Consider the following 144,179-nt stretch of genomic DNA (forward strand, 5'->3'; position numbering starts at 1 on the left):
AACGTGCCCACCCTCAAGGCCCTATAGTATGTGTGTGTTATGAGAGTGTGAGTAATGTGGATGTCTAAGTTGTGAGATAAAATTGAGGCACAGGTGGCCAGAAGGGGACGGGGGGGGGGGGGGGGGGGGGATGTCTCCCCTGCACCCTCGTGACACACCCGCACCCCAGAGCCGTGTGGGTGAGTGTGGTGGAGCGGGAAGAGGGAGCAGCCGGGGATGGGGAGGAAAAGAAGGAGGGGAGATGCCCCTCCCTAGGGCCAGCTCCCCCGCTGACCCCAGTAGGCACCCCCGTCCTCTGGTACCCACCAAGGCAAGGAGCCCAGGTCCATCCAGACCGGGGGCCTACGGTAGCACTGCCAAGCCCCACAGGACCCGGGGCAGCCCACCCCACCCCACCCGCAGAGGAAACTGCTACCCACCCCAACATTCACGTCGGTCTCCCGACTACACAGACAACAGGACACCCAGGTTAAGGTTTATTCCCACCTCTCCTATGTCTCTCCCCCACCTGCAGAGTGGACTCCTGCAAGGATGGAACAACCTCCCCGCCAATTGAAGAGCCCCCAGTTAGGCCGATGCACAAGAGGCCCCCTGCGCCAGGGCTGATCATATTATTAATGTATTTATTTATTTATTCATCAGCAGTCTTAAGAAAGCCGGGAGAGGCTTCAGGCGACTACGACGGGTTATTTTACGACATAAATTTTGCCTGGTTTCTACATTCAGGGTCATATAATGATGATGTTTAACCACATTTCTGACTAAAACTAGACGAGCAATAGAAATGTATCTACGAGCAGTGTGTGAATATAAGGTATGACAACATTAAGCCCAAGCAGGCCCAGTTTTTAATAAGAAGACTGGTAACACAACCGCAGCAGTGATGAAGTCTGTCTGTACGCACGGCAAAGAGCAAAGAGCTGTTACAGAGACACTGACCTCAGGGAGAGACGAAGAACATGTTTTTCCCAGTAAAACCTTTACTGTTTGGGGGTGCACCAGGCCACAGGTCAAGGCTTTTGTAAGATATACAAATAAAAGTTTTTTTGCAGACCAATAAAAATGTACACAGTAAAACTGCGAGGCGTTGACAGATGTGACAGATGCTCATTTAAACCATTAAACATTGTAATGTCTGAGTTTTTATTATTGCTCATTAAAAAAGATTCTTTATCAATAATTGCTGCTCTAATCTCAATCCCATGTTGCCTCGTTCTCGAGTTCTCTCATTCACAGATGTGGGTGTCCACACCACGTGCCCGCTCGCAGTCCCCCACAGCCTTTTACAGCTGTAGTCTGTGGTTTGCACGGTCCCTCACTAAGACCAGTTTACATGGGCTGGTTCTCCCTACCTGTCATCAAATGGAGTTTTTGCACCTGTAACTGACTACTGCAGTGTTTTTGCAGGTACAGTGGGGCAAAAAGTATTTAGGTCAGCCACCGATTGTGCAAGTTCCCCCACTTAAATGATGACAGAGGTCAGTAATTTGCACCAGAGGTACACTTCAACTGTGAGAGACAGAATGGTGAAAAAAATCCATGAATTCCACATGGTAGGATTTTGTAAAGAATTTATTGGTAAATCAGGGGTGGAAAATAAGTATTTGGTCACCTCAAACAAGGAAATCTCTGGCTCTCACAGACCTGTAACGTCTTCTGTAAGAAGCTTTTCTGTCCCCCACTCGTTACCTGTATGAATGGCACCTGTTTTGAACTCATCATCTGTATAAAAGACCACCTGTCCACAGCCTCAAACAGTCAGACTCCAAACTCCGCCATGGCCAAGACCAAAGAGCTTTGGAAGGACACCAGGAAAAGTATTGTAGGACCTGCACCAGACTGGGAAGAGTGAATCTACAATAGGCAAGCAGCTTGGTGTGAAAAAAATCAACTGTGGGAGGCAATCATCAGAAAATGGAAGACATACAAGACCACTGATAATCTCCCTCGATCTGGGGCTCCACGCAAGATCTCATCCCGTGGGGTCAAAATGATCATGAGAACGGTGAGCAAAGATCCCAGAACCACACGGGGGGACCTGGTGAATGACCTGCAGAGAGCTGGGACCAAAGTAACAAAGGTCACCATCAGTAACACACTACAACGGCAGGGAATCAAATCCCGCAGTGCCAGACGTGTTCCGCTGCTGAAGCCAGTGCATGTCCAGGCCCGTCTGAAGTTTGCCAGAAGCACATGGATGATACAGCAGAGGATTGGGAGAATGTCATGTGGTCAGATGAAACCAAAAGTAGAACTTTTTGGTATAAACTCAACTCGTCGTGTTTGGAGGAAGAAGAATACTGAGTTGCATCCCCAAGAACACCATACCTACTGTGAAGCATGGGGGTGGAAACATCATGCTATGGGGCTGTTTTTCTGCCAAGGGGACAGGACGACTGATCCGTGTTAAGGACAGAATGAATGGGGCCATGTATCGTGAGATTTTGAGCCAAAACCTCCTTCCATCAGTGAGAACTTTGAAGATGAAACGAGGCTGGGTCTTCCAACACGACAATGATCCAAAACACACCGCACCCGGGCAACAAAGGAGTGGCTCCGTAAGAAGCATTTGAAAGTCCTGGAGTGGCCTAGCCAGTCTCCAGACCTCAACCCCATAGAAAATCTGTGGCGGGAGTTGAAAGTCCGTGTTGCTCGGCGACAGCCCCAAAACATCACTGCTCTCGAGAAGATCTGCATGGAGGAATGGGCCAAAATACCAGCTACTGTGTGTGCAAACCCTGGTAAAGACCTATAGTAACGTTTGACCTCTGTTATTGCCAACAAAGGTTATGTTACAAAGTATTGAGTTGTATTTTTGTTATTGACCAAATACTTATTTTCCACCCTGATTTACCAATAAATTCTTTACAAATCCTACCATGTGGATTCATGGATTTTTTTTCACATTCTGTCTCTCCACAGTTGAAGTGTACCTCTGGTGCAAATTACTGACCTCTGTCATCATGTTAGGTGGGGGAACTTGCACAATCGTGGCTGACTAAATACTTTTTTGCCCCACTGTATCTGCGGCTGCATTTGGAGTCTCCCGTTCAGGGGACAAACTTCTGAGGCTGGATGCTGTCCGATCGAGTAATGCTGCCTGTGATCACTGCTGCTACGACTGCTAAATATTTGGAAAACAAGTTTAAATTCCGAGCATTACCAATCGTTGTACACACAATGGCAATGCTTCGGTTTCCTTTGACCTTATTTTCATCATTGTATATCACCTGAAATGTTTAGAACAGAGCTCCACATATTTCTGGCATTTACACACACATGTTCACTATTGTTATGCAGTCTGAATGCTCTCTGCCTGGCCTGTCCATTTGCAGTCCATCTAAAATGCACCTCTCTGACAGGACCCAGCAAATCTTTCATTTTTAGCGTTTGTAAGAACAATGGCATAATTGTTTCACAAACTAAAAGTGAAGCTTGCACTCTAGAAGCCTTATGTCTTCTAATTATGTATATCAGTGTTTATAGACAGGTTCAGCCTTGTGATTCTGTGGTGGACTCATTTAAACCTCTCCCTTTTATGTTGCTGCAGAAACAAACTGAAGTAAAAGCCGGCCTACAGCACATTGTTGGGCCGTGGTCACTTTCTGCTCCATATCATGTTTGGCTTCAATCACATAGCCCGACAGCTGGTGCAGAATAAGAGGGTTTGGATATTTTGACTTGTTTTTAGTTTTCCAGCCCCTCGTGCCAATAATTCCCTCCGTCCATCTGCGGGTCGCGGGGCAGCAGCCTAAGGAGTGAAACCCAGACCCCTCTCTCCCCAGCTCCAGCTTATCCAGGGGATCACCAAGGCGTTCCCAGGCCAGCTGAGAGATGTAATCCTGGGTCTGCCCCGAGGCCTCCTCCTGGTGGGACATGCCCAGAACACCTCACTCAGGAGGCGCCCAGGAGGCATCTTTATCAGATGCCTGAACCACCTCAGCTGGCTCCTTTCGATGTGGAGGAGCAGCGACTCGACTCTGAGCCCCTCCCGGATTGGCTGAACTCCTCACCCTATCTCTGAGGGAGAGGCCGGCCACCCTTTGGAGGAAGCTCATTTCTGCCACTCGTTCTTTCGGCCATGCCAGTAATTATTTATGAGTTTTAGCAAACATACAGCATGTTACTGTCCAACCAACAACTCGTGGCACAAAAGGCAATAACTGTCGTACCTCTGTGGATCCAGTAAAAGCCACCTTGTCGATATCCATGTGCCTTGCAATGGCAGCACCAGCTGTTGGTCCCATGCCAGACAGGATATTCACAACACCTTCAGGAAAACCCACCTGGAACAGAACCAAAGCTTAGGAAAACCTGGCTTTTTGTGTATAGGGTCACATCAAAAATACATTACTCTCTCTTTCAATAAAATTTAACACATCAGGACATTTTTTAAATCATGTCGTCCTTACCAGGTCCTATACGATTTAAATACAACTCAGATGAATAACAATACACAATGTGTTAAACCACGTCATTATTGATCTCCCAAAACTGAAACCAAAATGCAGCAGCAGTGTGTAGGACGTCCCCCGGGTTCAGCAGCAAGTCGCAGTGATGGTTTCTCTGTGAATAATCTCTCACATCACCCCCGGAGAATTTTACTCGCTCTTCTTTACAACGATACTTTAGTTCATTGAGCTTTGTGGGCATTTGTTTATGCACAGCTCTTTGAGGGTCCCAGCACAATACTTCAGTTGGGTTAGGGTCTTGGTGTTGAGTAGACCACTGCAGGACCTTAATTCTTTTCCTTTTCAGGCACTTTGGTAGATTTCCTGCTGTGCTGGGATCCTTGTCCTGCTGCTTGATCCATTTTGGCTCACTGACAAATGGCCGCACGTTTGACTGCTGAGGTGGTTAAAATAAGCTCTCCAGTGTCCTGGCCCCTCTGGTAGATCACATTAAACCTAATTCTGTTATGGGATGGCTGTTGGAGAGCATTCCTCCCTATAGTGGTACCAAAGGTTGTATTCCAGCTCCCGAGGAAATCACACCTCCCAGACTACAGTGTGTGCCAGCGCTGGAGAGGAGATTCCTCTCTCAGTCTGGGCTGGGTGGGAGTTTGCTCTTTGTCACCAGTTGCTCATGAGTTCATGGATTGAATCCTGTCTCTCAGAGAGGTCGTTTTCCGTAGCCATGGGGCAGCACTCCTCGGCCTCTGCCCCATTCACTGTGGTGTTCCTCAAGGATCTGTGCTCGGCCCAGTTCTTTTTTCCTTGTACATGCAGCCGTTAGGATTAATATTTTAAAAATATAACATTTCCTTCACTGCTACGCCGACGACATACAAATTCATTTCCCTTTGACATCGGATGTTTCTACTTCTCTGCAAGCCCTATTTGACTGTCTAAATGAGAGAGACTAAACTTGGTTATCACGTCTCTCACACTGAACCAGGATAAGACCGAAGTTACAGTTTTGATAGTCACACCCCGCTGGAACAGCTACAGTGAGGCAAAAAAGTATTTAGTCAGCCACCGATTGTGCAAGTTCCCCCACCTAAAATGATGACAGAGGTCAGTAATTTGCACCAGAGGTACACTTCAACTGTGAGAGACAGAATGTGAAAAAAAAATCCATGAATCCACATGGTAGGATTTGTAAAGAATTTATTGGTAAATCAGGGTGGAAAATAAGTATTTGGTCAATAACAAAAATACAACTCAATACTTTGTAACATAACCTTTGTTGGCAATAACAGAGGTCAAACGTTTACTATAGGTCTTTACCAGGTTTGCACACACAGTAGCTGGTATTTTGGCCCATTCCTCCATGCAGATCTTCTCGAGAGCAGTGATGTTTTGGGGCTGTCGCCGAGCAACACGGACTTTCAACTCCCGCCACAGATTTTCTATGGGGTTGAGGTCTGGAGACTGGCTAGGCCACTCCAGGACTTTCAAATGCTTCTTACGGAGCCACTCCTTTGTTGCCCGGGCGGTGTGTTTTGGATCATTGTCATGTTGGAAGACCCAGCCTGGTTTCATCTTCAAAGTTCTCACTGATGGAAGGAGGTTTTGGCTCAAAATCTCACGATACATGGCCCCATTCATTCTGTCCTTAACACGGATCAGTCGTCCTGTCCCCTTGGCAGAAAAACAGCCCCATAGCATGATGTTTCCACCCCCATGCTTCACAGTAGGTATGGTGTTCTTGGGATGCAACTCAGTATTCTTCCTCCTCCAAACACGACGAGTTGAGTTTATACCAAAAAGTTCTACTTTGGTTTCATCTGACCACATGACATTCTCCCAATCCTCTGCTGTATCATCCATGTGCTCTCTGGCAAACTTCACACGGGCCTGGACATGCACTGGCTTCAGCAGCGGAACACGTCTGGCACTGCGGGATTTGATTCCCTGCCGTTGTAGTGTGTTACTGATGGTGACCTTTGTTACTTGGTCCCAGCTCTCTGCAGGTCATTCACCAGGTCCCCCCGTGTGGTTCTGGGATCTTTGCTCACCGTTCTCATGATCATTTTGACCCCACGGGATGAGATCTTGCGTGGAGCCCCAGATCGAGGGAGATTATCAGTGGTCTTGTATGTCTTCCATTTTCTGATGATTGCTCCCACAGTTGATTTTTTCACACCAAGCTGCTTGCCTATTGTAGATTCACTCTTCCCAGTCTGGTGCAGGTCTACAATACTTTTCCTGGTGTCCTTCCAAAGCTCTTTGGTCTTGGCCATGGCGGAGTTTGGAGTCTGACTGTTTGAGGCTGTGGACAGGTGTCTTTTATACAGATGATGAGTTCAAACAGGTGCCATTCATACAGGTAACGAGTGGGGGACAGAAAAGCTTTTACAGACGACGTTACAGGTCTGTGAGAGCCAGAGATTTTCCTTGTTTGAGGTGACCAAATACTTATTTTCCACCCTGATTTACGAATAAATTCTTTACAAATCCTACCATGTGAATTCATGGATTTTTTTTTCACATTCTGTCTCTCACAGTTGAAGTGTACCTCTGGTGCAAATTACTGACCTCTGTCATCATTTTAAGTGGGGGAACTTGCACAATCGGTGGCTGACTAAATACTTTTTTGCCCCACTGTATGTGTATAAATGTGACAGTCTTGGGGTCTCATGCTGTCAGGATTGAGCAGACAGTTGTTCTTGTCCTGTGTGCAGGATTTCATTAACCAGCTGCTGAGCATGGAGACAGTCATCACTCAAGCTCGCTCGCTCAAGGCCAAGTTCTCCGTTCCTGAGGACGACAGCGGAGAGGCTGCTGATGAACTGAAGAAGTGAGTCGCAGAGTTTTAGCTGCGCTCACTGACAGCTTTGTTTGTGCTGTTGGTAACATGTAACCGTCTTCACCGTCACTATAGATAGTTAGTCAGTAACAGGTTGTCACGATGAATCTGTTAACGTTTCACAAAGACGGCGTCTGAAGGATCACAGTCAGTTCACACGTTTCTTTCTCGCTCATGTTGGTGGTCTTATTTTATAGTTTTGGTGTCTTCAGGTTTCACATGTTCTTATTTAAGTGTTTTGTTTTGTGGGAATATTGTAACATTTTCCACATTGTGTGTTGTCTCTAGGTTTGTGAGCTCCCTGCTGGAGGAACCAGAGGTGGTAGTGACAGGAGCAGGCCAGGGCCTGGCTGGCAGTATAATCCACAGACTCTTCATCAGTGCTCAGAGGGTAACTCTCACTCTGCCTCCATGTCCTTCCCACGTCTTGCTGTCAGTTTCATGTATACAGTCATGTATTTGTCATCTATAGAGACATCTTTAGAGGTACACACACACACACCACACTTATTCAATATCAGCATCAAGAATAGGTCGGTGTCCCGGTCCTAGAACAAGACATGAAGTCAGCGCTGTTTTATTTATATATACTTCATGTAGATGAAACTGGAAGGACGTGGTCAGCACTGATGTAAAGACGCAGTGTTGTCTGTCAGTGTCAGGAGAGTCTGCTCTATTGTAACGTTGTTTCTTCCTGAAACACACAATTGCTGCTGCTGTGCTGTGAAGCACGTTCAGAGCTATAAGAACCAGTCTGTTTAACTATCAATGAAAAATGAAGAATTATCAGTTTGACTGTGTGACAATTCTTCAGGAAAAAAGTTGTGCAGCTCTCTCCACAGTGGAGCAGATCTCCTTCCTGTCTTTGACGCTTCTTTTTCTCTTTCTGCAGTAACAACTATTAATGTGCATTTGTATATGTTTACAGTGTTAGCAGAAACAAAGCTTTGGTGGCCGTGACTCCAGAGATGGAGCCGAGTATCTAATCGAATCATCGGTTTGTTCTTTAAGCCTTAAAAGTGTCCATGTGCTCCACACTGGATCCCAGATTGACTCTGATGCATCAACTGGAACATGAATCCAAAATCCTGCTCCTCACATACAAGGTCTTAAATAATCAGGCCCCATCTTATCTTAATGACCTTGTAGTACCATATCACCCTATTAGAGCACTTCGCTCTCGCTCTGCAGGCCTACTTGTTGTTCCTAGAGTATTTAAAAGTAGAATGGGAGGCAGAGCCTTCAGTTTTCAGGCCCCTCTTCTGTGGAACCAGCTTCCAGTTTGGATTCAGGTGACAGACAAAACTTTCCTCTTTGATAAAGCACATAGTTAGGGTTGGATAGGCAACCTTGATTAGTCTGCAATAGACCCTGTGCACGAGAAAATGCTAACTTCCTGTTTTAAGATCGGATGCAGGGTTGTACATTTCCGGTAGCTTTACTTTGCGGTCAATTGCTGCTGCAAAGATGGACTCCAAAATCATGTCCAAAATATGAAAACAGAAAGATGGCGTTAAGTTACAAAGAGCAGAAGGTGGGAACACTCACCACTGCTGTGTCATTAAAAAAATCAAATGATCAGTTTTGACGTTTGAAATGTGCAGATCGATTGGTGGTTTACATCACTCAACACAAGCAGAACTGCATTACAGAATCAGAAGCACATCTCTGTATAGTGACAGTTCTTATGATTTAAACAGGCAGATGTTCAGCATTCAAACTACAGGTGAACAATAGTCAAAGGTTTCCCTGCTAGTCAAGTACACACCTACACAGCATGTCAACAAACCGTGGTAAGGGTCTCTATGCATGAGTATTTACGAAGGGTATGTTGTGACGTGCCTTCAAAATTACAGCGGTCCCTCGCTATAACGCGGCCTCGCTGTTTCGCACATTTTTTTTGTGCAAGTTTGCATGCTTTTTTTTTTGTTTTTTTTTTTTGCGCACAGCGCTTTGTGTTCTGCGTCCTGATTGGCTGCAGACTATTGTTGATCTCCTCCGTGCCGTCTCTCCTGTACAGTACAGAATCGCTGATTCATTAATGATTCATTGATGTTGAATTATCTCTCAGCTGCTCTGTTCTCATGTGCTGGACCTGAAAACACGGTTTGATCTTTGGTTTCTGTAATACTGGACTTATTTGTCTACGAAGGTTTGAACTTTGAGAGCTTAAACAGGAGAGAAACGTGTGAAAATGTTCATGCCTGTCTGAGTGTATATCAGAATCAGAATACTTTATTGATCCCCCAGGGATCAATAAAGTGTGTAGTGACGGGTTTTACCTTAAAACATCTATAATAATTGTAAAAAATAAAGTTGGCTACTTCAGATTTCCCCAATCGCAGGTTATTTTTAGAACGTAACTCCCGCGATAAACGAGGGAGCGCTGTATACAAATACTGAGAAGTATAAAATTTGAATCCTGTCTCTCTCTGAGGCGCGGGGGGAAAAAATGTCGACAAGTCGATCAACATCATCTACAGATACATTCGACATCTCGAGAAATGTAAATCGCCACTGGATTCGTCCATTTGGTTGAAAAACCCGACCGTGAACAAGGAGCGAATATCACACCGGAAACTAAGCGCTATACGCCGGAAGTAGCATATGCTAAGGCGCACACAGGTCTAAGTTATAGGTCTAAGTTTCCCATAATGCACTGGGTGTTTCTTCTTCACTCAACATGTGTTAGTAGACCTCTCTGCATTCAGTCCGTCTGCCCCTCATCTATCGATGGATGTTTGTTAGAGGCTTTGGTTCCCACTGTCGCTCACAGACGGTCACCTAATGTTTCCTGTGTAACTGCAGGGTCTTTGCCTTATAACATAGAAGCAGCTTGAGGTAACTGTTGTTGTGATGCTGTGTGTGTGTAATAAAGCTCCCTTACTGACAGTGGGTCACCACAGCTTGTAGCGCCATGTATTTGATGTGGCACGTTTGCCCTCGCTGACACAACCCTAAAGGGATTTGTGTGTATGAATAAAGTTTATTGTTCACACAGTTCATTGCTGTATGTCTGTGAAAGGCTGAATGAGGGTTGTAGCTCCCTCAGCAGCTGTGGAGCGATGGAGATGTGGTTGGTTAGACACGCTGCTTTAGTTTACACTACAAACCACACTCACCTGTTTACACTCCTTTTGTGTTACAACCACCTTGTTACACTCAAACACCAGATGATGCATCTGAGCCAACTAAGGATTCACTGAGACTGAAGAAGCTCGAGATCATAAGAATTTGAGGCTCAGCTGATACAGTATCATAGGAGAATCCAACCATTGTATGTCAAGAGACTATAGGCAGTGAAAGCTCCATCTGGAGGAGGAACGACGTGGTTCAGAGCGTTGCCTCCTGCAGCTGGTGACATGTTCAGATTTCAGCTCTGTCGATTAGAAAGTCTGTTTTTGTTTTTCATCTGTGTGTTGCTCTTTCATCCTTTTCTTCTTCCTGTTTCTTGCATCAAGCTGGCTGACTTCACCACTGATGAGGTAACCATGAGCAGTAAGCCTCGTGTCGCTCACAGTTACATTTAACATAGTGCGATAAACACACTCAGTCATTATAAGGTACATCCTCTAAAGGTTCACATAACAGACAAACAGGATAATAAAAATAATCTGGTTCTTTGCAGCGTCCTGAGATGAACAACACACGACATTATTACACGTCTCAGTATTTGTTACACTGAACACAAATATAAACACAACACTTTTGTTTCCATGAGCTGAACCGGATCCTGACTGGTTTTGCGACATGTGTGTCATTGTGCTACACATGTACGGCATATTTCAGAGTGGCCTTTTATTGTGGGCAGTCTCAGACACACCTGTGCAATATTCATGCTGTCTAATCAGCACCTTGACATACCACACCTGTGAGGTGGGATGGATTATCTGCCATAAACAGATATTGTGGTCAACAATTTCAGTTCTAAAGTCACACAGCAAACCATTGTTATGGAACACAAATACAAACTGTGTTGATACATAATACAAAAAAATTGTAGCAATATGGTTTGAAATGCGTAAAGGTAGTGTGTTAGGGAGCAATTTATCTGACTCGTTTCCCTTTCAGTGTTCACACAACAAAGTAAATTCAGTGTGTTCTGAAATCAATATATTTCTTCTATGACTTTCAGGCTGGTAAGCAGGCAGGGCAGGTCAGAAGATGTCTTCATCATTTCTTCCTCATTAGCTTCCAGCAACTGCTTTTCTCTTCATATCTTCTGTAACACATTCACAACAGTTGATATTAACAGTGTTTAACCTGCTTTTTCTTTTCAGGTGGAAGTTTGGAAAGCTGTGAGGGTCTCAGGCAAGGAGTGAGCAAAAAGCAGAGGCTCAGTTCTTTTCTCCTGTTCTAGTGGTGACATCTTCAGAGAGCTTAGGATAAGTGTCTCCTCCATATTTGGAGCTTCCCCCCTTCTGCACACACCAGAAGGTATGATTCACTCTTTACTTGTGGCAGACGAATCTGTAGAACAAAGAAAGAACATTACAAAAATATTTTCTTTAATCATTCATTAAACTGAATTGTACATCATGTTTAATTTGGCCATTAGAGGTAAAGTATTCTTGGGGAAGACTAAACCCCAAATTGCCCCAATTCTATTTATACAGCACCAACAGCATAACGGTCAGTCGGTGCCTTTTTATATTGCAAGGTAAAGAACCTGCAATACATATAACATATTACAGAGAAATCAGAGAAAAAATCAGTTTAAAAAAAAGACTTTAAGTGAAACTTGAAACTAACTGATTTGTGTCATCTGGCTTCATAGATAAATGTATGTTGTCTAAGGGAAGCATGTTTACCCACACAAGCTTGAATATATCAATAAATAACATTTAAATAAATGAATAATCCCCTTTTTACTAGTGGTATATTATTATGTCTGTAATACAATGTTATCATGAACATTATGAAATACTGCTCTGAGGTTCAACACAGAGATTAAACCCTGTCATAAGAAGATTGTAACATTCACTAGTAATGTGCTATGATACAAATCTAAATCCTGGATGAATTCATTCAAACAAGCCATTCCTCTACAAATGAATCACAGTTGATGTTTCTATTCCACATTTGATGATGAAAGTCTTTGAATAACCTTGTAGGAGTGTGGTCTAATAGACATTGATGCTTTGGATGAAGTAATTATTGAAGCTGACTTGGTAAGTTCAATAGGACCAAAAGTGTTTGAATACATGTCAGCAGTTAATAAAGTTGTTATACTTTCTAAGTACCTGGTGTTGCTGTGGTTTCTCTGTTGTGCTGTTGTTTGGTTGTTGTTTTTTTCAGCAGGTAACCAAGCAGATTTTCAGTGTGTGTGTCACACTGATCAGTGTCAATTTAGGATTCAATATCTAACCCAAGGATATTTGACAAGGAGACCGGATTAAAACATCAACACAACTGGACAAACCAGTCTACCTCATGAGCCACAGCCTCCCATAATTTTAATAGAAATCCAGTAAACCTTGCAGTGAACTCATATTTATCATTATACATCCTAGTAAGTATAGTGAAATAAAATGCATTCTTTTACAAAGTAGGAGCATTTACAAACACGTTTCATGAACGTTTAATTAAAAACGCGTCTTATTTCATAGTGTAATCATCACATAACTTTTTCAAAGCACACTTTGTCTTGAACCGCCCACTAATTATATTCACACTAAGTATATATCCACACAATAATATCAGGGATTTTAAAATCTAGTCCCTTTATTGAATTCACACTGGGTCTTTATGGACTCACTAGCTTAGCTTAGCTTGTAACCGACTCGCTAGCACCATGACCTTTTCACCTATCCCTCATGCCCATTCTTGCGCAGGGTTTCAGATGTTTTTGTTACTTCTGTGCATCCTATAGCAGTAATGATACTTGTAATAAATGTAGTCTGTTTCATATGGAGGCCAGAATCACTGAAGGCCCAACTCCACACCCTTGAAAAACCCATAGCTAGCTAGTCCCCTGTTGGTGTGCCCAAAGCTAGCATAGGCACTGTTAGCGCGCCTCCAGCGGATTGTCCCGAGCTCCTGGGAAAACAGGATGGCTGGGTGACGTGAGGATGAAGCATAGTCCTAAACAGAAGACCTCTGTATATCGCCAACCTGTTCTTTTTCTAATCGTTTTTCCCCAATGGGCAACGTTTGCTGAGAAAAAAACAAATTCATAGATTTATTACTTCTAGACTGGACTACTGTAATTAGTTATTAGCAGCATGTCCTAAAAACTCCCTGAAATGCGTTCAGTTGATTCAAAATGTTTTTGTCAGATCATTTCTCAATATTACTTACATTTACAATAATGGTTTATGCCGCAGTGGGGAATAGATTGTATCACAGTAGATGTCTTTCTGAAAGTGCTGTAACTACGTTTTTAAAAAAAAAATTCATCCAATGTTATCATCTTTAACGCCATGTGGCTGTAGCTCAGGAGGTAAAGCAGGTCATATACTGATGCAAGGTTGGTGGTTTAAACCCTGGCTGTACCACTATGCATGCCTGAATATCCTTGGGCAAGATACTAACACTAAGTTGTTCTCCCATGCATCCATTGGAGTATGAATGAGTGTAATTGGTAGATAAAACGGACTTAAGCATAGAAGAATGTGATTGTGTGAATGAGGAATAAAGTGCTCTGGGAGAGTAGGAATCAGTCCTGTTACCATGTGCCAGTGCAGAGCAGCTACCTGAACTCTACTCCCACAGAGGTTGATTATCTTGTTAATAATTTTACATCTTTACTATGTACAACTCTGAAAAAGACCACTTCCAATCAGAAGTCCTTGACTCTCTGGTATAACTTTCAGACGCACACATTGAAGCAGATAATTTGGAAGCTGGAGAGAAAATGGCATCTAATTTAGAAGATCATAATTTAGCCTGGAAAAATACAACACATTACAATTCACCACTGAAGGAAACAAGAACAACCCTTGGTTTGTCTTCAGCACTGTAGCCAGGCTGACAAAAAGTCAGAGCTCTGTTGAGCCAAACTTTCCATTAACCTTAACTAGTAATGCCATCATGAATTTCTTCACAAATAAAATTTGAACAGTTGGAGAGAAAAAATGGTTGCATGGTTGTTGGCCAGCTCCCTTGGTGGTCCAGGGTAGCTCGGACTTTTTGAGAACCTGGGGCCACGGCTTATACCAGGGTGGCCTCTGGTCCTCTGTGACTCTTGCCCTTTGGTTGTAGGCACTCCATCTGGGGCCTCCCTCCTGTTGGGATGGACGTGCAGGTGTTGCAGAGATGTGTGGCCTCTGGTCTTAGGTACTCTTGGGGGCTGCGGTGTGAATGGATCTCCTGGATCTACCTCTGTCTGCCTCTGACTCCTGGGGGCTGTTATTGCAGCTTCCCACCCTTATTTTCAAGTACATTTCATGACAGAGACACAGACATTCACAGTCTCTTTCTCACAAACCACAAGACATCTGTGCATTTTCATATTTTTGTGTTCCAGGTGCTATATGTTTTTTCCAGTTGGTGATCCAGTGTGCATTTCTATTTGTACTGTATCCTTAGTTTGACCTCCTTCCTTTTTTTTCTCCTGCCTGTCCTGCCTTAGGATTTGTCATACTATAAAAGATATAGATATAGATCATTTAAGGAAAATGTGTTTGGCACAACAGTGCCTTCAGATCATAATTCTGATTGCAAAACCTTCTAGACAGGACAGGATTTTTGTTTTAAAAAAAAGAGTTTCAGTCAGGTTTCAGAGCTCATCACAGCACAGAAACAGCTTTAGTGAAGGTTAAAAATGATCTTCTTATGGCCTCTGACAGTGGACTCCTCTCTGTGCTGTCCTGCTATACCTCAGTACAGCATTCAATACTGTTCAATATATAATAATTTATTACAGCTTGCTTCCCTTGTGCAGTATCATTAGAAAGCACAGAGTACATTTTCACTGCTATGCAGCTTTATCTATCCAAAAAGCCAGATACCACACATCAATTTGTTAAACTGCCTGTCTTAATCTAAATGTCTTAAAGACATAAAGACCTGGATGACCTCTAATTTTCTGCTTCTAAATTCAGGTCAAACTGAGGTTATTGTACTCAACCCAAAATTTTAGATGTATGGTATCTAATCAGATGCTTACTCTCTGGATGGGGTTAGGATATGTTCTTCAATGATCACGTTAAAGAAACACGTAGGCCTGCTTTCCTACATGTTTCTTTAACGTGTAGAATGCAATATCTCTAAAATTGGAAATATCCTGTCTCAGAGTGATGCTGAAAAACTAGTTCATGCATTTATTACTTCCAGGCTGGACGACTGTAATTCATTATTATCAGGAAGTCCTAAAAACTCCCTGAAAAGCCTTCAGCTAATCCAAAATGCTGCAGCAGGAGTCCTGACAGGGACTAGAAAGAGAGCAGATTTCTCCTGTTTTGGCTTCCTGTTAAATCCAGAATTCAAAATCCTGCTCCTCACATACAAGGTCTTAAATAATCAGGCCCCATCTTATCTTAATGACCTCATAATACCATATCACACTAATGGACTGCTTTGCTCTCAGGCTGCTGGCTTTCTTGTAGTTACAAGAGTAATTAAAAGTATAATGTGGTGGGATGGATGTGGATGGATATGTGTGTCTGTGCAGTTTCTGTGTGTGGGTCTGTGTGTGCATGTGGCTAGGAATGGGCCTTGATCCTCAGGGACATTGTTATTAGGGGTGGGGGATTCCCTTCCTGCTGCTCCTCACTGGTTGCCACAGACCTACCCACTTCCTCGGGATTTGAGCGCTTGGTGACTCCGGGGTACCTGACTGGGCGTTTTGGCGTGGTTGGTCGGCTCCCTTGGAGATGTGGTCTGGGGTAGCTTGAGAGCCTCTTTATCATATGGTGGAGCACAGCTGGGTTTTGGGTGGTTCTCGAACATCTCGGGGACTGTGGCTCCATCTGAGGCTCGTGTTGGGGTGGCCAGCCTCCAGCAGGGTTGACTGTCCAGTGCCTCTGGTCTGACACCCCCATCCGAGCTGTTGGAGCTTGTTCCGGGACCTCCCTCTTCTCTTGGCTGGGGTGGATGCATGGTTGTCATCGGGCTGTGTGGCCAGGTCTCTTAGGTGCCGTGAACAGTCAGGATCTCCTGGGTCTTTCCCTGTCTGCTTCTGGCTCTAGGGGCATGGCATCATTGCAGCCGCTCATCCTCAATTTTCAAGTACGTTCAATGACAAACACTTATACACAGGCACTCACATTGCCTGTCTCTCTCTCTCTCTCTCTCTCTCTCTCTCTCTCTCTCTCGCTCTCTCACACACACACACACACAGAGGAAAATTGCATATTTGTTTGTTTGTGTTTTTGTGGTGTGTATCGTTTGTGTGTGCTTTGTTACAGAATCTATTCACTTCATCCTCAACCCCCCCCCCCCCCCCCCCCCTTTCTATTTTTCTGCTTTCTTCACTTATCTTTCACTAGTCTGGCCTTTACCCCTGTCTCGTCCTACATAACAACATCTGCAAGACAGTCATATGAATAGTAAAATAAACTAAACCAATAAAACAAAAACATTAGACTACATAGATTCTATGGTGCTTCCCTTGGGAAAGCAAATATGGTTAGCACAACAAAGTATTCAGAACATAATTCTGCTTGCCACAACTGCTGGACAGGACAGGTTAAAAAAAAAAGAAAAAAAAAAAAAGAAACTACAATGGGAGGCAGGGCCTTCAGCTTGCAGGCCCCTCTGTGGAACCAGCTCTGAGTCTGGATTTGGGAGACAGACCCCCACTCTACTTTTTTGATTAGGCTTAAAATTTTCCTTTTTGACAATGCACACAAAGCAAATCGTTGCGGCTGGATTAACACTGTATTAGGTCAAGGCTGCTAGGGGGTTCCCATGATGCATGAAGAAGAGTGTTTCTTCTTCACTCACTATGTGTTTATACACCACTCTGCATTTAATCATTGGTTATTATTAATCTCTGGCTCTCCTCTACAGTATGTCTTTGTTCTGTCTTCCTCCCCTCACACCTAACTAACTGGTCAGGGCAGATGGTCGCCCCTCCCTGAGTCTTCTTCCTGTTGAAAGGGAGGTTTTCTTTCCACTGTTCCCAAAGCACTTGCTTATAGGGGGTCATATGATTGTTGAGATTTTCTCTGTTTTGTCTATATTATTGTAGAATCTTTACCTTACAATAAAAAGTGCCTTGAGGCAATTGTTGTTGTGGTTTTACGCTATATAAATGAATTCAATATATAAACAATTTTAATGACAGTGACATTGCTGACAAATCTGTAGAAACTATATACTGACTTGCAAAATCTCAAATGATTTTTTGTAATCCACTACACCAAGTTCTGAAACTGTTTGAGAGTAGAGGTGATGTTATTTTCAGTATAAATAAATAGTACATTCAAAATCAACCCAAGACCCAAAAAGATATGAGCCCCCCAGAACAAAGCAAAACAATATTTTTTTATGTTTTGTACGGTGTCTTGTATATGAAATGAAGTATCAAATAAAAACATTTCACTGAAGACGTGTTGAAGCTTTGACATATTGTTGAACATCCCATAATTTAAATCTGAAAAATAATGTTAGGCCAAACAAGGACATAGAGTCTTTCCCAGAGTTATTTTAAGGAGACTTGCAAATTACATATTTGTTGAGGAAAAATCTATTCTACTCAACCAATGTGGAAGTTAAATGGGAGACACAGATTCATTTGATTGATGTTCCCGATCTTTTTACTCAGACATTCTAATGTAGAACACTAACTGTAACTGATACAATATTTCTATAGCATTATGTCTGTACCCTGTGGAACAGGAGCAGGTGGCGGTGGAGAGGAATCACCAGTGGGTAATGGCAGGCTGGAGGTGCTTTCCTTCTCTGTAACAAATGCAAGTTTTCAATAGTGAATGTACACAGAGACTATGGGTAAGCTAACTGTGACAACCACTGTAATAGTTTATCAAATACATTGGAGAATCAAACAGATACATGCTTGTTTTTAAAAAGTGCTTTGTTTCTCATGTCAGGCAGAGAAAGACAATATGAAAGTGGATTAAAGATAGGCTTACATCCCTTGTTGCTTCCACACAGTGGGCAGGCAGAGCAAGAGATGATGGGCAGCTACTCAACTCTGTCATTGGATGAGAGAGAGGAATGTCAATGTTTATGATGTGTGTGCACTGTTGCAGGCATTTGGCTGTTTGTGTGCACTGTTTGCCATCCACATTTGTAGTAACACAAAGAAGAGAGAGAACCGATTAAAAAACAGTACGTATATGAGATGAACAGAAAGAAAAGCAATGCGTGTAAATAGAGGAAGAAAGCAGGTGGGTGAAAGCTGTGAAGTCAAATTGACTACTCACTTTTTTAATAGCCCCAAATGAAGCAAGGCACATGCTTCATGTCACAGGTGTCGAACTCCAGGCCTCGAGGGCCGGTGTCCTGCTGGTTTTAGATGTGTCCTAATCCAACACAGCTGATTTAAATGGCTAAAAGACCTCCTCAACATGTTTTAAGTTCTCCAGAGGCCTGGAAATGAACTAATCATGTGATTCAGGTGTGTTGACCCAGGGTGAGCTATAAAGCCTGCAGGACACCAGCCCTTGAGGCCTGGAGTTTGACACCCCTGCTTTATGTGTACATGCTTTTGCACCACATTTATCCATCAGTCCAGCAGTATCACTGATCTTTAAAAACCTCATGACACTGTATTAAGATCCAATTTTCTGCATACCAGGGGTATCTTTAGAATGGCTTTTTATCACCATGTTCTGACTGAGGCCTCCAATATAAACAGACATGGCCGGGATTGTACAGCACTTTGTTTATTCATAGTGGATCAGTGTCGTTTTTCAGGACAATACAGTGAGTTATACAGTATCTCACAAAAGTAAGTACATTTTTGTAAATATTTTGTTATGTCTTTTCATGGGACAACATTGAAGATTTGGCACTTTGATACAATGTAAAGTACTCAGTGTGCAGATTCTATAACAGTGTAAATTTGCTGTCCCCCTAAATAACTCAGCGCACCATTAATGTCTAAACCGCTGGCAAGAAAAGTGAGTACACCCTTAAGTGAAAATGTCCAAATTGTGCCCAATTAGCCATTTTTCCTTCCTGGTGTCATGTGACTCGTTAGTTTTACAAGGTCTCAGGTTTGAATGATGAACAGGTGTGTTGAATTTGGTGTTGTTGCTCTCACACTCTCTCATACTGGTCATACTGGAAGTTTAACATGGCACATCATGGCAAAGAATTCTCTGAGGATCTGAAAAAAGGACTGATACTCTATACAAAGATGGCCTAGGCTATAAGAAGATTACCAACACCCTGAAACTGAACTGGAGCACGGTGGCCAAGACCATACAGCAGTTAAACAGGAGAGGTTCCACTCAGAACAAACCTCGCCATGGTTGGCCAAAGAAACTGAGTGCACATGCTCAGCCTTATATCCAGAGGTTATCTTTTAAAAATAGATGTATGATTGCTGCCAGCATTGCTGCAGAGGTTGAAGGCGTGGAGGGTCAGCCTTTCAGTGCTCAGACCATACGCCGCACATCACATGCCTGTCATCCCAGGAGGACGCCTCTTCTAAGGATAATGCACAAGAAAGCCCACAAAATGGTTTTCTGAAGACAAGCAGACTAAGGACATGGATCACCTGTGGTCTGATGAGACCAAGATAAACTTATCTCAGATGGTGTCAAGGATGTGTGGCAGCAACCAGGTGAGGAGTACAAAGACAAGTGTGTCTTGTCTACAGTCGAGCGTGGTGGTGGGATGTCATTGTTTGGGGCTGCATGAGTGCTGCTGGCACTGGGGAGCTACAATTAATGGAGGTAACCATGCCATTAATACACAGTACATGCCACCATGTACTGTGACATACTGAAGCAGAGCATGAACCCCTCCCTTCAGACACCGGGCCACAGGACAGTATTCCAACATGATAACAATCCAAACACACCTCCAGAAAGACCAGTGCCTTGATAAATAAACTCAGGGTAAAGGTACGTGACTGGGCAAGCATGTCTCCAGACTTAAACCCCATTGAGCATCTGTGGGTGATCCTCAAATGGAAGGTGAAGGAGCAAAAGGTCTCTAACATCCACCAGCTCCATGATGTCATCATGGAGGAGTGGAAGAGGAGTGGCACCCTGTGAAGCTCTGGTGAGCTCCATGGCCACAGGGTTAAGGCAGTGTTGGAAAATAATGGTGGCCACACAAGATATAGACACTTTGGGCACAGTTTAGACATTTTCACTTAGGGGTGTACTCACTTTTGTTGCCAGTGGTTTAGATATTAATGGCTCTCTGTTATGTTATTTAGAGGGGACAGCAAATTTACACTGTTATACAAGCTGTACACTGACTACTTTAAATTGTATCAAAGTGTCATATCTTTAATGTTGTCCCATGAGAACATATAACAAAATATTTACAAAAATGTGAGGGGTGTACTCACTTTTGTGAGATACTGTATAGATTTCCACGTATCTTACTAAAATACCTGGATTAACTGGACTAAATTTAAAATACATCTTTATCTTAACGTGGACTAGACTTCTGTCTATTTCCCTGCTTTCATAAATGGTCACATAAATATTGGTTGACTGATAAAAGTCGACAAAGATCTTCACCATGTCAGAATGATATTGACTGTACTTAAACAGAGGTAGACTGTACGGACTGATGTTGATGACATGAAGATGATGGTGTGGTGAAGGTTGCTCACTTGCCTGTCTTCTTGGGGATTCTCCATTCCTGCATTTCTTCCCTTAATCTATCCATTTCTTTCTCCAGCTCACAATATCGCATCTCTGCTTCATGAAATGGTCTGTAGGATAAAGTAAACTCTGTTCAGTGTCTTATTCTAAAAATGAATTTTAATATGTTGCAGTTACGTCATAGTTAGGGTTTCAAAGTTGATCTGCAGTCAAAACCCTAAATTTTAGCATTGTAAAAAAAATACCTCATACTATTTAACGAACCTTTAAAACCTGTCTGTACTTGACAATGCTACCTACAATTCAGTTTTGAGATCCCTTCCCTGGCGCGTCAATCCCCACTTACATCTTGCGTCAGGTGACCTCAATGGGTACATATTAGGGTGAGGCAAGCTCTCACAATGGTTTCACCCAAAGCCTCTGCTGACAATGACCCACGGCTTTTATCACACCTTGGCTCATGTGATGAGTCACATGATTAATATGACCCTCTTAAAGGATAACACCGACTGGGGATTAAATACCTGGGATGCTCCACCATTTGATTTTAGAACTGAAGAAGCTTCTCGGATGAGAGGTGAAATGTCTTCAAAAAAATTAAACAAGTCTAGTTGCTTTCTTTCCAAGCTCCTTAGAAAACCATGACCTTGCTAACTGAGAACCTATGGAAGCAGAGTCTGGGGAGAAGGGGGACAACTTGCCCATCACTGGGGTTTAGGTCACTATGTGGTTAAGCAACTGCACAGTAACAGAAAGGCTCCTGGAAACTTTTCATGTTGTAGGACTGTTTGACACATCTCCACAACATTGCATGGAGGTCTGGGACAGTGCCTCTGGACTGGCAGACTGGAGTGGTTCCCCTGTTTTAGGAGAGGGACAGGAAGGTGTGCTCCAACTATACAGGATCACACTGCTCAACCTCCTTGGGAAAGTCTATGCCAGGATACTGGAAAGAAGAGTCTCTCCATTAGTCAAACCCCAAATTGAGGAGGAACAATGCAATTTTCATACTCGCTGTGGAATACTGGACCAGCACTTTATACTCTCGAGGTTATTCATGGGAGTTTGGCCAACCAGTCTACATAATGGATTGGATTTATATAGCGCTTTTCAAGGCACCTAAAGCGCTTTACAATGCCACTATTCATTCACTCTCGCATTCACACACTGGAGGCAGCTACAGTTGTAGCCACAGCTGCCCTGGGGCAGACTGACAGAAGCGAGGCTGCCATATCGCGCCATCGGCCCCTCTGGCCAACACCAGTAGGCAGTAGGGTAAAGTGTCTTGCCCAAGGACACAACGACCAGGACAGAGAGCCCAGGGATTGAACCGGCAACCTTCCGGTTACAGATGCGCTTCTCAACCCCCGGCGTCATGGTCGCCCCTACATGTGTTTTGTGGACATTATACCAATCCCTTTGAATATCCTGCGGGGAGTGCTTTGCGGGTATTGGGTGTGTGGCCAGTTGTTATTCAGTCCCTGTAGCGAGAGCTTGGTTTGTATTGCAGGCAGTAAGTCAGGCTCATTCCCTGTGGGTGTTGGACTCTGCCAGGGCTGCCCTTTGTCACCAATTCTGAGCCTAGTTTTTATAGATAAAAGGTGGTTCTGTTGGGTTCATCAGGTGGTGGCCTCCAGCTCGCACTGGAGTTTGTCAATGACAAACAGCAAACAGCAAACACCATACGAGGCTGAAACTATAGACACAGTGACCTCTCTTCCCCTGAGCTTCAGATCTTTGGACTAAGTTGTCTCTTTCAAAAAATAACTCAAAACTAATCTTTTTATACTTGCATTTAATAAAGTTTTTTTTTTAATGTATGGTATTTTCTTGTGAAGCATTTTGTGATCTTTGTCTTGAAAGGTGATATACAAATAAAATTTTACTTACTTGCTTGCTTTATCATTAACAGTATAACTGAGAAAACAATAAGAATTTCGCAATATAGCGCACTACAATTTTTTTTCTTCTGAATGTCTTTTTGTTATCTTGTATCCAGTTTTGTTTTTTGGTTGTTTTTTTTTTCTTTACCTTAGTTGGGAGCTTATTTACATTATCTTCAATTGCTGAGATTCTCGTTTCAACCTGCATGATTCTTTCCTGATCAAGTCTTCTGGAACTGGAAAACTTGCCAATCCCAGGGCTGATCAACTTAGAGTTCAAGTAAACCTACTTGATCTGCTTTACAGTTCATGGAAGTTATTTATGGCCTAATGAAGGAATAAATGTCTAATACTAATACTCTAATACAAGTGGTCAGGTGTTAAATGTCACAGTCAATATGTATTTCAGAACAGATTTCAGAAGTCCAGTGGTGGTAAATAGTGCTGGATTGATTTTGTTACCACATTTCATAGTCACCATTATCCGTATGTAATATCTCAGCACATAAATTAACATGCATTGATAACAATTAGCCAGATGTCCATGATGTTAATGGCCTTTTGACCTCAAAAAGGAAATGCAAAATACACTGCAGCTTTTTCATATTGAAATATTTCCTTCAAGGACCAAACCATTTCCATATTAAATTTTTCTGAAAAAACTTAAGATTTAACATCCAATGAAGTGTAATAAATAAAGCCTACTGTAAATTGAGAAGAGATAGGAATTATATTCAGATTATGTAGATGGACTGCAGATGAGATTATATTAGCTGATACCTCTGCAAGTCTTCATCAAGTCCTGATATCGCCTCCTCCACTGTGGTGGTGTGGGTGGATGCAGCAGCATCTTGGTCTAAAGTAAGTGGAAGCTCAAACAGTGGAGGCAGATTGTCTGGTAGATTGTCTGTAACTTTCCATAGCTGACTCTGAATTTAAAGCACATGCAGATCATCAGTGGGATAAAAAGGAAAGTCCACTATGATAATTACATGATCATAGGTGTCTTTAAATGGAAGCTCTGAGGTGTATGCAGTTTCTAGAGTGAGATCGACTTACCAGTTTTTCGAGTCCATACAGATTCTCACATTCCCTAAGCTGGGTGTGGTTTATCTGCATCATGATATCTTGACTGCGGTCAACAGCACCTGTCTGACTATAAAATATAGACAAAATAAAGAAGTTTATTATAAGAAAAGTAATTTATTCCCTACAACAACTTTACCATGGGGATACTACACCCTGTATATAGGGACCTAGGGACTTCTGAAGATCCCCAAAGAAGGCACCCTTTCAGAGCCAAACTTGGCAATATAAACTCACCCACCTAGAATCCTGCCAGACTTGCCACTATCTTAGTTCTGCTTATGGGGAACACACCCTATCACACCAAAAACTTCACGGTCTTCACCAACAAGGTCTGCAAACTTACACTGACTTTAAAAGAAAACATAGTGTCCTGCGATATGGTCTCACTTTTCACTTGTATACTTACATCCAAGGCAGTGGAGACTGTCAAAAAACAACAACAGCAAGACAGTTCCTTTCGCAACAGAACCAATGCCATGTGCCATGGGTTCCCCAGTCTCACCCATTGTAGCCAAACTTTACATGGAGGAAGTGTAAAGTAAACCACTTTGCTACCTCTTAAGGATAGTACCTAAGAGGTAGGTGACCCACTCTACTACCTGAGCTACAGCCACTGGTAGGTATGATGTATTTGTGAATGACACCTAAAGAGTAAAATACTTCAACAATTGTTGAACTAAGGTGGTGGCTTAGTTCAACAATTGTTGGTGGCTTATGACACCAGCTGTCAACTGCCTATAATGAAGTCTTTTAATCCCCACTCACACCTTGCTACAGGTGACCTCAACAGGTCACATGTTAGGATTGGACACGGTCTCACGGTTTCTTTTTCTTGTTTTTGTTTTTTGTTGTTGTTGTTGTTGTTGCTTTTTTCCCAGAAACACCTGGTGCATTAGCTCTGCGTTGTTTTTCACACCTTGATTAACACGATTAATAGTGGGTCAACCACCACATCCAAAGGGGACAGACCCCTACTGTGGTTTTAATAGCTCATTCAAACCTTTGGCTTTAGAACTTAGGAAGCCTGAGGGGATAAGGGTAAGGACATAAATCAACTGGTAAATAGAGACCTTCGCTTAAACGCTCTCCTTTAGAGATAGGGCGAGGAGTTCAGCCAACTGGGAGGGGCTCAGAGTAGAGGAGCTACAACTTCACATGGAAAGGAGCCAGTTCAGGTGGTTTGGGCATTTGATTAAACTGCCTCCTTGGTGAGGTCTTCTGGGAGGAGGCCAGGGGCAGACCCAGGACACACTGGAGAGATTACATCTCTCGACTGGCCTGGGAACTCCTTGGTTTTTCCGTAGAGGAGGTGGTTGGGGAGAGGGAGGTCTGGGCTTCTCTGCTTAGGCTGCTGCCCCTGCGACCCAGCCCCAGATAAGTGGAAGAAGTTTGATGTGAAAGGTAGTTATGGTAAGTTAGCTGAACTACATAAGTTAAACTTGAGTTCACCTGGTAGCAGTGTAAGAGTATCCAACAAAAGCCAAGTGTACTCCTGTTGGAGCTCTGTCCATTACATCAGATAGTGTCTCCTGCAAAACATAACAGATTTCAAATTTTTCATGCAAACAACCACCAACTGCTCTTATTTTTTCAGAAGCTACACACATTTCCCATGTTGACCACACTGGCAGCTTTATAGGATTAGGTTGGTTTATTTATTAATGTTATATGCTGGCTATGAAAGTTAACCAAATATGTTTATATGAGACTTATGCCAGTGTATGGCACACACAAATACTAAATGAAAATTCTTTTAAGTTACCATTTCACTAAGACAGTCGTCGAGGATGTCAAAGTTTGATGTGTCAGTTGGATTAGAGACTTCAGGCAGGAAAGGTGCAGGGACTTTATGCAGGGAACTCCAGTCCAGTCCACTGAAAAACTGATGATTCCTAAATTCACTGGAGCCTTTCCTTCCAAGACGGACTTCCCTGTCACAGATCAGTTCATTGATGAAGGAACGAGCCTCCTTTGAAATCTCAGGGCCAGAAGAAGGAAACTCAAAATACTCCTAAGGGTTATCAAAAAAGGTAACAATTGAAGAAAGTTGTTAACTTTGTTGTTTTTTCTAGCAACATTATTTTGAGTGCTTTGATGCTGTTAAAAACTATGCTGTTAAAAATTATGATCCTGGCCTTGTTTTTGTGAGCATTCCATAAATTCTTGGTTTGTTTATGTGGCAGAGTGTGGTTTGTGGCTAGGGATGGGTATCGTTTAGGTTTTATCCGATACCGGTGCCAAATCTGTACTTTTGAAACGGTGCCGGTGCTCAAACGGTGCTCAAACCGGTGCTTAAAGAATGGAGAACACAAAATTGGTCCAAAAACCTCTCATGTTCAGCTGTTTTTTGTAAAAATATAACAATGTTAGCCTTTTCTGCAGCTATGGGGCATATATGGTATCACTCTTGGCTGGAAGCAGTGCTTAAACAATGGAAAAAACACAAACTTTGTCCTAAACCTCTCATGTTTAACTGTTTTCCACTTTTTCTTTGGTCATTTTAGCCTTTTTGGCCAGGGTGAAGGGAGTATCTGCCATCAAACAAGAGGACAGCCGCATGTAGCTATGATGATGTTTGCTAATGCACCTTACATGCATTAATGTAATAACGTGGTTAGCCTACTCAACGTAAATTAGCTACTCACGCAGAGAAGAACGGCTGCTGCTGCATCATCATCCTCATCATTCCTGCTACACTGGCAGGGCTAGGGGCCAGGACTCTCCTCTTCGGGGTTTTTGGGGGATGTTGCATAACAGGCACCACACCCGCAGTAGATGTGCTCGGTGTGAGGTCTCGCAGCAAGCTATCAAATACGGCGCATTTCTGGGCTTTTTAAAAAAAACGCTATGCGTCGCCAGGTGTTTCATCGGATTTGAGGTGTTACCTCCTTTGACAGTATCACAGTATCAGCTTAAAGCACTTGTTGCAGGCTGCTGAGTTTGCATATTTTGCTGTGAAGTACAGCCAGACTTTTGACCGCTTTGCCTTGGACATTTTTAATCTGTAGCTCTGCTCTAACAGAACGTACGTACCTGGCCCCGCCTACTATCCTCGGAAACGTAAAATGATTGGCTAGAATCTAAAGTGTATCACAGCTCAGGAAAAAAAAGCACCGAAAAAAAGCACCGAAATGTGCGCTGCTTTTCGGTCTGGTTACTACCGTTTATGTCAGAACCGGTGCCATCATGGCACCGGACACCGGTACCCATCCCTATTTGTGGCTCAGCTGCACTGGGTTCAGGGTGTGGTGTCAGGGGAGCCCAGGCAGAGGATCTTAGCCTGCCCACAGCAGCCAGGAGCAGGTTAGTGGATGTCCACTGGGCAGTAGTGGACCGCTTGGGCGTCACGCCAGAGGACTATTGCTGGCGTTTCCAAGAGGGGACGTTTCTTCTCTTGGACTTTTTGGATTTCAGCAGCTATTCAATAAACTGCTTGCCATAAGTTAAACCCAGTTTGCCTCCCCAGGTCTGCATTTGGGTCCTCACTTCTCGTCTTCCATCTTATGACAAACTTTTACACAAATATAAAAGTATACAGAACCTATAGCTATACACTTGTTATTATATTTATATACAGTTACTTCAGAAAGTATCCATATTCATTTAACTTTTGTAGATTGTGTTTTAGATTTAATTTAAAGCCCAATTGTGCTCAATTCCACACTTATCCAGTCCCTCTGTCAAAGTGTCAGTAAACAAGCATATAGTTAGGGCTGGACCAGGTGACCCTGAATCCTCCCTTAGTTATGCTGCAATAGACATAGGCTGCCGGGGGATTCCCATGATGCATTGAGTTTTTCCTTTCCAGTCACCTTTCTCACTCACTATGTGTTAATAGACCTCTCTGCATTGAATCATTTCTGTTATTAATCTCTGTCTCTCTTCCACAGCATGTCTTTTATCCTGTCTTCCTTCTCTCACCCCCAACCGGTCGCAGCAGATGGCCGCCCCTCCCTGAGCCTGGTTCTGCCGGAGGTTTCTTCCTGTTAAAAGGGAGTTTTTCCTTCCCACTGTCGCCAAAGTGCTTGCTCATAGGGGGTCATATGATTGTTGGGTTTTTCTCTGTATCTATGAAGCGCTATATAAATAAAATTGAATTGAATTGAATTGAAAACTTCAAATTGCCTTTGCTTGGCAGAAAACGCATTGCATGAATAGACTAAGGTGGTCAGTTTGAATAGAAACTATTATGTAATGGCCAGTTAATATACATTTAACATGAAACAAAATAATAATTGTGTTTATGAAGCTTAGAACAACTATGACCTCATTCCTTTATCAGAAATCACATGAAGGTTATTATGAACTTGATAAGTCAACCAAAGGTTTTTAAACCACCTATACATCATGGTACTATAACCCTTGAAAAAAATGTACTTTAAGTTTCTCCACTGACTTATGAAAAACAAAACTGAAACAAACAGACAATCCAGACTAGCAGTGCTTATTTCTGTTTACACTGCATCATAGATATTAAACTGGTGCCATTATGCTATACACACTAGGTTGTATAAACAAATGAATAAAAACAGATTTAAACATTTGGAAATATTTAGTTACAATTTTTGTTTCAGTCCGGAGAATTACACTCAGATACTGTCTTCTTTAAAAACCTTTTTGGTCTGGATAAAGTGATAAAGGCCCATTTGGTCCATTATAATTGTTGAATTATGTGCCAAAATTGCATTTTGTTATTTTGTTTGTTTTACCAGCACACAGACGGATCATTAAAAATACTTGCAACAGAAGTGAATGGAAATCTGCCATCGCTATTAAAATGTGTGCAGAAATTTTATTATACTCCAAATTTTCATTTTGGCATTTATATGACATTAAAGCTACTTGTATGTACCTGAAAGTGAATGATCTTGGCATATGTTTCAGAGATGGACTCTGCATAGAAAGGTGTGGTCCCCAGCAACATCTCATAAGCACAAATGCCCAGAGCCCACCAGTCACACTCAGGACCATAACCTCCACCTCCCTCAACTGCTCTTAAGATCTCTGGAGACAAATAGTCTGGGGTCCCGACTGCTAAAGACGAGTGCACCTGCAAAGAAAAGAAGATAGATTTAAAAAAAAAATAGAAATAACTAAAAGCCATGACCTGCTTCAAGGAAATACTAGAATGTAGCAAAATCATCGCTGCGTGTTTTTAGTCCTGTCTTAAAAATGAACAAATAAGGAAGCTCCATGACAAGTAAACTGAGTTTTTGTTGTTGTTGTTGTTTGTTTGTTTGTTTTTGTTTTTTTAATTACAGCCGAGGAGGTCAGATGCGCCCTCCCTCTGAAAGCAGTCTTGTCACAGACAAACAGAAGAAAATGGTATTGAGTTGAAAAGGAACACAATTTGTCCCGTACTTCAGCTAGAATGAAAAAAAGACTCAAAGCTGGAGTTATTAAGTGTCTTTACGCTGCGCAGCTGCCTCTTCTTCTCTCATTCTCTCTCCCCCCCTCTCCTGTTGCTACTTCAATCGTGAAACTGATCAATGATCAGCTGATTGGCTTTTCTCTCTTGTTTGTTTATCGCCCACTTTGCACCAGAAAGAGAAAACCAGCGGATGTCGCGCTAAACAACAGCAGCAGATTTAAGCTCGATGAGCTGTTGTTAGAATTGATTTAATATTACTTTCTAGTATCAGCTGATGTTTGCTGGGTCTAGCAAAGTTTTTACAGGGGGGGCAGGTAGGGCATTAACAGGGATTGGGGGGCACAAAGAAATACTTTTCTTTCTTATTCTCATTTAAAATGTCTAGCTTTTAATAAATAATTATCTGACTCTTACAGCCAGAGTGGTCATAATGTAAAATGTATAGAAAACATACATATATACCAACAAGACAGTGTGCATCACTGTCACAACACCATTTGTGTTCATTCAAAGGCTTCATGGCTTTTCCTATAATACCTGGTGGGCTGGTCTCTAGTCAAAATGCCCGGTCCGATTTTTTTGTCCCAGTCCAGCCCTGTCCGGGTCAAGGGATGTGCAGACCTTCCTCTCTCCAGGTATTGCGTGACATATTGTAATCTTTACTGTAAAACTAGACTGTTGCTATGAGTTAGTTTAAGAATGTAACTGAGAATGTATGAGAGCACTACTTTTAGGAGACAGTGTTGCTTTTTATGCACATCTTTTTTTGTGAAAACTAATGTCTGTCTGTCTGTCCGTTGTTACTTGCACACAATGAACTCTCACCATCCCATCATCAAGTAGCCTCAGACAGGAACCAAAGTCTCCCAGTCTAATATGCCCATCAGCTGTCAACAGGATGTTGTCAGGTTTGATGTCTCTGTGTAAGAAAACAGGTAAATAGGGCTATTTAACCTCTAAATGTCAGATTTCATTAACAAAAAAAGTCATTATGATCAAATGATTATAGTTTGTTTATGTTAGTCAGTTTTAGGAAAGAGCTAATATTAATATTTGAACCTCATATCTCTGATACATATATTTTAGATAATGTTTCTCTGCAAACTCGGTACACAGCAAATTCAAAAGTGTTAAATGTTTTGGTGTTAATAGTCTTCTTGCAAAAGTAGAGTTAATTTTACTCTAAGCAGAGTCACATTCTTTTAATGTAACTCTGAGGTGTAAAATGATAGTAGTTAAAATCAAGTGTTAAAAATGAGTGTTTCTCTGTCAAATCTGGAGGTGTTACAATGGAAACATTAACTCTTGACCTCTTAACTCTGAACTCCTACAGGGGCTATGACACCAATAGAGTAAATTCACAGACTCCGCCCCCAGCACGGCTCCAATCGAAGCTGAAGTGAAGCCATTTCAGAGCATTTTGCTCTACATATTTGAGTTGTTTGCCATGCTTGGTAAGTCATTTTTCAAAGATTGTTTCAATTATTATTATGAGCTTTTACTTCTGTGGCTCTTTGGAGTTGAGACAAAGCTGTGTGAAAGGCATTAGCCATGTTGCTCGCTGATAGCATAATATTCTGTTTTAGCTAGCTGAAAGGTATTGTTTGCGGGCAAATACCACAGCCTTGAAAAAAGCTTGCATGTGAATTTTCAGTCAAACTTTTGGTCAAATACACCTAAAACAATGTCTAGAATGTGAAATGTTGGTATAATGGTGCTACTTGAAGCCTGAAAACGATCGCCCATAAAAAAAAAACGAGCAAACAGCAGTAGCTGACGTCCTGACTGGGTTCTACGTTAGCATAGATCCCTCCAGAGTTTTGTGCACACGGTTTAGGTAAAAATTAAAAAGGTTGAGGTTTTACATTTAGTTCAGTATTACCTGTTGCCTGTGTCTTTGTCTTTTGGGAAAATACTTTACACAAGTAATGGCTCAAAGAGGATTCCTTTTTTTTTTTTTTACTGTGCTGCAATTGTTTACTGGATTATTTGTGCCATTAATTAGTGTCAACTAATTTTTATTCAATCTCCACACAGGATATGCTTGTGAAGATGGAATATGGGGGAGAGCAGAAGTGCGTTGAAGTTCCACAAAGTGATGAATGAAGGACATGCATATTGTATTGAAGAAATAAGTGATGAGAATGCTGTTATTTGCATTTACCATGTCAGACCTTTTGATAAACAAAATTCTAATGAAAGTGAGAACATGTACACTGTTACATCTTTCAGAAAATGTTTTGAAATTGTGGTGCACAGTTCAGAATAAATGTTTTTCAAAAACCATTGCATCTTTTTAGTAAATGTTTATTTCCAAAAGAAATTTCTAGAAGTTCAGAACAGTAAAATTCCCGCTTTTTAGAATGAATTAGAAGATAACTCTTACGTAGTTAAACTAAAATACTCTTTGAGAGTTAATATATAAACTCTTAACACCAAGTGTTAAATTATCAACTCCAGACAGATTTGGTGTTTAACACTAAATCAGAGTTAACGTACCAACTCTCCAAAAAGAGTTAAATTAACCCTTTCTGGTGTGGACCCATATAGACACTTTAATAGTGTTGAAATCAAATCCGACAGTGTTAATTTGGACATGCTGGATTTGCTGTGTACTTTGCTTCACAGCCAAACTAATGTGACGGTAACTCGATTTCAATCCTTTGAGTTCAAAGTTTATTTTGCACAACGACACTGATGAGCTAATAAGACCAGAACAGTTTTACAAACGAACAACAGATATTAATAATTAATAATAATCAATAACGCAATAAGATCACGTGACAAATATATTTCAACGTGTATGTGACAGCAACAGAAGTGAAATGTATGCTTGTGTATTTCTTTTGAATTTATGTATATCTCGGTATGTGGGTAATATTTTTTAACACATGTAAAACTGACAATTTGATACAAAAAGATGTTTTTTCATGTTTACATTCCACTTGAAATTTCAATTGAATGAAATATTTTCTGTTTTTTAACTGCAAACAGAGAAAAACAAAAAAAGTAAAAAATCAATAAGCAGTCTACCTGTGCACATAACCCAGTCTATGGACTGAGTCAATGGCCATAACCATCTCTGCCAAGTAGAACTGAGCCATGTCCTCAGGGATCCGATCCTCAAATTTACTGAGGAGAGTCAGCAGGTCTCCACCTACATAATAATCCATCACCAGGTACTGAGTGAGAAGGGATTGGAAGGTTGTGAAAATTAGTAATCGGATTCAAGTTAAATATAAAATGCTAAAATGTAGACAACACATTTGTAAAACATATTTATCTGATTGACCATGTATAAACATACCAGGTAGTTATCATCTTGAAAGGCATAGTGCAACTCTGTGATCCAGCGTCTGTCACCCCTTAACAAAACTTCCCTCTCTTCTTGGTAACATGCTGTCTGTGTAAAGCATGAAGAGAACTCGATGCCAGACAAATGAAAAGCAGCAGGCAGAAAAATATAATGCTGAATTATCAATAACAAAAACCTTATAGATTTAAAGTTTGAGTCCCCATTATGTTGTCATAACCCTATTCTTAGTGTTGTGAATGTGAGGTTATCTGTGCTTGTGTACCTCTCCTCGCCTCAGCATGTCCCACTTATTCATAATCTTCAGAGCATACACTTGTTGTGTGTTTCGCATCTTTGCCACTGCGACCTGTGGTAGTGACAAGACCAAAAGCAGCACAATAACCACTTAAACGATTGGATGCACAAAACGAGAAGACTGTCACAATTGGTGATTTGTCTAAAACATTCTAACAGTGAGAGATGGTCGTGTTCTGTATCGAATTATGTACAAATGAAACATTGCTTATTGGAATATTTGAATGTTTTGACAAACACTCATTCACCTGCCAAATATCAGAATACTTCTCAGTATAATAGCTCAAAGCATTGCTTTGGGGAACTTTTTTTTGTTCTTTTGGTTGCTCTTTTTCAATTCAGTTTGTTCAACTGAGTTCTATTTATATAGTGTCAAATCACAACAACAGTGTTGCCTCAAAGCATTTTATACTCTAAGGTAAAGACCCTGCAATTATACAGAGAAAACAGAGAAAACCCCAACAATCTGATGACCCCCTAGGGGCAAGCACTTTGGCAACAGTGTGAAGGAAGCCAGACTCAAGGAGGGGTAGTCATCTGCTGCAACCAGTTGGAGGTGAGGGGAGTAAGACAGTAAGAGAGCCTGATGATTAATAATAACTACCTGCAGAGTGTTGTATAAACACATAGTGAGTAAAAAGAGATGAATGAAGAATTCTCAGTGCATCGTGGAAAGCCCCCAGTGGCCCAAGCCTATTGTAGAATTAATTAAGGGAGGAGTCAGGGTGACCTAATCTAGCCCTCAAAAAGGAACATCTTAAGCCTAATCTTAAAAGTAGAGAGGGCATTTGTCTCCCAAATCCAAGATGGTTTCACAGAAGAGGGGCTTGAAAGCTAAAAGCTCTGTTTGCAATTCTGCTTTTAAATATCCCAGGAACAGAATCAGAATCAGAGAGACTTTATTTATCCCCAAAGGAACTCCAAGTAAGCCAGCAGTCTGAGAGTTAAGTGCTCCTTTGGGGTGATATGGTACTATGAGGTCTTTAAGATAAGATGGGGTCTGATTATTCAACACTTTGTATGTGTGGAAAAGGTTTTTAAATGTGATTCTGGATTTAACGGGGAGCCAATGAAGAAAAGCCAGGATTAGCAAGATCTGCTCTCTTTCTAGTCCCTGTCAGTACTCTCCATGCATGTAATGAATTACAATTGTTCAGCCTACAAGTAAAAAATGCACGACCTAGTTCTTCAGCATAAATCTGAGACAGGATGCTTCTAATTTTAGAGATATTGCACAAAGATATTGCTGCAATGCACTGTGTTGGTGCATGGCAATTAAGAAGAAGTAGGTGGCAGAATTATATCCTTAAACATAGTTTAAGAACAAGATCCAGAGTGTGATTAAAGTGGTGGGTTAGTTCTATTCTGTTTTGAGCAAAGGCAATTGAGCCTAATAATCAATTAAAGGCCATCTTGATGCTGTCATTTTCAGTATCTGCACTGATGTTTAATTCACCAACAATAATTATTTTCTCTTAGCTGAGCACTAAATCAGATAAGAAAGTCTGAGAAGTAAAGTACAAAAGCCCAGGTGGATGATAGGTAACAACAAATAATAAAATAATAAAATACTTTAACCCTAAGTCCTCAAAAACACATCCACCTTTGATCCTCGAGCCAAAAAACGGCCACGCCCAAAAAAGTGCTATAAAAATGTTATATATTAATATTTTTTTCCACTTTAAATGAGTCAGTCTTTTAAAACTACTTCTGCCTGAAATATATAAAGTTTTAATTATATTTCAGGGGTTTTAACCCTTTAAATCCCAGTTTCTTTACATGAGCGCACTGGTTTTTTAGCCGAAAAAAACAAAAAACTTAAAAATTTTCCAGAAAATACATTTGAAGTAATATTTGATTGTTATTATAATTAGGCCTTTATATGGGACAAAAATTGCCACCAACATTCATTTTGATCCATCATTTTTTTTTTTTTTTTTTGCAGGGGCAGTAAATATCATGTTTTCACGTTTTTCCACCACTAAATGCTTATTGCCTTGTTGTTTTTTAAAATAAAATAAAAAAAATATGTAAATAAAAATACAAGATCACTTTGAACCAGAGAAACATTTATTTTAGAAGGATAAACTTCAACATTTATGTTGTTGGGAATGTAGAAATGTCATTTCCTCTACTGCCAGACTGGCTCGATTTATGTCCACAATATAGTCCACACAGTCACTGTAAAATGAGACGCCAAGGAGGTTGTGGAAGCCACCGATTTATTCTCCTCCTGCAGGAGTAGGTGCCAACAACCTAACAAAAAATGAAAACAAAAGAAAAGAAAAAAAACCTGTGTATATTTTGGACAAGAATGGGCAAGAATGAAAAAAATGCGTGCGTAACTGACACGTAATGACACGTACCTTTTTGCCCAAATCTTTATACCATATTTCACCGGCTTTTTTGGAATGTACTGCCTGAAGCTGCACCTGCCTCTGAATGGGACGAGTTTTTCATCCAAACAGGTCTCTGTCTGGACGCACAGCATCTGCAGGTGGTGCGCCCACACTATGAAGGCAGCCATCTGGCAGCCGTTGGTATAGTTTGTCTTCATGTCATCGGCATTGCCTGTCATCATGCCGTCAAGCGCAGCGTCCTGATGTGATGAAACCTGTTGTGGGACATCGTAGCCCGGATTTCCCACTCGAGAGGCAAAGGATTGTTTCATTCTTTGACCTGTAAACACCGGCCAAAGTGAGCAGCCCACGTGAGTAGCACGAATTTCCTCTGTCCATATTTCGCTATTCTGCGCCTCCCGTATGGTCATAAACTTGATCCCTTAGGAGCTGTGCACAGCTGAATATAGTTGCATATCCAGAGACAAAGAGGAGTTGAAAAGGGTGCAGAGAGAGCTGAGGGGACTGATAAGGAATGGGAAGGACAGCTACAGGCAGAAGATGGAGAACCAGCTTCAGCAAAACAACGTTGGTGAAGTCTGGAGAGGCCTCAGAACCATCTCGGGCCACAAACAGCAGAACTCTCTGCCTGGGAGGGATGTGAGATGGGCAAATGAACTGAATCATTTCTTCAACCGATTTGACTCAGCCATGAGGCAGTCTACAACATCGGCTGCAGACTCACCCACCCCCACTGCTGCTGTTCCACCTCAGACACTTCACACCTCCTCTATTCACCCTGCTCACTCCCCCCCACCCCCAACAACAGCTTCCAACACACACTCAACACAAGGCTCCAGCCTGTCTCTCTCAACCACCCAGGTTAGGAGGGAACTGAGGAGGATTAATGGCAAGAAGGCAGCGGGCCCAGATGGCATCAGCTCGAGGGTCGTCAGGTCCTGCGCGGACCAACTGTGTGGGGTGATGGAGCACCTCTTCAACCTGAGCCTGAGGTTGGGAAGAGTCCCACAGCTCTGGAAAACCTCCTGTGTTGTACCAGTGCCAAAGACTTCACGCCCCAAGGACCTCAACAGCTACAGGCCTGTGGGTCTGACATCCCACCTGATGAAGACCCTGGAGCGGTTGGTCCTGGCTCAGCTTTGGCGCCTAATAAGCTCATCACTGGACCCACTTCAGTTTGCCTACCAGCCTGGCATTGGAGCGGATGATGCCGTCATTCACCTCCTACATCGTTCCCTCGCTCACCTGGAGACCGCTGGAAGCACTGTGAGAATCATGTTCTTTGATTTCTCCAGTGCCTTCAACACCATTCTTCCCTCAGTTCTAAAGGACAAGCTGGTGAACTCTGGAGTGGACCATCACCTCACTACCTGGATTTTGGACTACCTCACCGACCGACCACAGTATGTGAGGACTCAGGGCTGTGTGTCGGACAGGGTCGTCTGCAGTACGGGGGCCCCACAGGGAACGGTTCTGGCTCCGTTCCTCTTCACCATCTACACTGCAGACTTCTCCCACAATTCCACCCAGTGCTTCCTGCAGAAGTTCTCTGATGACTCTGCAATAGTCGGCCTCATCACTGATGGGGACGACAAGGAGTACAGAGGACTGACCCAAGACTTTGTGGACTGGTGCCAGCTGAACTACCTCCAGATCAACGCCAGTAAAACCAAGGAACTGGTGGTAGACTTCCGCAGGCACAAGCGTTCTCCACTGCAACCACTGAACATCCAAGGTATGGACATTGAGGCTGTGGACAGCTACAGGTACCTTGGTGTTCATCTGAACAACAGACTGGACTGGACTCATAACTCAGACGCCCTCTACAGGAAAGGGCAGAGCAGGCTGTACCTGCTGCGGAGACTCAGGTCGTTTGGAGTGGAGGGCCCACTCCTAAAGACCTTCTATGACTCTGTGGTGGCTTCTGCTATCTTTTATGGCGTGGTCTGCTGGGGCGGCAGCATCTCTGCCGGGGACAGGAAGAGACTGAACAGGCTGATCCGAAGGGCCAGCTCTGTTCTAGGATGCCCTCTGGACCCAGTGGAGGTGGTGAGTGACAGGAGAATGGTGGCTAAGCTGTCATCCCTGATGGACAACATCTCCCACCCCATGCAGCAGACTGTGACAGCACTGAGCAGCTCCTTCAGTGGGAGACTGCGGCACCCACGGTGTGGGACGGAGAGATTTCGCAGGTCTTTCCTCCCCACTGCTGTCAGACTCCACAACAAAGACTTTAACTGATCAAGCACACACATCCATACATATGCAATAATACTAAGTGCAATAATCTTTTCTGTCATCGTTGTATTTTTACTCAGTTGTATATAGTATTTGTATTCTATTTTTATCTTATTGTATATTTATTTTATTTTATTCTACTGTATATAGTATTTTATTTTATTCTATTCTGTACAGTTGTGTACTGTATTTATTCTTATTGTATCCTAATTTTTGCCTCATAACTTTTGCACTGTCCACTTCCTGCTGTGACAAAACAAATTTCCCACGTGTGGGACTAATAAAGGTTATCTTATCTTATCTTATATATATATATATATATATATATATATATATATATATATATATATATATATATATATATATATACACACACACAGTGTTGGGAAGGTTACTATTAAAATGTATTCCGTGTCGGGCTCGTAGCCAAAAACTACCTTTACTTTGTTGTATGGGTCAACTTTGCTAGCGAGAGACAGAGAGAGGTGTTGAAAGGCTGCTCCAACGGAACTTATTGTTTCAGAGGAAAACACAAACACAGTGTACAGTCGAGTCTTAATAGCTTACTTACAACTGGGCTCGTCAGGAACTCTTTTGTGCTGCAGTGGTTATTATTATATTTACATGCTTCCAGCTCCCGTTTCTGGTCGGTGACAACTCGTACTTTTCCACTCTCCTTTTTCTCCCTCCCTCGCTCACAGACACATAACAGGTATGACAGTCCATTCTCCCTGCAGCACAGACTACACTGCCCATGAGGCTACATTCTTTAGGGCGATGCCTGTAACACTCTGCCTATTGCCATCATATTAAATAATTTTAAAAAATATTTCTTCACGTCATTATGAGACACGAGATTGAGACACAGTCATTTGAGCCTCTTAATGTTTTGTTTGGGTTTCCATCGGCGTGGAATTACCAGAGATAGAGAGGGCATAGCCTACCATATGAAACAGGGAAAGACCGCCGTGTAATTCTTTTATTTCAACAAAGTAACTGTATTCTGAATACCACCTTTTTAAACGGTAACTGTAACGGAATACAGTTACTCATATTTTGTATTTTAAATACGTAACGGCGGTACATGTATTCCGTTACTCCCCAAAACTGTATATATATAGTTCGGCCGCTGTGTCAATCACCGGATCAAGGCGATATGGCTGCTGTGACAGTCGCCGCGTGTGCCAGAAATCAAGTTATTTTTCCATTTTTCTAAGTACATTGAACAGCTTGTTTATGATCTCCTCTCCCCTGGGTACAGTGTCGAATCGTTTCTGCCTCTGAAATATCCGTCATGAATCTCATAAATCATCTGTGAAGGACAATTGTCTAATCACTCTCCTGTATCCTCACATTTTCTCATACTCCTACTCTGTGCGTTTATGGGCACGTTTTCTGTGCAGACAGGAAAAGTCGTCAAAATGACATACTTCAGCACTACGGCTTATTCTCATTTATTCTCATAAAAAGTCTGCATCAACAATCTGAGTTTGAAGCCAAATAAAGTCAGATTTGGTTTTGGTTCTAGCTTTTATAGTTATTTGTTTTTATTGCAGTGTGGCATTTTAAGATTTTTGAAATTAGACACAAAGATGTCCAAAAAAAAACCTTTTTTTGGCACAAAGATCTTTATTTTATTTTTTTTAGGCAAAAAGACCTTTATTATTTTTTAAAAACACACATGCCATTGTGCAGCATTGATAGTGACAGAAAAATCATTGTAGTCAACAAAAAAAGTGGGAAAAATAATGAATTTTGGACCATTGCTTTAAATGTGAAAACATGGCGCCACCTGCTGGCCAAATAAAAAAATTACAAATGTAAGCCCCCGACTCCCCAGAAAAGTCCAGAACTGCATTCATTTATGTTATGATAAATTTGGGATGAAAAATAGGGTTTATGATGGTTTTCAATGGGGCGTTTTTTGCCACGAGGACTAAAGGTGGATGCATTTCTGTAGCTTAGCCATTTTAGGCTAATCTAATGAATTTAGACCACAATTTTAAAATAAAATAAAAAAATGTTTGGCAAGTTTGGCTATATTTTATTCAACACAGTGAAAATGGCTTGAAATTAAAAAACACAGTGGCTGAAAAATGGCTCGAGGACTTATTAAGGGATATTAATACAACAAAAGTAATACTTTAAAATAATAATAATAAAAGGCTTTCAAATGAATTGAAACTCTGTCTCCAGCTGTGTGTGGCACGAAAAGTTAAGGAGAACACAACTCAAAGCAGCTTTATTGCTGGAATTGCAGAAAAATACAGACCACTAACCACAGCTGGACTGGCCATCGGGGATACTGGGCATTTGCCTGGTGGGCCGATGGTAATTTTTTGTTTGCTGGACCAATTACAGACGAGGAGGTCGGATGCACCCTCCCCCTTGCTTGGGCAATGGCTCTGAAAACAATCTTATCACAGACAAATAGAATAAAATGGTATTGAGGTACTTCAGCTAGAGTGAAAAAAAAGACTCAAAGCTGGAGTTAGTCTGTGTCGTTGCTGCACACCTGTTTCTTCTTCTTTCATTCTCTCCCCCTCCCTCTCTTGTTGCTGCTTCAATCATGAAACTGATCAGTGATCAGCTGATTGGCTTTTCTCTCGTTTGTTTATCGCCCACTTTGCGCCAGAAAGAGGAAACCAGTGGATGTCACGCTAAACAACAGCAGCAGGTTTATGCTTGATAAGCTGTTGTTAGAATTGATTTAATATTACTTTCTAGTATCAGCTGATGTTTGCTGGAGCCACAGCCATAAAAGCTGCTGGTGTTGATATCGGTTTGGATATGTGGTGAGAGGGAAATGTGAACATGAAAACAAGAGATGTCCTTACTAGTGATGCGCGAATCATGAACGAATCGTTCAATACTCGAGAATCACTTTACTGACTCATGAATCATGATTCACAAGCCCAACTGACTCACTGACTCATCCCTGTTGCCGTTAACAGTAATGTATCTAGCTTATAATTTAAATTGTGGAGAAAAACACAACATCCAGTATCTTAACAAAAAAATTTCTGCTCTGAACTGGAAGAAAACTGGAGTAGAAGCTCACATTAAGACAATAGCTCCTCGGTTCACAGTAGCATCGCTGTGCTAACATGCTAACAGCACATTTGAGCTACTCCCCCCCTCCCTCCTGTGCTGAATCATAGAGCGAACGAATCACTCACCCCCTCCCTCCCTCCTAGCTCACAGCTTCTTCTTCTTCTTCTTGGTTGGCAACCAATGTTAAGGTGCATTACCGCCCCCTGGCTCACAGCTCAGTGGACATTTAGATGAGAAAATATATATTTGACACATTTAAGGAAAATACTAATAAAATAAAAATAAACAAAATAAATGTTTATTAAGCAATTTTGATAGGAAATTGCTTAATTTTAGAAATGTTTTTGCTGCTATTTGCTCTATAAAATAGTTGTTTTCTTTTAGAATCATTCATCTTAGCAGTAGGATTTACATGAAAAGAGAAACAAATTAAGTTTGAGTGAAAATGTACATTTTTTGCACTCTCTGGTCAACTGACTCAAAAAATCCGATTCACTTCAAAGCTCGATTCAATAAAAAGAATCAAATTTACCATCACTAGTCCTTACTGAATCATCAGTGAATCATCATGAACAGGTGATGGAGAAACAGGTTTACATTTTAGGCGACATGAATGACTTGAAGGGAAGTTATGAACTGTTTCTGAGAGACAAATAACACCAGGATCCTTTTCTATGTAGCTGACAGCTGGTAACTGTGCAGGGGCGGGTCTAGCAAAGTTTTGCCAGGGGGCCAGGTAGGGTATTAACAGGGAAAGGGGGGCACAAAGAAATACTTTTCTTTCTTATTCTCATTTAAATGTCTAGCTTTTAATAAATAATTATCTGAACCTTACAACCAATGTTTTCATCTGATGTAAAATGTATAGAAATCATACGGCGCCGAGTATGACAGCCTCGTCGCAAGCTCCCCCAAGCAACAGCTGGTTTTTGTGTTTAATTTTACTTTTCCTTTATTTTTTCACGAGTAGCACATGTCTCCTTGTGTACGACCGACAAACCTTACTATTTCCATACTGTATATGAATGCTACTTGTTTTGCACATGTCCAACTGCAAACCTCTGTATATTTTAATTTATTGTTTATTCTATTTAATTAAAAAAAAAAAAAAATAAATAAATATATATATATATATATATATTTTTCTATGCGTTTGCACCTTTCGTCCACACGTAAACGGCATTTTTGGTCACTGAAAATGGAGATTTTTAAAAACTCCGGCCAGGGTGGATATTTTTGAAAACTCCGTTTTTGCATTTACGTGTGGACGAGAAAAACGGAGAAAACGCAGCGTCAAAGATGTGCGCATTTTTTGACGTCACACTGTGCGCCACGTTATTATTTCGGTGAAATGAATTTCTACAATACCTTTACTGTTAATTGTACTCTCTGCAGTGTTTAAATGCTTACATATACACACAGTTACTGTCCATCCCCACATACGACTCGGTCCTGCTTCTATGCCCCAGCTTTGTTTACTTTTTCCCACCGAGGCTTCTAGTAGTGATGTGCGGATCGATCCTGAAATATCGATTCCTCCGATACCAGTCATTTATGTTCTAGAATCGATTCTCACATTAAAATATCGATATTTTAGTAATTTAGGGTAAATTTGTAGTTTATCATTAACAGGAACACAGTGGAAAGAAACTATAACATTCGGATTGTCTACATTCAAAGGATCTACTTGCTCTTCCGCCTTTCATAGTCATGTGCGAAATACGGCTGTATAAATGTCTCGCAGCCCCTTGGCGCGCGCACTCACAACAATGGCTGAGCCTAATTGTGCGGACGTATTTTACCTCCACAAACAGCTGAGACGTGGTTTGGATACATGTGGCAAAAAAGTGCTCCACGAGTGAGGTGTTGTGGCTATACTTTCCCAACCTTGAAACCTCAGAATTAGGGAGACAATCAAAAGGGCACATTTTACAGTGTTTATTTATCGGATAAAATACGTTAAATGTCACCATCACCGAAACAGCGGGGGTGTCCAAATTCAGAGGCTGCTTCCACCTGAGGACCCGGCCTTCGCGGTCTAAAGAAAGCCAGGTAGTACGTCACGAGTTCCCTCGGTGGAGTGAAACTCAGCCGTCTGTTCCTTGCTATCTAAAATATAACCGGGCGCTGACGTAAACTCTCGACCGTCTCACACTTTCTTTAGTTTTCTGTTTGATGATTATTCAGCTGTGTGAAAACCCCAGAGGAACCCACCCGAGGGATTAATAAAGTTTAATTTAGTTTAATCTAATCACTTTAATCTCAGCCAAACCGATTTATTCACGAACAAATAAAACACTGAAAAAGCCAAACAATAACATTTTTAAGTTATCAAAGTGACTTATATATCATGTTTAACCCGAGTAGTGAAAGACCGCGGGGGTTTGAAGACGATGTGTCGGCTCAGATATTTGAAGTTTACACAGCTACATTCTCACCTGAAAATATGTCAAAAGTTGTTTTTTTCTTTTTGCGACCCAGAAAGAGAAATAAGAGTAATATTAAAACTAAGTAGCTGCCGCCATTGTTGGAGACTGGAATTGGCTCAGCCGCGCTATGAATTCTGCAATATGGTTTTTCAATTTTGTTGTCCAGGTGGAAATTCGGGAGAATGGTGGCTCCGGGATTCTCCCGGAAAAATCGAGAGGGTTGGCATGTATGGTTGTGGCAACATCACTAACCTTGTCAAACACCTCAGAGTAAATCATATCACAGAATATGACGAGCGTATGTTGAGGCGAACTGAAGAGGAGGACAGGACAGGTGCTGCTAGGGCGAGACAGACGTCTCTCATGGAGTCCTTTAGTGCTGCAGGCAGGCAACGTGTTCAAATAGTGCACAACTTCAGGTTTTTTATTTCTATATGATGAACTCTGCATTATTAAGTGATAAGAACAAGTAATCTGATGTCCTGTAATCATTATGATGCTATAATTTGAGATACAATAAATAAAATACGTTTTTGTACAAAGTATCGATATCGGATCAGTATCGTCGATACCACCCTGGATATTACTTGGTATCGGATCGGAAAGGAAATCGGTGGTATCGCACATCACTAGCTTCTAGACTTCTGATTGGCCAACATTTCTGCACGGTTAGGAATATATCGCCACCTGTTGCTTTGGCATGTTCCTAGCAGCGTTTTCCTTCATTTCTGCCTTTCCGTGTGGACGGGATTATTTTTTAAAATGAAAACCGAAAATCTCCGTTTTCAAAAATACCGTGTATGTGTGGACGTAGCCTCAAGGAACAGATAAACAAACACAGAGACATGACTGAGGAAGATGTAGCGAGGTACAGAGAGAGGGAGCCCGAGAGAGAGAGACAGAGATAGAGACAGTGAAACATGGAGACTGGACAGAGACAGACAGGCTAGCAATGAAAGGGAACCGACTAAACAAGAAACTGAGAACTAGCAAACTCAAAAGCATAACGAAATAATACACTCAGGAAATAACAAATTAACTTGTACCTCTTTACAGAAATAACTAACAGGTCCAGGCAAACTCAAATCCTGGGTCAGATGACTAAACTGTAAAAACCAAAATTGTAATATAAAAGTATTTTACTGTGTATTTTACAATTTTGTACTGTTTTTCTAGAATATCATTAAATTTACATAAATAGACTGTTATTTTACATTTCAAATGTAAAATAACGTAAAATCACTGTAAATGTAATAAAACATAATTTTCTTGTTTTTTAAGTATATTTGTCTGTACATATGCATATGTAGATTGTTAAAATACATTCACAAATGTATCATAATTTCACAAATATTTGTCCATTATTTGAAAAATTGAACTGTTAAATTCAAATGTAATGCTATGGAAAAATATATAAAATGATTCTTATAAACTTTTTTTTTTTTACATCAAATAATATTATTTAGGACGTTCGTGGCTCAAGAGTTTGCAGTTCGCCTTGTAATCAGAAGGTTGCCGGTTCGAGCCCCGGCTCGGACAGTCTCGGTCGTTGTGTCCTTGGGCAAGACACTTCACCTACCACCTACTGGTGATGGCCAGAGGGGCCGATGGCGCGATATGGCAGCCTCGCTTCTGTCAGTCTGCCCCAGGGCAGCTGTGGCTACAGCTGTAGCTGCCTCCACCAGTGTGTGAATGTGAGAGTGAATGAATAGTGGAATTGTAAAGTGCTTTGAGGGTCTCGAAAAGCGCTATATAAATGCAATCCATTATTATTATTTAAACCAACTGTTAACTGTATATTTCTGTACATTTAAGTATTATTATTCATATTGCTGCATTCATTTACCTTGTTTATAGGTAATTTCATTGTTTAATCACGTTAAAATGTTCATAATTTAATGTTTAAAAGCACTTGAAAAAGGCAAAATCCCATGTAAAATTAGGGCAACAAACTGTATTGTCATTACTGAAAATAACCGTATTTTTATGAGAAAGTTATTTTCTGGTATTATTTTGGTGCCCCAGCTGCCGGAAAATTACTGTTTTTTTAGGATTTTTTTTTTTACAGTGTAGTCAATATGGATTGCCTTTAGTCTTTGTTGGAACCAGTGTTAGTGGTAGTGGTTCACTGCCTAGCTCTCTTGCTTGCTGCTGTGTTCTACCATCGATTTGTTCCTCTGTGCAGAATACCCTGGAGGCTGGAGAGAGAGGTCTTGCTTTCTGTGGGAGATTCTGTGACACTAAATAGTAGTGGATAAAGATGGCGCCGGGTGTCATGGCATGCCGTCTCTCGGTTCTGCAATATTTATGTTTTGTGTTCTTAGTGGTGTCCCTGCTAGTTTTAAAAACCCACTCTTTGTTGGTGTATGAGCGACAGACGCTGCTTAATATCCGTGACTCACTGCTGAAGCTTCCCAGCGTTAGCGAGCGATGTGGAGGACTCCCGCCGCCTCTGGCGTCGGTACCGGAGGAACTGCATCGCCGTGATCCCCCCTGGAATCCTTCGAAACGGAAGCGCTGGAGAAATGGACATATGCACGGAACGAGCTCTGGGAAGCGTGTTTGGGTCAGAACTCGGATGCGGCGGGTCCTTACCATCGGCGACCCTGGCTGTTTAGGACTTTATTTTGGCCTCAAACAGCGCTGCCTTCTTTCTGTTTACCCGACGTCATCGGAGCATGCTCACCCGACAGTGCTTTATTGGTCGCCATGCCGACGGGATATGAGGTGAGGTGGAGCAAATATGAACAACCTACAACTACTGCCTGCTACCACGGATGGACAGAGAGTTAAATTAGCTCTCTTAAACGCAAGATCTGTATCAAATAAAACTCATGTTCTTCGGGACTTTTTTGATACTCATAAGCTGGACGTCATGCTCCTAACTGAGACATGGCTGCGCGTTGGTGAAGTGGCACCCTTGCTGGAACTTTGCCCCTCCGATGCCAGCTTCTTCAGCTCCCCCAGGTTGTCTGGGAGGGGAGGCGGGGTAGCCTCTATCATCAAAGACCTTGTCATGGTCCTGGGTCGTGTGACCCAGTGTGTTATGTTTAGCCTATTTTGATGTTTATTGTTTGTTTAGGTTCTCTAAGGTAGCCCAGCCATTTGTATATATTACCCTTGCATTAAGTCTCCCTTGCCCTTCGTGTGTTTATGTCTGTGTGTCTTGTACTGTCAAGTTCATGCTGTCAGTTATGTCATCTCCCCTGTACTAAGTTTCCCTGGGTCATGAGTCCTGTCTGCGTGGTTATGTTTAGTTCTTGTCATGTCTAATTTCCATGTTTCCTGTTTTACTTTGTAAGTCTGTATTCATTGTCAGTGTATTCAGTTGCACCCTCCTGTCCTGTCGTTAGGTTCATGTGTGTCAGCTGTGATCCCATGTGTGGCCACTTCCCCTGATCATCCCTCATGTGTATTTAGTCTCTGTGTTTCATGTAGTCTGCGTCGCGTCGTCTGTGTTATCTCCCCTACCCCTTGTCATAGTTTCCCCAGCCTTAACTAGTCCTAGTTTGTACTTTGTTTAGCCATAGTTTTCCCAGTCTATGTTCAGGTTTTCCCTCAGTTGCTTTGCTGCCTTGTTCCTTAAGTTTTCGGCCCTAAATAAAGGCTCGCCTTCTGTTAAGTCCGGTTTTGTGTCCTCACCTCTGTTTGCTCTTGGGTCCTCCACTCACTCCACACGGTCTGCCCCGGCGGTCCGTGACAGTCCTGGTGTTTTTACCTCATTTGAGTCCCAACTCCTGACTTTAAGCTGTCCTGTGGTTCTAAATATAGTCATCTACCTAAATATAATGACTTGTTTATTTCAGAATTTTCAGACTTCTTGACATGTTTTATCGCTCACTATGAAAGGATTGTTATAGTGGGGGACTTTAATATTCATCTGTGTTGTGAGGATAAACCCCTGGTCAAAGATTTCTTAAATGTAATTGACTCCTTAAACTTCACACAATTTGTGTCTGGGCCAACACGTAAGGGCCACACCCTAGACCTTGTCTTGGGTTACGGACTGAATGTATCAATGACTGAAAATTGTGTTTTACCTATCTTAGACCACTCAGCAATTTTATTTGATATTTTAATCCCTAAATCTCCAGTTTCTGAGAGGGGAAGATTGCCCCTCAGATCATCTCGTTATATTAGCCCCGAAGCAGAGTTAAATTACATCTACCTGATGTGTTGGACCCTATTTTTACCCAGGAGTTATGTGTGGACACCTTGACTGCGAACCTTAGTAATACACTTCTTGAACTACTGGACTCTGTTGCTCCCGTAAAGAAATTAAAATGTCAAAAAAGGAACCCTATGCCTTGGCTAAATGAGGAGCTCTTGAATTTGAGAAGAAATTGTAGAAAAGCAGAGCGTCACTGGAGATCTTCCAGACTAGAAGTATTTCTCCAGGCTTGGAAGGACTCACTGTCTTCTCTTCAATCAGCGATGTCGGCAGCGAAAGCAAATTATTTCTCAAATCTTATCATGAGTCATAAACATAACTCAAAACTCTTATTCAACACAGTGTCGCAACTTACAGAGAGTAAGTCAACTCTCTGCTGTTCTAATTTGATAGCTCATGACTTTCTTACGTTTTTCAGAGACAGGGCTGCAATACTTAGAAATCAGATCACTCCCTCCTCAAGCTGTTCATTAGACTACTCGGCTGCTTTGCCTGTTGGTGCTGATGAACTGTTCTCTGACTTCAAGGTTATTTCTCTGTCTGGATTAACTAAGGTTGTAAAAGCAGCTCGATGTACAACCTGTTCTTTGGATCCTCTACCAGCCTGGGCTATAAAGGAACTGTGGTCAGTACTAGGACCCTACATTCTGTTTCTTTTAAATACTTCATTGACAACTGGAGTCTTCCCTGAATGTTTTAAATCGGCTGTGGTAGTGCCAATCTTGAAAAAGCCTGGACTGGATGTTGACATGGTCGCAAACTATAGACCCATCTCACATCTGTCTTTTTTATCTAAAGTCTTTGAAAAAGTGGTTTTTAAGCAGCTCACTGAGCATTTGTCAACAAGCAATCTGTTTGAAGCATTTCAGTCTGCTTTTAAACCAAATCACTCCACAGAAACAGCTTTAGTCAAAGTGGTAAATGATCTGCTGGTAAATGCAGACAATGATCGCACTTCAGTTTTATTACTGCTGGATCTAAGTGCTGCGTTTGACACTGTGGATCACTGCATTTTATTGGATAGGCTTGAACATTTTATTGGAATTACAGGAAATGTTTTATCATGGCTGAGAGCTTACCTGCTTGGGAGGTCTCAGACTGTTAGTTTTAAAAATGATCTCTCTGAGACCTGTGCAGTGAGGCATGGGGTCCCTCAGGGCTCTGTACTTGGACCATTGCTGTTTTCTATGTACCTGCTGCCTCTTGGTGTTCTTTTACGTTCTTTTAATGTAACCTTTCATTGTTACGCTGATGACCTGCAGCTTTATGTTCCTTTAACCATTGAAAATTGTGCTTTATTTCTTTTTTATCTTTTTAGTTTCAAATAGTTGTACAGCACTTTGTTTGAAAGCGCTTTATAAATAAAGTTATTATTATTATTATTATTATTATTATTATTATTATTTTGTTGCTGACTAGAAACCAATGTCTTTGATTGGGGAACTTTGTTGTGTAAATAAACTTGTTGGACTTTCTGATAGTTTTAGTTCCTTCTGTAAAATCTTTTTGGGTGAGTGGGAAAAGTGGAGATTTTCTGACTCTCACTCATAACAAAACATGAACAAAAATAAAACATTCATTTCACCTTTCAAAAGTAGCCTTTCTCGTGGAGTTAATGTGGTAAATGAACTCCAAAATGGGCACAGGCAGTCCCAAAAACTATTGCTGAGCTTTCTATTGATGACTTTGTTTCCAAGTTCAATGTGTTCAAGTTCCACACTGGGGGATCCTAGCGCATGGATCCTACCTTACTTCTGGCAAGGTAGGAGTGTTGCTGATTATTCCTTTGGCTTCTGGATTTTGGCTGGAGAAGCAGGGTGAAAGAGAAGGGCTCCCCAAAGTGCCTGTTTACATGATTTGTATGATGAATTGAAGGGGGAAATGGCTGCTAAAGACCTTCCTAGATCTTTAACAGCCTTACAAAATTTTCTTGATTTATCATAGGCAAAATTATTAATTATACTCCTCATTTTTACTCCCTAAACCACAACCAGTAGTTGTCCCTGTAGTGCTCTAAAAGTTAAAACTAGAATTTTAAAATGGAACCTAAATCTGATTGGTATCCAGTGCAGCGACTTTAACACAGGGGTCATATGAGCTCCCTTGTTTGAGCGGGTCAGTAGCCTTGCTGCAGAGTTTTGGACAACCAGACGAGCTAGCCTTTTCTTGTTTAGACAAGTAAACAGACTGTTACAGTAGTCGAGTCTTGTAGAGACAAAAGCATGTATTATCATCTCGAGTTCGCTTGTAGACACGATGGATCTAAGTTTTGAAATGTTCCTCAAGTGAAAAAAGCAGGTTCTTACTATCTGATTTAAATGTCCCTCCAAAGAAAAAGCTTTATCAAATATAACACCCAGGTTTCTGAGGTTATGTTTCTGTGAGGAACCTAAGTCACCCAGTCGCTGTTTAATATCAGGTATTGCATTGTCTGGTAAAATAATCAAAGTTTCTGTTTTGGCCAGGTTTAGCTGTAAGCAATTATTGTTCAACCATTGTTTAATGTTGGTTAAACAGTTAATCAGATTGGAGAGCTTATAATAATAATGGATTGACAAACTGACAGAAGTGAGGCTGCCATATTGCGCCATCGGCCCCTCTGGCCAACACCAGTAGGCGGGAGGGTAAAGTGTCTTGCCCAAGGACACAACACCCAGGACAGAGAGCCCGGGGATCAAACCGGCAACCTTCCGGTTACAGATGCGCTTCCCAACCCCCTGAGCCACGGTCGCTCAGGGGGTTGAACAGAATAGGTCCCAGCACAGAGCCCTGAGGAACTCCACACAACAACTCTGTAGATTCCGACATGATCTGGTTTGCAGACACACTAAAACTCTTTTCAGATATATAAGATGAAAACCAGTCTAGAACGGAGCCAGACATCCCAACCAGGTCTCTCAGTCTGTGTATCAGGATGGTATGATTGACTGTATCAAAGGCTGAGGTAAGGTCTAACAAGACTAGGACTGTGTATTCTCCGGAGTAGCAACCGTTTCCAGTAGCAAGAAGTAATCCGGTGAGGTGGAAGAGCACACAAATGGTGGGGGGAAAGTTTTTCTATAACTGTCCCAATCATCATAAAGACGTTCCATAGACTCTTTGATGTGGAGCAAGGAAAACTGGTCATAAATCACAGCAGCATAGCTCCATATATTAAACGTCAGGGCTAATATAATAGCATAAAATACAATAAAACGCAGGCAGGTAGAAGTCAAGCCGAGCAAAGGCACCATCTTCCTGTCACAGTCAGCTGATCGCTGAGGAAACTGGACTGAATATAGTTTTGTCCAGTGATTCTCAAAGTGTGTGGTAGAGTCATGACAGGTGGGGCATAGGTTACTTGGCAGAAATACTTCCCAAATAACAGAAAAGTCATGCAGAACTAATGCTTAACACCAGAATCACTTTTATGGTGGAACAAAGAAAGTCACCTCAGTTATATTAGTAATCTGTGCATTTAGTGGTCTCACATCCGTAGATGGCCGTTGAAATGGTGAATTATATGATAGTTATGAAAAGAAAAACAGGTGTTGCATCTGAGACAAATGAGGCAAGTGCTGATAATAAGCCAAAAATAAATTTTGATGAAGCTTATCTTGCTCTTGGTTTCAAGGTGAATGTCCGGTAGAAGATGGGGAGAGACCTGTGTGTATTTTATATTTGAAAACTGGCAGCTGACAGACCAAAGAAATTAAGAATACAATTGGAGACATCACACCTTAGTGACACTAATACGTTAGTTTAGTTCTTTCAAAGAAAACTTGGAGAATGCCATCAACGGGAAAAAACACTTCGTAAAATCTCCATTAGTACGACAAAGCACCAATGACATCTCACAAAGTTGCATATAGAATTGCCCAGTGCAAGAAACCACACATGATAGCAGAGGACCTCATACTCCATGCACCTTTAGATATGGTGTCAACAACGGGGTGACTGTAGGTCAGGTGATAGAGCAAGTGACCTACTAATGGGAAGGTTGGTGGCAGGGGCGGAGGAGGGGGTGGCTTACTGGGCTTAAGCCCGGGTTGTTTTGTCAGAAGCCCGGGGTCTTTTGGAGTGTAATTTTTTCATAGTTAGATGCCTGGCTGACAACTGTATAAAACAAAAAGTACACACAATATTCGAAGCACATAGTGCACACTGTGGGAATTTACGACTGTGCGTGAATCCCCCTGATATTGGTATGATCCGAGCTCAGACACTGAGCGAGAGGGCGGGGCCGCTGCTGCCTGTGAGTGCGCTGTTGGAGAAACGCAGCCAGCCATACTAAGGAGAGCTCAAGTTTGACCAGGTACCAAAGCAAATCATTCGTACCGTACAAATAATGTAAATATGACGGTGAATCACGAAAGATTGATATCAAACTGATCACTTGACCAATATTACGTTACTTGCTCTTCAAGTGAATCAACAAATGGCAAAATGAAAAGCCGAACAAATGCTATTTTTTTAAGAGAGTCTTAGCTTACGCGTGTTTATTTCATATTTTCAGTTCTTACCCTCCCTGACTAAATCGGTTTCAGTTATGTACTGAAATATAAGAATGGACATTAGAGGCTTCTTTCAAAGAAAAACTCAGGTAAATGTTATTTTATATATTATGCTTTGTATGTTGTTCAGTATATTTCTATGCAAAACAAGAGGGATTTCAGTACACAGCAGGATATTCACATTTGTAACCAGATATTTACATACACTTTAGGGAGAAAACATAAAACATTTTTACTGTACAACATCAATCTAGAGTAAACTTTTGTTTTAGATAAATATTGAAACATCTTTTGAATTAGTTAAATGTCAGAATAAAGAGAGACAGAGCTTCTATTCTTTATCACTTTGATCAAATTTAGGAGCACATATACACTAAGTTTGTTAATTAATAAGAAAACTCCAGACGATTCCATTCTGAGCTGAAGAAGCTTCTGATTGGTTCGTAGAGTCCATGTGAGTAAATTGGTGGCACACCTGTGGATGCATATAAGGCAAAACACAGAGCCTGTTTCTGTGACATGGGAAAATCAAGAGATGTCAACCAAAACACCAGGAAAAGAACTGTGGAGCTCCATAAGTGTGGCTCAGTTTGAATACAATTTGGTGCCATTTATAATTAAGAAATACAGATAGTTTCTCTCTTTACTCTTAAAGTTAACAAATATGTTTTTTATATTTATCAATCTAAAAAATAAACATTTAGTCTGATTTGATGTTACAATTAAAAAAATGTTTGTTTTGATCTGAAGAGTAAATATCTGGTTTCAACTGTATATTTGATGATTGTCAGCACAAAGAGGGAGAGAGAGGAACAGAGAGGGAGGAGCAGAGAGGGAGATGGAGAATGAGGACAGAACAGAGATGAACAAGAGCAGGTGAGACACACATGTTAGTCAAATGGTTGTTTACCAGAAGTATCACCGTATCATAGGTCCTCATGTATCTTGTACCTAGTGTTTCTTTTTAGGTTTGTTATTTTTCAAATTCTATATTTATTAAGTTTTGCAGCTTGTTTACACAACAAGGCTAAATAATTATATAAACTTTTCTCAATCTAAATAGTGGACTTTGGTAGAATTTAAAAAATAAGTGTAGTGCAGGTCTATGATGATTTTTAGTGCTACTATCATCTAGTTCTGATTCTGGTTCTGTCTTGGTTAAATCCTCAGTAGTCCTGATTTTGAACTGTTGTAGTCCTGTTTTAATTCCGGATCAGTTCTGGCTCTGGTTGAATTGGGGTTTAGTCCTCGTGTCTTGATACAGCCCCAACTTTGTTCTGCCTTGCTGCTTAATTAAAAAACTAGTTTAAGGTGTCCTGCACATGTGATATATATTTTTCCTGATGGGTTTAGATTTTATTATTGTCATTTGTATTAGGAAATATTTAACCATATATTCTTAGAGGTGTATAATCAATTGTGTAGTGATAGGTTGTGTGATCTTTAACAAGCTACATCCTGGGAGCATGGGAAGAGGTCGTACCTTGTCTTATTGTTTTATGGTAGGATTAACGTAGCTACGTCTGTTCTAGTCTAAGTGCTTTTTGTTTAGATGAACTGCTGGACCTCCTCACCGGGGGGGGTCTACCCTCTTCCTGACCAAGGATGTTTGCTTGTGTGCTTTTATGACCCTTTGATCAGCAGTACCACACACACACACACACACACACACACACACACACACACACACACACACACACACAGTATTCTTTGTTCACATGTATACCTATGTGAGATGCTATATGTTAATGACCCTATGCATATTCATGTAACCACAATAAAAGGAGTGCTATGGGGAGCCTGGCTGAGAGTCTGATGGTGGTCAAGTGGTGGAACGACGCTTGGCTCCAGCCAGGTCTCCCTCATGCATGAGTAAACCAGAGAACTTTGGTGCCTTGTGTCTTGCTTTTTGCTGCGTAGCAGATTGTCCTTAACGTTCCAGCGGATGGGTTCAAGCTACAAACCTATCATTAATTGGTCCTTCGAGAGCCGGATACCTGGAGTCGACATTCACCGAGGGGAAAAGAGACACGCCGACAGACTGACGCCAGCCAGGACTTATAGAGGTCCTGCAGCAAAGTCCCGAGGCGTGAGAATTCATCATCGGGCCGGTGGATTAGCCGTCTGTTTTTTCTCCTCGATGGATGAAGATTGACAGGATCCGGGGCTGATGCTACTCGCAATAAGCAACACCAAGTAGGTATGTGAAAAATCTTAGCCACTGTGTGAGGCTGAGTTGTAAAGTCTTTATCACTGTGTGCGATAAAGCGCGTGATCACTGCTATGTAAGTCTTTGCCACTGTGTGCGGCAAAGCGCGCGGCCCCTGTGTGAGACTGCGTTGAGACAATAGGCTTAATTTTTGTTGTTTGTGTGCGAGGATATTTTTTGTTGTGGTTGTGTGAGTGTGTGCGGAGCAGAACGCGTGGTCTGTGACGTCAGCAGCTGTTGTTGTTATTATGGGTTCCCAAGCAACCAAGAGTGTGTCAGAGGGTGATGAGAAGTTTATGGTGAAATTCGCTCCCGGTAGCGCAAAGTATTTAGGACATTGGCGCAAGAAATATGATTTTGAAGGTAAATTGGTTGTAGGACAATGTCAAATGTTAGTAGTCCAGTTGACAGTAAAGGCAGCTTGTGCAAAAGGGAAATTGAAACAGGAGAGAGAGTTACAACTGGCGTCCGCTAAACTGTGGTTAGAGCAGGCGCAGAAAAGACAGGAGGCAGTGAATGTGAAGAGAGCAGCTTTGCAGGCATTAGCTGTGAAACCTGAAGATGAGACGGTGCGGTCTACTTCAGTGGTGCTGACGTTAAAGGACCAACAGCGTAGAGCAGCATTAGAGAGAGAGAGAGAGGCCAGAGAGGAGGAAGAAAAGCAGGAGCAGGAAAAGAGAGAGAGAGAGGAGGAGGACAGAGTACGGCTGGAGTTTGGGGACGCCGCAGCAGAATATTTAAGCCCTTATAACACTAGATCCAAAGCTAAAGGGGATAAGGCGAGTGCATTTGCTATGCCTGCCTCCCCCTTCCATGATACCTTTCCCATGGTGGAGGTTGCGAATCCCCATTTTGGTATTGAAGATGACCGAAGCCGTGTTATTTGTGTTTACAGGCCATGGACTGAATCTGAATGTGCAGAGGCATGTAAAGATTTAGGAAACCCGTTGACTAATGTTGATGAATTTATCGCCCAACACAAGCAACTCTGCTCCTCATACTGTTTAAACGGTCAGGAAACAGAAGCCACCTTTAGGAAGTGTCTCACATATAACTGGGCTCGGGTGCGAGGCACCTACACAGGGAGGGATGGTAATACCGTCCTACCCTATGGCCATGCAAATTTAAGAGGCCAAGTTGACGGGGTTTATGAGCGTCTTAGAAATACTTTTAAAGCTTCTGTAGATTACAACAAAATCGCCCAATGCATTCAGAAAGAAGGAGAAGATGTTCATGAGTTCAGGGCAAGATTAGAGGAAGTTTTCAAAGAACATAGCGGCCTTGAAGAGAGTGCAGAGAAGGCCAGTCCATATCAGCAACAGTTAAAACATGCTTTGATGAATGGCTTTCATTCACCCATTGCTGATTTTATTAGAAAACAAAATGTTAGTCATAACACTGACGGGTCCGTTGAATGCATGAACTGGGCCCGCCATGCACAGGAAGTCATTAAAAATAAAAAAAAGAAGTCACAAAACTCTGAGGCCGCTGCTTTCTTAGCGGATGAAATCTTTTTCCAGGGACAGTTCAGACGGGGAAGAAATAGAGGCGGAGGTGAGAGAAGTAGAAGAAATTGGGGCCCTAAAGAGAAACGGGACAAGAGATTTGATAAATGTTATGAATGTAGAGAAATGGGCCGTCACGCAAGGGAGTGTCCTGATCGCATGCCTGAAGAGTATAAACGCCCTGATCCAAGAAACCCTTATTATAATAAATGACTAGCACCTGTTGACACTGCTAACACACATACATGTACAAATGATCCCTTACTTTGCCAGAATTTACAACAGCCTGTGTTTCAAACTCTAGATTTGACTGAAGTATTGTTAAATCTGTCAGGGAAAGAAGTAAAACCAGTTCGCACGTTAACTGTGCAAGGCAAAACTGTTCAATTTCTGTGTGATTCAGGTGCAGATAAAACTGTTTTAAAAGATCATGTGTCAGGAGTTGATCCTTCAAATGGCACAATTTATGTGAAGTCTGCAAATGGTCAGTTAAATCGGCATAGAATCTCTAAACCAGTGTGGATTAGAGATCCTACCACAGGAGAGGCAGCTCAGGGTTCAGTTGTAATGTGCCCAACTTGTCCGGTGAACCTCTTGGGAAGAGATATGATGATGAAACTTGGAATTTCAATAATTCCAACATCCATTGGGATGATAGCTGCAGGAAAAGGTGAAACTGCTGAGACAATGGTTCATCAGGACAGTGGGGATTTGCATTATTACTGGACACTTGACCTGTCAGCCTCCAGACCTGATCAAATAAACTGTAAACTGTTAGCTGCAGCTGAGGAAATGTTGACAACTAGCCATGACATACAGCCACCAGAAGACTTGCATGTCACACTGAGATTTAAGACCATGCCTGGGCCTGATGAGGCCTACACAGATAAAGTGCTGAAATTAGGGCCACAGAGAATCACCATAAAAGCAATATATACTGATGGTGAAACCATGGCTGGATGTAGTGTGATCCTTTCTGAAGCTGCACAACAACTTTTTACAGGGCGAACACCACATATTTCACTGACAAAGAGTGGCACAGCTGAGTGGACAGACTTAGCATCTTTGGTGAGACAGGGGGAGAGTGTTGGAATGTGGCAGCAAGCTGGAGGGGGTTGGGAGACAGACGTGCAGCACAGCATCTTTCGTAAAAAGCTGGGATGGGTGACACATACTACACCACAAACACATTTAATGGGGGGTGAGGATGACACAGCAGAATGATATGTTGTAGATGTCAAAGATCACCCGGAGCTTAAACAGGTCCCAGAGAAGCTCTGGTCTACTGGGAAGACTGATGTGGGGTTAATAACAACAGCGAGTCCAGTAGTAATAAAGCCCAAAACGTCTTTTAGGCCAAGAGTGAAGCAATAGCCCTTGAAGCCTGATGCAGTGGAAGGCATTAAACCAGTAATAGAGGATATGATTAAAGCAGGGATACTAGTTGAAGCTCCACAAGCAGTATGTAACACACCCATGTTCCCAGTTAGAAAGGCTGATTCACAGTCGTGGCGCATGATTCAAGATTTAAGAGCTGTAAATCAGGCAGTGGAGAGCATCGCTCCATGCGTCCCCGACCCCCACACCTTATTAAATCAGCTTAAACCAGACATGACACACTTCACTGTGGTAGATTTAAGTAATGCTTTCTTTTCCATACCAGTACATGAGAATTCACAAGGCTGGTTTGGTTTCACGTATCAAGGCAAAAAATACACATACACTAGATTGCCGCAAGGTTTTTGTGATAGTCCTACAATTTTCACACAGAATATTACAAATTGTCTGTCTGATTTTGTGATTCCATCACATTCACAGATGTTGGTATATGTCGATGACATTTTAATTGCATCCAATTCAGAGAAGAACTGTAAAGACATATCATTGGCATTGCTGACTCACTTAGCTGAGACAGGTAACAAGGCCTCACTTTCAAAGCTACAGTGGGTAAAGACAGAAGTGAAATTTTTAGGACATCTGCTTAGTGCAGCAGGGAAAAGCATACATCCAGAGAGGAAAACAGCTATCTTGGCAGCACCTAGGCCAGTGACAAAGAAACACATGATGCAATTCCTAGGGTTGCTAAATTTCTGTCGATCGTGGATGCCCCATTACTCTGAAATTGCGCAGCCATTATTAGATATGATGTACAGTAAACCTTTAGCTATGTCAGACAGTTTAAGTTGGACCCCTGAGGGGGAGCAAGCTCTGTGCATGCTGAAACAGATGCTGACAGGAGCATCAGTCTTAGGACTTCCAGATTATAACAAGCCTTTTGTTCAAACTGTTGACTGTAAAGGACATTTTATGACATCCATGTTAGCACAAAAATGTGGAGGTGGAATGAAGCCAGTAGCTTATTATTCTAAGAGGCTGGATCCAGTGGCTTGTGCCTTACCTCACTGTGTGCGATCTGTGTGTGCAGCCGCTGAAGCCGTAAAGTGTTCTGGTGAAATTGTTTTGTTTCACCCTTTGACCCTGCTGGTTCCACATGAGGTTGATGTTTTATTGCTGCAGACTAAAATGACATTCTTGTCACCTGCAAGACACTTGTCTTTAATGTCACTGTTGCTCTCCCAGCCACACATAACTATTAAGCGGTGTACAACTTTGAATCCCTCTACATTGTTGCCCACGGAGGAGGAGGGTACACCACATGTGTGCAGTGAGCATGTAGAAACACAGTGTAAACCTAGAAGTGCTGAACTGCTGCCTCTGACACAGTAGACCACAATATTCTAATTTCTCAATTAAATGATGTAGCGGGTATTGGTGGCACTGCACGTAATTGGTTTAGGTCTTATTTGTCAGATAGAACTTTCTCTGTCAGCCTTCTCGGTTCCGAATCATCTTTTGCTCCTCCGTCATGTGGCAACCCACAGGGCTCAATTTTAGGGCCACTGCTCTTTTTATTGTATCTATTGCCTCTGGGTTCCATCCTTAGGAGGCATTTCATTGTTATGCGGATGACTGCCAAATTTATTTACCACTAAAGCAGAAGAATGGCATCTCCATAAAACCTCTCTTGACATGTCTAGATGACATGGTTGGCTCTAAACTTTTTAAATTTTAACGAAAAGAAAACAGAAGTGTTGGTGTTTGGACCTAGTGGTCCCTGTGAGTCCTCTGTTGATTTAGGATCCTTGGAAGTCTATTTTGAACCTGTTGTTACTGACCTTGGTTTTAAGTTGGACAGTGATTTTAAATTGGACAACCAAATCAGAGCAGTGGTGAAGTCCAGTTTTTATCATTTAAGGCGACTGGCAAGAGTAAAATCTTTTCTTTCAAGGCAGCACCTTGAAACAGTGATCCATGCTTTTATTTCTATTTTATTTCTATTTTTATGTCAGTCATTGCTCTCACGTCTGCAGCTGGTTCAAAATGCGGCTGCACGACTCCTAACAGGAACTCGAAAAAGAGAGCATATAACCCCTGTGCTAGCCTCTCTGCACTGGCTGCCTGTGTCTTTTAGAGTTCATTTTAAAATTCTTATGTTTGTTTTTAAATGCCTTCACAGTCTTGCCCCGCCTTACCTCTCTGAGCTTCTTCATCCCCACACACCCTGTCGGTCTCTCAGGTCAGCTGACCAGCTCCTGGAGGTACCGAGATCCAGGAGGAAGCTCAGAGGGGACAGGGCCTTCTCTATCGTGGCTCCTAAATTATGGAATAATTTGCCCTTGCACGTTAGAGAGGCCCCTTCACTGTCCACTTTTAAATCATGTCTTAAAACCCACTTTTATTCCTTGGCTTTTAACCTCAGTGAGACTTAGTTTCTCTTTTAATTGAAGTAGTTATTTAATTAATGATTTCACTCTTCTTTTATTTGTTTTTTATTTATATCTCATGTAATTTTATTTTACAGTTCCAATGTACAGCACTTTGTGTCGGCTGTGGTTGTTCTAAAATGCTTTATAAATAAAGGTGATGAGGATGGAGATAAGTCCAGAGTCAGCTGCAAGCAGAAGATCATTGATGATTTTTACTAGAGCTGTTTCTGTACTGTGACATGAACGGAAGCCGGACTGAAACTGTTCGTACAAGTTATTTCCAGTGAGATGACGATGAACCTGTGCAGCCACTATCTTTTCCAGAAATTTTTGCTAAGAAAGGGAGATTTGAAATTGGCCTGAAATTATTTAGATTGGAGGGATCTGAACCATTATTTTTCAGTATTGGGGTTATTATAGCAGTTTTAAGAGAAGAAGGAACAGAACCAGATATAAGAGAAGAGTGTACGATATTAGCAATCAGTGGGGCAAGAGACGAGAATGAGAGTTTAACAAGATTTGTCGGCAGTGGATCAAGTTTACACGATGATGACTTTAAGTTAGTAATTATGGAAGATAGCTGAGTTATTGTGGGAAGTTCAAAATTGGATAGATAGGATGACAGCTGAGAAGGACAAAAAATGCATATAGAACAATTGACCATATCCCAGGATGAGGGCAATTGTTGATAAAGATTCTCAATCTCGGTGTAAAAAAAAGTCCATAAATTTATTGTAAACTGCGGCAGAGTGTGTATGTATGGCAAAGGTATCTGGGGGTTTAACAACATTGTGCAATGTAGAAAACAAAGTGCGAGTGTTTCCTTCAGCGGATTCAATAACAGAGGTGTAGTAGGCAGATTTGGATGGATAGCTTCTTTATAATGTTGTACATGACTGAGATACATGTCCTTGTGAATAGTAAGTCCTGTTTTCCTGGAGAGACGTTCCAGGAGGCGTCCAGTAGCTTTAAGTTGGCGAAGTTCAGGTAAATACCATGGCGCAGAGTGAGAGAAAGAAACAGAGTTTTTTGGGGAGCCAAGGTATCTTTCTTATAAATCACACATCAATAACCTCACCCGTTCTGCCTACTTCCATCTACGCAACATTAACAGATTGCTTCCTTCTCTTTCCACCCAGTCTACGTCCATTCTTGTCCACAGTCTTGTTACCTCCCGTATTGACTACTGCAATTCTCTTCTGCATGGTCTCCCCCAAAAATCCCTCCATAAGCTTCAACTGGTTCAGAACTCTGCTGCTCGCATTATCACCAGAACCCCCTCCTACCAGCACATTACCCCTGTTCTTCAGGAACTTCACTGGCTCCCTGTGAAATTCCGGATAATTTTCAAACTTCTTCTGCTCACTTTCAAGGCCCTTCATAACCTCGCTCCTTCTTACCTTTCTGACCTGTTAACCACCACTTGTTCTGCCCGTTCACTTCGTTCTTCTTCTTCTGTCCAGCTTACTGTACCTTCCTTCCGCCTCACCACCATGGGAAGCAGAGCTTTCAGCTGCTCTGCTCCCAGGCTGTGGAACTCTCTGCCCCCTGAAATAAGAAATATTGGTTCTCTCCCCCAGTTTAAATCCCAACTCAAAACTCATCTGTTCAAATCTGCATATTCACTGTGAATCCACTGTTTGTTCATTTTATCTTGTGCTTTATTTTATTGTTCTTATTCTGCCATTGTTTTACTAATTGTTTTATCCTATTGTAAAGTGTCCTTGGGTGACTTGAAAGGCGCTCATAAATAAAATTTATTATTATTATTATTATAAGAGGTTGATAAGTTCATTGTTATAGTGAGATACCAGGTCATCTATGGAAGCTGAGGCATCAGTGATAGGTAAATTATTAATGCCATGGGAAAGATCTGATAGATCAATGCCCCTAATATTTCTAAAAGTAATTGAGCGGTTTTGTTTATTTTTGTATAGTGGGAGACTAACAGTGAATAAAACTAATTTATGGTCTGAAAAAGGTATTTCCAATACAGCACAATTCTTTTTTTTTCTTTTTTTTTGTGTCCCGTTTGGATCTTTAGCATCAGAATTGTTGTCTTAAGGCCAAGAAAGATGCCAAGCGGATTTATTTCACCAAGTGGATCATCATGGCCTTGCCATATTGGTCCATTTGATTGACCTTTATTATAATTATGAATTTATTTTATTTTCGGTTGCTACAAACGGGACAGACATGACTGTGGGATAGGACAGGGAGAAAGAATGAAAGAAAGAGAGGGAGAGAAAGAAAACCAAAGGGAAAAGAGACGGTGAGAAGGAGGGGAAGAAAGAAAGAAAAACAAACAAAACACCTGGATCACCTGTATGGAGAAAAAAAAACAGAAGAGAAAGCAAACAAAAAAAAAAGAGCAACATAATAAAAAACAGCACCATCACAATAAACTAGCTAGCAGTAGATAACAGTAGATACTAAATATTAAACGATATTGTGCAGCACGCAAGATAGACAGCGCACAATGTGCTTTGAGGCAGCAGCTAAGAAAGCTGTAGTCCGCGTCTGTGAACACCCGTGTGTACACCTGTGTGCACACCTGTGTGGATCAGCATGCTTGTAAAAAGGTTTCTCCATGTAACGATCTGCTAGGGAGTGTGGGGAGCCATAGCCCCGTCCCCCAGGGCATGAAGCAGGTATGGAGGAGATCCAGGCCCCAGATATCGAGAGGCCCCAGAGTACAAGGACCCGAGGAGGACCACCAAAAGGGGGGGAACCGTGCCACCCTCCTGGGAAGAGCTGAGTAGAGCCCCAAAGGAGAGGTCACCCCGCAGCTACGGAGCAGAGGCCAGAGGGGGTTGCAGTGGCGTGCCCGCGGGCTCTGCCGGCAGCCAGCTGTGCTAGAGAGGACCGAGCTTCAGGCCCAGAGGCCTAAGGGCATCCCACCCCCCGGAAGGATCCCAGCCGGGCCACAGGCGCCCGGCCCTGCCAATCGGCCACCAGGAGTGAGGCGGTACATACATGAGCGCCCAGCGCCAGACGACAAGGAACACCAACACACCAACGTCTGAGGGCATCAGCCACCGGCAGGGAGTGTGGTGAGGGGAGATAGGCCTCCGTACTTTAGAGGGCCTGAGATGTACCCAGAGAGGCTGAGTCTAAGACCCAACCTGACATATAGACACAGACGAACAGGCACACGTGGACACAAACGTGCATTCCCACCCCCATATGCACAACCAAATACTCGGCACTCACCCAACGTGTAGACAGACACAAATAGACACTGCACAGACAGTCACACTCCCCAAACATACTCTATATCCCAGGTCCAGGTACCCCTGCCCCCAGAGGGGCAAGCTGCACCTAGACCCAGGAGATGTAACCCTTCTCTCTGGGGTGGAGGCAAGCGGACCACCTCCTTATCTGCAGTAGCAGGGAGGCCCCGCATCCCAGACCCCAGTCTGACGGCCAGCACCTCCTCCCAGCCCCCCAGCCCTGACGGTTAACAGAACCGGGGTGAGTGAAGACCTCAAATCTCCCTACGCCCGCTCATATGTAGTGTTGCTGTGTGCTGTTCTAAAGTGCATTTAAAACTCAGGAGAGCATGGTACTTGCTTCCTCTCAGAGAGCAGCACAGCTCCTCCCGAAAACCCTTAGTGTCTAAATGCATTTAAAATTGAGGGTAGGGCACCAGCGCCAGAGGTGGGTTGGAATACACCGGCCATCCTCTGGATGCTGTGAAACGTGCCCACCCCCAAGGCCCTATATGTATGTGTTATGTGAGAGTGTGAGTTGTCCAATTCAGCACAATTCTTAGGGGTGACACCAATACAGCAAACAAGATCCAAAATGTGTCCTCTGGAGTGTGTGGGAACGTCCATATATTGGTGTAAGCCAACATTGTCCAGACAGGATATAAAATCTCTTGTGGCTGAATTTGATGTGTTGTCCATGTGGATTTTAAAATCGCCCAGCAGTAGTATATTTGGAGATAAGAGTAGGATTACGGCAAGAAAGTTAGAAAAATCAGTTAAAAAGTCAAATTTGATTTTCGGTAGACAGTAAACAGCAACTAATACTGTGGGAGTTTGTCCATTAATTTGAATCAGCATGGATTCAAACGAGGAGTAGGCAGGAGCAGAAAGAGAGGATACCTTATATTTGCTGTTGTACAGGATTGCAAGGTGACCCCCACGTCCCGACATATGGGACTGGCAGGTGTAAACAAATCCAGGCGGAGTGGTCAGATTGAGATCAGTGAAATCATTTGGACGCTGCCAGGTCTCCGTCAGACATAGAAAGCCAGGTTATGATCATTAAGAAGATCATAGACAAGAGGTCCCTTGCTGGAGAGGGATCGGACATTAAGCAATCCGATGGAAACGGGATAGTCGCCGCTAGCTTTGTAAGCTGACCGGGCAGGGCTAGCAAGCACACTACGGTCAGCAGTCTGTCCACCAGGCTTCCTAGCGGAGCGGCGGTGAGATGACCACAAGGATGGTATCGGGTTCCTGCTGTCAATCCTGTAATTCCGTCTGGATCCGCAGTGGACATACTTTCGACGCGGGACCAAGGGGATGCCAGGGTGTAGCCGGCGGAAAGGTCGAGAGGTGCTGGAAGCGCAGAATGAGTTGGTCTGATGTCGAGTATCTCAGCGTGGAGGAGACGGGCTGGAGTATGGACTGCAGAACAAACCCAGTGAGAAGAGTCCGGAAGAGCAGCACCTTAGCAGTAGTCATGATGTAAGCAAGCAAGCAATTCATATAGTATATACAGGGAGTGCAGAATTATTAGGCAAGTTGTATTTTTGAGGAATAATTTTATTATTGAACAACAACCATGTTCTCAATGAACCCACAAAACTCATTAATATCAAAGCTGAATGTTTTTGGAAGTAGTTTTTAGTTTGTTTTTAGTTTTAGCTATTTTAGGGGGATATCGGTGTGTGCAGGTGACTATTACTGTGCATAATTATTAGGCAACTTAACAAAAAACAAATATACAGTGGGGCAAAAAAGTATTTAGTCAGCCACCGATTGTGCAAGTTCCCCCACTTAAAATGATGACAGAGGTCAGTAATTTGCACCAGAGGTACACGTCAACTGTGAGAGACAGAATGTGAAAAAAAAATCCATGAATCCACATGGTAGGATTTGTAAAGAATTTATTCGTAAATCAGGGTGGAAAATAAGTATTTGGTCACCTCAAACATGGAAAATCTCTGGCTCTCACAGACCTGTAACGTCTTCTGTAAGAAGCTTTTCTGTCCCCCACTCGTTACCTGTATGAATGGCACCTGTTTGAACTCATCATCTGTATAAAAGACACCTGTCCACAGCCTCAAACAGTCAGACTCCAAACTCCGCCATGGCCAAGACCAAAGAGCTCTCGAAGGACACCAGGAAAAGTATTGTAGACCTGCACCAGACTGGGAAGAGTGAATCTACAATAGGCAAGCAGCTTGGTGTGAAAAAATCAACTGTGGGAGCAATCATCAGAAAATGGAAGACATACAAGACCACTGATAATCTCCCTCGATCTGGGGCTCCACGCAAGATCTCATCCCGTGGGGTCAAAATGATCATGAGAACGGTGAGCAAAGATCCCAGAACCACACGGGGGGACCTGGTGAATGACCTGCAGAGAGCTGGGACCAAAGTAACAAAGGTCACCATCAGTAACACACTACAACGGCAGGGAATCAAATCCCGCAGTGCCAGACGTGTTCCGCTGCTGAAGCCAGTGCATGTCCAGGCCCGTCTGAAGTTTGCCAGAGAGCACATGGATGATACAGCAGAGGATTGGGAGAATGTCATGTGGTCAGATGAAACCAAAGTAGAACTTTTTGGTATAAACTCAACTCGTCGTGTTTGGAGGAAGAAGAATACTGAGTTGCATCCCAAGAACACCATACCTACTGTGAAGCATGGGGGTGGAAACATCATGCTATGGGGCTGTTTTTCTGCCAAGGGGACAGGACGACTGATCCGTGTTAAGGACAGAATGAATGGGGCCATGTATCGTGAGATTTTGAGCCAAAACCTCCTTCCATCAGTGAGAACTTTGAAGATGAAACGAGGCTGGGTCTTCCAACATGACAATGATCCAAAACACACCGCCCGGGCAACAAAGGAGTGGCTCCGTAAGAAGCATTTGAAAGTCCTGGAGTGGCCTAGCCAGTCTCCAGACCTCAACCCCATAGAAAATCTGTGGCGGGAGTTGAAAGTCCGTGTTGCTCGGCGACAGCCCCAAAGCATCACTGCTCTCGAGAAGATCTGCATGGAGGAATGGGCCAAAATACCAGCCACTGTGTGTGCAAACCTGGTAAAGACCTATAGTAAACGTTTGACCTCTGTTATTGCCAACAAAGGTTATGTTACAAAGTATTGAGTTGCATTTTTGTTATTGACCAAATACTTATTTGCCACCCTGATTTACGAATAAATTCTTTACAAATCCTACCATGTGGATTCATGGATTTTTTTTTTTCACATTCTGTCTCTCACAGTTGACGTGTACCTCTGGTGCAAATTACTGACCTCTGTCATCATTTTAAGTGGGGGAACTTGCACAATCGGTGGCTGACTAAATACTTTTTTGCCCCACTGTATACCCATTTCAATTATTCATTTTTACCAGTGACACCAATATAACATCTCCACATTCACAAATATACATTTCTGACATTCAAAAACATAACAAAAACAAATCAGCGACCAATATAGCCACCTTTCTTTGCAAGGACACTCAAAAGCCTGCCATCCATGGATTCTGTCAGTGTTTTGATCTGTTCACCATCAACATTGCGTGCAGCAGCAACCACAGCCTCCCAGACACTGTTCAGAGAGGTGTACTGTTTTCCCTCCTTGTAAATCTCACATTTGATGATAGACCACAGGTTCTCAATGGGGTTCAGATCAGGTGAACAAGGAGGCCATGTCATTAGTTTTTCTTCTTTTATACCCTTTCTTGCCAGCCACGCTGTGGAGTACTTGGACGCGTGTGATGGAGCATTGTCCTGCATGAAAATCATGTTTTTCTTGAAGGATGCAGACTTCTTCCTGTACCACTGCTTGAAGAAGGTGTCTTCCAGAAACTGGCAGTAGGACTGGGAGTTGAGCTTGACTCCATCCTCAACCCGAAAAGGCCCCACAAGCTCATCTTTGATGATACCAGCCCAAACCAGTACTCCTCCTCCACCTTGCTGGCATCTGAGTCGGACTGGAGCTCTCTGCCCTTTACCAATCCAGCCACGGGCCCATCCATCTGGCCCATCAAGACTCACTCTCATTTCATCAGTCCATAAAACCTTAGAAAAACCAGTCTTGAGATATTTCTTGGCCCAGTCTTGACGTTTCAGCTTGTGTGTCTTGTTCAGTGGTGGTCGTCTTTCAGCCTTTCTTACCTTGGCCATGTCTCTGAGTATTGCACACCTTGTGCTTTTGGGCACTCCAGTGATGTTGCAGCTCTGAAATATGGCCAAACTGGTGGCAAGTGGCATCTTGGCAGCTGCACGCTTGACTTTTCTCAGTTCATGGGCAGTTATTTTGCGCCTTGGTTTTTCCACACGCTTCTTGCGACCCTGTTGACTATTTTGAATGAAACGCTTGATTGTTCGATGATCACGCTTCAGAAGCTTTGCAATTTTGAGACTGCTGCATCCCTCTGCAAGATATCTCACTATTTTTGACTTTTCTGAGCCTGTCAAGTCCTTCTTTTGACCCATTTTGCCAAAGGAAAGGACGTTGCCTAATAATTATGCACACCTGATATACGGTGTTGATGTCATTAGACCACACCCCTTCTCATTACAGAGATGCACATCACCTAATATGCTTAATTGGTAGTAGGCTTTCGAGCCTATACAGCTTGGAGTAAGACAACATGCATGCAGAGCATGGTGTGGACAAAATACTCATTTGCCTAATAATTCTGCACTCCCTGTAGTATTTATATAGCACTTTCAGATCAGCCCCCAGCTGAACACAAAGTGCTGTACACTTGACATGCCAGAAATGATACATTGAACATGTTAAAAAATAAGAAAAATAAATAAAATAAATAATAATAATAATAATATAAAATGAATAAAAAATATTTAAAAAATAAAAAATAAGATGATTATTAAAATGACATTTAAAATAATAATATTAGCACAAATAGCAAAAACAATAATAAAATAGTATAAAAATGTTGATGAGAATTACATTTAAAACAATAAAATCAGCACATTAGATTAAAATAATAAAATCAGGGTCAGACTGTGTCATAAGCCAAGGAGATAAAATGGGTTTTAAGACGTGTTTTAAAAGTGGACAGTGAAGGGGCCCCTCTAATGTGCTGGGAAAGATTGTTCCACAGATTAGGAGCAACAAATACAGTCCAGAAACCGGCTATCCGAAGACAGCGCAGCGGCTAGCAGCTGATGCTGACAGCTGGTGCTAATAGCTAACAGTAAATGTGTCCAATTGCTGCGGGCCATTCAGTCCTTATACAACCGTTGCAAGAGCTTGGTCCGCATAGCCGGCAATAAGTAGGACTCGTTCCTGATGGGTGATGGGCTCCGCCAGAGCTGCCTTTTGTCACCGATTCTGTTCATAATTTTTATGGACAGAATTTCTAGGCGTAGCCAAGTGGCGGAAGGCTTTCACTTGGGTGGTCTCAGGATCTCATCTCTACTTTTTGCAGATGATGTGGTTCTGTTGGCTTCATTGGTTGATGGCCTCCAGCTCGCCTTGGAATGGTTCGCAGCTCCACTTCCCCTGCCGGTGGCGGACTCCCTCAGGTATCGGTGCGTTGGTGGTTCTTTGTATCTGGGGGTGGGCGTCCGGGTACACACCGGCTCACTCCTTGGCGGCCGCTTATTGGGGCTCGCTCGGGCCACTTTGGAGGTGGGGTGCCCCCGGCCTCTCGGCCTGGGGCTCGGTCACTCAGGCACAGCTGGCTGCCGGCGGAGCTCACGGGCGCGTCACTGCAACTCCCCCTGGCTTCTGCTCCGCAGCTGCTGAATGAGCCCTCATCTGGGACTTTCCTTAGCTCTTACTGGAACAGTGGCGCGGCTGCCCCTCTGTGGGTCTTCCTTGGTCTCTTGTGTTCTGGGGGCCTCTGGATGTCTGGAGTTTTGATCTCCTCCATACCTGCTTGATACCATAGAGGACAGGGCTGTGGCTCCCCACACTCTCTAGCAGATCATTACATGAAGGAACCTTTGGAATGCAAGCATGCTGATCCACACAGGTATGCACACAGGTGTACACATGGGTATTCACAGATGCGGACTACAGCTTTCTTGGCTGCTGCCTCAAAGCACACTGTGCGCTGTCTATCTTGCGTGCTGCACAATATCGTTTATTATTTAGTAACTATTGATATCTATGACTAGCTAGTTTATTGTGATGGTGCTTTTTTTTTTTTTATTATTATGTTGCTCTTTGTTGTTTGCTGTCTCCCCTGTTTTTTTTTTGTTTTTCTTTCTCTCCATACAGGTGACCCAGGAGTTTTTTTGTTTTTTTTTCTCTCTTCCCCCCCTTCTCACCGTCTCTTCTCCCCTTTGGTTTTCTTTCTTCCTCTCCCCCTCTTTCTTTCATTCTTTCCCCCTGTCCTATTAAAAAGAAAGAAAGAAAAAAAAAAAAAAGGATGACAAAGGATGAACTGAAGCTCCGCCATCACGTGATGTCACATGCTGCTGTTTCTGATGTCACTTCCAAAAAAAAAAAAGAAAAAAAAAAAGGAATGGTTCGCAGCTGAGTGTGAAGCGGTGGGAATGAGAATCAGCACCTCCAAAGCTGAGGCCATGGTCCTCAGCCGGAAAAGGGTGGAGTGCCCACTCCGGGTCAGGGACGAGTTTATTGTCCCGCAAGTGGAGGTGTTTAAGTATCTCGGGGTCTTGTTCACGAGAAGGAAGCAGGGAGCGGGAGATTGACAGACAGATCCGGTACAGCGGATGCAGACGCTGTACCGGTCTGTTGAGGTGAAGAGAGAGCTGAGTGTAAAAGCGAAGCTCTCAATTTACCCGTCGATCTATGCCCCTACCCTCACCTATGGTCACGAGCTGTGGGTAGTGACCGAAAGAATGAGATTCCGAATATAAGCGGCGAAAATGGGCTTCCTTTGAAGGGTGACTGGCCTCTCCCTTAGAGATAGGATAGGGTGAGAAGTTCGGCCATTCGGGAGGGGCTCAGACTAGAGCCACTGCTCCTCCACATTGAAAGGAGCCAGTTGAGGTGGTTCGGGCATCTAATAAGGATGCCTCCTGGGCGCCTCCTGGGTGAGATTTTTGGGGCATGTCGCACCGGGAGGAGGCCCTGGGGCAGACTCAGGACACGCTGGAGAGATTATATCTCTCGGCTGGCCTGGGAGTGCCATGGTGTTCTCCCAGACAAGCTGGAAGAGGTGGCTGGGGAGAGGGAGGTCTGGGCTTCTCTGCTTGTGCTGCTGCCCCCGCAACCCAGCCCCGGATAAGTGGAAGAAAATGGATGGATGTCTTTTCCTGCTACTATTTAGGTTGCTTTCAGTCTACACTGGATCATTGAAATAGTTAGTGAATCTGGTTCTCTTGTTTGTTGTTGTGGTCTGCCTTCAGCCTGTAAGTTACTTAACTTGTTTGTTCTGTGCAGAAAACCCTGGAGATCAGAGAGAGAGGTCTTCTGTGAAGACTTCTATGAAGTTAAGGAGAGGTAGAATTCCCTGTTTTGTTTGGACATTAGACTTCACTGACAGAAAGCCTTTCCCTTGTGAACTTTATTGTATAAATAAACTTGTTAAACTTTTGCTGGGTCTATGATCCAGCATTTTGTGTTTATTTTTGTATTTATATTGAAAGGATGCTAAGTTCTAGGATTATTATTTGTTTGCCTTGAGTTTAATTTATATTTCTCCTAGGTTTTCTGTGTTAGTCTCATGTATTTTTTGTCTGTGTGTTTCATATTGTCTAGCCGGTGTTAATATGTGGACTGGTGCCAGCTGAACTACCTCCAGATCAACGCCAGTAAAACCAAGGAGCTGGTGGTAGACTTCCGCAGGCACAAGCATTCTCCACTGCAACCACTGAACATCCAGGGTATGGACATTGAGGCTGTGGACAGCTACAGGTACCTTGGTGTTCATCTGAACAACAGACTGGACTGGACTCATAACTCAGACGCCCTCTACAGGAAAGGGCAGAGCAGGTTGTACCTGCTGCGGAGACTCAGGTCGTTTGGGGTGGAGGGCCCTCTCCTGAAGACCTTCTATGACTCTGTGGTGGCTTCTGCTATCTTTTATGGTGTGGTCTGCTGGGGCGGCAGCATCTCTGCCGGGGACAGGAAGAGACTGAACAGGGTGATCCGAAGGGCCAGCTCTGTTCTAGGATGCCCTCTGGACCCAGTGGAGGTGGTGAGTGACAGGAGAACGGCGGCTAAGCTGTCATCCCTGTTGGACAACGTCTCCCACCCCATGCAGCAGACTGTGACAGCACTGAGCAGCTCCTTCAGTGGGAGACTGCGGCACCCACGGTGTGGGACGGAGAGATTTCGCAGGTCTTTCCTCCCCACTGCTGTCAGACTCCACAACAAAGACTTTAACTGAACAAACACACACATCCACACATGTGCAATAACACTAAGTGCAATAATCTTTTCTGGCATCGTTGTATTTTTACTCAGTTGTATATAGCATTCGTATTCTATTTTTATCTTATTGTATATTTTTATTCTATTTTATTCTACTGTATATAGTATATTATTTTATTCTATTCTGTACAGCTGTGTACTGTATTTATTCTTATTGTATTCTAATTTTTGCGTCATAACTTTTGCACTGTCCACTTCCTGCTGTGACAAAACAAATTTCCCACGTGTGGGACTAATAAAGGTTATCTTATCTTATCTTATCTTATCTTTACGTCTCTTCATGTTTCCTGTTTTATTCTGAAAGTCTTGTGTTTCCATTTTCCCTGATCACCTCTTGTCTGTAATAAGTCCTCTGTCTTCCTTTGTTCAGTGTCAGGTCATTTCTTTTCCTTCCATGTCTTGTCATAGTAACCTTAGTAGTCATAGTCACCATAGTCATCATAGTTATCACAGTTGTCATAGCTGATTTATAGTTTTCATAGTTACCTCAGCCATGTCACAGTTTTCATACTATATTTTCTACACTATGAGGCAAACTTAAAATCCTTTAATTTTCTCAAAAACCAACAGTGCGCCTTATAATCCGGTGCACCTTATGCATGAATTCTGGTTGTGTTTACTGACCTCGAACCGATTTTATGTGGTACACGGCACTCAAAAATCTGTCAAAAATGTTTTAGTATGACTTTGGTAAGCTATGAAGCTGCACCGCTTGATGGATTGTCAGAGCATTACGGCTACGGTAGTTAGGAACCTCGCAGAGTAATCTGGGTCCTAAACTCTGTCCCTTCAGGTCCCGAACACTGCGGCATCACTGACAGTTAAAAACTATCTAAATTCTTTCATCTCATCCAGGCATCCACGAAAACAGAATGTATTAAATTTAACGGAGATAGAAGTTAGCAGGAAGTTAGCTTGCTAGTTTCCACCTAAACATGATATAGCATGTTCTGACTGAGAGATTTCTGAATAATTAAAACGCACAGCTCTGCTAACACTTCCAACATAAATGAAGACAAAAAAAAAACCTAAACAGCAGTGACTTTTGTAGGGTTACTTAAGTTGGGCTAGCTGGTATATAATGAAATGATGTGCTATGTGATCACTAGCTACACAGCTATGTTAGTATAACATACACAGTGAAGATGGAGGATGAACACTAACTTTTTTCCATACGATAAAAGTTACCGTGAGGGTTCCTGATGGTTAGGGACTAATGCAATTGCATAGCAGGATGCTATAAACGGACTAAAGTTCAGTCAGGAGAACAACTGAGATAATCCATCCACAATACGAGGTTAGTCATTAATATACTGCAACAACATGGGAATAGAGCCACTGCAGAGAATTCAACATTAATGAATCAATGGTACGGAAGTGGAGGAAGCAAGAAGAATGAGTTGAGTGAGGTTTTTTTGCCTTATAGTCTGAAAATACAGTAGTTTTTTAGTTTTCCCATTTTAGGTTTCAGTTTAGTTGTCGCTCCTGTTTTGCCTTTGCTCGTGTTTTACGTTCATGTCCACCAGCCATAATAAATAGCTCACTCTTGGTTTCAACTTCAGTTCACCTCTCTAGTGTCTGCTTTTGGGTCCTTTTCACAAACTCACTGGCATACCCCGCCGTGACAGAGTTCTACCCATTTTGGTGGCCTTGACATGTTGATATTAAAAGATCTAGTAGAAATGATTAAGAAGAAACTATGTGGAGTGTAAGTAGTATCATTGCAGACAGGTCCAGTTCCTTTCAGTAAAACCCCATTCCACATAAAAAGGCAGCTAAATAATTCATATTCTTAAATGTAGAATTTAAGTCAATACCTAAAAATTATACTCATATAAAGTAGTAGGTACAATTCTCGCTCACCTCGCTGAATGTGCCCCGGCCAATCACCTTCAAGATGTGAAAGTCTTCTCTTTTGATGCGGGTTTTCTTAACCTCCTTTACTAGAGGCTCAGCTGTGACAAAGGAGAGAAGAGACAATGATTTCAATTATTTTACTTTATTATTTCAGTGTTATTTGAAATAATGGACCTAAAAATGGTAATGCAGTGGCATTATTTTAAAAATATCATTTTTTCCTAATTTAACAATTTTGCAGTAATTTATCAGTGTGGGACAATTTATTAGTGTGCTCTAAATACATTTTTTTTCTTAAATATATATTTATTAGATTGAAACAACAAAGAAAAAGAGATACACACAACTGTTATACAGTAGGTTTCACAATTATTGCTTAAGCTGATGTAATAAATTACAGCTTAATAACACATTCTCATAACTTTTAATTGCTTTTATCACTTTACCCCCTACCCATCCCACACAATAGCCCTGTCCCTTAAGCCAGTTTAAAAAAACCCACAAAAAGCAGAACAAAACAACAACAGCAACAAAAACAGAGAATTTACTGAGTAGTGCTAGAAGTGGGGAAAAATATTTCAGGAATTGCCCCAACACCTTGTAAAATTTCCTGCTGGTATTACTAATTGAATAATGGATCATTTCGAGGCCTAAATAACACATAAGGTCCCTCAGCCATTGAGCTACTCCATCTTAGCAGGGTTGCATGCCTAGCCACAAGGGAAGTGAAAGACGGTGTGTGACACTGTGACAAGATCAACTGTGCATCAGTCTCTCCAGTGGTGCCAAAAAGTGTAGCTAATGGATTAGGACCCACATGCTATCCAAGAATTAGTGCCAAAGTTTGAAATGTGTCTCTCCAGTATTTTTCTAGATTAGGACATTTCCGAAACCTTGGGGGTGGGCACGCTACACAGCATCCGGATGACCATCAGGGTGTACAACCTCACCCCTGGCGTCGTTGCCCACCTCTCAATTTTAAATACACGTATACATTGAGGGCTATCAGGAGGGGCTATGCGCTTACCTGCTGCTCTCTGGCAGGTAGCTCCATGCCCTCCTGGAACACACATGCATCAACACTACTTATGAGCGGACGGAGGGAGGTTTGGAGTCTTCACACCCCCCCGTTCTCTGTTGCCTGTTGGGGCGGGGGAGCTGGGAGGAGGAGTCGGCCATCCAATTGGGGTCTGGAATGTGGGGCCTCCCTGCTGCTGCGGAGTTGGGGCGGTCTGTGTCTCTCCACCCCAGGGAAGAGGGTAACACTACCAGGGTCTGGGTGCAGTTTCCCCCTCCAGGGACAAGGGTACCTAGATCTGGGGCTTAGAGTACGCTTTGGGAGTGTGATTGTGTGTACAGTGTCTATTTATATCTTTCTCCACGTTGGGTGAGTGCTGAGTAATTGCATATGAGAGTATGAGGGTGGGAATGGATGTTTGTATCTGTGTGTGCCTGTATGTTTGTGTCTATATGTCAGTTCGGGTATCAGACGTCACCTCTCTGGGGACATCTCAGGCCCTCGAAGGTATGGAGACCTATCTCCCCCCACCACTCCACGTGCCAGTGGCAGATGCCCCCACACATTGGTGCACTGGTGGTTCTCTGTGTCCGGGGATGGGCGTCCAGGTACGCACCGTCTCACTCCTGGTGGCTGCTTGTCGGGGCCTGGAGCCTGGGGCTCGCTCGGGCCCCTTCGGGGGGTGGGGTGCCCTTGGCCTCGGGCTTGGTCACTCTGGCACAGCTGCTCCACGGCTGCTGAGTGACCCCTCATCTGGGACTCTCCTCAGCTCTTTCTGGGATAGTGGCACGGTTGCCCCTCCGTTGGTCTTCCTTGGTCTCTTGTGCTCTGAGGGGCTCTGGATGTCTGGAGCCTGGATCTCCTCCATACCTGCTTCATGCCCTGGAGGACGGGGCTATGGTTCCCCCACACCCTCTAGCAGATCATTACATGAAGGAACCTTTTAAATACAAGCGCGCTCATGCTCACAGGTGTACACACGGGTGCTCACAGACACAAACTACACCCTCTTTGGCTCCTACCTCAAAGCACACTGTGCACTGTCGATCTTACGTGCTGCACAATAATGTTTAATATTTAGTATTTACTGTTACATTCCCATAGATCATCGCGATGATGTTGTTTATTATATTGCTCTCTTTTTTTTTTGCTTGTTTTCTCTTTTTTCTTTCTCAACAGGTGATCCAGGTGATTGATATATGTATTTTTGTCTGTTTGTTTTGTTGGTTTTTGTTTTTTGCCCCTTTATCACCGTTCCTCTTCCCCGCTGTTTTTCTTTCCCTCTTTCTTTCTCCCTTTTCTTTTCCCCAGTCAAGTCTGTCCCGTGTTTAGCAAGTGAAAATAAAATAAAATAAACAATAAAAGCAAAGGTGAATCAAATAGACCAATACGGCAAGGCTGCAATGGTCCATTTGGTAAAGTAAATCCGTTGGGCATCTTTCTTTGCCTTTAGACAGTAATTCTGATGGCAATAGAGCCAAACGGGACAGGCGAAAAAAAAAAAAAAAACCAATACCAATAAGTTTGATGTGTCACATGGCCCTCTTCCTATTGAAAAAACAAAAGTTGTATCCAAGATGGCCGACTTCTAAATGGCCACCATGGTCACCACCCATCTTGAGGAGTTTGCCCCCTCACATATACTAATGTGCCACAAACAGGACTTTAATATTACCAACCATTCCCATGTTATTACGGTGTATCCGTATAAATGGCCCACCCTGTACATTAAGGTGCATATCCCTGACATTGCAGCTGCTGCTATTGGAAAATTTAGTGTCTGAGAATGTCTGAGAAAATGTCTGATCTGCAGATATCTGAAAAAATGTGTATATGGGTGTGGTGGGGCATGGTCTGCAATGCTGCTGCAGGTGAGATGGATGCACCTGCGTGGCATCTGCTATCACGCCTTGCACAGTCTGAGTAGTTGTGTTGTGGATGTGTCGCCTGGCAGCTGGGATGCTGCAGCCATTCATGTGTGTAATTAGCAACCATGTGCCTCAATAAAGCATGTTGAAAAGCTTGAAAATATCTTTGGGTCTGCCTTGTTTTATCACAGTGGTGCCGAAACCCAGGATGGGGGGCACGGCAGACCCACAAACTGGCCGCCAAGGGGAGGAGTTGGCCTGAATGGTGGCCAAAATGGCCAGCACAGAAGAGCTGTAAGACTGGACCCAGCAGCATCTACAGGTAATGAAGAATCTGGCACTCTCACTCTCACCGGCATTCCCCGACAGCGTTGGCGTGGAGGAGGTCCAGGCTGTTCTGACGACCATGTCAGGCCCCAGGATGCGACAAGCCAGGACATAGCCGGCCGCCGCACCCATCCCTACTCATCAAGTGGTAGCAGCTTATGCCCGGCAGGGATCTGTGCCCGTTCCTGCTCCCTGGAGGAGGGCCGCGGAGCATCTCCTGGGCTCACCACCAGCTCAACCACCTGCTCAGCAAGAGCCGGAGGTCAGCTCATGGAGAGCGCAGGAGGAACCTGCCACACTGTTGCTGGAGGTGCCCAAGGGTCCGCGACTGCCAGTGTACAGGAGGCATGCCTGCTGGCGGTGGAGGAGGTGGACCAGCTTTCGGTGAGCCCCGGCTCACTTCTACGTCTACTGCGCTGTCGCTGCTTGGCCCCCTGGACCAGTTCCAGGGCTGCCGCTGGGTACGCAGGGCGTCCCCTGGATCCACATTGTCACTGGCGCTGCTGGATATGTGGGCGACCGCCAGAGTGGTCACATCCCTGTCCCTCACCAGGGCCCAGGAGCACCAACGGTCTGGGCGGGGGGAACAGTAGGTTCGGCTAGATGGCTTGCCGGCCTGTCGGGCAATGGGGGTATATGGCGGGGCGTGGTCTGCAGTGCTGCTGTAGGTGAGATGAAAAGGCTTTGCACAGTCTGAGTTGTTGTGTTGTGGATGTGTCGGCTGACAGCTGGGATACTGCAGCCATTCATGTGTGTATTCAGCAACCGTGTGCCTCAATAAAGCATCCTGAAAAGCTTGAAAATGTCTTCGGGTCTGCCATGGTTTATCACAGTGGGAGATACATATTTTAAGATGTTAAATTTTTTTAAGCCTAAATGCCTCCTCATCTGAGCCCACACCCTCACCGTGAGCCAGACAACTGGATTATCAGTTGCTCTTGTTTGGGGGTAGGGTGGGTGAAAATCCAATCAGAGCCAGAATAGATGAATCTGTAGCCAAGTTCAACTCCATGGACACCCAGGAAGGGCAATTATCTTTGTTTTGGAAATAGACCCAAGATATAAGCACGTATTTGCTGCCCAATAGTAATACCGGAAGTTAGGCAGTGCCAGGCCTCCATTAGTCCAAGACTTTTGATGAAGAGCTTTATTCAACTGGGGGTGTTTACCTCTCCATATATAAGATGATATAACTGAATTTAAAGAATCAAAGGATTTGGGAATAAATATTGGCAGCAGCCTGATTGAATGCCTTCTTCCCATCTAAGCAAAGAATGCACTCAGGATTCTGACTGGAACGGGTGTATAATATATCTAATAGACAACAGATATTGAAATAAGAGTAAAGATTCTTAATGAAACCAGTTTGATCTTTTGATATAATGGATGGGAAATTATTTTCCAGCCTGCGTGCCAAAGATTTAGCCAAAATATTACCATCGACATTTAATGTAGAGATTGGCCTGTAGGACAAACATTCCACTGGACATTCCTCTTGGGACAAGAGTGATACTTGCCTTGAAATAGGATGGCGGAAGTTTACAACACGTGCATGAATCCGCTCCGATTCATGCACATTAGACATAATTGAGGTGAAAGCAATGATGAAAATGCTTTGAAAAATTCTATGGGAAATCCATCAGGTCCAGGTGATTTTCCACACTGCAGTGAGGAATTAGCTGCGCTCAGCTCCTCTTGCATTATGGGTTTGTATAATCTATTTTTACTATCAGAGGAAAGCGTAGGAATGTTCAAAGCGTTAAAAAGTTATCCATTAAAGTGCTTTCCTGTGGGAGTTCAGAGGTGTAAAGTCTTAAACATATCATTAATTTTGGAAAAATCCAAGGTGATATTACCATTATTCATTCTGACTTTTGTGATATGTTGTTTTGCCTGAAAGCCCCTTAACTGGTTAGCTAGCGTCTTACCTGATTTGTCGCTATGAATATGAAACAAACTCTTACTCCTCAGAAGCTGACCATCAATTTAGTGTGTTTAAAGGAGATCAAATTTAGTCTGAAGTTCCACGCGCTTGTTGTATAAGTCTGGGTTTTTTACCGTAGCGCAGAGCAGATCTATTTCTTTAATTTGGTTAACTAAAGTAAGTGATTATATACGGGCCTTTTTTTATATTTGCTGTTTAGGAAATAGTTTGACCCCTGAGGAAGGTTTTCAGTGTATCCCAAATTATTAGGCTATAAGTTACTCCTGTGGTGTCTGTGAAGGTTCTCAGTCATCCAGGTCTTCATAGTCTAAGGAGCTAAAGAAAGAAAAGCGTCTGGACTTCTTTACAACACCAAACTGTCTGCCATCTATAATCCAGTTTTGAGATCCCTTCCCAGGTGGCTTAATGCCCACACATCCTGGGCCTGTTGGCCTCAGTAAATCACATGATAGGGTGGGGCTAGGTTTCACAGTGGGTTCACCCGAAACCTTGGCTGATTGTGACCCACACTCGCGTTCACAGCTTGGCTCGTGTGACTAGGTTGAGGATCAATAGGGGGTCCGTGACCCTCTTGGGGACACTCCCATAGGGCTCAAAATCTGGGACTCTCCACCAATTGCTCTTAGAACTGAAGAAGCTTCTCAGATGAAATGTCTGCAAGAAAGTTCAAGAAGTCCAGACGCTTTTCTTTCCAAGCTCCTTAGACTTTCTCCTGTGGTATTTATTTGTAAAAACGAGCTTATTTGTTCCTAAATGAATTCTAGGAGGTTGTCATCTGCCGTACAGTTGAATTAAAATGCCAGTGTCGTCTGGATTGAGGAACATCAGGAAAAGTCTTTGATAACACATTTTATGGTATGATATTACTATCCTCTGGTATTCACGGGATTGGACCCACGAAGACAACCGATTATCTGAGAAAATAATCAATCCTAGAATAAGTATGGTGTACCTGCTTGTAAATCGTAGGAGAGAAGAGAAAAGAAGATGAATCTGTAATGCTGAAACATGAACAAAAGTCCTTGCATATCCCAAGAGTAGGAGAAAATCAGAAAAATCTACTCACAGGGCTGTCCCTCAGCCCTCCGTAATGACCAGATAAACGTAATGACCAGATAAACAGGCTTTCAGGGTAATCTGAAATCTGGCAATCTCCAGCCGATCCTGTCTTTCCTGAAGACCTCACTAAGCAGGTCCACAAAGAATTCTGTGGAACGAACCTTCAACGCCTTCAAGTCCCAGAATACGCAGGTTTTGACATCTATTTCTTTCTTTCTAAGTCCGTTACTTTAGCCAAAAGTTTAGTATTAGACTTGCTGAGGTTGGAACAAACATTGTGGAGCTCCCTAACCCACTGACTTAAATAGTTTCTAAACATCTGAGTCATTGACCATGATCTTTCACTGCAGACCGGACTTCGTCAAACTTCGACTCCAGTAGGCTGAAAGATGTTTTGAAATCACTCACCAATGCCTTCCTGTGCTGCTCCAAAAGTGAGGAAGTGGCCGCCATTTTTAACTTTGGTGCCTCATCCTCCTTTTCTTCTGCTATAGTGTGGTTTGAGGCCAATTTATAGCAAGCAAAAACCAAATTCAGAATGCTTAACAGAAAATGTACGCAGTTCAATAGCTTTGTCCGTGGAGTGGATGATTAAGGAGTGGAAAAAGTAGAGAAGAAGTTCAAGACATGTTGAGCAGGTAATTTAGCCATTTAAATCAGCTGTGTTGGATTAAGGACACATCTAAAACCTGCAGGACACCGGCCCCAAATCCAGGTAAATCCAGGGCTGAACCTGGGTTGGCTTTGGGGACCGGGGCTGGGTCACCTTCCTTTTAACCCTTATGTTGCACTTCTGTACCAGTAGACCGTGATGTAACAATTAAAAAAAAATATTAAAAATATTCCCCTCTCACCCCTGCACGCGGTCTATCCTTCAAGCTCGGGTCATCTACCAGAGGCCTGGGAGCTTGAGGGTCCTGCGCAGTATCTTAACTGTTCCTAGGACTGCACTCTTCTGGACAAAGATCTCGGATGTCGTTCCTGGGATCTTGAGCCACTCTCCTAGCTTGGGAGTCACTGCACCGAGTCCTCTGATTACCACTGGGACCACCGTTACCTTCACCCTCCACTTTTTTTCAGCACTTCTCTGAGCCCTTCTTGTGTTCCTTTCTTCTTGATGTTGCTGTCATTCGTTATCACTACATCTATCACTACAGTCTACCGGCACTATGTCCGGTTGGTTAGCCATCAACAGTTTGTCCGTCTGTATCTGGAAGTGCCACAGGATCTTAACTTGGTCATTCTGCACCACCCTAGGGTGTGTCTCCCATTTTGACCTCAGGACTCCCGGGTCATACTCGGCACAGATGTTTCTGTACACTATGCCAGCTACTTAGTTATGGCGTTCCATGTATGCCCTGCCCACTAGCATCTTGCACCCTGCTGTTTAGTGCTGGATTTTCTCAGGGCATCTTTACAAAGCCTGCACCTGGGGTTTTGCCTGGTGTGATAGACCCCAGCCTTTATGAATCTTGTGCTCAGAGCTTGTTCCTGTGCTGCCATGATTAGTGTCTTTGTCGTATCTTTCAGTCCAGCTTTGTCCAGCCACTGGTAGGACTTCTGGATGTCAGCCACCTCCTTTATCAATGACCTGAACCTAACCCGAAAGATAGGATCATGGCGAAGCTTGAAGAGTTGTGTGTTTCCATGTTCAACGTGTTTTGTTTTACTTCCCCTGTGGGTTCATTATGTTCATTCCAGTCAGCTGTTTCTCCATGTGTTTCCACTTCCCCTGATCAATTCCTGTGAGTATTTAGTCAGTGTGTTTTCATTCCATCTTTGTTAGGTCATCTGTGTTGCTTCCCTCTATGTGATGTAAGGTTAAAGATTTCATGATTCTGTTCAGGTTCAAAAATTTTAGAGAAGTTATTTGTTAATACACTTGATAAATATATTGAGAAGCATAATCTCCGAAGTGATAACCAATATGGCTTTAGAGCGAAAAGGTCCACTTCGATGGCAGTGATGGAACTTGTAGAAGGGATATCTACTGCAATAGATAATAAGGAATATACTGTTGGTGTTTTTATAGACTTAAAGAAACTGGAGAAACTGATCAGGAGGGCTAGCTCTGTGGTCGGCATGAAGCTGGACACTCTGGTGACAGTGGCAGAGAAAAGGACACTAAAGAAACTGATGGACATTAAGATAAGATAAGATAAGATAAGATAACTCTTTATTGTCATTGCACAGTCATACATAGTACAGTAGTACAATGAAATTGGAAAAACTGTCCTACGTCGGCACTACATATAACACAACACGACACGATATGACACATCACAACGTAACAAACAACACAACACAGTATATTAACTTAGTATAAAAAAGAAGAATAAGTGTATGTGTATTGCACACTGTTATTATTGCACATTAATTATTATTGCACCTTGTTATAAATATAAATATTATTGTTATCGTTTTAAACATTGTTACCTCCCCCTAAAAAGTCCAGGGAGGTATCCAGTCAGGTCAGCTGTTAGCATTGATCAGGGCTGTTGCCCTGTTGTAAAAGCTGTCCTTGAGTCTATTTGTTCGGGACCTCAGCAGCCTGAACCTCCTGCCAGACGGCAGCAGCTTAAACACCCGGTGTCCTGGGTGTGTGCAGTCCTGTAGGATGCTGCGTGCCCTCTTGAGACAGCGAGTGCTGTACAGGTCCTTCAGGGAGGGAAGAGGATGTCCAATGATTTTTTGGGCCATGTTGATGACCCTCTGGAGTGCCTTTCTGTGTGCTGTGGTGCAGCTGGAGAACCACACACCGATGCAATATGTCAGCACACTTTCAATGGAGCAGCGGTAGAAGACGGTCAGCAGCTCCTTCTTCAGGTCCATTTTTCTGAGGATTCTCAGAAAGTGGAGACGCTGTTGGGCCTTCTTTAAGACCGCAGAGGTGTTAGAGCTCCATTGGAGGTCTGTGTCTATGTGCACACCCAGAAACTTGAAACTGGAGACCCTTTCCACGCACTCCCCGTTGATGCTGACAGGCTGCAGCTCGGACTTCCTCCTTCTGAAGTCAACTACCAGTTCTTTTGTTTTGGTGGTATTGAGGTCCAGGTTGTTGTCTGCACACCAATCTGACAGCCTCTGAACTTCAGCTCTGTACGCCGTCTCATCTCCCCCTGAGATGAGCCCCACCACAGTGGTATCATCTGCAAACTTGATGACTGTGTTGTCTGGGTGGGAACTAACACAGTCATGTGTGTACAGAGTGTACAGTAGGGGACTCAGTACACAGCCTTGTGGAGAGCCGGTGTTGAGGCTGAGGGCTGAGGAAAGATGAGGCCCCACTCTAACTCTCTGTACACGGTCTGAGAGGAAGTCTCTGATCCAGCGGCAGGTGGTGGAAGGAAGTCCAATTTCCAGCAGTTTATCTATTAGTCTGTCCGGGAGTATCGTATTGAAAGCAGAGCTAAAGTCAACAAAGAGCAGCCTGGCGTAACGGCCCTGCACTTCCAGGTGAGAGATGGTGGTGTGGAGCGTTGTAGCAATGGCATCTTCAGTTGATCTGTTAGCTCTGTATGCAAACTGGAGCGGGTCGAGTGTGGGTGGCAGGCAGGACATGATGTGACGTCGGACCAGTTTCTCAAAGCACTTCATTATAACAGGTGTTAGAGCAACTGGTCGGTAGTCGTTGAGGCTGCTAATGTTAGTACGCTTTGGCAGTGGGACAATTGTGGCTGACTTTAGGCACGGCGGGATGCAGGACTGGGACAGTGAAGTGTTGAAGATCTTAGTGAAGACCCCAGCCAGCTGGTCTGCACACTCTTTTAGGACCTTTGCGGTTACCCCATCTGGTCCGGTGGCCTTCCTGGGGTTCACTGCCCTCAGTGTGCGCCTCACCTCATATTCCTGCACTATGAGGCTTGGGCTGCTGCTGTCCGATGTTTTTTCTGCTGCTGCCTCTGGTCCCTTCACCTCAAAGCGTGCGAAGAAGTGGTTCAGCTCCTCTGCAAGCTCCGCGTTACCCTCAGTCAACGTGGTATTGCCAGGTTTGTAGTTGGTTAAGTGCTGAACTCCCTGCCATACCTGTCGTGAGTTGTTGGTGGTGAAGTGGTCTTCGATCCTTCTCTTGTACGCTGCCTTGGCCTCTCTGATGCCTCTTTTCAACTGAGATCTGGCTGCACTGTACTGCATACCATCACCGGATCTAAAAGCGGCGTCACGTTGCTTCAGCAGGACCTGGACCTCTTTAGTCATCCAGGGTTTCTGGTTGGAATACACCCGGAGACGTTTGTCCACAGTGACACTGTTGACACAGAAGTTAATATATGAGAGCACTGATGTTGTGTGCTCTTCAAGGTCCTGATGTTCGAACACGCTCCAGTCCGTGTTTTCAAAACAGTCCTGCAGCTGATGTGATGCACCTTCTGGCCAGGTTTTCACAGTTTTTGTGACTGGGGGGGCTCTTCTCTTCTATTCTATGGACAATGCCAGACATCCTCTGCACACGGCCATTAACAACCAGAAGAGTCTGTTCAGTGACAGGTTGCTTCTCCCAAAGACAAGAACTAACAGACTTAAAAACTCCTTTGTCCCACACGCCATCAGACTGTTTAACTCCTCCCTGGAGGGGAGAGGGAGGGGAAACAGGAGGACAAAGGAGGGGGGAACAACTAAGCTGTAGTGCCTCTTCACCTCACTGTACAATACCTTTTGTGCAATACTTTTGTAAATAGTCAACGGTGCAATAGACTCAATACTTGAAATGTGCAATTCACTTGTATTTTTATTTTTATTCCTATTTATTCTATTTATCCCCTTTGTATATTTTATTTATATTGTCTCTGTATTTATATATATATATGTGTGTGTGTGTGTGTGTGTATTATATATATATATATATATATATATATATAATATTCTGTAACTCTGTAACTTCTGTCGGTGCTGTGCTTTTTTGGAAATCGAATTTCCCAGAGGAACCCACCCGAGGGATTAATAAAGTTCTATCTAATCTAATCTAATCTAATCTAATCTAATCTAAAAAAGACGTTTGATACAATTGGTCATTCTATAATAATGAATAAACTAGAGAGATATGGTATAAGAGGGATGGCATACAAGCGGATGAAAAGTTACCTGGATGACAGAAATCAATAAGGTAAAATCTAAGAAGTTGAAGGTAACTTGTGGTGTTCCTCAGGGCTCTGTGCTGGGACCTAAATTATTCATATTATATATAAATGATTTATGTAGTGTTTCCAAACTGTTAAAATGTGTATTATTTTCTGATGATTCCACTCTGTATTGCTTAGGTAAAAACCTAGAACAGCTTCTGACTACAGTGGAAAAGGAGTTAAATATATTAAAAAACTGGTTTGATATAAATAAGTTATCGTTAAATAGAAAGAAAACAAAATTTATTATTTTTGGCAAATATCGGGGTTAATGGAATTGAAATTGAAAGAGTATATGAAAATAAATTTATTGGAGCGATAATTGATGATAAGCTGAGCTGGAAGTCTCATATAAACCATGTGAAAACAAAAATGTCAAAAACCATTCTCTACAAAACTGAACTGTCCTGAACAAGAAATCCTTATACACACTTTATTGTTCTCTGTTGCTTCCATATATGACTTACTGTCTAGAGATATGTGGTAATGCATATAAAACAAATACTCTTCCTATTTTCAAGTTACAAAAAAAGAGCTATAAGAATTATAAATGAATCAAACTATATAGAAACAAATAACATTTTGTTCTGAATACCCTGAAATGTTATGATTTAGTTGAATATAAAATGGCACAGATAATGTATAAAGCACAAAATAACTTGCTTTGCCATAGTACTGTCAGGGTCCTGGGTCTCCTGACCCAGCATGTTTAGTTCTTTGTGATTTTTGTATTATTGTACTTGTGTGAGTTATTCTATGGTTTCTAGTTTCAATCCCTTGCCCTTCATGTTTCTGTGTCCCCTCTGTTCTGTGTAAGTCTGTGTCTGCCTGTTTGAGTTTCCCTCTGTGTATTTTGGTTCTTCGAGTCCTCTGCCTTATGGTTTATGTCTCTGTGTTTCTTAGTTGCTGTCTCCACCGTGTCAAGTTCGCGTCTCTGTGTGATACTTCCTGTTTTACTTTGATGGGCGTGTCTTATGTGAATGCGTCCTGCTTTGCTTGTCTCGTCAGTCCTGATTTCTCCCAGCTGTGCCCTCCTTCTGTGTCTCATTCCCCTCGTTACTTCCCAGTGTATTTAAACCCTGTGTTTCTCTGAGTCAGTGTCGTGTTGTCCCTCTTGCTGTGTGGATCTCCCTGTGTGTTTTAGTTGATTGTTTCCCAGTTTAGTTTACTTTGTATGCCCATTTTTCTGTGACCAGCAAATAAGGCTGTGGTTTTGAGTTCATCCCTTGAGTCTGTGAGTCCTGCACTTTGAGTCCTCATCTCCTGCCTGCCACACGGCGTTTCATGACAAGTACTCAGAAGCTGTTTGAAGTCAGAGTTTCAATATGACTTAAGGGGATCAGATTTGTTTAAAAAAAAAACAAAAAAAACAAAACAAGATAAGGACAAACATAAAGCAGAGATGTGTTTCTGTTAGAGGAGTTAACTTGTGGAATAGTTATGACAGTGATTTAAAAAGGTGGAGTTAATTTTCCTTGTTTAAAAACGTGTAAAAATAGAGTATTAGAAAAATATATAAATCAAGAATGAAAAGAGCAAAAATAATAATACTGAAACTCTTGATTGTTTTGCATTGATTATTTTTATGAAATTTAATTTAATGTAGTTACTCATGTGAGGTGGAAAGTTTTTTTTTTTTTTTGTTTGTTTGTTTGTTTGTTTTGCTTCATTCTTTGCTTCGAGCCCTATGTACATGAGCTGCATGCTTAAAAAGATCTGTTGTTAAAAGGGTTGGCGTAATAAGCATATTCTTCAGCCAATACCTTTTGATTAGCCTTGTCTCGTGCTTTCTTGCTTTGTGGTAATCTTTATGTATTCACTGAGATATTTGAATGCTAATCAATGGTCATGTTCATGTTTCCTCATTGTAGTTTCTCGCATGCAGTGTGGGATGAGGGAGATCGTGACACAGACAAAAGAAAACACAGGGCTTAAATACACAGAGAGAGCAATCAGGGAATGGGATACTGGAGGGAAACACAGCTGGGACAAATCAGGACTAATGAGACAAGGGAAGCAAACACAGACACATTAACATGAGACACAGACTTTCAAAGTAAAACAGGAAACATAACACAGAAAGATGGAATTGACAAGGGGATACAGCTGACAGGGGAGACAGAGCAACCATTGAACACAGAGACTGAAACCAGAAGGCAGACAACTCTAACAAAGAAACCAAAAGACTAGAAATGATAAATAATGGCAAAATCAAAGTTCAATAATATTGTAAAACTGAAAACTCTGGGTTGACGACCCAGACACCCTAACATTCCCTCGTTTTACCTCGTTTTGTATTTTATGTTTAATCAGCCATAATGAATGGCTCTCCTTTTGTTTAAACTCATTTCTGTCTCCTTCCGTGTCTGCACTTGGGTCCTCCTTCACAGTCTGCTTCTGCAGACCATGACAGAATTATGGAGTACTGGGTGGGATTCATACTTGTTTTGCTTCCTGGTTGGTGTAGAGTTTTTGTGTGTGTGATTTTTTTTTTTTTTTTGCTTTGTTTTGTTTTGACTGATGGGAAATGAACTAATTAACTGATAAAAACCCAGAATGGATTTCTTTTTCTTTTCTTGTGAATGACCTGAATAACAATAATTACTGATTCCAATGGGAAATTCATGTCTGACATAGCTCATCTGCTATATGTATTTGAGTTAAAAATATGTGGGGGCAAATTATTTTCTGCCTCTGTCTGTTTTACGTTATAGAGAGTAGAGTCTTCTTGTAATGATGGGATGTTTTTGTTCCATAAAGATATTCGGGATCAGGGTTATTCAGGATGGCTTCTAACATATTTAGATTGCATCTCTCCAACACCTTCCCCAGTGTGTCCAGTATGACTCCAATTACAGAGCCAACTTTTCTCATTAGTTTGTCCAGTCTCTTTGCATGCCTTTTCTGATCCTTCCTCTCCAAACGGCATAGAACAGCACACTTGTCACCACAGGCTGACAGAACAGCACCTGCAGGAGTTTACTAGAGATGTCAAGTGATCTTAGTTTCCTTAACAAAAAGAGGTGATTTTTCCCCTTTTGTATAGTTTGTCTGTATCCAGGGACCAGTCTAGTTTGTTGTCTAGATATAAACCTAAATATTTATATTTTGTTACCATCTCTATGCCCACCCTAAAAACCTTGACAGCAGGAGGCCTGAATCTTCAGAAATCTACTATCATGTCCTTCGTGTTAGAGACTTTAGATATAAGGTTGTTTTTGTGACTTCAGTTGCTGAAAGTTTTTGAAAGCTTCCCAGTCCATTCCTGATACACACACCACAATGGAAGTGTCATCCAAGTATTTCTGAATGGGGTAGGTCTCAAATTTGTATTTGAAGTCTGCTGTATATTTACAATGTGAAATCTAATGGAGCCAGGACAGTCCCTTGTGGAGTCCCTGTTTGTGAGATGATCTGTGGTGATTCAAGACCAAAGTCTAAAAGAAAAGAAAATTCATAGAATTCAGCACTAACTTTTCAAAACCTTTCGATGTACTAGGACAAGTGGACACAAATAATGCCACCAAATTGCTTTCTACAGCATAAGATGGAGTTAAACGTACCTAACTGTTATAAATCAAACAAACAAAAAACACAAGTTAATAGATGGACATGTGGTCAGCAGTTTGGTTCAGGGGTCTTATCACAGTAAGACAACTCTGGGTTTAAGTTGGCTGAGACTGTTCTGTGTGAAATTTTCATATTCTCCTTGTGCTAGTATACAGTGACCTGCATATACTCTGGCTTGTTTTCACAGCTCAATAATCTGCATCTTGGGTTGATTTGTTGATTCTTAGCATGTATGGCACTCATAGGGTGGTACACACCTGAGTGCCACGATAAGGCTCTGTGTAAATAAAGTGGTGCATAAATATGCGTGAATGTTTGCTTGTAACGTGGCTTGGAGTAGTTAGAACTAAAAAACTCCTATGTAATTGACAGTCCATTCCATTCCAGTTGGACCCAAGTCAAATATTCTTAAGCAGAATACTATCAGGTATGTACACTTTTTACATATGTGAATGGAGATATCCCTAAAAGTGAAATTTGCATTCCTTTCTTTTTTAGATGTGGCCAACTGGTTCCCAAAAAACACAGATGCCTCTTATAACCTGTGAGTATGCATACTGCTCCCTGTTCTGTGTCCTTGCTGTTAAGCATAACATTGTTCTGTTTTCCATAAATGGAGTTCCTCTTCAGCATAGCAACTGTCAGATTTGGACTCAGTCTTTACAACTAAAAATAGCAGCTATCGTTTATGAATAGAGGGAAGTTTTCCAGTCCATTATTTTTTGTTTCATTCTCAGGTCCAGAGAGGAATATGGGTGACACAGACGTACAGCGTAAACTTTTTAGATGAAGAAAGAACAGTTTTAGATATACAACGTATTGCAAAGTTACTTCACAAAAGTGTGAAAAGTCACCCTCATATTTAATTTAAAAAAGCAACAAACATTTAAAAAAACAACAAGCCAATTCTCTGGGTTAGTAGACTAAAAGTAATATATAGAGTCCTGTGGTGCTTTGATGCTTTTTATTTTATATAATGAGATTGTTATTTTCAGAGGTTATTTTCATGTCATCCACATCACTGATCCTTGGACAGTCACTGCACATGACCTAATAAATAACCTAGTTCTATCAAGGCTAATAACCGCCAAGGCTCTGAAAAAATGTCTCTCTCCCAACTGGATAAAACATTTAATTGACCCAGAAGGAAAAGGATGTAACTTGTGACTTGTGGTCTAAAATCACTCAAGGTGATTTTTAAGACTAGGAAAGTGCTATATAAATGCAAATGCGTTATGTTTTGAACAGGATATGTTTGAAAGCAGTCCATTGGACTAGAGTTGATACACTTGACAACAAGCTCCAAACTGTGCAGCATACTGCCTTAGCCTGAGGAATGTGTCTAACTGCACTGGTTTCCACACTTTCTGTTAAAGGTGTGTTACGGTCCGGGCCATAATTCGGATCCCGGTGGCTGTCTTTTTTTGTTCTGTGTTTAAAAGTCTACAGGTCATTCCAGAGCTGACGGCTGCTGATTGGCTTCCTGATCAAGTGGCTGTTTTGAAAAACCCTCTCCAGCAGTTGTCTCGGGACAGCAACTGACAGCAGCAGCAGATCCGTCCTTGGCCTCCAAACTCTGTGACTTTTGTGCACATGTTTTGCTAAGGACTGTTGAGCTTTGTAAATAGATTACTTTTCATGTGTAAATGGGTGCGGAAGCAGATGGGGTGAACTGCCTTACTATTGTCTGTAATGTTTTCTCCTTACTTATTCAGTTAGGAGTAGCACTTGTCTTTTGTTTGGTTTTTGTTTCACCTAGGGTTTAGATAGCACCTCCATTTCTGAATAAGCTTGTTTTGTTTGTTCTCCCTAGAGTTAAGCTTCAGTTTAGACAAAATAAACCACCTTTAACTTGTAAATCGGCTTCTGTGTATGGTTTTGGGAACCAGGGCGGTGTCACTTTGCTTTTAACCCTTATGTTGCGTTCCGGTACCCCTACACCGGGACATAACAGGCGTTAAATATATTAAACAAAAAGTGACAGTATTCTACAGTAATAACAGACACTGATGTTATTAGAATATCATGTGTATGTGTGTGAGAAATACAAAGATACAGTAATTGTACTGCTGTGGGTCATTGTAAAGAAGCAATTGGAAGGAACAAGCTCCTAAATCCCTCTCTGACACACTGGTTGCCACAGCCTGTTGCTGAAGGAGTTGCTCAGTGCTGTCAAAAAGACCTGCATGGGGTGGAAGGTGTTCTCTAACAGGGATGACAGCTTGGCCACCATGGTTGACACCAAGCTTTTTCTATTTTTTGGAGCTGTAATAGAAAGTGCCACCAACATATGTTTTTATTTTTATATTGGATTTTGCATTTGCTACCGAAATGGTTTTTGCTACCAAAACTTCTGTTGACCAGTGCTGTTAAGATAGCATTTTAAGAGTATACAACAAAGAGAAAAGAAAAGAAAATGCAGTAATGGAGTCATGGCTCGTTCCTGTAAATATTGACACTGGCTTGGTACCCATCAATGACATCTTCTGTTTAGGTAGCCATGTAGGGAGGTAAGACACCATAAGCAAACCAGACAGAAAAAGAGATGGCACAAGAGGACTATGAAAACACACGTTCCTTTTGTAGAACTTGGTTTGATGTGGTTTGTTAATGTGTGTGTGTGTGTGTGTGTGTATGTATGTGTATATATATATATATATATATATATATATATATATATATATATATAAAAAAATACTGACCGGTCTCTAGGCCTGTGTGACTGAGGTCTAGGAGCCAAGTTAAATTGCATTTTGTGCTGCTCTTCCACAGACATCTCCTATTGCACTTTTGCACCTCTAATGTACAGCAGACTAAGTAGAAGGGAGAGCAATAAATGAGTCATTTATCCATAATAAGAAAAAAAGATCATTAACTGTGCTGTGAGAATGCCTGATTTACAGTTTAGTTATGTAGAATCAGAAAAGTGCAACAAAAAATCCAAAATAAGCTACAAATTATAATTTGTATATGTAGAATTAGAGCTGAAGTGCTTAGCGAATTAAAACACTGATTCTGTATTAATTCTTGTCTAATCATTTAATTACGTGAAATTCAAAGGGACTATTTTCTTGCAGTCAGTGGTGTAACTCTGAATACTTTAAGTAATTTCTAAATATACTTGCATATTTTTGTTAGTTAATGATTTAATTGTAGAAGTTATTTTTACTGTAATATTTTAGTGCTTTTTTACACTTCTTCCTGCCTACAGTAACTATTATTGTACTTAACCATTTTAGTTGTCTATTAAAATTGTTTTATTGAAAGAGATATTTGTGATGCTCTACCATCTCAGCATAGAATAATTGAATATTTTCCCCTTAGCTGTGATGCCCATGAGTCTTCCACCTGTGTGAAGCAAGATTATTTCTTGTGACGTTCACACTCTTTAGTCCAGCTAAAAACAGAAATCTGCTTGATTGTTGATCAGGTGGTTTCCTGAAACCAGATCCTCATTCTTGAACACATGTTGTGTTAAATTTGGAATGTCACGTCACTGAAAAGATGATAGCTTCTCCACCCTACTGGAAAATACAGTTGGTATACTTATAGCCAGTCACACGTATGGATCAATTCTGTCAATAATGAGGAAGAAAGAGGGGATGCAAAATCAAAAGACGAACACAAAAAGCAGCTTTATATGTAAGCTGTGATTCTCTCTGTGGGATTATATCATTATATCTGGTATTAAATCACTGTATTCTTGGCAACCTATTGCCTGTTCAACCATCCTTGGGGTGACAGTGAATTCATAAGGGAATCATAATGTATATGAGTATGATTCCATCAAACGTATTTACACAGATAATGAAAAATTCCATAGATTATGCCCACTTTGCTACTATGTTTGAAGGTTCTCCATGCATGATCCCTGTTCTGTAAATACTTATATCCTATATCTAGTAAAATCATTGGCAGTTTCATTATACTTCAATTCCACAGCCTGCTGCTACGTCTAAACTACAGATTATATGACCAGTGAATTATATTCGAATGAAGCTTAACTGTTTAAGATGGGAAGAATGTGGATTCTAAGTTACACATATTTACACCAGTGAGTCATACTTGTATGTCCATCCATTAATGAATAATAAGTAAAGTTCTGGTTTTCTGTTCTGAAATGTAGCTCTTAAACAGCACGAGTACAAGTGAATGAGAGACTGAGAGCAAAACAAAATGGTTGCCAAGAAGCATATAATGTCCAGCAGAGTAATATTTAGAGATATTATAAAGGAGCAATTGTGAGGAGTTGGCTAATTACATACTTTTATATACAAAATAAAATACCTAATCACACACACCTAAAACAAGAGGCAAGAACTCACCCCACTGGAGAAAACCAGAGACATACTTCTCCCTTGCAAAGGGTGAAGAGTAGAATTCCTGATAGACGCCAACCAGTAGATCCAACAGTGTTTGGAGTCCAACAGGTCCTGTGGTCCGGTGGCCCTCTGCCAGATCAGATGCACCTAGGTCAGGCCCCGCTGACATTTTTCCCAGGGGGTGAGGGCTTGGTTGTTTGTTTTAGTGCTGTAGTGAAGCCCTGGTGTCCATGACTTTAAATCTTCAGTTTGCAGTTTCTCCGGTTTGACTCTTTAAAATTATGTCTATAGTAACGGCTTTCTCCAGATCACGACCTAATTCTACTGCAAACCCCTCCTCAATTGCCTTTCCTTTCTAGCTGTTCTGCTTGATCACAGAACATGAGCAAAGGTTTTCATACAGACATCCTCTTTTTTATCATATTCTCTATCCCTCCCTCAGTTTACTGTCACTTACACTCTCCCTCGCTTGTATGTCTTTCAGATGCCTGGATGTCTGTCGGGGTCTCTCCTTTTTCTTCTCTTCCCATAGCCGTGCGTCTGTTAAGCCTGCAGTTTCTCCAACTCTGACTCAACACCTTTTTTGGTCTGGATCTCCCTCTCGCTGTCTTTCAGCTGCCCCTTTTCAAAGTAATCCAAAGTTCCTACTGCAACAGTTTAAGGTAATAGCAAAGCACTGAACTGTTCAGAAACAATTCCTCTTTTCATTTTGTGCATTAGTAGCTCTTTGTATTACCAGCCCTTGTTTGCTTTTATTCCCTGTCCTTCCTCTTGTGATAGAGCAAAAAGGAACTGCTGACCTGAATCAGTTCTAGATTTTGCTTTTGTTTTGAAAATGTAAATCTCTTATTTTGTCAACTGTCCAAAATCTTTTTTTAGTTCTCTTCATTTTTTCTTCTGTCCCACCCTTCTCGTCTCTCTGTTATCCTTCTCAGTTCTCATCATGTCATATTTTTGTCACTCATTCTCTCAGGAATGCAGTAGAAGCCGTTTCCTCTCATCCAGTTCAATGGAGTTGAAAAATTGTATTGTTAGGGTTAAAATTGTTTGTTCATCTGTTACTACTGTTTGTATCCCTCTTTTGCCCTTGGCTGCCTGAGCTGTAGTGGTCTGTCTGTACTCTCTTTAACAAGATTTTTTTTCTTGTCCCCAACTTTTCCTTCTTTGACATTCCAAACAACCTGCCTCTTTTCCTCTCTCTCTTTTCCTTTTCTCCCTTTTCTCCTCCTTATTTATAAATACACTCACCTTACACTCAACATCACATACATTATATATGTGTATATATGAGTGAGAGAGAGAGAGAGAGACAGTCAAACCTATAATTATTCACACCCCTGGCATATTTTGACTTAAAGTTGTTTTTATTCAACCAGCAAGTGTTTTTCTTTTTACCAGAAATGACACAGGCATATGTACAATGTACAAGAGGCATCATTGTGGGAAAAAAAATTCTCAGCTTTTGACATTTGAGCAAAACGTTTTATGTCCAGAATTATTCATACCTTTCACAGTAACCTATAGATAAGCCTTTATTGGTTATTGCAGCAATCAAACACTCCCTATAATAACAGACCAGCTTTTTGCATGTCTCCACAGGAATTTTTGCCCATTCGTCTTTAGCAATGAGCTCCAAATCTTTCAAGTTGGAGGGTCTTCTTGCGGTCACCCAGATGTTTAGCTCCCTCCACAGATTCTCAGTTGGATTCAAGTCAGGACTCTGGTTGAGCCACTGCAAAATGTTAATGTTTTTGTCTCCTAACCATTTCTTCACTACCTCAGCTATGCGTTTTGGGTCATTGTCGTGCTGAAATATCCACTGGTGCCCAAGGCCAAGTTCCTCTGCAGACTGCCTGATGTTGTCGTTGAGAATCTTCATGCATTGCTCTTTTAATGGTCCCATTTACTGTGAATAGGTTCCCTGGTCCATTGGCTGGAAAACACCCCCAGAGCATTAGGTTCCCACCACCATGTTTGACAGTGGGGATGGTGTTCTTTGGGTTAAAGGCTTCTCTTTTTTCGCCAAATGAAGGAAACATAATTGTGACAAAAAAATTCAATTTTTGTTTCATTTGACCATAGGTCAAATGACCATAGGTTTACACACCCACATTCTAACCTGAAAATATGATTAAAGTTTATTTTGTGACCCAGAAAGATTAATAAGAGTAATTTTGGTCGTGTCCAAATTCATGGGCTGCATCCTCCTGAGGCCGCATTTGCAGACCGATTACGTCACAGCGACACGCCGAAGGCTGTAAAAATTCGTAGACTCCTCCGAATGCAGCCGACAAATTTGTCCTCCTTTCCCCCGAATTTGAAGGATGGGTCGGGTGTGTCCTTCGTGGCCTATCACATCCCAGAATTCATAGCCAAACTCCAGTTTCCAATAATGGCGGCCGCTACTAAGTTTTAAAATTCCCCTTCTAATCTTTATGGGTCACAAAATAAACTTTTAACATATTTTCAGGCGAGAAAGTAGCTGTGTAAACATCAAATATCTGCTTGATTTACCAAGGTATTGCATATTTGCGAAAGTGCTTTGACTTTTCGGAGACGTCTGCTACTATTAAATTCCGGTTCTTTTTCCTGAATTCCTTTGCCGACAGAGAAAGACTGGACTCAGTGGTCAAGCTCAAAAAAATCATCTTTATTGTACATTTCCGGAAACGGAGAACTGTAGACACGAACACGCACCCACAGTTCTAAAAACATTGCAAGCCAAAAGGCGTATATATAGTTCTGCTATATGTCACACACAGTTTTGATCTGGAGTGCACTCTGCTTAGTTTCACTTTCTGTATGCCACGCTTCCTGTTCTCTGCACAAAGCGTGCAGTCTCCTGTCAGCCTCCGACCTGGTTTATACTCAAAGTTGGCCCTCTCTTAAACTGGAAGCAAACTATATTAAAACAAGTAACAATAAGCACTAAATATATATTTATTTCTTACACTACCCACCAGCTCGATAGCTAGCCGGGAGCTCGAGGGTCACTGAAGCCGCCGAGAACGGCACAACTCCCGGCACATCATTTTTAGATCACCGCGGACTTTCACTACTCAGGTTAAACGTAATATATAAGTCACTTAGACAACCTAAAAATGTTATTGTCAGGCTTTTTTCAGTGTTTTATTTGTTCGTGAGTAAATCCGTTTGGGTGAGATTAAAGTTATTAGATTAGATAAAATAAAACTTTATTAATCCCCTGGGTGGGTTCCTCCTTGGTTTTTACACAGCTGAATAAACGTCAAACAGAAAACTGATTAAACAGAAGTATGAGACAGTCGAGAATTTACGCCAGTGTCCTGTTATATTTTAGATAGCAAGGAGCAGACGGCCGAGTTTATTAAACTCCACCGAGACAGCGGTGACGCTAATCAGAAGGCTAGACTGTCCAATTTCCCCAGCCTTTTACTTTGGGCCTACCCGACCTTCTGAGGACCCGGCCCACGTAGACCGCGAAGGCCGGGTCCTCAGGAGGATGCAGCCCATGAATTTGGACACAACCTTTAAAACTTAGTAGAGCCACCATTGCCGGAAAGTGGAGTTTGGTTGGGCCGCGCTATGAATTCTGGGATATGGTGGGCCACGAAGGACACACCCGACCCATCCTTCAAATTCGGGGAAAAGGAGGACACATTTGTCGGCTGCATTCGGAGGAGTCTACAAATTTGGACGGCCTTCGTCGTGTCGCTGTGACGTAATTGGTCTACAAATGCGTCCTCAGGAGGATGCAGCCCATGAATTTGGACACGACCTTTGTTGAAATGAAGGAATTACACAGCGGTCTTTTCCTGTTTCATATGTTAGCTATGCTCTTTCTATTTTTGGTAATTCCATGCTGGTGGAAACCCAAACAAAACACGCATTAAGAGGCTGTAATACCTGTGTCTCAATCTCGCGGCCCATGTCACCCCTACTTGCAGCCCGCATAATGATGTGACGAAATATTTTTTTTAATTATTGTTCAAAAAATTATCTAATATCTAATATGGAGGCAATAGGCAGAGTGTTACAGGCATAGACCTAAAGAATGTAGCCTCATGGGCCCAGTTGTAAGTAAGCTATTAAGACTCGACTGTACACTGTGTTCGTGTTTTCCTCCGAAACAATAAGTTCCGTTGGAGCAGCCTTTCAACGCCTCTCTCTGTCTCTTGCTAGCAAAGTTGACCCAGACAACAAAGTAAAGCTAGTTTTCGGCTACGAGGCCAACACGGAACCCGACGTATTAGCCCTTTACTACGGTTCGGAGCTGCAGACCTGTTTTATATACAAATAGTTTTCTATACAAGATCGCTGCAAAAAGTGCAGCCGTACCTAATGTCCACCCTACTGTTACTCATTTTATATTAAGATTTAAAAATCTAGTTGGTATCGGTATGGCAAGTAGCCTTCAGTAACAGTAATAAATCACACAGCAAAAGTACATGTAGTTGTAAAAAGCATGATAATACAGTATATTAAGTAATCCAAAGTATTCAGAATACCTTACTCTCAATGAGTTACGTAACGGAATACGTTACAAAATACATTTTGGGGCATGTAAAGGTAACCTTCCCAACACTGCTATTGGAGTATGGAGAAGTTTATTTTAAACAAAATAAAAGTTTTGGTTAAAAGTGATCTGGTGTTCACCAGGCACAGGCTGGAGCACAGGCGTCAACAAGTCCAGAAACCCGACGCAACGGTCTCAGTTTTCGGCAAGGTTCACAGTGGAGGTTTAGCCTGGGAGACCATGGGCAACGAGGCCGAAGAGCATCATCAAAGCCAACCATGGGCACCAAGCAGGCATCAACAGCATCCAGGAAACACAGACACACAAACAATCTTGGGAACAATCCAGGCGCTGGTCGGAAAACACCAGAAAAATGCCTTAGGGAAAACCTCAGCTTCACCAGCCGAATCCTCCTAAGCTACAGCCGAAATTACATCATCAAATTAAACTATTGGAAGTATTCTTTAAATTCAAAATTGTATTATAGGTCTTATTGATCTTGATCTTATTTTTAGGCAACGTAATGGCTTTTACACACGTAAAATGCAAAATTTCATGTGAAGAGACATGCCGACCGAGTCTAATATCAGGATGAATGCCCCTTTTCAGGCTGTCATTTTCAGGGTCTATATGAATTTTAAAATCAATCAAACTGTGGTTGATTCCTGAGCTGGAGTGGAAGAGGGGAGTGCTGATTCTTTCCTTTCCTTAACTCATAACATATTAACCCTGCTGTAGCCAGGTTTCTGTAAGGCAGCATAAATCAATATCCTGATCATTTATTAAATCGTTTACTAAAAGGGGCTTAACATTAGAGATTATTGTCCACATTTCACCATTTTATTCTTTGGTTCAGCTGAGGATTATATTATTCATTCTTTTTATTTTTTTCTTTCTGCTGATTTTTGGTTGGTTTTTTTGTGGTCTGGGAACTGGGGGTTTGCAGACGAGATGCTCCAGAGAGAGACAGCTTCTCGCTCCCAACTCGGGACGGTCATGTTTTATAGGGTTTATTAAATTTGGCCAGATTCCTAGAAATAAAAGCAGCTCCGTCCAAAGTGGGATGGATGCTGCCTCTCCTAACAAGAGGTTTCCCATTGGTCCAAAAAGCTCACCTCGTTTTTTGGATGCAACTCAAACAGGCAGCACTTTAAGGAGAAATCAGGCTAAACATGTCACTCCTGGTCTGAGTGGGGAAGGGACCTGAGAAAACGAGCCCAACATTTTGATGCATGCTCAATCATCCAGGTAAGAAAATCTCCAAAGGTTGATTCTGTTCATCTGGACATAGTGTTTTTTTTGGAAGAAACGTTTCATCACCCATCCAAGTGACTTCTTCAGTCTCTGCAGGTTTCCCCAATCTTATAAACAGTACATTTGCATAATGACTGAAACCAGCCCACTGAAGGAACAATGGGCTAGGAGGTCAGTTCCTTCATCATAATTATGCAAATTCTCATGACCATTGATCAACAATCACTGATCAATGGCCATGAGTACCATTCACAGAGAGTTGGGGAATGGCTGTAATCCCAGCATTGTAAGATAGCTTCAGATGCCGACAAAACAGGATTACTCCTAAAATTCTATAAATGAGCTCTTTCAGTTAAAGGCTTCCGGGCAACAAAAATCCTCCAGAAGGCACAGCACCAGCTGCTTAATGAATGGGTGAGGCAAACAAATTTTACCATTGATGTGGGTAGGTGGGGATGGTGCACAGTATTGCTAAACCAGAAAGACTATCATGAGAAAATTTTGTCACTGCTCCGTGACGAAAATACTTATGAGCCCCTTAAACGAGACCCAGGAAGTGGCTACAGGAAGAGGGTGATAGACTGTCTGAAGCATTTAGAACAAGACAAGGCTATTGACCGGACCTCATACCTCAGGCTATACCCAGGGGAAACTACACAAAGTCTGTATGGTTTATCAAAGATACATGAACAGAATGCACCTTGAAGACCGATTGTCTGTATGATCAACTCGGTCACCTATAACATCTCTAAGTTTCTGGCTTCGACTTTCAATCCGCTGGGAGGCAGCTCTGAACACCACATCCAGAACACCTTGGATTTTTTTGAGAAGTTGAGAGATGTCATTATGGAGGCAGGTGAAACCATGGTCTCGTACGATGTTACATTTCTCTTCACTTGCATCCCAATCACGGAAGCATGTGTTTGCTTTTGGAACTGTGTCTTAATTCCAGCTACTTCACATACAAGGGTCAGCTCCACAGGCAGAAACATGGGTGTGCCATGGGTTTCCCAGTTTCACCCATTGTGGCCAATTTGTACATGGAAGAAGTGGAAAAGAGGGCTTTGTTATCCTACCCTGGAACACCACCAAGTCATTGGTTCAGGTATGTGGATGACACCTGGGTGAAAATCTAATTTAAACCGGGTCAAGTTGAACTACAAACACCACCAAGTGTGGTTCAATTTCTTACTCTTAAAACCCCAAAATTACTTTCCAAAAAATACAGAATGCTTTCTAAAACAGATGAATCAATATCACTTCCTATTGCAAAATGGGAAGCGGATTTATCAGTTAACTTAGACCAAAACTTCTGGACTCAGATTTGCTTAAAAACCTTTCATCTAATTAGAAATCCCAGTCTTCAATTAATTCAATACAAAATACTACATAGAGTGCACTATACAGGTCATCGGATGTTCAAGATGGGCTTATACATCTACCAACAACTGCTCACACTGTCAAACCAATACACCGGACAATTACATCCAGGCTCTTTGGTTCTGTCCACCAGTTCAGAAGTTTTGGCGCGAGACATGTGAGGACTTGTCAAAGTGTCTGAAATGTAACATTCCAACTTCCCCCTTAGTGTGTTTGTTGGGCAGCTTAGATAATGTCACTACAGATAAGAATATGGCCCATATGGTTTTCACTGCCCTATGCATAGCCAAGAAAACAGTCCTCATGAACTGGGGAAAAAAAAAAATCTTAATTCTAACCAATATAGAAATTATCTATTAGATTACATTAGTCTTGATACAGCCTCTGCCACCACATCAGATCAATTGCTCTGGGCTCCTTTGATTAGGTCCATCACCTAGTGGGGATGGGGGGTCATAGTTTGGTCCCACCTTCGCTGTTGTAATTGGTGTGGGGGTAGGGACAGGCTTAGGGCATCAGGGGGGTTCCCCAGGAGCATCTTCCTTGGGGGGGCTCAACCCGGGGTGGCAGTCATGGCCTATTAAGGACTCTGTTGGCTCTTAGGTGACGGTTTCCGCGTGGCTGCATGCAGCGGGGCTAGGGGAGGGTCCGTGCTGACGGACGTGGGTTACTGACCTGGTAGCCTGGCTGCCCCTGGGTGGGTCCCGGACCGGTGTAAGGTTCTGGAGGCACACCGTCTCTGGGCTGGGGCCCTAGCCGGGCCTCGGGTCCTGGTTGTTATGTTGCCGGGGTTGTGGGCGGGTGGGTGTATGGGGGCCCGGGCCTGGCGCAGCGTTCCGCCAGTGCATCGAGCCACCTTGGGGGCTCTTCAACTGGTGGGGGAGGTTGTTACATCTTGCAGGAGGTCTCCTCTCTTCAGGAACTGACTCTGTAGGAGGGGGGAGATACAGGAGAGGTGGAGGAAGATCTCAGCCTGGGTGTCTATTGTCTTGTGTAGTCTGGAAGATGAGTGGATGACAGGGTGGGTGCAGTTTTCTCTGTGGTGGGGTCAGGTGGGCTGTCCCGGGCTCTGTGGGGCCGGGCGGCGCTGCTGTTCTGGGCCCCGGCCGGGCCGCTTTCCCTGGCGGGTTGCGGAGTATGGGGGTGCCTACTGGGTTCAGCGGGGGAGCTGGCCCCGGGAGGGGTCACTTGCCCCTCCCTTCCTTCCCTCCCCGTCTCCAGCTGCCTCCCTCTTCCCGCTCCACCACAATCACCCACACATGCAGGGCCTTGGGGTGCAGGTATGTCACCAGGGTGCAGGGGAGGCATCCCCCCCCCTGTCCCCTTCTGGCTGCCTCTGCCTCAATTTTATCCCACAACTTAGACATTCACATTACTCACACTCTCATAACACATACATATAGGATCTTGGGGGTGGCCACGCTACACAGACTCCAAAAGACCATCAGGGTGTACACCTCACCCCTGGCGTCGTTGCCCACCTCTCAATTTTAAATACATGTAGACATTGAGGGCTATCAGGAGGGGCTATGCACTAACCAGCTGCTCTCTGGCAGGTGGCTCCATGCCCTCCTGGAACACATGCATCAACATTACATATGAGAGGGCGGAGGGAGATTTGGAGTCTTCTCACACCCCCGTTCTCTACGACCTGCTGGAGCGGGGGGTCAGGAGGGGGAGTTGGCCGTCCGACTGGGGTCTGGAGTGTGGGGCCTCCCTGCTGCTGCGGAGTTGGGGCGGTCTGCTTCTCCCCACCGCAGGGAAAAGGGTAACACTACCTGGTTCTGGGTGCAGTTTCCCCCTCCAGGGGCAAGGGTACCTAGACCCGGTTCGTAGAGTACGCTTGGGGAGTGTGATTGTGTGTACAGTGTCTCTCTATGTCTGTCTCCACGTTGGTTGAGTAATTGTATATGAGAGCATGAGGGTGGGAATGGATGTTTGTATCTGTGTGTGCCTGTATGTCTGTGTCTATATGTCAGGTCGGGTATCAGACGCCACCTCTCTGGGGACATCTCAGGCCCTCTAAGGTATGGAGGCCTATCTCCCCCTACCACTTCCCCTGCCGGTGGCAGACGCCCTCAGACATCAGTGCGTTGTGGTTCTTTGTGTCCGGGGATGGGCGCCCAGGTACACACCGGGTCACTCCTTGGTGGCTGCTTGTCGGGGCCTGGAGCCTGGGGCTCGCTCGGGCCACTTCGGGGGTGGGGTGCCCTCGGCCTCTCGGCCTGGGGCTCGGTCACTCTGGCACAGCTGGCTGCCGGCAGAGCTCACGGGCGCGTCACTGCTACCCCCCTTGGCTTCTGAGTGACCCCTCATCTGGGACTCTCCTCAGCTCTTTCAGGGATAGTGGCGCAGCTGCCCCTCTGCTGGTCTTCCTTGGTCTCTTGTGTTCTGAGGGTCTGGAGTCTGGAGTCTTGATCTCCTCCATACCTGCTTCAGGAGGACGGGGCTGTGGCCCCCCCACACCCTCTAGCAGATCATTACATGAAGGAACCTTTTAAAAACAAGCGCGTCCATGCTCACAGGTGTACACACGGGTGCTCACACACACAAACTACACCCTTTTTGGCTCCTACCTCAAAGCACACTGTGCGCTGTCAATATTACGTGCTGCACAATAATGTTTAATATTTAGTATTTACTGTTACATTCCCATATATCATCGTGATGTTGTTTATTGTATTGCTCTCGTTTTCTTCTGCTTGTTTTATTTTTTCCTTTCTCAACAGGTGATCCAGGTGATTGATATATTTATTTTTTGTCTGCTTATTTAGTTGTTTTTTTTTTTTTTGCCCTTTATCCCCGTCCCTCTTCTCCGCTGTTTCCCCCCCCCCTCTCCTCTTCCTTTCTCCCTTTTCTTTTCCTCATTCAAGTCTGTCCCGTATCTAGCAAGTGAAAATAAATAAATAAAATAAACAATAAAAGGTGAATCAAATAGACCATTACGGCAAGGCTGGGATGGTCAATTTGGTAAAGTAAATCCGTTGGGCATCTTTCTTTGCCTTTAGACAATAATTCTGATGGCAAAAGAGCCAAACGGGACAGGCAGAAGAAAGAAAAGAAAAGGCTAACATTGGAAAAACAATGTTACATTCATAAATTCAATATTGATTTTAAGCAACCTCCAGTTGATGTAACTGAGTACTACTAATGTGAATTGTTATTTGACAGAATCGACATTTGTCCTTAGCCATCAGTTTCAGGTTTCCTTCAGTGTCGCCTACTCTGGCCCCAGAAAACAAACAACTAGGGTTGCTGGTATATCTTTGTATTTCTAAAATTTGCTCCACGGTCAGTGTGTCAGCCTGTTTTTTCTGTCAGGTGTCGCTGTGTGCAGGCAGGAATAGGACCCAAAGTGCAGGCTCACGGCAGGCAAAAGTGTATTTCAAAACTCAGCTTTTATTGCTGGATGGCAAAACGTAACAAAAAAATCCAAAATAAACTTACATGAGCAGGCAGACGGAACACACAGCATAAATGAGGGTAGATCACTGTTATGGTAAGGACTAACTCAAGGGTTCATGCAGCACCCTCTGGTGGTTGTGCCGTGTGTATTGTATGTTGCAGTTTGGCAATAAAGGGAGTCGCCACGATAAGACAGAGCTGTCCCAGTGTTGTTTATGGCGTTGCTATTAAAGTCACGAGAGCTACCAAAACATGGTGTCAGAAGTGCTCGGGAGAGAAGAAGAGCATAACGGAACACGGAAACTTCCTCACCGGAGAGAACTCGCCCTGCAAGGTTGCAATAACAGCCACAGTAAGAGCTAAGCTAACAAATTAGCAAGAAGCGCTAACTAGCATCTCGCGACTAGCAACATGGCGGCCGCACCAGCAGCCTTTCAAGTATCACCGCCGTCAAAGTTTGATTTTTCAAAGCCGGAAGAGTGGCCGAAATGGATCCGACGCTTCGACAGGTTCAGGATAGCATCCGGACTCGAGCTACAATCGGACGAAAACCAGGTTAACACTCTGATATATACAATGGGCGATGAAGCTGAAGACGTGATCACCTCATTGAACCTGACCGAAGAGGAGGCGAGTGAGTACCACACTCTCAAAGACAAACTCGAGGCACACTTTGTAGTCAGAAGAAATGTTATCTTTGAACGTGCAAAGTTCAACCAAAGGCAGCAAGAAGCAGGAGAGACTGCAGACGGGTTTATTACATCCCTATATGCCTTGGCTGAGCATTGTGGCTACGGGGCGCTGCACAGTGAAATGATAAGAGACAGACTCGTTGTCGGAATAAGAGACAAGAGACTCTCGGAGCAACTACAAATGGATGCGGAGCTCACATTAGAAAAAGCAGTGATACGGATTCGCCAAAGTGAACTTGTTAAGAAACAACAGGATCTTCTTAAAAACAACTTCAAGCAGGAGAATCTTTGCAACGTGGACATCGTTAAAGCAAAAACGAAACACTTCAAACCACGAAAGACTGTACCACAAACCACGGAGAGGAATGTGAAAAGCCAATGCAACCGATGTGGAAAGACACCCTTTCACAGCAAACACCAGTGCCCAGCCAGAGAGGTACTCTGCAATCAGTGCAAAAAGAAAGGTCACTACGCAAGAGTATGTAGGTCTGGGGCAGTGGGAGAAATACGTGCAGCGGGTGGTAACAGAGAAGAAAGAGAAATAGCATTTCTGGGAACAGTAGCCTCAGATAGAACAGAGGATGCGTGGTTGACTAAAGTAAAAGTTAACAATGCAGACTGCTGGCTAAAAATTGATACAGGAGCGGACGTAACCGTCTTGCCTGAAAAAGAGTACAACACTCTAGCACAAAAACCGCAGCTGCAACCCACAGATCTGAAACTATATGGGGTGGGAATGTCTCCATTAACAGTTAGAGGGAAATTTACTGCTAACTTGAGCACTCCAAGCAAAGCTACAGTACAGCCTGTGTATGTAGTAGCAGACCTGACACAAGGATTACTAAGCCGCATAGCGAGCGTAGCACTCGGGTTAGTGGCTAGAATAGAAACTGTGTCACTCACTTCAGTAGAAACAGTGAAGCAGCAGTTTCCAACACTATTCAGTGGGTTAGGCCGGATGGCGGGGGAATAAAAAATTGAGCTTAAAGCAGACGCCAAACCGTTTGCCCTGTCAACTCCAAGAAGAGTCCCGCTTCCCCTGTTACCCAAAGTCAAAAGAGAGCTTGCTCGGATGGAAGAGTTAGGTGTAATCTCCAGAGTAGAGCAGCCTACCGACTGGTGTGCAGGAATGGTTCCAGTACCTAAACCAAACAGAGATGAAGTGCGTGTGTGCGTGGACTTGACCAAACTAAATAATTCTGTGAAAAGAGAAAGACACATGTTGCCATCAGTTGAGCACACCCTAGGACAGCTAGAGGGCGCAAAGTTGTTCTCAAAACTCGACGCTAACTCAGGGTTTTGGCAAATACCTTTGTCCAAACAGTCAGCTCTTCTCACAACCTTCATCACGCCATTCGGAAGGTTCTGTTTTAATAGACTTTGTTTTGGCATATCTTCGGCCCCCGAACACTTCCAAAAACGAATGTCTCAGCTTTTAGAGGGGCTGGAAGGAGTCGTCTGCCAGATGGATGACATTCTGGTTTATGCTGACACACAAATCCAGCACGACAAGAGACTGATCGCAGTCCTGGAACGGCTCACAAAAGCTGGGGTGACATTGAAAAGTGAGAAGTGTGAGTTTGCAAAGACCTCAATCAAGTTCCTCGGACAGATCATCGATGCTGCAGGAGTCAAAGCAGACCCGGAGAAAGTGAAAGCAGTCAGCAACATGGAAGCGCCCACGGATGTGGGTGGAGTGAGACGATTCCTAGGAATGGTTAATCATCTAGGCAAGTACCTTCCCCACTTAGCAGAGAAAACACAGCCGTTGAGAGAACTACTCAGTACCAAAAACATGTGGTGTTGGAGTGAGGCTCAACAAACAGCATTTGACAACATTAAGGCAGAACTGAGTAAACCACCGAACTTGGCACTCTACAACCCCAAAGCACAAACAACAGTATCAGCTGATGCATCCTCCTATGGACTAGGAGCGGTGCTACTTCAGAAACAAGAGGATGACGCAACCAAACCAGTGGCCTTCGCTTCAAGAGCATTAACCCCCACGGAACAGAGGTACGCTCAAATAGAGAAGGAAGCGTTAGCCATAACCTGGGCATGTGAGCGATTCTCTGATTTTCTTATAGGCATTGAGTTCCATGTTGAGACAGATCACAAGCCTTTAGTACCACTTTTGGGCTCCAAGAACTTAGACGAACTGCCACCACGAGTACAAAGACTGAGAATGAGATTAATGCGGTACTCTTTCACCATCTCACATGTCCCAGGCAAACACATCGCAACTGCAGACGTGCTGTCCAGAGCACCAGAAAAAACTGTTTGTGACGAGACATTAAGAGACGAAATGAACCTGTATGCACATCAGGTGATTTCAGGTCTTCCTGCAACAGAGGAGAGACTACAACAAATAAGAGAGCAGCAAGACAAAGACGAAACACTAAAACAAATCAAACTCTACTGCAAGAATGGCTGGCCGGACAAACTCAAAATACCAGGTCCATGTTTCCCATACCACCAGCATGCAGGGGACCTGACTGTTGAAGATGAACTTCTCCTAAAAGGTATGCGTATAGTTATCCCAAAAATATTACAAAAAGATGTTTTGACACGACTGCACACAGGTCACCAGGGCATTGTAAAGTCCAGGGAACGAGCCAAGCAGTCGGTATGGTGGCCAGGACTGAGCTCTCAACTACAACAGCTGGTAGCAGAATGTGAGACGTGTGCAAAGGTGAGACAGCAACCCAGAGAAACACTCATGCCAACTGAGTTTCCTACACGGCCGTGGGAGTTAGTTGGTGCTGATCTTTTTGAGTGGAGTAACAGCCAGTATTTGGTTGCAGTGGACTATTTCTCACGATACATAGAAATAGCTAAGCTGTCCTCTACCACATCAGCAGCAGTGATTGACCACTTAAAGTCCATATTCGCACGCCACGGCATTCCAACAGAGTTAAGGTCGGATAACGGTCCACAATTCTCCTCAGAACATTTCCAAAAGTTTGCTTCAGGGTGGGGCTTTGCCCACACCACTTCCAGCCCGAGATTCCCTCAGAGCAATGGTGAGGCTGAAAGAGCAGTGAGAACAGTAAAGAGCCTTCTACAGAAAGAAGGAGACCCATATCTTGCTCTCATGGCATATCGCGCCACACCACTTGCCAATGGACATAGCCCTGCAGAGCTTCTGATGGGGAGGAAACTTCGTACCACAGTTCCCATACTTCCATCCTGCCTCAACCCAGGCTGGACAAACATCACTAAACTGAGAGAGAGAGAAGGGAAGGAGAGAGAAAAACAGTGGAAATGGTTCAACAACAGACACAGAGCACAAGACCTCACAGGACTACACCCAGGAGATCAAGTCTGGATAACAGACATGAAAACAAATGGAACTATATCAGGCAGAGCAGAGACGCCGCGTTCTTACCTTGTTGAGACCCCGAGAGGACTTCTACGTCGAAACAGGAGCCATCTCATCACACTAAAAGAGACCAAGACGGAACCGACAGAACAGCAGATCCCTGTCATACCAGAAGACAGCAGCAGCCCGGTTTCGAACCAGGCACAGCAGTGTCTTACACCACCGAATGACCGGATTACTGAGAAAAGATATCCCACCAGAGACAGAAACCCACCGAGGTACCTTAAAGACTTTGAAGTAGGTAGTAGGTACTCTCGAGCACCTGAGTGACCAGCCAGGGGCAGAATAATCCCCTCACTCAGCGGAAGGATTGGGAAGTCTACCCCACCTTCATAGTTGGATAAGTTCACACAGTTAAATAAAATAATTGTTATAAAGTGGAAACAATAAATGTCCGTTACAGAATAAAAGTTAACGTAACAGCATTGAAATATTCAGCTACAAGTTAAGTTGCAGTGAATGTAGTGTTGACATAAATGTGGATTAGCACAGGAAACATTATGGTTATAATGTACTCAGAAAGGGGGATGTTATGGTAAGGACTAACTCAAGGGTTCATGCAGCACCCTCTGGTGGTTGTGCCATGTGTATTGTATGTTGCAGTTTGGCAATAAAGGGAGTCGCCACGATAAGACAGAGCTGTCCCAGTGTCGTTTATGGCGTTGCTATTAAAGTCACGAGAGCTACCAAAACAATCACAACACGGACACAGAGAAACACAGGGCTTAAATACACAGAGGGAGCAATCAGGGAATGGGTAACAGGAGGGAAACACAGCTGGTGCAAATCAGGCCTAACGAGACAAGGGGAAACGAAACCAGATACATTAACATCAGACATTGACTTTCAAAATAAAACAGGACACATAACACAAACTGAACTAAAGACACAGACTCACACGCAGGCACTGCAACAGAGGAAACAGAGATGTGGGACCAGGACAGACACAGACACTGACTGGACACGGGGATGTCGCAGACAGGGGAGACAGCAACTAAGGATTACACAGAGACAAACCATAAGATATAACTCTAACAAAGAAACCAAAGCATAGAAATGATAAATAATATATAAACTCAAAACCCTGGGTCAACGACCCAGGCATCCTAACATTTTCAGCTATTTGGGGCAATCTGAGATGAAATATCTTAAAAAAAACTTAAAGTCCAGTTGCAGACTACCATGACCTGGATGACTGAGAACCTGCATAGACTTAACATAAGAATGTTTGTCATTTTCTCTGTCATGTGCTTTGTCTTCCTTTCATTTTCTTTGGTTTGCATTCATTCGAAATTACATTTTGTTCATTTCATCCCAAACATTTACAAACTCTTTTAAACTGTTCACGTTCATTAAGTTTTTCTTGGTTTGGTTATTTTCACTACTGATAAGCAGAGATGGGCAGTAACTGTAATCTGATTACTTTTTTCAAGTAACGAGTAAAGTAAGGGATTACTATTGCAAAAACGGTAACTAGATTACTGTTACTTTCCCGTAGGAACGCTGTGTTACTGTGTTACTAAAACCGTGATTTTTTTTTGCGAGAATGTATCATGACAGTGACGTAAGCGAGTGCGACGTTTGTGACAACAGCTGTGTGCAGATCAACAATGGATCATATATCGAGTGCGGAGAGAGTATGAGCGTGCAGCGTTTAAAGCGTGGAAGTACTGACCTTACTTTGAGTTTGATTCCATAAAAAGTGACAAAAACATTAGTGTCCGCTGTGCGTGGGAAGAAAACTTCTTTTTACAGCGAAAAAAAACCCTAAACTTCCAACAAGCACCGAGTAGCTACGACGTAATGGGAAACTCACAGAGAAACTCGTGGATTCTTCCACTGACCGCGGCACACCTGCACCAGGGTAAACCTCCGCCTACCCTACTCCTGCTTTACAGGTGAAAATAGAGTAAAAGGACCCCTAGTCTTTGACTTTATTTATTTTCTGCTGTGTTTTACTTGCATCTATTTGAAAGACTGAGTGTAAACACAAAAAAAAAATTATTTTATGTGCTGGAATGTGCAGAAAATAGGTTTAAATGTTAAACAAATTTCTTCCAGTCAGAGAAACAAGTTTTTAAAAAGGGACTTTTCCATTTGATTACATTTTGTATGATGGATTATGCAGAAAAAGTAGAATTGGGCTGAAAGATCTATCGCTTTATCACCTCTTCAGGTTGTAAATCGTGTTTTTAAAAGGTAACTAAGTAACTAAGTAATTAATTACTTTTGAAAATAAGTAATCAGTAAAGTAACAGGATTACTTTTTTGGGGAGGTAATCAGTAATTAGTTACTGATTACTTTTTTCAAGTAACTTGACCAACACTGCTGATAAAAGCACTGGGCTATCCAAACCATTGAATTCACCATATGGCACTGTAATGCCAAAGTATCTGTGGGCGAGATGTGCAACCCCAACGAATGTGTGTAAATTTTAGAATGTACTTGGGTGTAGAAAAACTCTATATATAACTGTGCCATAGCCTTCAATAGTTTGGGCCTTGGTGACTGCTAAAAGCATACAGATACAAGTATTCAAGTATTCAATTAGAATAATCAGTGGCAAGTCACTAAATAGACAATAGCACTGTTACAGAATAGCACTACCCCCTCGGTGGACTGGTGCTGAAAACACCTGTGATATGATTGAGCTTCACATAATTTATTAATATTTACTAAGGTGTTAGTAAAACATTATCTCAAATGAATTCCAACATGTTTCATGTGTTTAATTACATGAAACATGTTCTTATGATTTTAAACTAAATTCTGTTCTCATAATAGTAGTTCCCACAGCCTTAGCTGGGAATTTTATTACTATGACATCAACAACTCTGCTGACTAATACATATTTGAAGCTATATGGAGGTAAGCTTGTAGCATTAATTATGATGTAAAATAATCTCCCTAACTGGATGAATGTGTGCTGCCAGGACAGCTCACCTGTTAATCAGCACGTGCCAAGTCACGTGTTGCTGCACATGTTACATCAAGGTTTTGTTTGTAATTAAAAGTGACACTGAGACGGTCAGATTGGAAAGGAGGTTTGCACACCAGTGTGTATGCCAAGTGCTGCGTGCGTCACTAAACATGACACTGTTGGACAATGAAGGGAAGAGAACCAGAGGAGGAAACTGAACCTGTGATTAGCAGGAAGGACAGGAAAGTGACTGATAGCACCCAGTAACTAACTTTTAACTGAACTAGTGTAGGTTTTTCCATTTTCCTTGGAATACCTTTTTAGTTTTGTGCGCAAAGTCTTTGGGCCAAACATGAGCTGCATTCCTGCCTCACATAGGTAAGTTACAAGATTTAAATACTCTTACCTTCCACCTACCCACTTTCTAAAGGTTTGAGGATATGAATTGTGTGTTATGGTCTTTACCTTAATGATAATAGAAAATGCCTTGTGGTGACTGCAGTCTGAACTGGCAACAAATGAAGTAATTAATTATTTAATAAATGTGTGGAATAGAGCTGTGTTGAACTACACAGTGACTATACTAAATATTGCTGACCAGTATTTCAAAAGACCTAAATGAATGGCAATGCATATATAGAAACCTATTGTATGTTTATTTATATGTAATATGCCATAAAAGTCTTTATGAGTAGGTCTGGTCTTTCTGTTACAAATATATTAATTACAGCACATATATTTGAAAACTAGTAGTAGTGAAAACAAATGTTCTTGTACCCTTCCCCCCTCCATGGGGTTGAGGCATTAATCAAGCTTGTACTTAGTAATTAGCTGCAGATTAACTCAGCAGGAGAAGCTGTCTCCCTCCGTATACCTACAGTATACCATATAACACTTGACATTTTTCTCTACTGCAAAAACCCTGTAAATCATTCCTCAGTCCACTGCTTCCTGTAAACTTGAACTAAGCTGGACATTCCTAGAACCCTGTTGGAAATCTCTAGACTTTGAGAGTGTGAGGTCTCTGATAGTTAACATGCAGATTTCATCCTTACGCATTTCAGTCCAGTCTACTAATGCCCATCAGCACCTTGTATAAACACTACAGTTTCATAAATGTGTCATGTATATCTTATCTTTGATTTTTATACCTTGAGTTAGATATTCTTTCAAATCCAATTTAGAAATTTTGAACCCTATGTCGCCAAAGTGTTTCAAAAATATTTGTGACAGGATTAAAGAAATGATGGAATGTCTCACATCCAATGAGGCTACGCATGTAGGAATAAAAACCATATCTCAGAGAGGCACACTCTGGAAAGTAATTCATTTCCATTCAGTTTTATTTATAGAGTGCTAAATCACAGAAAAAGTTGCCTCAAGGTGCTTTATACTGTAAGGTAAAGACCCTACAATACTATGAAGAAAACCCCAACGACTCCCTGCTTGGTCCGCCTTTGGGCAAGGACTTGGCAACAGTGCGAAGGAAAAGCCATTTAACAGCAAGAAGTCCAGGCTCAGGAAGAGGCAGTCATCTGCCTCAAGCAGTTGGGGGTGAGGGGAGGAAGACAGGAAAACAGACACATTATGGAAGAGAACCAGAGATTATTAATAACTAATGATTAAATGCAGAGTGATGTATAAACACAAAGAGTAAACAGATGTGAGCAAAGAAGGAACACTCCAGCAGCCTAGGTTTTCTCTAACTGAGGGTTCAGGGTAACCCGATCAAGCCCTATCCACGAAGAGTGTTTCACCACTGCGGAGGCTGTGTCCTGCGCAAAATGTGAGGATGGCATTCAGATGACCAACACCAAATCTTTATCAAGTGAACGGGAACTGAGGAGATTACTAGAAGCCAAATACAGAGTGTGTTGCTAAAAGAAGTAAAACAATGGCAATCACACCCCTGGCTTACATCTTGTGTGTGTGTGTGTGTGTGTGTGTGTGTGTGTGTACGTGTGTGTGTAGTATGAACACCATTCTCACTCAAGTTGAATCTCAGATGGAGGAGTGTCCAGTTCAGAGGAGAGGAAGCAAAGCCTATCAGGTAGGTTTTTTATTCAGTTCAGTTTTATTTTTATAGTGCCAGTTCACAAAAACAGTTACCTTAACCTCCTAGGACTTGGCGTCTACATATGTGGACATCACATTTTAGGTTATTTAGACCAAAATACTCAATTTTGCTCTACATGGGCCTGATATCCACTTATGAGGACAATATACTGCTACTGTTCTATCAAAATTTTAAACGAATATCCTCATATGTGGCTAGGTCAGGTCTTTCACTCAAATTTTAATTCGAAAGCTAGAGGAGTGGCCATTCTCATTAATAAGAAAGTTCAATTCTCTTCGACCGATGTTATTGCTGATGGGAATGGTAGATACATCATTGTTGCTGGTACCCTAATGCAGAAAAAGGTTTTGTTGGTAAATGTATATGCCCCGAATTTTGATGATGCTGAATTCGCTAATAGATTGGTGAGTAACATCCCCTTTCTGAATACACATTTGCTGATCCTTGGTGGTGATCTGAATTGTGTTTTTGATCCAATTTTGGATCGATCTAGTCCTCGTAATTTGACTCCATCATCTATGTCTAAAACATTCTCAGATTTTATGAAACAGAATGATCTTGTTGATCCATGGAGATTTCGCAACCCTTCAATCAAAAAATTTTCGTTTTTCTCTCAGGTCCACCAGTCTTATTCCAGGATTGATTATTTTTTCATTGACAGAACTCTTAATTCATGTGTTAATTCTTCCGACTATTCTGGTATTGTAATATCTGATCATTCTCCTCTGCTATTGGATGTTCAGCTTTCTAACCAAAAACGTAGTCCTCCACTTTGGAGATTTAACTCTCTCCTTCTGGCGGATAAAGAATTTTGTGAATTTATTTCAGGCTCTATTGAGGAGTTCTTGTCCTTCAATCAGGATGATTCTGTTTCATATTCTCTGCTATGGGAGACTCTTAAATGCTACCTGAGAGGTCAAATTATTTCTTACTCTGTCCGTGCTAATAAAAAGATTAATGCCAGGCTTAAAGAACTTATAGCTGCAATTAGTAACCTTGATCAATGTTATACACTGAACCCTTCTCCAGAATTACTGAAGCAGCGCCTTGATTTGCAAGCAGAATTTGATCTTATGTCAACCAAAGAGGCTGAGCACTTATTACTACGCAGTCGTGGCTCATATTACGAATATGGTGACAAGGCTAGTCGCTTGTTGGCACATCAGTTACGACGTCAGGCCTCCTCGCGTGTGATACCCAGTATTAAACACTCTTATGACAATATTACTACAGATCCCTTGGAAATTAATTCTACCTTTAAAACATTTTACTCTTTGTTGTACAGGTCCGAATTTCCCACGGATAAAGCTAAAATGAATGCATTTCTTCATAATCTTTCAAACCCTGTTATTGGTGCTAATGATGCGGGGCAATTGGACTCCCCATTATCTGTTGAAGAAGTATTAAAAGCTATTACAGTTATGCAGTCTAATAAAGCCCCGGGCCCGGATGGGTTTCCAATTGAATTTTATAAAACATTTATTGGTAAATTGGCACCATTGCTTTTGTCTGTGTTTAACGAATCCTTGGAAACGGGTTCATTACCGCCTACTTTCACACAAGCAACCATAGCGCTCCTTCTCAAAAATGACAAGGACCCAACCTCCTGTGGTTCCTACAGGCCATTATCTCTGCTTAATGCCGATGCAAAGGTATTGGCTAAAGTAATTGCATCTCGCCTTGAGGATGTGCTTCCTCGAATTATATCTGAAGAGCAGAATGGCTTTATAAAGGGACGGCAATTGTTTTTTAATACCCGTACACTCTTTAATGTTATTTACTCAAAGCGTCTATCTGAACTTCCTGAACTTGTGATTTCTTTAGATGCTGAAAAGGCTTTCGATAGGGTGGAGTGGGAGTACTTGTTTGCAGTTTTAGAGAAATTTGGTTTTGGCGATAAATTTATTTCCTGGATTGGGCTTCTTTATTCATCCCCTAAAGCCAGTGCTCATACTAATGATGTTTACTCTGATTATTTTGCGCTGGGTCGTGGTTGACGTCAAGGTTGCCCTTTGTCTGCCTTACTCTTTGCCATTGCCATCGAGCCTCTGTCTATTACATTGAGATCTTCTTCTGTATTCAGGGGAATCATCCGTAATGGAATTACACATAAAGTATCATTGTATGCGGATGACTTGTTATTATATATGACTGACCCTGCATGCTCCATCCCTGCTGTTTTAAGTATTCTGGAGAACTTCAGTTCGTTTTCAGGTTATAAATTAAATTTGGGGAAAAGTGAGTGTTTTCCTGTTAATACGGCAGCACGACAACTTCAACAGTCCGATCTACCCTTTCGTCTCAGTCCATCTGGGTTTAAGTACTTAGGGATTAACGTGATTCGCTCTCTAGCTGGCCTTAAATCAGAAAATTTGTCTCCTCTTATATCAAGGATCGCATCTGATATTCAAAGATGGGGTAATCTCCCCCTTTCTTTAATCGGTAAGATTAATGTTGTTAAAATGAACATCTTACCAAAATTTTTATTTTTATTTCAGTCAATTCCCTTATTTTTGCCGAAACATTTTTTTGTTTCACTGGACAAGATTATTGGTTCTTTCATTTGGGGAGGGAAGCCACCTAGGGTCTCTAAAACTTTGCTGCAGCGATGCAGATTTAGTGGAGGACTTGCATTACCTAATTTTTTAGTCTACTACTGGGGCGCTCACATCCATAAACTTTGCTACTGGCTAAAATCTTCTGGTTCCTCGTGGTGTAAATTGGAGCTATCATCATGTAAGGGCTCTTCTTTACCGGCTTTGCTCTATTCCTCTTTACCCGTGAGACCCTCTCTGTACACTGATAATCAGGTGGTTCTTAACACAGTCAAAATCTGGTTTCAGTTTAGACGTCACTTTAATTTTGTAATGCCGTCTTCCTCGGGTCCTCTAAGCGACAACCATTTGTTTCCCCCTTCACTTTTGGACTCGACATTTTCAGTGTGGTGTGACAAGGGTATAAAACAGTTCAAACATTTATATGTGGATGGTGTTTTCGATAGTTTTCCCAACTTGTCTTCTCGTTATAATCTCCCTATTACCCATTTGTTTCGCTATTTTCAAATTCGAAATTTTGTTGCCAAGTGTTTTCCAAATTTCCCCTCTTTGCCTCCAGAACAGCAGTGGGAAACTACGTTATCATTTGTTCCTCATCACAGAGGAACCATTTTGAAACTCTATGATGCTATCCTGTCTTTTAGTAACCACTCTAATGTTAAGCTTAAGTGTACATGGGAAGGAGAACTGGGAATTCGAATACATGAGGAGTCTTGGGAACAGGCTATAGCGAGGGTACGATCTTCCACCTCCTGTGCTCGTCTTGGACTTATTCAATTTAAGGTCATACACAGGGTGCATTTCTCTAAGTCTAGACTTTCTGAATTGTATCCAGAAGTGGAAAATAAATGTGATAAATGCCACGGTTCTCCTTGTCACCTTAGCCACATGTTTTTTCTGTGTCCTGAGCTGTAAGGTTTCTGGACAGGGTATTTTGCTATTATGTCAACTGTTCTTGGGGTAACTCTTCATCCTTGTCCTCTGATTGCTGTATTTGGGATTCCTGTTCGTTGTGTGTTTTTTTTTCTTTCATATATATATATATATATATATATATATATATATATATATATATATATATATATATATATATATATGTATATTTACTTAGGAAAATGAAGAAAGGTTGATTGTATTTTGGTAACTGCAAGTGCTGTTGTTTTCTTTTTTCAATAAAAATATTTTCCAAAAAAAAATGCATGCTGTGGAAGAGTCCGGGTCTTAGGAGGTTAAGGCACATTAACATTCAACACAAGCACAAGCAGAGAAAATCCCAACAATCATATGAACCGCTGTAAACAAGCACTTTGGCAACAGTGGGAAGGAAAAACTCCCTCGTAACAAGAAGAAACCTCCTGCACAACCAGGCTCAGGGAGGGGCGGCTAACTGCCTCAACTGGCTGGGAGTGAGGGGAGGAAGATGGGACAAAGGACACCCTGTTGAAAAGAGCAGATTAATAATAATTAATGGTTAAATGCAGAGTGGTGTATAAACACATGAGTGGAGAAGAAACAGCAGCTTATTGCAGGACTCAGGACTCACCTGATCCAGCCCTAACTATATACTTTACCAAAGAGGAACATTTTAGGCCGGATCTAATGACAGTTTTTACAGTTAACACCACCACATGAGATGTAATTAAACCCCAGACTTTCATTTTAATTCAGTGGGTTTAACAAAAGTAAACCATTTAACAGTTACAGCCATTTATGTCACTGTGCCTGATGAAACACACGTTGAGCAGTCGCTCACTGATATTGCTATCACATGTAATGAAACCTTCTTCAAAGTCATTTAGGTCTGTTTCTCTCTTTATTTTGTTTCAAAATTTCAACTTTTCAGAATATCAGCCGTGTAATTGATGCTGCAGAGCTTGTCTGAGTAGCATCTTCACTGTGGTTTTCATTTCATTCCTTTTTATAATAATAATAATAATAATAATAATAATAATAATAATAATAATAATAATAATAATAATTCTGTTAATTTGTAACCAGTTGGCATTTATTTCAGTACCTGAAAAAACTAAGGAGGCTGAGAACATCATCTACTGAAATAAGATTGTATTATTTATGAGCACATGACTTTCAGTCCTTACAGTTACTTATTTTCAATTTACATTTTTTAAGAGCATTATGAATTTGTTCCCTGACCAGATCTTCCCTGAAGCCAACATGAATGAAGAGTCAGATTATCCCGAAGACTTTGTTTATAGGAGGGAGCGTCTTCCCTCTATTGTTGTGGAGCCCACAGACCACAGTGAACAGGAGAGTGGGGAGCTGCGCTGGCCTTTGGGATGTCCAGTGGGTAGCAATGTGGAGGAAGAACTTGATGACAACAGAAGTGCTGATCACATGACAGAGAGCTCTGTGGATGGACAGCAGCAGGAGGACAAGGAAGAAAGGTAAAGAGCAGATAATTATAATTTCCAGCACTGAGTCTGGGTCCTGGGAACAGCCATGGAAGCAGAGGAATCTGCTCCCTGAGAAATCAAGGCACTTCATACAACTTGCCTCTTTAACCCAAGCACTTTTTTCACAAGTGCTTACTATCTAGCATTTATCGTCTATTGCAGTGGTTCCCAAACGGTTTTTGCTAGGCCCCTCTTTGTTTTACAAGAAAATCCCACTGCAGTTTATTTCACACCTCACACCTTTTGTAAACAATGAAACTAATAAAAGTAAACTGCAACAAATTACAGGTTGGAGTAAAATAAACTACTACCTCTTTTAAATAACAGAAAAACAAACCATCTTTATGGTGTCATTATTTTGCATGTGGTTGTTTTTTTTTACCGTGTACTAACATTCAACACTGCTATCAATTGATGCAATAGATATTTTTCAAAAAATGCCTCTCTGTGCAAAACAACTGTTGGAATCTGTTGGTCCATGATGTGGACAGCCCAGCGTGTGCTCCCGACGCAGGGGAAACAAATTCTGCCAGGGATACCTACCGTGGCACCAACGTTGTGCAGGTGAAGCCAAAAGCAAGATATCCTTCATCACATTTTCCAGTCTTTGGCTTGGAAAGAAGTTGGTTTGGAAGTGTATTTGGCGATGCTTCATCTTCCGCTTTGCCCCGTCTCTTATGCAAGCAATGCCCAAGCATTCTTTTTTTTGTTCATACCACGCCGCCCTTGCAATGGCTGTGCTCCCAGACTTTGGGAACCACTGCTCTAATGGATGCACTGTAGAGCAGCTTGGGGTTAGTATCTTGTCCAAGGATATTTGACATGCAGATTGGGGCAGCCAGGAATCAAACCACCAGCATTCTAACTAGTAGATGACTGCCTCTAACTCCTGACGTAAAGCCACCCCAAACAACAACCACTCTCTGAAAAAGGGAGGTGCTCTCACTTGGTGTTGGCTCTCTCTGTGCTGCAGCATTTTGGATACAACTACAGGCTTTTCACAGTTTTTACGACAACCTGATAATAATGTATGTTGTTGTTGTTCTTTCCTTTTTAATCACTGAGATAGAATTTAAGAGATAATGCGCAAATGGAAGAAAGCAAATATTTGTTTAATATGCATATTTAGGGACATTTATTAGTCAAGAACAACTTTCCTCACAGTCTGGTTAGACACCCTGTTTATAAGATTTTTAAGGTGAACTACAATCATTTTAGTTTTATCTCACTTTAGAAGCAGAAAGTTAGCGGCCATCCAGGTCTTTATGTCTTTAAGACATTCCTGCAGTTTAACTCATTGGTGTGTGTTATCTGGCTTCATGGACAGATAGAGCTGGGTGTCATCTGCATAGCAGTGTAAATGTATGCTATGTCTTCTAATGATGCTGCCTAAGGGAAGCATGTATAATGTAAACAGAATTGGTCCTAGCACTGAACCCTGTGGAACTCCATAATTAACCTCAGTGTGTGAAGAGGACTCTCCATTTACATGAACAAACTGGAGTCTATTAGATAGATATGATACAAACCACTGCAGCACAGTACCTGTAATACCTACAGCATGTTCTAATCGCTCTAATAGGATATTATGGTCGACAGTATCGAACGCTGCACTGAGGTCTAGCAGGACAAGCACAGAGATGAGTCCACTGTCAGAGGCCATAAGAAGATCATTTGTAACCTTCACTAAAGCTGTTTCTGTGCTGTGCTGAGCTCTGAAACCTGACTGAAACTCTTCAAATAAACCATTCCTCTGCAGATGATCTGTTAGCTGTTTGACAACTACTCTTTCAAGGATGTTTGATATGAAAGGAAGGTTGGAGATTGGCCTATAATTAGCTAAGACTGCTGGGTCTAGAGATGCTTTTTGAGTAAAGGTTTAACTACAGCCAGCTTGAAGGCCTGTGGTACATAGCTGATCATTAGAGATAGGTTGATCAGATTTAATATTGAAGCATTAACTAATGGCAGGACTTCTTTGAGCAGTTTTGTAGGAATGGGGTCTAAAAGACACATTGATGGTTTGGAGGAAGTAATTATTGAAGTTAACTCAGAAAGATCAATTGGAGAAAAAGAGTCTAAATAAATGTAACTAGTGTTAGCTGTAAATAGCTATAGGTCTGTGGGATGGTTATGAATATTTTTCTCTGATGGTTAAAATTGTATTTGTGAAGAAATTAATGAAATCATTACTAATTAAGGTTAAATGAATAAATGATGAATTGTAAAATTTCCTAGGTTTACGGAGAGCTGCTTTAAAAAACAAAACAAAAAAACAAAACAAAACAAAAACCAACAACAGAGCAATAAACTAATTTCCAAGGCTATGAATGAATGTGAAGATTTTTAGTTCCTGTATCAAGTCAGTTAACCATTACCAATTTTTATTTCGTAGCTCAGTTGCCAGGAAGTCTTCTATTGGCCCATCCCAGACTCACCTGTCTCTCATCCGGCTAACTCCGCCCACCTCCCCCACCACCCCTGATGCTGCCCCACCCTGCCTGAGGAACTGAAGCAGTACAAGCATTAAAATATACTGTGTGTAACGTTTTTCATGGATATGTGTTATTGTTGAGTAATATTTTACTACCTTGCTAATAAATTACGAAAATTATAAAAAAAAAATATATTTTATAACCACAGTACTTTTATCCTTCTTGGATTGTGAAGAAATGCCATATTTTCACATACATTGTCTGATTTTGGTCAGAATTCATAATGAAAAATTCATTATTAAAGTATATGCTGTTACAGCGAGTCCTTTACTACTAAAAAATAAAATAATTTGCATTGCCAGGTCATTATGGATGATTACGGTATAATAATAATAATGGGGGTTTTTTTGGTTTATGTTTTTACATGTATCCATAAGCTCGACATTTATGGCAGGAAGTGCGCTGACTAAATTCTGTGCTGACAAATGATGGTAATCATAAAGTCAAGTCCACCTTTTAAATTCACAAATTTAAATTGAAGGTTTATGACAAATTATTTTAAGACTTTCAGATGCTAAACATTTACCTAAAAGATACAGAGATATTTTCCCTTTAACTTTTCTGGCTGTGTGCAATGACAGTTTAACAAGTCAAGTTCATATCCACTAGTCTCATCCTAGAGTTTTAACTTTTACCCCCTCGCTACAGAGCCTAGCAGGTTACTGCACTTGCCATGTTATTATAGTAGCTGTCCTCTAGAGGGAAGCACAGGAACACACATAACTGGTATCTTTTCATGGGACAGCACTGGAGATATGACTTTGATGCGATGTAAAGTAGTCGGTGTACAGCTTGTATAGCAGTGTCTTGATGCATGCTCAGTCATTCAGGTAAGTAAATCCCAAAAAGTTGATTCTGTTCATCTGCAGGTTTCCAACCTTATAAACAGGACATTTGCACAATGACTGAAACCAGCACCACTGAATGAACAATGGGCTGGGAGGTCAGTTTATGATCATTAATATGCAAACTGTCATGACCATTGATCCACTGACTTAATTTAATTATTTAATCTTGTAGTAAATTAAGTTATGAAATTGTGTTTAATATTTTTATATATACTCTGTTACCTTAGTGCAATAAAAAAGATCGACCCTCTGTGAAAGGGTCCTCTCTCTCTCTCTCTCTGGTTGTGTTACAATAGCAAGCAAACTGTACTGCTGAGGGGCTTTATTGAATGGACCCCAGCTCCTGTCTCTTGTTGTCAAATTCTCAAGCGAAACAAGGACAAGGACAACCAACCACTGACCACCAAGTAGGTTGGTTCAGATATTTCATGATGATTTCCTGCTGCCATTACCAGTGCCTTAATAATTGTTTTTTTTTTGTTTTTTTTTTTTTAATTTTTAGATGTAGGGGAGAGGTGGATTGAAATAACTTTCATGAACAAATGAATGGCCTTTCATGGCGAAACCAGATGAGGTTTGACTCCATCAAATAAATACTTCAAATGAGGGGAGAGAAAACAAGGGAAGTCAAACTAAAAACCAGACATGCAGAGCAGCAATCACCTGAATGGGGAAACAAGATTAACTTACATTTGTGTATAAAGTAAAGCAATTAAACATATTGGAACACATTTGAATGTTTAATCTTTATGATTAGAAATAAAGAAATAATTCACTGGGGGTGGATAGTATAGTCTGAGTACAGCACACCTCCAACCCCTCACCTAAACTGTTGAAAATGGAGTGTGTATTTTTTGGGGTGAATACTCTAAATAACATAAGCCACATCATATCAGTATAACTAACCACATATATTCTCTGTCTGTATTTACAGTAATAAGGGTCAGCTAATTAAAGTCAACTTCTTCTTTGTCTTTATCGAGGGATGAAATAGAAAGTTTCCAGCAGTGCCTAGTGTCGAAGATTAAAAGTCTGTCAGTCACTCACAAAAAAGTACACCTATTGTTTTGGTTTATTATGGATATAGATTACCTTAAGTAGGACAACTGCAATTTGTTTTCCTTACAGTTGTACACTCACCATGTTTTGCACATCACTTTACATTTCCCTTTCAACACTAGGCACTCCTATAACTGCACTTTCAGCTGTTCTTCAGGTGCTAAAAATCCTGCTTTCTTGTGGCAGCTACGTTCCAAGAAAAACAATGAAAGATTCCCGAGTGTCCTGCTGTGTTGTGTGTAACCTAAGGCCCTTATTCAGATCCACTGTAAAATCAAATTAGTTCCCACAGCTTTTAAAAAATTTAACAAAAAACAAAGTAAAAATTACTTAAGATAAATAAGTTAGGGCAACTTATTTATTCTGAGTTATTTCTCTGAACTTAAACAATGTATGGAAACTCGTTGCCTCAAAAAATGTAAAGCTTACGTAAAGATAACTATGTTAGGACAACATAGTCATTGCAAGTACACAGTACTAAGAATAACTTTGGTTTTTTTTGAGTGTGCAATACTAATTGTTTACCTACGGACAAACATTTCAAGTTCTGCTAAACTAAAAAACAATTTTTGGTACCATACTATTTTTGATTTTGCTTACATGACGACGAAGCACGAAACCGACGTTGACGAAAATGCTCTGGCCACCGCTGATGAGTGGATACCAGAGGCACTGCCTCGGGCCACCGGGTCGTCCACTACAGTCAAAAGGTGCGTGAAACCTTGCGACTGTGGCAGAGGACCAACCAGATCCACATGCACCTGATCAAAACGCTTCCCTGCGTTGGCATGGGATGTACGCCGCTGCCCAGTCTTTCACCGATTTGCGAGGGGCCGACCAAACGAACCTAGAGCTGACCAGCTTGACTGAGGCCCGGACACCTGGATGAGAGAGGACGTGTACTTACTGAGTCAAAAATGCAACAACGCCACAAAGAGGCGCCAAAAAGGGGAACTACCGGACGTGGACGGTCGGTGGAAACATCGCAAAGCAGGCTAGGCCCACTGTTCCACATGGGTCAGTCCTCCAGTGCAAGGCCCGTTTGCTCAGACTGAAAGGCAAGGACGTCCAGGTTAGCACGCTGGTCAGCGGCCATAGCGTCAAAGTCTATGCCGACATAAACGGGAGAAACCAGCACGGTCAACAGACAGTCAGCCACGCAGTTAGACTTACCAGCCACGTGCTGAATGTCTGTCGTAAACTTGGAAATGGCTGCCAACTGGCGCTGTTGGCTCACGCTCCACGGGTCAGAGACCTTGGACATTGCAAATGTCAAGGGTTTATGAAAGCTACGACCCTCAAAAATGTCGCGTCGCGAGGTGTAGGGCCAGTAACTTCCTGTCAAAACCACTATATTTGCGCTCACTGTCCCTGAGCGTGTGAATGAAAAAGGCGAGCGGTTGCCAGACACCGGAGACCCGCTGTTCTAACACGCAGGGGTGGATGTAGAGAAATTTTCTGAGGGGGGCAAAGAAATCAAATTGGGTGGCAAAATAAAGCCTTTTTTCAAACACATATGCAGGTGGTTACATATGGTGGAAATGATTCAAACGCAGTAAGTATACACGTTTTTCATATAAATATAGTCTGTAACTTAATTATTTTCTGTAGCCTACATAATTAAACACTTTAGTTATATAAAACATGTGAGTTTTGATTCTATGTACTATATAGCCTGTATAATAAATAAATATGTAGCCCAATAAGTATAAAATCCAGAAAGCTACACAACATGGAGCGGTTCATTTACAAATACAAGTCACAAGTCCAAGTTTTTTGGTAGAAAAAAATCAAATTGTTACATGCTTAAATTACACAAAATGTCAGAAATCTGCACTGTCATGAACAAAAATGATTTGTTGGATTAACCCTCTGAGGACCAAAATATAACTGGCCATTTTTGACTCCTTTTGATTTTACATTTGTATTTCACCTTCAAATTGTTTCATTTTGGGGTTTTTTCCCCTTTGCCTTGTTTGGTATCATGTTTTTTTTTCCAGCTCAACCTCACGTGTCTTAATTTAGTTGTTTTTTCATTGACATACTGTATTAGTATTACTCTCCTGAAGTCACACAAAAACTTAAAATCCTAGTAGTATTTTTTTTTACTGTAAAAAAACCACAGACATGTTGAGTAAATTATATATATATTATAACTTGAAATGCAAATATAAATTGTACATTTTGAAAACATATGCACACATTTTGTGACCATATACAACTATTTATCTAAAAATGCAGCCAATACACCTGCTGTTGTTTAATTTTGTACAATCAATCAAAAATATTAATAAAACTTAAATGAGAGAACAATCAGGTGTCACAATAAGATGTCCCACAAATTATGTGTGCCAGTAAAAAAAAAGTGTTTTTCCACAAAATGACAGAGGAGAACACCACAGGGATAAACCTGCAGGTCTGACAACAGGAGGTGTATCACTCCATTGGTTTTCTACTTGGTGAAAGTGTTTACATTGCAATGTGCCTTTGTGACATTCATTAGTGCCCTCAGTGACACCAAAACAAAACAGCACAGCACAGGAGTCCGAGCAGTACAGGTGGCCAACCCGGGGGCCAGCGACAGAGATGAAACGGGTCCGGAGGCCGGCCACGTAGAAGGCAGCGGCGGCGAGGAAACAATTCAGGCGGCCAACAACGCTGATGGCAGTGGCAGCAGCGACAGAGCCGGTCCGGAGGCCGACCACGCGGGAGGCAGTGGCGGCGACAGAGCAGGTCTGGAGCAGGTACTAGAGTTAAATATAAACGCTCCAACTAAAGAAAGAAAAGGAAGGTCGTGGGCTTCTTTGTCTACGAGAATATTATTGTGCAGCTCAATTAAGACCATTGATATGTCTCTGTTGTCCAGATTACACCGCCGGATGGAAAGATGTTGAAGGAACAATAGTTAAAGGAAAACCAGTTACAGCTTTAATATTGGACATAAAATTGCAGAATAAAATACACATGGCAGATGAACCCATACTACAAATAATAATATCTGCTTGGAAAAAAGTAATACAAATTTGCGGTTTGGAAAATGCCTCCAAGGTTTTAAGATGGTGTGCATATGATTCAGATTTCATCCCAAATCAGTACGATAATAGATTCAAAAACTGGATTTCAAAAGGTATAACTAATTATTATTTATTTGTCCACAAGGGGGCATGCCAAAGCTTTGAAAGGAGTAAACATGATTTAGGCTCAGACGACTTCTTTAGATATCTACAGGTCAGAAATTATTTTAATCAAAACTTAAAAGTGAACCTAAACGAATTACAAATTGTAGAAACATTTTTATTATTAACCAAATCTGGAGCGCAAAGTAAAATTATTTCCAAACTATATAACAGCATCCTGCGGTGTAAAAATGACAGCACTCTGTATATTACAGCAATGTGGGGAAAAGAAGGTAATTTGTCAATTACAGAGGAGTGCTGGGGCCACGCATGCATGATACAGTGGGCTACCACTGGGTCTAATGTTTGGCGTGACTTTTGCTGGAAAAGCATTATGAGATTTTTCATCACCCCTGCTCAACAAAGATATCGAGGAATTGGTGATAAATGTTGGAGATATGGGGGAGATGGAGCTAACCATTTCCATATCTTTTGGGATTGCAAAGTTATTCGCCAGTATTGGTCTCTAATCCATGAACATCTACAAATTGTTTTTTCATTTGTTTTTCCTTTAACCTTTGAGACCATATTTTTGTGTTATGTACCAGTGGATAAACTGAATTCCAGTGATAGAAGACTCTTGTATATCCTACTGGCCGCAAGTAAAAAGCCTCTTACGAGGAGATGGCTTAAGCCTGAACCACCAACGATGGAAGATTGGATACACTCTGTACAAGAGATCTATACGATGGAAAAATTGTCATTTTCTCTTAAAGTTCAGAGGGATACCTTTTACAGAATATGGTCTAAATGGACAGAATATGTTAAGCCTGTGAGGTGTGATTTTTTTATGAACCATGCTTTTTTTTACCTTAAAGCTCGGAGTATTATGCGAACTTACCCACCCTGCTACCTCCTAACCCAAGTCTTTTTTTCCCCTTTTTTTCCCTCTTTTTTCTTTTCAACTATAAGTTAAAAAATGTGAAAGCAAAGATAGTGTAAAAAGCCATACTACTGTCGTGTTCAATTGCTTTCTCAATAAAAGAGATAATGTTATAAAATTTGCATTTTACAATTCACAGTTTAGAGTGGTTTAAAGTGAACAGTGTAGCAGCTTGTAAACTTGAGCAGATTTTCTTGGGAGTAAAAATTGTCCATAGAACAGCATGTCAGAGGTAGTGGTGTGTAAAGTGCAATAGAATCAGTTAATGGTTTGTGTGGGTGTGTGCGGTGGGGGGGAAGTGGGAGAGCCGGTAGTGAGTTCAAGAGTCTGATGGCTTGTGGGAAAAAGCTTTCCCGCAGTCTGGAGGATGTGGCCCAATACTGCGATAGCGTCCGGATGGAAGGAGAGAAAAGAGTCCATGTGAGGGGTGTGAGGGGTCAAGCACAATGCAGGAGGCCTTACTGGTGCAGCGCTTGTGGAAGATGTCCTGTAGCAGTGGGAGAGATGTTCTGATCTTGGCAGCTGCTTTAACAATCCTTTGTAGCTAGCTGAGGTCGCGACTTGGCAGTTTCCAAACCACACGGAGATGCAGCTGGTCAGAACGCTCTCTATGGTGCCCCTGTAGAACATGGTGAGAATGGAAGGAGGAAGGTTGGCCCGCTTCAGGCGTCTTAGGAAGTGGAGGCGCTGCTGGGCCTTTTTGGTGATGGAGGTGGTGGTCCAGGGGAGGTGGTCTGAGATGTCAACTCCCAGGAACTTGCGGTTGACATGCGGTTAACAGTCTCTGCCGTGGAACCGTGGATGCTGACTGGCGTGTGGGTGGAGCGAGATTGTCACAGATTCGGACGGACTGAGGCCTCTCTGACAGGAAATCTAGTATCCAGTGGCAGAGAGAGGTGCTCAGTCTCAACTTGCTAAATTTGTCTAACAGTTTTTGTGGAACAGTCGTGTTGAATGCTGAGCTAAAGTCTATGAACAGGCATCTTTCTTGTCCAGGTGGGAGAGGGAGAGGTGAAGTGCAGTGGAAGTAGCATCCTCGGTCGACCTGTTCGGCCGGTATGCAAACTGCAGCAGATCCAGTGAACAGAGGAGGTTGCCCTTCACATGTGCCATGACAAGTCTCTCGAAGCACTTCACAGCTGTTTGATGCAGGCTTGTACTATCTGATGGCCTGAATGCCCTGCCATAACCTGCAAGAGTTTTTTTGTGTTGTGGAAGTGGCTCTGGATCTTTTGTGCATGTGCGCGCTTTGCTTGTCGGATGGTGCGAGAGAGGTAGGCTCTGGCTGTTCTGAGAGCCATTTTATCTCCAGACCGGAAAACAGCATCTCTCTCTCTCAGACATGCACGTACCACTGCAGTGAACCAGGGCTTCTCATTGGCTCTCGTGGTGATGTTTTTGGAGACCGTCTCTGTGCACTTACTGATGTAGCAAGTCACAGTGAACTCATCCAGGTCCAAGAAGCCATTTTGGGTGGCTGCCTCTGTACATGTTACAGTCTGTGCACTCGAAGCAGTTCTGAAGCCCTGAGACAGCCCCACTCGGCCAGACTCTGATGGTTTTCCTGGCAGGTCTTGTGCGTTTCAGCAGTGATGTGTAGGTGGGCAGCAGCAACACAGTGGCATGGTCAGATGAGCCGATGTGCAGGCACAGAACTGCCTTGTAGGCTCCGCACACGTTAGTGTAAACTGTATCCAGGCAGTTCTTTTTCTGGTTAGAAAGTTCACGTGTTGATGGAATTTGGAGAGGACTGTCTTGAGATTCGCATGGTTGAAATCACTGACTACAAAAAGAAAAGCTTACTGGTGTGCAGTCTGGAGCTCGTTGATAGCTGGAGACAGCTCTGCTAGTGCCATGTTAGCATTAGCATTTGGTGGGAGATACAGTGCTATAACAAGTATCGAGGAAAACTCTCTCAGTGAATAGAAAAGATGACACTTTAATATTAAAAATTCCACCTGTGGTGAGCAGTGTTGGTCAAGTTACTTGAAAAAAGTAATCAGTAACTAATTATTGATTACTTCCCCCAAAAAGTAATCCCGTTACTTTACTGATTACTTATTTTCAAAAGTAATTAATTACTTAGTTACTTAGTTACTTTTTAAAAACATGATTTACAACCTGAATAGGTGATAAAGCGATAAATCTTTCAGCCCAATTCTACTTTCTCTGCATAATCCATCATACAAAATGTAATCAAATGGAAAAGTCTCTTTTTAAAACTTGTTTTATTAGTTTTAATCTTTTAACTTTATGCATCAAGTAAAAATGTAATTATATGCAACATTCTCTGACTGGAAGAAATTAGTTTAACATTTAAACCTTTTTTCTGCACATTCCAGCACATAAAATAAAATAATTTTTGTGTTTACACTCAGTCTTTCAAATAGATGCAAGTAAAACACAGCAGAAAATAAATAAAGTCAAAGACTCAGCGGTCCTGTTGCTCTATTTTCACCTGTAAAGCAGGACTGCGGTAGGCAGAGGTTTACCCTGGTGCAGGTGTGCCGCAGCAGTCAGGTGAAGAATCCACGAGTTTCTCTGTGAATTTCCCATTACATCATTGCGCACTCGGAGGTTGTTTAAGGTTTTTTTCGCTGTAAAAAGAAGTTTTCTTCCCACGCACAGCGGACACTAATGTTTTTGTCACTTTTTATGGAATAAAACTCAAAGTAAGGTCAGTACTTCCACGCTTTAAACGCTGCACGCTCATACTCTCTCTGCACTCGATATATGATCCATTGTTGATCTGCACACAGCTGTTGTCACTAACGGCGCACTCGCTTACGTCAGTGTCATGAGACATTCTCGCAAAAAAAAAAATCACGGTTTTAGTAACACAGTAACGCAGCGTTCCTACGGGAAAGTAACGGTAATCTAATTACCGTTTTTGCAATAGTAATCCCTTACTTTACTCGTTACTTGAAAAAAGTAATCAGATTACAGTAACGCGTTACTGCCCATCTCTGGTGGTGAGCAGTGGCGGCTCACTTCAGCCGAGTTCGTGCACGTTTCCGTGATGATGAAAACACAACAGTTCTTTACGTCACGCTGGGTTGAATGCTGGAGCCACAGATAATCCATTTTATAGTCCAGGGAGTGAACGTTGGAGAGTAGTGGTGTGCGGATCGATATTGAAATATCGATTCTTCCGATACCAGTAATTTATGTTCTAGAATCGATTCTCCACAGCAGCACCATCAACGGCGCTGCTGTGGAGAGAGTGAGCAGCTTCCGGTTCCTTGGAGTACATCTGACTGAGGATCTTACGTGGTCAGTACACACAAACAAAACAGTGAAGAAGGCGCAGCAGCGCCTCTTCTTTCTCAGGAGACTGAAAAGATTCGGCATGAGCCCCCGCATCCTCAGGACCTTCTATCACTGTGCCATTGAGAGCATCCTCACTGGATGCATCACCACCTGGTATGGCAACAGCACCGCCTACAACTGCAAAGCTCTCCAGCGAGTAGTGCGGTGTTCTGAACGGATAATTGGAGGTGAGCTTCCCTCCCTCCAAGACATCTACAGGAAGCGCTGCCTGAGGAAAGCGGGGAGGATCATCAAGGACTCCAGTCACCCCAGCCATAAACTGTTCAGACTACTTCCATCAGGAAGGAGGTTCTGCAGCATCCGGTCCTGTACCAGCAGACTGAGAGACAGCTTCTTCCACCAGGCCATCAGACTGCTGAACACGTCATAGACACCTCAGCTTCACTACTGGAACTTTAACATTATGCACTCCATACTGTACAGTAATGCCACTTGTTCTGCACATATTCAACTCTGTATATTTTATATATTTTATTATTATTATTATTATTATTATTATTATTATTTTTATTTATTTATTTATTTTTTTTACTATTTAATTTGTAAAAATGTGTATACACACACACACACACACACACACACACACACACACACACACACACACACAGGAAAATATTTAGTATACACATCCAGAAATGCATACACTATTATATATTGTACATATATTTATTAGTTTCAGGTTGGCCATTCTTGTATTTTGCTCGTTTGTGTTGTTGTGTTTGCACATCTCTGTTGCTTGTGGGGCTCACACACAAGAATTTCACTCGCATGTGCTGTGCCAGTGTGCCTGCACATGTGATGTGACAATAAAAGTGATTTGATTTGATTTGATTTGATTCTCATGTTAAAACATCGATATTTTAGTACTTTGGGGTAAATTTGTAATTTTTCATTAACAGGAACACCGTGGAAAGAAACTATATCATTCGGATCGTCTAAATGGGAAGAAACTACTTCCTCCTAGGCCTTTCACAGTCATATGCGAAATACGGCTGTATAAATGTGTCAGCCCCTGGCGTGCGCACTCACAACAATGGCTGATTGTGAACGGAGTCATGTGCGGACGTATTTTACCTCCACAAACGGCTGAGACGTGGTTTGCGATACATGTGGCAAGACAGTGAGGTGTTGTGGCAACACCACTAACCTAGTCAAGCACCTCAGAGTTAATCATATCACAGAATATGACGAGCTTATTTTGAGGCGAACTGAAGAGGAGGAGAGGGACAGGTGCTGCTAGGGGAGTCAGACGTCTCTGGCGGAGTCCTTTAGTGCTGCAGGCAGGCAGCATGTTCAAATAGCGCACAACTTCAGTTTTTTTTTTATTTCTATAGGATAATTCTGCATTATTAAGCAATATGAACAAGTAGTCTGATGTCCTGTAATCATTATGATGCTATATTATTACGATTACATAATACAATTATATATTGTATTATGAAATACAATGAAACATTAGGTTTTTGTACAGAGTATCGGTATTGGATCAGTATCGTCGATACCACTCTGAATTTTACTTGGTATCGGATCGGAAAGGAAATCAGTGGTATTGCACATCACTATTGGAGAGCAGGATGGATGGAAGTGCTGGCCGGAATGGGTTAGCCCTTTAGCCTAGCACTAGTGTTGGTGCGCTTCCCTCGCTGTTGTTTACATTTGCAGTGCTTGCGTTTCGGCCAGCTGAGCCTCGCTGCCTCGGTGGGGGTTGGGGAGTTAGCAGACGCAGGCTCCGTAGCTCTGTCAGCAGATTTGTCGGGGAAATTGTGCTGTTTTTCCTGATTTTGTCTGCATGTTGTGGGTGGTCTGCATCATAACTCGTTCATGAAACAAAAACAAAACAATACACCATAAAAAGGACTCTGAATTAGCCAGAGCACTATCAGCTGCTGCCTGCTCGTGGTGCCGCCGGAAGTATAGGGATAGGGAGGGCTTAGGCCCGTCAGTCTATTCATACCAGCTGTCCCCTATGCTATGCTCTTTTCACAGTAAGACATCTATAGAGACTGAATAGTCTTAAGATGCCACAAGAAAAAGGTTAAACATTATGTACTGACGAGACACAAGTTCTGCACAAGAAAAAACATAATGATGAGCAAATAATTTCTCTGAGGCTAGTTCTGCTGGAATGTTAAAGGGGAGTTTTTTCCCCCACTGTTGGCAAATTCTTTCTCACAGAGGTTCATCTGATTTTTGGGGTTTTCTCTGTTTCCTTGGTATTGTTGCAGGGCCCTTACCTTACTATATAAAGCACCAGGAGGCAACTGCTGTTGACTGCGTTCTAAGTCTTTTTTTTTAATATGTATTATTCTTTTGTAACTATATTTAAATGTTTTCTCTTGACTCTGCACTTAATTTCACTTAATAATTCAGATTCTGATTGTGACTATATAAATAAAATTGAATTGAACTGGCCACAAGATGGCAGTAATGAAAAGGATGAATGCACATGAGGAGCTTTATGACAGCACTGTCTGACATGAAAGTAGAGAGATGGCTTTATTATGGCGCGTTTTTATTTATATATTTTTAGATTTGACTTGTTCTGACTGAATGCCACTGTTAAACAGGCAAACATGACTTTCAAAAATTCAGAATCATCAAGACAGAGAACTGCTGCTATGTAGCACAGATCACCTCTTTCTGTCAGGGTCTTGGGCTTTGCACATTTAAATTCTTCTTTATTATTTAATAGTCCATTTGGTTCTTGCTTTGATTGCTTATTCTTGATTGACACTTGCCTAAGTATGTTGAGTCTTAGTTCTTTGTTTCAGTTAATGCTTATTTCAGTTAGTATTAGTATCTGAGCCTTTCCCTTCTGTGTCAACTTCATTTGTTCAGTCTGTGTTTTGTAACTTTGTTTATATTGGTAGTGCATATTATTGTATTAGTTCTACTTTTTGTTGCCTCATGTGTGGTTACTTTCAGCTGTGTTTCATTTGCCTGATTTTCTCTTGTATTTATTGTCTCTGTCATATGTCGAGAAACATGCTGCTATATATTTCCTACTGTTTCTGGTCATGGTGTAACTACTCATCATGGCTCCTGGGTTTTGCTTTCTGTTTTTGGTCTGTATTTTCTTTTCATCATTCCTGCATTAGACGCTTATCCTCTGTGTTTTCCATTTGGGGCTTGTAAATATGCAACCAGAAACCACTTTCTACCAGAGTGTGGTGCTGTCACTTAGTGTTTGCCCTCTCTGCAGTATGACTTCCTGTTCCTGCTACAACACACAATAGTGTTTTGTGTAGCTTATCTGTGTACCTTTTTAATTCCAAACTTTTAGATAACAAATTTTTCAATTTCAGTTAATGTTCACAAAGCACACTCTTTGTTGAATCCTGCTGATTATATTTGCTAGCACCCTAACCTTGTATGTGAGGAGCAGGATTTTGAATTCTGGATTTAACAGGAAGCCAATGAAGGGAAGCCAAAACAGGAGAAATCTGCTCTCTCTTTCTAGTCCCTGTCAGGACTCTTGCTGCAGCATTTTGGATTAACTGAAGGCTTTTCAGGGAGTTTTTAGGACTTCCTGATGATAATGAATTACAGTCGTCCAGCCTGGAAGTAATAAATGCATGAACTAGTTTTTCAGCGTCACTCTGAGACAGGATATTTCTAATTTTAGAGATGTTGCACAAATGGAAGAAAGCAGTCTTACACACACACACACACACACACACACACACACACACACACACACACACACACATATATATATATATATATATATATATATATATATATATATATATATATATATATATATAATTGTACAAGATCAATGGGACCCTAAGAGCCTTCATCAGGAACTCAATGGGGATGTGGCGTACAACACTAGAGGCCAACTTCAAGCCCATAGCACAAGTCACCATCAAGTGCGGGATCTACCAAGGAGATGCTCTGTCCCCACTGCTGTTCTGCATAGGCCTGAACCCCCTCAGTGAGATCATTAACAAGACTGGCTACGGATACCGACTACGGAACGAAGCAACAACAACAACAACAATCTTTATTTATAGAGCACATTTAAAAGCCTTGGGCATACCAAAGTGCTTTACATAAAACAATAAAAAATAAAACAGTTCACACATTAACATCAAATACATAAAGGTAACGAATTATGTTCACAGATAAAAGCCACCAATAATGGAAAGATAGCAGAGAATTTAATACAATAGGTCAATAGGTCACTGCAAGCAAGCCAGCATTTAACTGGTAGAAAAGGCAAGTTTAAAAAGATATGTTTTTAGCTGTGATTTAAAAGAATGAATAGAATCAGACGCCCGGATGCCAATCGGGAGATTGTTCCACAGCTCCGGTGCAACTAGAGCAAACGATCGATCACCTCTAGATTTCAGTCTAGATCTGGGCTGAACCAGCAGTAACTGTGAGGATGACCTTAACGCCCTAGCAGGAGCATATGGGTTTAAAAGTTCCTTAAGATAGCTTGGTGCAGTGTTATTGGTAATTTTAAAAGTAAACAACAAAATTTTAAATTGGATACGTTATTTGACAGGCAACCAGTGCAGATCAGCGAGGACAGGAGTAATGTGGGCAAACTTCTTGGTTTTAGTTAGAATGCGTGCTGCAGCATTCTGAACTGTCTGTAATCTATGTAAAAGGGAAGAGTGGAGACCACAGTAAAGTGAATTACAATAATCTAGCCTTGACGTTACAAAGGCGTGGATGAGCTTTTCTAGGTCTTTATACGGGATATAGTGCCTGGCCTTAGAAATAAGGTGAAGCTGGTAAAAACTAGATCTGACAACAGCAGACACTTGTTTATCAAGTGTAAATGAGCTGTCAAATAAGACACCCAGATTCCTAACAGTGTCATAGAAAGAACTAGTGAGAAAACCAAAGGCATCCCGAAGTTTGGCACGAAGGGCATTACTACCAAAAATCATAATTTCGGTTTTCTTATCATTAAGGATAAGAGTATTTGCCAAAAGCCATTTCTTGACCTCACACATGCATTCTCGGAAGCTATTCAAAGACAGAGCAAGATCATCGTTTAACTCAAAATAGATCTGGATATCATCCAACATAATAGTGAAAAGCAATGTGGTATTTCTCAAAGATAGCACTTAAAGGAAGCATGTACAATGAGAAAAGGGTAGGGCCTAACAAAGATCCCTGGGGGACACCACAGCAAACAGGTACGGCCGAAGAAGAGGATGTGGCCAGATGTACCGAAGAGAGCCGATTGGAGAGGTAGGATTTAAACCAATCCAAGGCAGCGCCCTTGATGCCTACAGTGTGCTCTAGTCTCGCCAATAGGATGTTATGGTCAACCATGTCAAATGCCGATGAAAGATCCAATAGCACTAGGACAGAGGGGCGTCCATTGTCAACCATTAGTAAAAGATCATTGAAGACACGAAGCAGCGCTGATTCAGTGCTGTGATGTTGTTTGAAGGCCGATTGAAATTTATCATTTATATTATTCTCATCCAGGTAAGTCTGCAGTTGAAGCAGAACCACCTTCTCAAGAATTTTAGCCAGGAAGGGAAGCTTAGAAATCGGCCTATAGTTGGCAAAATCACTATGATCAAGGTTCCTTTTTTTAGAACAGGTTGAATTATAGCATGTTTGAGAGCTGAAGGTACATAGCCGGACAGCAAGGAGGAGTTCAATATGGACAATAAACAAGGTCCAATTGCATTAAAACAATCCTTGACTATACAGGATGGGAGAACATCATGTACAAAATTAGTATTGTTCAGTTTATCAATTAGACACTTCAGAGTAGTGAGTGAAACGGGTTCAAATTGATAAAGAGTAGCAGAACAATCAGGAATAGACATACTATCAGTCACCAAAGGAAGAGTAGATTTAAGAGATAAAACTTTATCTAAAAAATAGTTTTTTCACAAAGACCCGGGGAGCACGGCAGTGGCATAGAGGGGCAGGGGTTCACCACAGAGTTAAAAATTTTAAATAGAATTCGAGGATTATCACCATTAGTGGTAATAATTTTAGAGAGAAAAGCCGCTTTGGCCATTCTGGCAGCAGTTTGGAACTTTGAGCGGCTAATACGTAAAATATCATATGATGACTGGAGTCTATCATTCCTCCACTTCCTCTCATCCCGCCGACAAATACGTCGTAAAGCACGAACAGAATCATTTAACCAACATTGTGAGTAAGTTCTGGGGCGTTTCATTTTGATAGGTGCAACAATGTTAAGAATCGAGGAACAAGTAGTTAAAAGAGTATTAGTAAAATTCTCAAGCGTGTGTGGAGTAAAACAATCCAGCATAATAAATGGGGAGTTCACAAAAGACGTAGAAAAGTTGACCACAGTATCAGCATTAATAGTACGCGTAGGGTAAAGAGGAGCCTCTAAGTATTGTCCAGTGTTGCCCAGGTCAACATCGAAGATAACCGGGGAATGATCAGAAGTCCAGTATTTCTAATTTCCTTAATGCAAATATCCACATTAAATGAAAAAACCAAATCAAGGGTGTGGCCTTTAACATGGGTAGGCTCATTCACCCACTGAATAAGATTAAAAGAGTCAGGTCAGTGCAAGAAAATCTTTAGCCAATTGGTCATCCATACAGCAGACATGAATGTTAAAATCACCAGAAATAATAACAGAACCATATTAAAAAGAATGGATCCCAAAAAGTCAGCAAATTCAGAGATAAACATCTTATGGTATTTAGGCGGACGATAAGCCACAACACACAGAGTAGTCCGAGAGCCAGTCAATTCCAATAGCTGAGCTTCAAAGCTGGAATAGGTTGGGGAGGGTAGCAGCCGTGCTTCATGTTTATTTTTAAAAAACCGAGGCTAAGCCACCACCTCTACCATTAAGCCTAGGTGAGGCTAAAGAAGGCACAGTCAGGAGGGAGAAGCTCAGAGAAGGGGATGAACTCACCCGGAGAAGTTCCATGTCTCCGTCAGGAATAGAACATCCAGTCCCGTGGTGAGAAAAAAGTCATTAAGGAGGAAGGCCTTATTTGAAAGAGACCTAACATTAAATAAGGCCATCCGAGTCCGAGGAGCCAAGTCCTTAGTAGTAGCCCGTCGCAAGGTGCTAAGGTTGTTGTGTTGAACACCACGGCCAGGCGGTGTTATCCAAGATCGAGCAGAGTGGTAAGCCACTGGGCAGGCAGAGTAGGTTTGAAGGCCGACGGAGCATATCCAATGGTGGGTTAGCAATCTAGCCGCAAAGCGGCTACTGAGATAGTGGATGAAACGAGATAGCTCACGGCTTGTAGCAGGGTAATCCGTAGCCATGGCTCTGATATAAGCCTTGAAGCGGACACGGACCACCACTCCTTCTATCCCGTTTCCTGAGACGTTTCCTGCGGAGCATGGGAAGAGGTAAGTAGGTCACATTGGTGGGGGAGACAGGCAATCAGGGGGATAGCGGTACCCGCGGTCCCCAAGGCTGTCCAGACGTTGAGAACAGGAAAACCGAAAGATTCAGGAGCGTGTCTCTATCATAAGTTATTAGCGTACAATCACCTAGAGAACATAAACCAAAGATAAAACAACGAGGAGTACAACGCCGAGGCGCAGACGGGGTCGAAGAAACAGTAACACTCATTTAGTGAAGCAGTTGTCAGCCACCTCCTGTACATGGATGACATCAAGCTGTATGCCAAGAGTGAACGAGACATCGATTCACTGATCCACACTACCAGGCTATACAGCAATGACATTGGAATGTCATTCGGACTGGAGAAGTGTAGTCGGATGGTAACAAAGAGAGGGAAGGTAGTCAGAACTGAGGGGATTGAACTACCAGAAGGCAACATTGCAGACATAGAGGACAGTTACAAGTACCTGGGGATCCCGCAGGCGAATGGGAACCATGAAGAGGCCGCTAGAAAAGCTGCAACCACCAAGTACCTGCAGAGGGTCAGGCAAGTCCTGAGGAGTCAGCTGAATGGTAAGAACAAGATCCGGGCCATCAACATGTATGCCCTGCCCGTGATCAGGTACCCTGCTGGGCTGGCCAAGGAGGAGATGGAAGCCACTGACATAAAGACAAGAAAGCTCCTTACCATGCATGGAGGGTTTCACCCCAAGTCCAGCACCCTGAGGCTGTACGCTAAGCGGAAGGAAGGGGGCCGGGGACTGGTGAGTGTCAGCACCACAGTCCAGGATGAGACAACGAACATCCAAGAATACATTGGGAAGATGGCCCCAACTGACCGAGTGCCTCAGTGAATACCTCAGCCAGCAGAAACCCAAGAAAGAGGAGGGAGACGAGGAACCATCATGGAAGGACAGGCCCCTGCACGGTATGTACCACCGGCAGATAGAGGAGGTGGCTGATGTCCAGAAATCCTACCAGTGGCTGGACAAAGCTGGACTGAAAGACAGCACAGAGGCACTAATCATGGCAGCACAGGAACAAGCTCTGAGCACAAGATCCATAGAGGCTGGGGTCTATCACACCAGGCAAGACCCCAGGTGCAGCTGTGTAAAGATGCCCCAGAGACAATCCAGCACATAACAGCAGGGTGCAAGATGCTAGCAGGCAAGGCATACATGGAACGCCATAACCAAGTGGCATGCATAGTGTACAGGAACATCTGTGCCGAGTATAATCTGGAAGTCCGAGGTCAAAATGGGAGATGCCCCAAGGGTGGTGGAGAATGACCGAGCTAAGATCCTGTGGGACTTCCAGATACAGACGGACAAAATGGTGGTGGCTAACCAACCGGACATAGTGGTGGTAGACAAACAGAAGAAGACGGCCGTAGTGATCGATGTAGCGGTTCCGAATGACAGCAATATCAGGAAGAAGGAACACGAGAAGCTGGAGAAATACCAAGGGCTCAGAGAAGAGCTGGAGAGGATGTGGAGGGTGAAGGTAACGGTGGTCCCCGTGGTAATCGGAGCACTAGGTGCGGTGACTCCCAAGCTAGGCGAGTGGCTCCAGCAGATCCCGGGAATAACATCGGAGATCTCTGTCCAGAAGAGCGCAGTCCTGGGAACAGCTAAGATAAAGTGGGGCAAAAAAGTATTTAGTCAGCCACCGATTGTGCAAGTTCCCCCACTTAAAATGATGACAGAGGTCAGTAATTTGCACCAGAGGTACACTTCAACTGTGAGAGACAGAATGTGAAAAAAAATGCATGAATCCACATGGTAGGATTTGTAAAGAATTATTCGTAAATCAGGGTGGAAAATAAGTATTGGTCAATAACAAAAATACAACTCAATACTTTGTAACATAACCTTTGTTGGCAATAACAGAGTCAAACGTTTACTATAGGTCTTTACCAGGTTTGCACACACAGTAGCTGGTATTTTGGCCCATTCCTCCATGCAGATCTTCTCGAGAGCAGTGATGTTTTGGGGCTGTCGCCGAGCAACACGGACTTTCAACTCCCGCCACAGATTTTCTATGGGGTTGAGGTCTGGAGACTGGCTAGGCCACTCCAGGACTTTCAAATGCTTCTTACGGAGCCACTCCTTTGTTGCCCGGGCGGTGTGTTTTGGATCATTGTCATGTTGGAAGACCCAGCCTCGTTTCATCTTCAAAGTTCTCACTGATTGAAGGAGGTTTTGGCTCAAAATCTCACGATACATGGCCCCATTCATTCTGTCCTTAACACGGATCACTTGTCCTGTCCCCTTGGCAGAAAAACAGCCCCCATAGCATGATGTTTCCACCCCCATGCTTCACAGTAGGTATGGTGTTCTTGGGATGCAACTCAGTATCTTCTTCCTCCAAACACGACGAGTTGAGTTTATACCAAAAAGTTCTACTTTGGTTTCATCTGACCACATGACATTCTCCCAATCCTCTGCTGTATCATCCATGTGCTCTCTGGCAAACTTCAGACGGGCCTGGACATGCCACTGGCTTCAGCAGCGGAACACGGTCTGGCACTGCGGGATTTGATTCCCTGCCGTTGTAGTGTGTTACTGATGGTGACCTTTGTTACTTTGGTCCCAGCTCTCTGCAGGTCATTCACCAGGTCCCCCCGTGTGGTTCTGGGATCTTTGCTCACCGTTCTCATGATCATTTGACCCCACGGGATGAGATCTTGCGTGGAGCCCCAGATCGAGGGAGATTATCAGTGGTCTTGTATGTCTTCCATTTTCTGATGATTGCTCCCACAGTTGATTTTTTCACACCAAGCTGCTTGCCTATTGTAGATTCACTCTTCCCAGTCTGGTGCAGGTCTACAATACTTTTCCTGGTATCCTTCAAAAGCTCTTTGGTCTTGGCCATGGCGGAGTTTGGAGTCTGACTGTTTGAGGCTGTGGACAGGTGTCTTTTATACAGATGATGAGTTCAAACAGGTGCCATTCATACAGGTAACGAGTGGGGGAACAGAAAAGCTTCTTGCAGAAGACGTTACAGGTCTGTGAGAGCCAGAGATTTTCCTTGTTTGAGGTGACCAAATACTTATTTCCACCCTAATTTACGAATAAATTCTTTACAATCCTACCATGTGAATTCATGGATTTTTTTTTTCACATTCTGTCTCTCACAGTTGAAGTGTACCTCTGGTGCAAATTACTGACCTCTGTCATCATTTTAAGTGGGGGAACTTGCACAATCGGTGGCTGACTAAATACTTTTTTGCCCCACTGTACTGCGCAGGACCCTCAAGCTCCCCAGGCCTCTGGTAGAGGACCCGAGCTTGAAGGATAAACCGCCCGCAGGGGCGTGCTGGGTGTTTTTTTTTATATATACACATATATACATACATACATATATATATATATATATACATATATATATATATATATATATATATATATAACACCCAGCAACGATATTAGGGGTGCAACGATACTCGTATCGATATTGAACCGTTCAATACAGTGCTTTCGGTTCGGTACGCATATGTATCGAACAATACAAATTTTTTTATTTATTTTATCAACTTTCCTTCTGTCGATGCTGTCTGTGTTTTTTTTTTTTTTTTTTCTTGGAACTTGGAACTTTCTTGGAACTTCCAAGATGCTGTCTGTGTTGAGCGCTCAGTGGATCTGCGCTCGACAGTGCAGCCTAGGCGGAGTAGTCGAACGAAGATTCACTGAGCGCAGGGCAAGCTAGCCAGACAGAAGTTAAGCTCTCCTTGCAACATGGCAAACTGAACCTCCCCCACCCTCATTCAGATCTGGCGTTTGGAATTATTTTGGTTTTCATGTGACGTATGACCCTGAAGGTAAGCGCGTCACGGACTAAAGTAAAACAGTATGTTGGATGTGCCACGCAATGCTCAATTACATGGGTGGGAGCTAGTGTGTTAGCACAGTTAGCTCGTTAACGTGTTGGCAGTCCAGCCCCACGCACGGGGCGATCAGGGATAGCTCGTTAACGGAGATTTGCCGTGTTGTGGCGTTAACGTCATTTCAGATTAACCTGAAAACACTAGTGGGAACACAATGAATATGACTGCACATTTACACCGACATCATCCTGGTGCAAAGACAAGTGGAAGCAGACAAAAACAACAAGCACGCATGCTACAAACTTTACCCGAGTCATTTAGACAGCCGTTAGCACATGATTCTCCTTATGGGGACCTGATATGTTTAATATGCTGCTGAGAATATAGCCCAGAAGAAGCGTATAGTATAGCTTTTATTTTGGAAAGAGACATTTCTCTGTAATAAACTCTCTTTTCCAAAGATGAGTGATTCCTCAATCAGATACAAGGCTTGCAATATCGCTAGCCCGACATCCTGGGGCTAGCGATTTTTCCAGTCGGGCTACCAAAATCTATCTCTGCCCTGCCCGTCGGCCTATCGTAGGAAGGAAAAATATATGTCAATGCTTTTGCATTCTTTCGGAAATGTAGCTGGGTAATCATGTCATTGGCATCGGTGAGCCACTGTCAATATGTGACATATTGAAATCGCGTTTGAATTTGCGCTTGTTTTTTGCTTTCACTTTGCAATCGTGCGAACTGTGTATAGAGAGCGACAGCACTGATTGGTGAGTGACGATAATTTGCACCAATTCCTCTGACATCGTCTTATCAATCGTTAGCTTACTATGCAAACATGACAAGTGAAATCTCCGGCAGCTTAAACATGTGAGAGGTTGATCGCGCAGAGAATCGCTGAGCTTATGTGAGTGCGTGTGTAAAAGCAGCAGGATATATATTTTAGTTCTGCTGAGCCAAATAAGACAGGTCAGGGTGAAGAAGTGACAGCCAAAGAAAAGCTTACCACAAAACGGAAAAGTTATGACAAATCAGACTATAAGGCAAAAAGAAAGTGCAGCTTTATGGTTTCATGGACAAATAATTTCTGTGGCTGCAATATGACGAGCTAAATAACCAGGCCTCTGGAGAACTTCAGGACATGTTGAGGAGCTAATTTAGCCATTTAAATCAGCTGTGTTGGTTCAACGACATGTCTAAAACCTGCAGGGACGCCAGCCTTCCAGGCCTGGAGTTGCCCACCCTTGCCCTACGACATAACAATGAATGGATAAAGTTTTACAAACTCACACACTATAAATAAAAATCTCAAGTTTACACTTTGTAGAAGCCAAAGGTTTCAGCCTGTTCAGAGCTTTGGTTTCCACTGGATCATCTCCAAACTTTAAAGCAATATATTAGTCATTGGGGAACATAAGAACTTTCTTTGTTTGAGCTCTTTAAAACATGTTTCAATACACCATTTTACAACTTCACAGTAAAACAAGAAGATTAATACACTACACTAGATTTCTATGTTACCAAAGCTGACATGAGCATTAAACATCAGTGTTTTAGTTTAGCTCTTGGCCTTTGTGGGGAGTTCTCTCTCTGTGCTTTTGAGGTGGGGTCTGTCGCTCTGATGCACATATTTTGGGAGACTCACGTTGGGTTATGTCGTAGGTTTTCAAAGTGTTTCGCAGATAGGACACAGCCATGGTGGAGATTTCCTGCTAAACCATAAATCCTGAGTAACTAAGTTTAACATAATTATGTTTTTTGGACTGACTGCATTTTAAACATGATGTCAAAATATCAGTTGTGTTGTGTCCCTGGGGAGAAACTGTTAGAGGGGGATTAAACATTCACACCAAACCATTTTCTCTGTGTGCTCTTATTTTTTAAAATTCTTTGAACCTTTTGCTCTTTGACTACTCTTCTGATGGCTCTGTCATTCCCTCAGGACTTGGCTGACACGACTAGTACACGAGCTTTACATTGAAGGCCCAGAGCACCAAGATTCATGTTTTTACAAACAGAAAAAAGTTAAAATAATAGCGAAAAAAATGAGCCACGCCTTCTTGCTGTTCTGTTTACAGTGAAGGCAGGTTTAGAAAGTCGGTTCCAAGCTTTTGAAATGTAGATAAACTTAGTGAAAGTCAGAAAAACATCAAAATAAGAGAGAAATGTACAGTATCTCCAAAAGTGGCACATATACAAGCCCTCTGTCTGTCTGCCCTCACTTACCATCACCTTCTCTGTCTGGGTAATGAAAGCCAGATGTATGTGCATGAGGCCTTCGTTCACCCTCCTCCCACGCTCTAACTGTGCCTCTGTTTCTCTCTCTGGGGTTTCCTCTGCAGGCTCTATGCCTCTCTGTCCCACCACCAACTAAGCAGGAAATACTCTCGGTTCTTGGCCAGAAGGGAGGGTTCTGTTTCTAACTACTACCAGATGGAGGAATGAAGGAATGGAGAAAAAGCTATAAACGGACTGTAGCATAGCACAAAAAAGCTGAAATCGACTGGTTTCTGACTCAGTGTTAAATATTTTCAAATGTGGCTGCAAGTTTTTCTTTTGCTGCTGTGTTGACATGTTCTCTCCTCTCCCCTTCAGTTAACTGAAACAGCTAAATCCTAAAGTCATAAAACAGCCCAGCCCATAGAAATCCCCCTTTGGTCTCTCTCACACACACACACACACACACACACACACACACACACACACACACACACACACACACACACACACACACACACACACACACACACACACACACAAATATCAGTTCAATTCAATTTTATTTATATAGCAGCCACCTAAAGGCACTTTGTTTGGTAAGGCAAAGAACATAAAATAATAACCACACCTTTTTTACTTTATTCCTGTCTTGATCACAAAATTGCTTTGAAGAGAGCAGCTGACCTTTGTTTGGTTACTCATAGGCACCAAAGATATTTGGCTAAGTTTGGGAAAAGAGCACGGTTTGATTTAACGTTACCAGAAAGCTCAGTTTTCCAGGGCAGCTGGGACTGATTGTCTGAGCAATCACCCCGTTTGAGTAGCCTGCTGGGACTGGAGACATGAGTGTGCTCAGTGCTGTGGTGTTGTAAACATTGTGAATAAATGGACACTCACCCTGCAAAGCTGCCTGTGTGTGTGCTGAGTCATTGTCACAATAGAAGCATTTATTATTTCATTTTTATGGTGATTGATTTCAAATAATCTGCTATTTTTAAATCCCTTGTCCAACTTATTGCATCCTTAATTTTGTAAAGTTGACATTACACACTTGAAAGAGAATATTAAGCCTTAGATATCAGAGACATCAGAGTCACACAGTGGTTGAAGATAGCAACAAAACTTAATGTTAAAAATTATTGTAAATGTGTAAAATGATAAACAGGCAATAAAGACAGAGTCACTGGTCTACTATCAGTCTGCCATCTCTCTGTGACTGAACTGGGGTCAAGTTATTTGCCAAATACATTTAAATACGATTGGCAATGACTTTATTTAAATGCTGCAGTCGTTCTACTAGCCTGTGCTCATCTACATACCTATAAATGAATGACTTACTTTCATACGACATACTAAACAATGCAAATATATTAAATAAAACAAATTAATATTAATGTACTTAAGCTCTGCTCATAAGTGCTTTTGATTTACACATAGCACCATTTTGGGTGAGTAAAAGTAGGCACATTCAGACAGCAAGCTCACCAAAACCTTTAAAACTTGGTTTCTAGTGAAACCTTGTTGGTATGTTGTGCCTTAACCCTTGTGTGGTGTTCGTATTTTTGTTACTCAGCCAGTGTTCATGGGTCTGGTGGACCCGCTAGAGTTTTGGCTTTCCAAATTAACACTATCAAACAATTTTATGTTAAATTACTCAACAGATGTTTACTTCATCCCAATTACAAGACATATGAACAGGAAACATGGTTAATTTTTTCCCTTTACCTTTGTTAGATCACATTTATGAATTAATGTGCTTCTCGTTTTTCTTTTATATAAAATGTTATAAATAAATCAGTTATAATCAAGTGGAGTGAGTGGAAAGACACAACACATTTACACGTGAAAAAATAATTAATTGTTTAATTTTTCTTTTGAAAAAAACTGAACACGGGTCTCACAGACCCGAACACCATACAAGGGTTAAGAGGAGTAGTGTTGTGAAATGAATTTCACACTACAGACACACAGTCTGTAGTGTTGTGATTTATACAACCAAGTCCCAAACAAAAGTCTTGGTCTAACATTAGGCCCCTTATCGTTTTCATTTGTGTCAGGGTAGTTCAAGTGAAGATATACATGGTTTGGAATATGATATACATGTGCATGCGTGACAGTGTTTCAGGACTTATCTGAACAAAGACAAGGACTTTTTTAGCGTGAGTCATCTATTTAAGACTTCTACTATCATGGAAAATGTCATTTCTACATCTTACTTTTGAAACAGAGATTGGAGATGCATAGAGTGACAGCCATTTCCTTCATTGCTTGTTGAGACTAAAACCCATTCATGTCCAAAATCAGTTCATTAGCATTTCCATGTAATATGTCATCACTGTACATAAACTCAAGGACTGCATCTCATGTTACTTCACTTTGGCATTCGTTTCACTTCATACAGTGGTCATTACTTTCAGTGAACCAGTACGGAAGCGCAAGATCTTCTTTTTAAGTGCATGTGAGGCCTTTATCTTGACAAAAGCCTTAGGCTGCAGAGGTGCTCCAGATGGAGCAAGTGTTGATGGGAGGGAAAGTCTTGGGGGTAATTGCTGTGGCCAAACCAGACCACCACTTTCATCTGAATCACTGGACAATGAGCTGGAATCTGGAGAGTCAGCCTCACTCATGCTCGACTCAGACTCTACCTGACCTGCGTG

At 42.3% G+C, this 144,179-nt stretch overlaps 4 protein-coding genes across 7 annotated transcripts in view; 1 reads left to right on the forward strand and 3 right to left on the reverse strand.

Moving 5' to 3' along the window:
• The window catches only part of LOC113030438 (aldehyde dehydrogenase, mitochondrial-like), a 13,278-nt gene extending 8,966 nt beyond the window's left edge, over positions 1 to 4,312 (reverse strand). Inside the window, exon 1 of the mRNA XM_026181899.1 lies at positions 4,173 to 4,312. Coding sequence (XP_026037684.1) covers positions 4,173 to 4,247 — 75 coding nt within the window. The 5' untranslated portion in view covers positions 4,248 to 4,312. The remainder of the gene's footprint in view (positions 1 to 4,172) is intronic.
• Positions 4,313 to 7,085: 2,773 nt separating this feature from the next.
• Positions 7,086 to 11,628, forward strand: LOC113030463 (rab3 GTPase-activating protein catalytic subunit-like). Of its 3 annotated transcripts, none has more exons than XM_026181947.1 (3): positions 7,086 to 7,242; positions 7,540 to 7,642; positions 10,713 to 11,525. In XM_026181947.1, exons 1-3 carry the CDS (start codon positions 7,151 to 7,153, stop codon positions 10,779 to 10,781), a joined length of 264 nt encoding a protein of 87 aa, XP_026037732.1. In that variant the 5' UTR covers positions 7,086 to 7,150; the 3' UTR covers positions 10,782 to 11,525. The 3 variants fall into 3 exon arrangements, 2 of the variants coding, with proteins under 2 accessions (XP_026037732.1, XP_026037733.1); XM_026181948.1 differs by lacking the exon at positions 10,713 to 11,525 and adding an exon at positions 11,532 to 11,628 and having other exon boundaries at positions 7,088 to 7,242; XR_003273585.1 differs by lacking the exon at positions 10,713 to 11,525 and adding an exon at positions 8,180 to 8,371 and having other exon boundaries at positions 7,100 to 7,242.
• On the reverse strand, positions 11,613 to 92,536 carry dmpk (DM1 protein kinase). 2 transcript variants are annotated; one of them, XM_026181946.1, is made up of 15 exons: positions 91,784 to 92,536; positions 72,561 to 72,652; positions 32,873 to 32,956; positions 32,602 to 32,697; positions 32,328 to 32,476; positions 30,120 to 30,213; positions 28,776 to 28,973; positions 25,686 to 25,934; positions 25,373 to 25,452; positions 23,894 to 23,990; positions 23,615 to 23,763; positions 20,964 to 21,061; positions 18,291 to 18,352; positions 18,025 to 18,099; positions 11,613 to 11,721 (listed from the first exon to the last, which is right to left on the reverse strand). In XM_026181946.1, exons 1-15 carry the CDS (start codon positions 91,947 to 91,949, stop codon positions 11,632 to 11,634), a joined length of 1,779 nt encoding a protein of 592 aa, XP_026037731.1. In that variant the 5' UTR covers positions 91,950 to 92,536; the 3' UTR covers positions 11,613 to 11,631. The 2 variants fall into 2 exon arrangements, with proteins under 2 accessions (XP_026037731.1, XP_026037730.1); XM_026181945.1 differs by lacking the exon at positions 11,613 to 11,721 and adding an exon at positions 15,728 to 16,378.
• Positions 92,537 to 143,409: 50,873 nt separating this feature from the next.
• Positions 143,410 to 144,179, reverse strand: part of LOC113030561 (dapper homolog 3-like) — a 2,888-nt gene continuing 2,118 nt past the window's right edge. Inside the window, exon 1 of the mRNA XM_026182107.1 lies at positions 143,410 to 144,179. This exon is cut by the window's right edge and continues 2,118 nt beyond it. Coding sequence (XP_026037892.1) covers positions 143,916 to 144,179 — 264 coding nt within the window. The 3' untranslated portion in view covers positions 143,410 to 143,915.

Source organism: Astatotilapia calliptera, chromosome 10 (assembly GCF_900246225.1).
Source record: "Astatotilapia calliptera chromosome 10, fAstCal1.2, whole genome shotgun sequence".
NCBI classification, from domain to species: domain Eukaryota; kingdom Metazoa; phylum Chordata; class Actinopteri; order Cichliformes; family Cichlidae; genus Astatotilapia; species Astatotilapia calliptera.

Bases quoted from the DNA above. Each gene is read 5' to 3' on its own strand.
- LOC113030463 (XM_026181947.1), top strand. From the start codon at position 7,151: ATGGAGACAGTCATCACTCAAGCTCGCTCGCTCAAGGCCAAGTTCTCC. The intron at 7,243-7,539 runs GTGAGTCGCAGA...TGTTGTCTCTAG, and splicing joins GCTGCTGATGAACTGAAGAA to GTTTGTGAGCTCCCTGCTGG. The intron at 7,643-10,712 runs GTAACTCTCACT...TCTTGCATCAAG, and splicing joins TCTTCATCAGTGCTCAGAGG to CTGGCTGACTTCACCACTGA.
- dmpk (XM_026181945.1), bottom strand. From the start codon at position 91,949: ATGTCAGCGGGGCCTGACCTAGGTGCATCTGATCTGGCAGAGGGCCAC. The intron at 32,698-32,872 runs GTACACAAGCAC...TGCTTTACACAG, and splicing joins ACATGCTGAGGCGAGGAGAG to ACAGCATGTTACCAAGAAGA. The intron at 21,062-23,614 runs GTATCAGCTAAT...TTTATCCTACAG, and splicing joins CTTGATGAAGACTTGCAGAG to ACCATTTCATGAAGCAGAGA.